The following is a 137,228-nucleotide window of genomic DNA, read 5'->3' as shown; positions in this document are numbered from 1 at the left end:
GTCCCTTTGTGACTTTTTAGTTTCAGTAACTACAAATGAAGTTCTTGCTGTGCAGCTTCTGAGTATGCATGACTCAGTGAGCCAAGCAAACGCTTTTACATTTCTCCTCGAAATTCTGACTGGTGTGCACACAGGATCCATTGCTCAATAAAGAATAACTTTGCCAAATGACAGTGAAGTGGTCTGTTATGCTCTGTGGGCTGCTTCTGCAAAAATGAAAACACTCTCAAAAGAAGATTTCCTAACTCACAAACAATGCTGGCTGTCCACAAGGTTAGCTCACAGAGTAAGAGCATAGGGAATACAAACTTTAGCTGGTGTGATGGTACAGGTTTGTAATCGTAGCACTTGCTGGGTAGAAGCAGGCGGGTCAGTAGCTCAAGAGTAACTTTGACTACCTAGACACTCAGCAACGACCTGGTCTTCTAAGACCCTGTCTTAAAAAAAGCAAAATTAAACAGCAAAGTTTAGGATTTGATTTCCATGTACAACACAGGCTGGATGCTGCCCTACTCATCTCTGGTCTGATGATCATTTTTCAACCCCGGAATCAGTATCCGCTTTCAAACAGAAACAGTTTGGTAGTAGCCATTATAAACAACCCATTTTCCCTGTTTAAATGTTTACTCTTATTTATTTTAATTGTGTGTGTGTGTGTGTGTGTGTGTATGTGTGTGTGTGTGTGTGTGTGTGTGTGTGTATACAAGCATATGATTTCAGGTGCCCTTGGGGGCTTAAGGAGTCTGGTCCCCTGAAGCTTGATCTGCTCCTATAGGAGGTTGTGAGCTTCCTGATGTGGGTGCTGGGAACTGAACTCAGGTTCCCTGGAAGAGCACAAAGCTTTGGAGGAACCACTGAGCCATCTGTGATGTGGGATTCCCCTGTGTAGGCTGTGAATACAATTGGTTAATAAAGAAGCTGCTTTGGGCATATTGCAGTGCAGAATGGGGCAAGGCTGGAGTTCCAAGCAGATGGAGGAGGAGAGTGTAGACAAAGTCAGGGAGAAGCCATGGAGCTGCTGCAGCCAGATGGAACTTTACCAGTAAGCCACAGCCACGTGGTGATACACAAAATAATAGAAATGGGTTAATTTAAGATATAAGAGCTAGCTAGCAATATGCTTAAGTGATTGGCCAAGCAGTGATTTAACTAATATAGTTTCTGAGTGATCATTTCGGGTCTGGACAGCTGGAAAATGAATGCGCTGCCTCTGGCAACAATCTTTCTAGCTTCGATTCCCCTTGTTTAATCCACTTTCATGAAGTGAAATTTATAAAGCATCAGAAAGCAAAATCACCTACTTCAGGACTATACATACATTAGCTCACCTAGCCGGAAGAGTAGAGGCGGGTAAACAGGGCTACAAAGGGACAATAGGTACAGGGAGGGAGGGTGGGTAGAAGGTGGTAATGTAAACTAGGCCCTGAAGATGGGCCTGGTATTGGGGGTTTTGAGCACATGGATACTCTAATGATGAGTACTTGATAAATGACCTGCATCCAGTGTTGGGTTGTCTGACTTTGCCAATTTGGAGAAGGGGTCAGGGAAGAAAGACTTAGAAAGAAAGCCCTTGGCTGTTCCAGTGACGTATAATCGAATAAAGCATTTTACACCACAGTGCTTAAAACTCACAGAAATCTATGCTAGAATAGAAAAAAAGAGTCTACCCTCCCTCCCTTCCTTCCACCTGCCCCCCCCCCCAATAAAAACACTGAAAAAACAAAAATAAATAGCCAGTATATCTTCCGTAACATAAAGATGTGGCCAAAAGCCCGGGCCACAAACTCCAAAGGAAACTTGAAATATTGCGAAATCAAAGTCAGGAGGAAAACAAAAGCTAGCTCTGCTTTCTAAGATGCTTGACTGGAAACATTTCCCAGAAATGAGCTTTTACATTATGAAGAGGTCTAGAAAGATCTAGATAGATCTCTGCTTCTTGTGGTCAGTCCTAAGAACAAGGGAGAAGCAGAGAATGCTCCTCAACAAAGTTCCCCACACAGAGGAAAGTGGAGCTTCCTGTGGGCTCGGCTGACTGCATCATCATGTGCCAGCCTAGTAAGACCACATGGATTTGAGAGCTCTTCACTTACAGAGAGCCCAGGGCTAGGCCACCACCTTGCCCCTTGAAACCCAGCAACTAGGAATCACTGCTCTTATTTCCTTTGGCTTATTACTATTAACCTGAAACAAATGCTGAGGGTTACTCTATGACCTCTCTGCCCCTTGTCACCCTTGGTCTCAGCTGACAATAAAGTTTTATTGGGACATAAGAGTCTGTAGAGTCTACCACCAACGAATGGGTGAGAGCAGAAAAGAGCAAAATGCACTGAAAGACTCACACAAATGAATTCAGAAATGGAGAATATCACCTGTCATTTCAAAGGAAAGATAAGATATGTTGACTTCTCTAAGAACTTAAAGAATTGGCAGGAGTAGTTAACAATGTAAGACAAAGGGATCAAAAGGAGCTGCGGAACTCAAAAGAGATGAATGAGAAAAACATACCATAGAAGAGTCATGAGAGAGAAGAGGAGAGGAGAAAGGAGGCAGGAAAGGGAAAGGAAAGGTGATGAAGAGCCTGGATAAATCCAGCCTTGAGAAGAATGTGACATGAGGCAGAAAAATACAAAGATCCTAAAAATAAATTCCAGACAGAAGGATAGAGCGACAAGATGGCTGAGCAGGCACGGGCTCTCACTGCATAGTGTGACTGCCTGGATGTCAAGTCTAGGGGTCCTGTGGCTATCCCCTGACTTCAACAGATGCCATGGCTTGTGGCCTACCCCACACTAACTAAATAAATATAAACGTAAAGAAGAAGGTGGGGACTGGGGATGAGAATCAGGGATGAATGACAGCTAAGTCACAGGAGTTACCCTCGCTTCAGCCCTCGGCCACTAAGCAAACAGGCAATAGTGAGAAGCAAGAAAAGGACATTAAGTCAGTGTCACATTAGGAAGGGAACAAAGAATTCCCAAGTCTGTCTTCAGGCTCCTGACATGGACTTTAGGTTTAATTAGAAGGCAAGAGATAAGCTAAGTAGTTCCTGGTCAAGGTGCGGCCCCGGCCACCATGACCTTGCTGCCAGTCCCTCCTGCAGGGTAACCTGAACAGTTATAAACCCCCTTCTGCACACACGCTCTACCTTTGGCTGGATCCAGGCTTCAGCTTTTTCCTTCCCAGTGTGCCATGTATGGGGAAGCTCCAAGTTCTTGCAGTCTACTGTTCTAGTGGTCTGACAGCAGAGGGAAGGACACAGTGTCTCTTTAGAACGTCTTTATTCCTGCTGGTATGGTCAGAGTTATGGAAGACAGACTCAGGCAGTCTAATGACCATATAATTGGTATGGCTATAGTAGATAACAATTTAAAGGCAACCTAAAACATATTTCAAAGTTTGATTTTAAAAGATGTTGGGGTCATAAACAGACAAGAATCTACAGGTTGAAAGTGGAAGCTAGATGTTACAAAAAATATATGTGCAAATATTTATAGAAATTTAAGAACTAGAACTGACAATTAGTACAACCTGTATTTCACTTACTATAGATACAGCAAGAAACAAAGACATATTTTATAGATGTGTGTGAGCTGCCTTATCATTGGTAGGTCTTGAACCTGGGTCCTTTGGAAGAACAACCCTTGCTTTTAACCACTGAGCCATCTCTCTAGCCTCATCTCTCTAGCTTGAACTGGATAGTGAACACTCATACCACCGGGGTCTCTAAGCACATAAAAGAGAGATATAGGAACACAGGCTCCTCATCAGGCCACCTGCTGGCTACCTCAGAATTCTGTGTTCTGACTTCTGAGAATTTTCAGAAGCATGGTGAGCTATGCTTCTTTTTAGAAGTGCAATGAGCCAGGTAGGCTGGCCGCTAGGTCATACCTGCGTTTCCCCCTACATTAGCCTTCTCTCGGACAGCCTGTAGTCAAGGGACAGAAAGGCAAACACAAGAGGCCTGCCCTGCTTTCTCTTGTCACACGTCCTTTATTTGCCTCCCCGCAAATCACTAGCACAATAGACTCAAATTTTTTGTCTTGTTAACTTTTTTTTTTAAAAGTAATATTCTCAAGTGAAGATTCTGCAGAAAGGCAGCTTCCATTCGGCTATTTATTTTCTGCATGTTTTGCTTGCAAACGGTGGCATTATAGGTTAATAATAAATTTGTTTGCTTTCTTTTATCAGTCTGTCAGAGGTCCTATGCAAACAAGAAGGCTGTCCTCCTTCATCTGTGCATCAAAGCAGAGACAGTGGCCATAGCTCAGTTTCTAAAGTCTAAGGTTAATTAACCTTAGAATCTTAGTTGGAGATCTTGGATTTTAGTCTTTTTGAGTATCAGGTAAGGCGTGGAGGAGGGCTTTCACATTCAGCCTTAAGGAAGCCTGACAACCCAGGCTCTAATTGCAAAATAGACAAATCAGGAAGTACTTCTTTTGGAGAATTGATTCCATGCTGTATTCATTTAAATGTGCTCTCCATATGTTTTTAAAATTATGGTTTAGCTTATTTAAATTGGATTCGAATGCAACTTTTCAGAATGTATCTAAATTTAGCAAACACACATTCCTGAAATGTCTGTACAAGGCTCTGTGAGGATGCCATGTGCAAAAGTGGCCCCCAGCTCTGCTTTCAGGCAATGACCTTACATAAAATGTCACTAACCCTGCATCGTGAATCTCCTTGCTAAACATACAGAATAGGCCACAACAGTGTTAGGAAAGCACAAGTCCAAGAAACAGCAGAGGCCTTTGGGAGAGCCTGGCCCCTGGCTGTGGTGCCTTTATCTTCCCCCTCCTCATGGCTTTTCTTGGGTACCAGGCTAGAAGCCCACAGACAACAGACTAGAGCAAATCAACAATCCATAACAACCTAAACAGAAATCAGCTAGTGTTTGGTCCAGGGGGATTGTGCAAAGATGGGGACAGACCACCAAAGTCTAATAAACCAGAAGCAAACTTTATTCCAGAAACCAGAATCCAGGAAAAAATAAAAAAAATGAAATGAAAAAAATCTCCATGGGGCACATAAAGCTTATCAGCAAGTTGAGACCACAGTCAGAGATGGATTTTGTAGGGCTGTGGCAAAGACTGGTTTCTGAACCCACTTTTTTTATCGTAGGGGCACCAAGCATTAGCTCTGAACAAAGGAATTTTTGCAATCTCAAGGTAAAACTCAGATACAGATTTCCTTACTTTACAATCTCCATTAACAGAGATTTTCAATTAAACTAGTGTTTGTACTTAATCTATTGTCTTCCTTGGTACTTCCAGGTGTTTACTGAAGCCCTGTGCTCTCTCCATTGATGCTGCCAGTTTCCCATAGCAGGGATAATGCATAACCCAGAGGTCATACATCTATTTCCTAAAAGTTGACTCAGTTCATATCTGTAGGCTAGCTCTCAGTTTGCAGAGAGATGCTTTGGCCTTGTAAATAGAGCTGTGGGTTGTCAAGCAGAGTTACCCACTACTAATAGTTAATCCTTAAACTATTGAGAAAGCTGCTGACAGTCTGTTCTCATTCTCCTAGGCTTACAACTTTATATTTCTTTAATTCTACATTCCTATTTCTAGAATCTACATTTTTATGTTCTTATTCTTGGACCCTACAGATAGCAGGGAGAAAGTACCCAAATGCTTCTATATCCTTTGGATTTTATTTGGATTTCTGTTATTGGTAGGCATGTGTACCAATGTTTTAATTAGTCTATGAAACTGGCCCAAGTTTTCAGGAAATTGTACTCTTGGGAATTAAATAAGACTTCCCCCTCAAAGAAGCATGCTGAGAACATTGAACCAGTAAGTGAAAACCCACCCGAGTATCAGTCAGCACACTCCTTGAAAGGCTCCACACTGTGGAACGTTGTTTGCCATACACAATCACAATCAAAATTCTTAGAGAATTTGTAGAAATCCATCTCTAAGACTAGGAGCAAAACAAGAAGGGGACAAAATCTAGACCTTAGTTTATGGAAGCAATGCAGCCATTCACAAGTCGAGGTCCACAGAGTCCATGAAGGACTGCAAGCTGAGGAGGAGGGGGAGGACTGTGAGCTGAGGTGGAGGGAGAGGACTGTGAGCTGAGGTGGAGGGAGAGGACTGTGAGCTGAGGTGGAGGGGAAGACTGTGAGCTGAGGTGGAGGGGGAGGACTGTGAGCTGAGGTGGAGGGGGAGGACTGTGAGCTGAGGTGGAGGGGGAGGACTGTGAGCTGAGGTGGAGGGGGAGGACTGTGAGCTGAGGTGGAGGGGGAAGACTGTGAGCTGAGGTGGAGGGGGAGGACTGTGAGCTGAGGTGGAGGGGGAGGACTGTGAGCTGAGGTGGAGGGGGAGGACTGTGAGCTGAGCAGAGGTGGAGGGGGAGGACTGCGAGCTGAGCAGAGGTGGAGGGCTGCGAGCTGAGCAGAGGTGGAGGGCTGAGAGCTGAGCAGAGGCGGAGGGCTGCAAGCTGAGCAGAGGTGATTAGTGTTGCTTGTACCATATCTGTGGTACTTTGAGACACCTGTGGTCAGGGGGAAGATCCAGACTTTCTTCACAACCAAGGACTTAGAGAAACTAGGAAAAAGGGATGGAAGTGTCATCTCCATGAAATTTATGAGTAGCTGGGTGTGGTGGCAGGCTGAGGTGGAAGGATTGGGAGTTTGAAACCAACCCGGGCTACGTAGGTGGTTTCAGGATAGTCTGGCCTAAGAGGTGAGGCTTCCTTCTGAAAAGAACCCTCATTTCTCCAAACACAGACAGACACACAGCAAAGCAAAGCACTGAATCTGGTGATAAATAACAACACAACATCCTATTCCGATTCCGTGCATCCCCAGACTGTGACTTCCACAGTCACAAGGTTTGCAGCGAAGCATTTTCCTTTTGAAGCATCTATCTAAATGCAAGCTTTAAAGTAACGAGGGAAAAGGCACAAGTAGAAGAAAACAAAACTCAGGAAGAAAAACAACTTCCTGCTGGCCCTGGACCACAGCAGCAGCAACAGCTCCTTGTCATGCCATGCAGCTGGCAGGGGCGGGACCCAGCTAGGAGCTACCTGGGGACTGTAGCCCTGGGCCACCACACAGCAATAGCTCCCTACCATGCCAGGACTCAGCTAGGAATGAGTACAGGATGGTGATGTGGGGGCGGGGAGGCAGAATGAGCCATGTGCATGGGAGATAGGCAGATTTCAAGAGTTGAGGGAGTTGAAGAAGGGGCTGGCACAGATGCCCTACTGCCTCCTGGGCCAGGGGGGCTGCTCCAAGGGCCATGACCTCATCCGTGACCCAGATGAAGGCAGAGAGGGTAGGGCCCTGCCCCTCACTGGCTGAAACACTCAGGAGAGAGGGCCATAACTCTTACCTGTATAATAGACCTAACTCTGTTTGCAGGGGCATAGGTGAGCCGGCCCTGAGGGTGTAGCATTAAGAGAGCAGGTAAGTACCTTCTTATCTGCCATGTGGGGGCATGATGTCCTCCTCCCCTCCCCTCTCAACACCTCCAGCCGGTGGGGAACCTGACCCAACCCCTCACCAGCACTAGGAAGAACGGGTTTTCCGCCTTACCTGGGCAGCACAGGAGAGTTGACCCCATTGGCAGAGGCACAGGTGTGGGAGCCCCGAGTGTATGAGCATGGGACAACTGGCCACATCCCTCTCGTCTGCTATGTGGTGAGGGTGAGGAAAAAATGTCCTCCCCCCTTGACCCTGTTGCCTGTAGTGGACAAGGGAGCTGACCCTCCCCCGTGCTAGCAGCAGCACTCAGGAAAGTAGACCCTGCACCTCACCTGGGCGGCACAATGGAGCCAATCCTGTTGGCAGAGGTGTGGGTAAACCAGTCCCAAAGTTGTGAGCATGGGAGAGCTGTCCCCATTACTCATTTCTCTTGTAGAGGCATGGGTGGGGAAGAGATGCCCTCCCCCTCCCCTGCCCATCAACACCAAATGCAGGAGAAAGAGCCAGTTCTGGGGTCACACAATCCAGAAAACTATCCCTCCCCTCATCAGCTGCAGCACTCGAGGGAGTGGACCCCACACCTCACCTGAACAATACAGTAGAGCGGGCCCTGAAGGTGTCAGTGTGGGAGAACTGACCTCGAGGAAGTGAAAGCCTGAGAAAAGGCCCACTCCTTGCTCAGGCTGCAAGGGGTGATCTAGCCAGGGCAGTGCTGGAGAGCGCACCCTGGTGGTGAAGACAGGGGAGAGCTGTCAGGCTGACCAACCCTGTAGCTACCCAGGCCCAGAACCCGAGTTGTGAGTTGGCCCACCCCAACCAACATCCACTCCATCTGTGATCTGCTGGAACAAGGTAGTAGGGCCGGCCCTGTGGACCCAAGGCTGCAGGATGTCCAGGAAGAATCCCAGGGAGGACCCAGCATCCGGATGGCAGAGACCAGAGGCCTTGAACCAGACAAATGATTCTTTGTCATGAACACCTGCATGTAAAAATGTATGGATAAAGGGTTTACTGTGTGACTCACAGTGTCACACTGCAGCTTCCATGACAAGATTTTTCCTTGCTCCCTTCCCCCCTTTTTCAGATATTTTATTTTGTTTTATTCTGGGGAAGGGAGGAGATGGGTGGGATCGGGAGGCATAATGTGAGAGGCATAAAGAATAAATAAAAAGGAAGTTTAAAAAAGAAAAAAGAAAAACAACTTCCCAAAGGAGGAGAGAACTCAAGGTGAATTCGGATTCGTATGATTCGGGTGACTCTGGCTGGGAGCAGAACTTCCTTTGCCAGTTGGCTTGGTGCAAAGGCACGCTGAACCCAAGAACACAGGCAACAGATGTCCGAGCTGCTTCCCAGAATTGTGTGGCCACATTTCCATCCCTCAGGATTCTCCAGCTCAATCAGGTGTCCGATCGGAACTTGGCCTGGCCTCTGGAGCAGTGTCCGTTCTTACCCACAAGTGACCGTTTGGAGCATGCCTTCCTAAGGGGCTCACAAGTGCATCATGTTCCTGGCAGGCCTCAGGTCCTGATGTGTCCCTGTCAGATTCCCTTCCTTCTGGGAAGACCTGTTAGTGCGGTTTCAGCCTCACCCCTTCCCTCACTTCCTGTCAGTCAGACATGCAGAGTTCCCCTTGGATTTTTCTAGAAAGGATCAGTGTATGGCTAACACTTACAGGCCTGCTCTATATCCACAAGCCCTCAGCAGGCAAGAAAACTCACTGGGCTTCAGAGAGGTTAAGGAAACCTAGCCTGACCACTCTAACACTCACAAACCAGGGCTTAGAGAACCCAAATGGGAATGGATGGAATTGTCAAGGTGAGAGCCCTGACGTCATGGGTGGAAAGGGGTGGGGCCAAATTCCAGTTCTTTTAGGAAGATTCAGTTCTCAGCTCACAAGTGAAAGACATGCTCACTTCAGTTAGAATGCGAACTTGAACCTTCACGTGAGGTCCTATGGCTCCAATCAGTCTTAGTCTGGGCAGCTCTCTCTCTGGAACAGAAAGTTTAGAAGTTGATTGTGCTTCTACTTGAGAGGTCTAGAGTCAATGTCTGGCTCTACCAGGCTCTTCGGCACGAGCTAAATCACTTGACATGAAACTCCCCTCCCCGCCCCTAAAAGGTCACAAAGGTCAGATCCTTTTTGTTGTTACTGGTGTTAAAGGCTGGGTCGGAGACTCCTCAGGAGGACTTCGGGGACGCTGCTCTGCAAGTTGGCCTTAAAGGGTCTTTCTGGTGTCCCCCACTAACATGGCGACTCTCTCTCTCATGCTCGCTCTTTTCTTAATCTTCAAATTTACATTTACAAAGACATCTGGCTATCCTTGTCAGTTTGCAACCAAGGTTGCTGCTAAAAATAAAATAAAATCATATCCCATGATAGGGATCCTAAATCTGAAATCACTCGTGGGCCAAGCCTATTGTGAAAATAAATGATTGATTTCTTTTTGTATCAAAATTGCCATAAAAATTACATTTTCCCCTCTCCACTCTTACCTGTAGAGATGACGCATGTAAAGATTTAAATATGATACAAGCTTGTCAGGAAAAGGCACAAAGTCCGTTAGCTTTAAAAGTGGCATTTGTAGGGTGGGATCACACAGCTAGACACTCATTTCCAATGTTCAAATGTTGCCATGGTTTAATACTGCTTTGGATTCAGTTTCAAGAATTAAACATTACACAGGATTGAAAAGTACGTCCATGGCCTTTATCTGTGCCCTAAGGCTCCTCCCATTTTCACGTCCTTCTAACATTCAGGTGGACCCCAAAGGCTTCATTAGGGTTTTAATTTACTTCCCACAACCAACAAAGTACACACTAAGAGAAGTCCCACATACAACTGAACAATGAAGACTGCGTCATCAATTCCAAGCGTCCCAGGTGACAACCACGCACCCGCCAGCCCAGGGTTCACCTCCCCCTTCTCCTAAGCACACCGGGCGGATTTGTGCTTCCATCTTGAAACCAATGCTTCTACGTCTTTGATTGCACCGCAGTCCTGTAGATGACTCCAGAGTCATCTGACAGATCCAATCGACAGAGTTTGGAAAGCAGACAGCGAAAGGAACTGGTTGCTAATAATACTTTATAACCAGATCATCCTGTCCCCGGGGAAGGGAAATTCCAGTCCCACCTCTGCCTGTTTCTCTCCAGGCTGCTTTCACTCTTGATGATGCTCCCCTCCAGACGTTCCAAAGAAGCCTCCCCTTCCCTGTAAGACCCCAAGGGTTTATCTTTCCACTTGTTGTGCTGTTTCTCTTTGCTGGCCTTGAGGCCCCATTGTAGTGACATTCCATTTGTATTTTAACAAATAAAACAGCTGCCCTGATCAACCTTACAGACCAGGCAGTGGTGACACGACTTTTAATCCCAGTAGTCACACTAGTTTGCTATAGAAACTGGGCAGTAGTGGTGCACGCCTTTAATCCCAGCACTAGAGAGGAATATAAGACACATTCTGGGATTCCTGGAGGCAGGATCGCCATTTCGGATTGAGGTACAGGTAAGAGTCAGTGGCTGGATGTTGGGACTAAGGTTGTTCCAGTAGCTCGAAGTGGGCGCCGGGAATTGAACTTAGGTCTTCTTATGTGCTCTTAACTCCTAAGCCATCTCTCCAGCTCCACACTCCCTCTCTTTAATAAACACCAGTTATGTTGGCTTGGGGGCTACTTTACTTCAAGATGACCTCTTTTTAACTAATTGCATCTGGAACAACCTTATTTCCAAATATAATTATCTTGTGAGGTACTGCCTGGGCTTTGGGACTTCAAGCTGCCCCTCCCTCCTCTTAGAATTGAATAGTTCACAAATAGGCTTTTAGGATTCACTCAGGCTCGTAAACATTCTGATTTGCCAGTATGTGTGATGTAGTTGTTGGTAAGTATTCTATCATGTTGTTCCCAACAAAGTTAATTCAGGGACTGTTCATGGACTAGCTTCACAAAGGCACATAGAAATCTTCTTCCTTATTTGGATAGTACTACCAATGTTACAACATAGCTCTGGGCTAGGGGATACTCAAAATTCCACTTTGATATTTTATCAGCTACCGGATCACAGAATGCCAAATGGATCTCACTACCATTCTTCCCAGAGGATAAAGAAAATCAAGCCTTTGGCAGCTAACTGTGGCATGCTGGAGGTCTCTGAACTCTTTTCTGTTGCTGTGAGCTGGAGTAGATCAACAGTGGCCTTACCACGGTATGTACACCTATCCTTTCCGGACTTTCTCTAAGACCAGCACCCTGCAATCCATGCCACTCAGTTTCTAACTCAGACATTGATATTTAATTCAAATGGAACTGATTTTCTTGATCTCTTTCTTTTTGGTTAAGAAGAGACACCCTTTCAAAGGAAGAACCCTGTTCACAGAGCCCTGAAAGGAGCTATGGCTTCAGAAAAAAAAAAAAAAAAGAAAAATGGCGAAGGAGATTTTGGATTGTAAACATCTGTAAACATCTGTCTAGAGCCTGTGCCTTGGCACACCAGCAGCCTGATGTTTGATGAATGCCCTTGATTTCTTCTTCCTCTGAGCCTTGTACTGCAATCCTTAGTAAGGCTTCCAATTCTGTAACCTAGGAGTGGGTAGGGCAGGAGAAGGAAACAAGAAAGTCGCAGAGCCAAAGGCTTTCACAACATTCAGACGAGCTGGTAAGACCTAGTCACTGCCCCTTGGGCTTTGTTCATGCATCAAGTATGGGTTCCTCACCTTCTGGCTGAGGGTCGTGGCAGACGCTAAACAAATTCCAACAAATTCCAACAACTCATGGCTAATGATATTCTAGAGTGTTCAGGAAATAACACCAATGGACATCAAAGAGTGATCCTGTTTCCTTTTAAAATATGAGCCCCCAGTCCTATTTCAAGATTAACTACCCCAACACTTTCTTCTTCAGAGGGAAGAAAAGTACTCAGCCTCAGGTGAGCCAGCTACATAATGTGTTTGGGTGCAATCAATGGCAGTACTATGAGTGACATTTGAACACAGTCCTCATTGAAAAAGGCCCTGTGGGTTTGTTACACTGGTCTGGTAACAATCTATGTGTAACCTGTCCCACTTGCTATAATAGATTCACTTAAGTTTCCTTTTGGCTCAGTTCCACTCTGCTCATAAAGACACATCTGAGCATGCTCTAGTAGGTGTTCAGAGGCCAGATGCTTGACGGAACAAATGTTTCCATAGCAGACTCCAGATACCAGGTGAGGGTTAAGGACTTTGAACCATTCCTTGCTCTGTATCTTATGAGAAAAAACACAAAGACACTTAATAGTCCCGATATTCTAAGTTGGGAACAAAATGACTTCCACTTCTTGGTTTGAGTGAAAGGCAAGAGATAAATTCACATGCTTTAAAGTTCGGCTTCTAAGGGGAAGTGGCAAGACATAAAATCAATCTAAGTTTTTTGCTTTGAAGGGTAAGGGATGACTGAGCAGATTCTGCCCACATAGAAGAAATCCCTGAGGTCCTAGCCCCACTACAACATTTGGATATAACTTTCCTGGTGGAAGCTTCACCATAGCCCCTGGCATCCATATACCCAATGAGTCTGGAAAGTTCTGGTGGAAGCTCCACCCCAAGCCCCCTCTCCCATCTCCCTCCAAACCCTGCTGCACCTCAGAAAACCTGTCAAATAATTACCCCTCCCTCAGAGATGCTCAAGACCACTCCAATGGGGGTATTTAAACTGCCTCACAGAAAACAGACACATAGTTTTTCTTTCTCTTCCCCACCCCCTCTCTGGAGGCAGGGAGGGTGGAAAATCATCCCGAGTGTTTTATCTCTTAAACCTGGAGTTTTTCTAATTCAATTTGATCTGGTCTGATTTTGATTGCTGTGTCAACAGAGAGGCTTATGGGGTGCAGAACTTTTTTAATGATGCTTTTTAATTATGCTCATTTTATTTTATTCTGGGGGAGCTTTTGTCCTTATCTAAAAACCTTTAGCCTGGACTTCCCAGAGTGGATTCTTAGGAAGGAGTTGGGGGAGGCTTTACTAGACAATGTAATCACGCTGGGTGACACAATTGTAATTACACATGTTGTGTTGATGATCCGTGGGGAGACAAGAATAAAGGTCTATTCACCCCCAAAAGGGAACCATTGACAGACCAAAGTATGAAACCTACCAAAGTGCAATTTAGTGAATCAATGAGTTTTATTGAAGTTACTTGAATGTAGGTGAGAGCCTACAGGACAGAAATGACTCAAAGACAGCTGCATCACCAACTTCCACCCCAGTATGGGTGACAGCTCACAAAAGTTGGGAACCTGGAGCACACCGTGCAACCTGAAAGCAGCCCAGCCAGTTAGAGAGTGCCTTTGGCAGGTGACTCAGTTGGCCTGAGCTTCTTCCGGGAAGCTCGGCTGCTCTCTGCCTCCTTCAGCCAGCTTGGCTGAACTCTCTTTCTTCCAGGTGGCTTGGCAGGAAGCAGGCTAGGGCAGAGTCCCTCAGCAAATCTGAAGACATAGGGTCCTTGGGGTCCAATGTTCTTGTTGTGGGGTCAGCCATGGCAGTGTAGCCAGAAGATACAATAGTCATCACGGGGGAATTCAAGGTTGGGAAGAGCTGTTTAGAGCTGAAAATCTGCAGCTGGGCCCTGAGGATGATTCTGCAAATGTCCCATGTAGAGAGTCTCTACTTCTGAGGGTGGCAAAATCTCAGTCTGGGCAACAAGTAGAAGAATATAGAAAGCTGACTTTCCACAGTTGGAGAATCATGCTTTGATGGAACATAGAACGTGTATCCTATGCTCATTTTGACTTTGGTTTAGAAAGGACTGAGAATTTCTTCATTTGTCACAAACATCTCAAAATAAAAACAAAATCTTATTGGCTTGAAAATAGATTAAATTATTGAAATGCAAATGCATCCTACTATGACTTATGGGTGTTGGTATTCAGGCATTTACACTGGCCTGCCCTGGGGACCTAGCAGGACACGTCATCAGCAGCAGCCAAGATGTGACACTGTGACCACTGCTACTGCCCAGAGCATGCTCCCTATGCTCATGTGCTATATTCTCTGATAAAAAAGCAAGCCCACCAGGCAGTGGTGGTACATGCCTTTAATCCCAGCACTCGAAAGGGAGTGGTAGGAAGTCTGTGAGTTCGAGGCCAGCCTGGTCTACAAGTGCTAGTTCCAGGATAGGCTCCAAAGCTACAGAGAAACCACATCTTGAAAAACAAAACAAACAAAAAGGCAAGTCCTTCTCGCCTCTCTCTCTTCCTTCTGCTCAAACTCAGAGGATATTTCTGGACCCCCACCCCAAAAAGCCTCCCATGTGAGCTCTGTTGCATAGTGTGGTTCCTCTTGGCTCCAATTCACCAAGGTTACCTTCTGCCATTAAATTAGTACAATGGGAAGTCAAGAAAGTAATCTAAGTGTGTATGAAATCCAACCAAGTAGCACTTTCCTTTGGAGAAAAGTTAAAATTATATGAATCTTTGTATTGATCATTTCTCTCATTTCTGTGACAGAATGCATAAAAGATGCACTCTAGGAGAAAAAGAATTTATTCTGGTTTACAGTTTAAAGGTAACAATAACGTGGTAACATAGTGCCTAACAGGAAGCAAAAAGACCTTATGTTGTCTGAGATTTCTGTCCTGCCTGGTCCCACAGCCTTCAGTCCAAAGAAACACACAGAGATTTACATTAATTATAAACTGGTTGGCCTATTAGCTCAGGCTTATTATTAATTAATTCTTACATTTAAATTAGCCCATTATTCTTGTCTATGTTAGACATGTGGCTTGGTACCTTTACCAGTGAGGCATTCTCATCTTGCTTCCTTTTAGTCTGGGTGATGACTGCAGACTGACCTTTCCTCTTCCCAGAATTCTCCTGTTCTCATTGTCCTACCTCTCCTTTCTGTCTGGCTATTGGCCAATCAATGTTTTATTTAAAATAATACAAGTGACAGGATAAAAGACCATTGTCCCACAGCAACCTTGGACCAGAAGAAGCCGGGTTGGACTATTACTCTCAAGACCTGACCCAGTCACTCAGTTTCTCAGCTAGGTACCACTTCCTAAGGCTCAAAATCCCTCCCCTGCCTTGTAACCCCCCCCCCAAAAAAAACTCAAAACAACCAACCAAACAAAAAACTATTTATCATAAACTGATGATAAATGTTTAAACACATGAACCTGTGTTCATTTCACATTTAAACTGTAACTTATAATTCAGTGCAAGAGAGACCTTGGTGAGTGAGAGCCAGAGGTCTCAATGTGGGTGAGACAGACAAATACACCATTCAGACAGAGCTTAGGTGAGGAGTTTATTCAGAGAAGAATAAAGGGGAGGGAAGAGAGAAAGAGCAGAAGAAGAGAGAGACAGAGATAGAGGCATAGAGAGACAGAGAGACCTGCTTCCTTAGAGAAATTGCAGAAAGAGGAAAGAGAGAGTAGATGGGGCTTGTCTTTTAAAGGACCCTCCACCTGTGTGGTATGGTCAGGGTACTGCTTGCCATTTGCAGAGGGGTGATACACTGTGCTAGACTCCCAAGGGGCAGGACCAGGTGTGCCTGGATGCTAACATTCCTCCTTTCTTTTCTTTCTTTCTTTTTTTTTTTTTTTAAAGGTGAGGAGTTAGGTGTGACAGGTTAAGGAAATGACATCGAGTTCTCAAGACTGTTTTCTGCTGACCTGGGGATGTCGACCATCTTGGGGGGATCATGGGGGGCAGCTGGGGTGCTGCCATGTCCTGGGTAGCTGGTTGATTCACTGCTGCCCAGGCTCTGCAAGACTCTCTGGCACTTCTTAGACCTGGAGAGATGCTGGCAGAGCAGAGGACAAGGTTAAGTTAAGGGGAACTTTTTTTTAGGTCCTGGTGATTGAAGGGGAGGGTGTCAAGACCAGGGAAAAGTGAAGAGGCTTGGACTGCTTCGGGTCTCTTAACTGAGGGAGGGGTGCATCTGACCTGTTTGAGGTGACTTCAAATCGACTCTCTGGAACTTACAAGGATTCTTTGAGTTTGTGAAAACATAAGTTTTAGACATATTAGCATTTCCACTGTTTATAATATATACTGAGGTTTGTATTGTGGAAACGGCAATATACTCATATCAGAAATTATTTTGGTTAAAAGCATTCACACCCTTCCTTCTATCTGTAAAACTGTGACATAATTTTAGCACAATGAAAACCACCTTTTAAGTCTATAGTTAGAAAACGAGCAAAGAGAATTTAAATTCTTGATCTTGCAGTTATGATAGTGGTAGTTCTCTGCCTGAGCTAGATTAATAATTCATCAGAACTTCACCGATCAATGTTTAGACTATGAACAGTAGCATGATGAGAGAATGAAAAATCTGATAACTTTCATTTGCACATCTTAAGTCGCTTTCTTATACCCTGAAGAATTCTTAGATCCTCCTCACATCCTACACTTTGCATCCTAAAACACCTTTTATTTAAACAAAGGAAAGATAAGAAATCTGTTTTTCTTGAGTCAGGTAACGAGGTAAATTGAGTCTTGACTTTACCTTGGTTCCTGCGGTTAAGTTGGCCAAGCTATCAGGCGTCAGCGTTCTTGAGAAGGATACAGTTTGACCTGAACTAATGATTTTAAATGACAGGCTTGACTGGCTCTCTGCACAGTCACTCTCAGGGTCTTCCATGGTTGTTGAGGGCAGAGGCATTAGAACAACATCTGTCTTCTGGCTGGCAGTGCAGGGCCTGCAGGCTTCAGGAGATCCTGTGGATTAGGAGTTTGTAGGAAGACCAGCCTACCATTGGCATATGCAACTTGAGGCAGTCAATCCCTCATGTCCTGTTGTCCATGGCCTGAAAGGGTCTATGCAGCAGTTGAGGTGAAAGGCAGTTTTGTTCAGTGGGTAGTGCTGCCACTTATCAAGCAAGTCCCAGGTGGAGGTTTTTCTGTTCCAATTCATCATCTTTGGAGGAAATGGGTGTGGCGCCAAGAGCTAACTTGTCTTTCTGTTATGAAAAGCCTTTTTAATTAAACATTTAAAATGCCACAGAATCTAGATCTCTGAGCATTTAGACTATACTGACACTAGTGCAGGATCTGCCTAGAGAGCTGGATCCAAGACGAGAGGTTGTGAGGGAAATGTTTTACCCAGAGTCCTCCAGCATGACGGTGACTGGTTTTAACTTAACAGGTGAGATTTATACATGTGAAGGACAAAGAAGCAAAGAATAGAGATCATTAGGATTGTTTAATAGACCACTGTGACTGTTTTAAAGCATTTTTCTAAACTGTAACTGAATGTCCACATACGGCAGTTGAATTTAGGTTGCATATGCATACATACACACAGAGTTCAACCTAGCTTACATTCACACATAAAGTTAAGACACAGAGAAAAAGAAAGTGGAGAATCAAAGTCACAGACTCCTAGTAGGTGGAAGTGAATTCCTAGAAGGTGGATGGCAGGTGGGTAGTGTCCCTGCAAGCTTGGAGAGCTAGTAGGTACCAGTCACATGATCACCCTTAGCAAAGATGGTGGTTAGGTCATCAGACCTGCCCTTAGTCAAGATGGCAGTGGACATTTGGTAGACCTTAGCAAATATTATGGTTAGGTCATCTGACCTGCGCTTGCCAAGATGGTGCCTGCCCACATGTTGCAAGGCATTGAGAAACCATGTAATTTTTAGAGTAGCTGTGCAAATTTTAGCAAGACAGGCATACAGAATGCGTAAAACACACATTTAAACAGTCAGAATTATACCCACCTGGCCACGCCATTCACACATTCTTCCATACATGAAGCAGACAGGAAACATTCTGGGAATACAGTGACAGCCCACAGCTGGATGGGAAAGAGGGACCCGCCTCCTCTGGATGGTTTGAGGCAGAGACAGGGCAAACAGAAGAGTGAGGCATGAGGTGTCTAGTGAAACAGAACATTCCCAGGTGGAGAGAGGATCCAACACCAAGACAGGCTTAGCCATGGTGGGAGGTGGTAGGAGGATGCTGCAGTAGTCGGGAGAGAGAATTGAGCATGGCTAGATCACACACCAGTAAAAAGAATCAGAAAATAAGCAAAGAGAACAGGGGAAAAGAACAGAGAGAGCTGGGGTGGAGGAGTATAGAGAAAGGGGGAATCTCTTTCCATCTGCTGAATCACTGGCAGAAGTTGTGAAGGTCTTGTGAGATGACAGGATATGGAGTGTCAGTAATTGGCATTTGGATTGATATTTGAGAGGGATATTGGGGTAGACATATTTTCCATGAGTGAGGGTCCAGGATCTGTAGCCCAGTGTCCCAAAAACTCAGTGAGGACTGTGACTCAAGTTGGCCATTCATCACAAAGTCCAGGGGCTGGAGTGAGTGTAGGGTGGGCATAAGCTGTACCCCAATGCCATTGTGTGGGCACAGGGACCCAAAGGGCTCTGAACCCGAAAGACATGTGATTTCTCAGTATTGGGGCTTTCAACTGGAGCCAAAATATGAGAAACCACAGTCAAGAGATGAATCCTCAGTCATCAGAAGTATGGTGAGAGGTGATGGAGGGAAGGGGACTACTGTTACTACCAACTTTGCTGTGATGTGGGATGGCCTTCTTTATATGTGTTGCTTTTATTGTTGATGAATAAAGCTGTTTCAGCTAATGGCTTAGCAGAGTACAATCAAGTGGGAAATTCAAAGAGAGATATATAGAGTGAGTAGGCAGAGTCAGGGAGATGTCATGTAGCTGCTGGAGGAGAAAGTAACTGGAACCTTACTGGTAGGCCACAGCCTTGTGGTGATACACAGATTAATAGAAATGGGTTAATTTAAGATGTAAGAGCTAGCTGTAAATATGCCTAAGCTATTGGCCAAACAGTGTTGTAATTAATATAGCTTCTGTGTGATTATTTGGGCTGGATGGCCAGGAAATGAATGTGCAGTCTCTGATTGCATTGTTAGTGTTAGGTGTAGAATTCCAGAGATCCTTAGTCGGGAAAGTGACCAATTTGAAGGGCTCAGGGATTCTCAGAGCTCTTCAGACTGCTGGCAGGAGGGGGAGAGCCTCCTGAGATTATCATGGCACCAATGCAAGAGAGATCTTGGTGGGTGAGAGACAGAGGCCTCGTGGCAGGCGGAAGAGACAAATACGCCATACAAACAGAGATTAGGTAAGGAGTTTGTTGAGAAAAGGGTAAAGGGAAGGGAAGAGAGAAAGAGAGAGAGAGAGAGAGAGAGAGAAAGAGAGAGAGAGAGAGAGAGAGAAAGATAGAGAGAGAGAGAGAGCTGCATCACCAGAGAAATGGCAGAAGGTAGGTGAACTTGTCTCTTAAAGGGACCTTTACACCTGCATACAGAGCCAGGGTACTGCTTGCTATGCACTGTGCCATGTTTCTAAGTTGGGCCTGGATGCTAACAGTAACAACGCTAGTTAATGAAATTATATTAAAATTAAATTAGTTGTAGAAGTAGCAAAAATGCAAGATGGACTTTACCTATGACCTCATGGGCCACAGAAAAGGGCAACATAGGTGAGCATGAAACCACTGTCCCATTGACAAGTTCCATAATGGTTGATGGCCAAACTCATATTGCTGCTGCGTGCTACTCTTAGCTGGTGTGGACCACATGGCTTGACAAAGTACTGCCTGACAAAGTTCCAGCATCTTGACAATGCAGACCACAATTCTCCAGCACCCTTTTACTTTCATTTTTAATGATTCTCACTATGTGTTATGGGAGTTCCTTTGTAACTTTTCCTTTGGGAAATTTTGAGGGGGCTTCAGTGAAGGGTGAAAATATATACAACATCAGCTGCTTTAAACAAAATAATTCTTTGGGGAAAATTCCCACCACCATAAAACCATATAGCATGATAAATCTGCCTACTCCCATACAAGTTAACACCAAGTTGCTAGAAAATTTAGATAAGTAACATATGCTAGATAAATAATGTATATTTGGTAATCAAGATTTATAAATTTCTAAGGTCTACTCAGGTTCACAGCAATATTTGTTTATCTTCATCTTTGTTCACTTTAAGCTTTAGCTACTTAGATAAACTAAGTCATTCAAAAAACTGCAATATTCTATAAATGGAGTGTCTGTCCCCTGAGAAACTTCCTTTCCCAAAGCCAGGCCTTAGACAAAAGCCCCCATTTCCTAGGGGCTCAAAGAAAGTTCCTGAGTTATTCTCCTTATCTCTGGTAAGAGGAATTTGTGGCCTTCGTTAACATGTGACCACCTAGCCTGCTGTCTCGTCAAGGTCAAGGCTGTCTCCTTCAATCCCTGTTCACAAGCCCCCTTTCTCCCATTTCCATTTAATCCTTTGTGCAATTATAGAATCTAAAAAGTGTAGCCTTTTACAACAAGGTGGCAGCCATCCTGATTTTTCCCTCAGATCGTGTCGGTCTCTTTCCCTGACTGACTCCACACCTCCGCTTTGAGACCCGAACCCTGTTAGAGTTGGACTCCAGCACCTAACCTCTTTCCTGAGTGTGTTCCCACAGGTCATTAGCCTCTCCTCTTATTCCTAACCTCTTTCCTGAGTGTGTTCCCACAGGTCATTAGCGTCTCTTCTTATTCCACCTCCACCCTCTTTCTCCAGATGGTCACTTATTAGTATTTGCCAATTTCTTAACCATTATTACTCTTTGGGGGCCTTTCATAATAAGGAGTAGGCAAGTGTGCAATCTAAGTCATATGTGTTTGAGTTTTTCAGGTTGTGACCTTAAGCCATTTAGTGATTACTTTCATCCAAGTGTAGCTTCTTTCCTTCTTGGAAAGCAGAGACTCCAGAGTGATGGTGAAGGTCCAGCAGCTAAAGGTGTTTGTTGCCAAACCTGTCAATGGAGCTCAATCCCTGGGCACCCACACAGTAGAAGAAGAGAATTTTAACTTCCTCTTTAGTGTTATCAATGATCAGCTTTCTCTAGAATTTTTTTTTTGTCATAAAGAACTGAAAGCTGAGAGAAAGAAATTCCAGAACAATGTTGTGATATTGATTTGCAAAGATAAATATCTTAGAATAAAAAAGAAGAGTGTTTCAAAGCATCTGAAATTCCAGAAAGGCAACCTGGAAGCGTGGTTAGACATCCAGGGGGCATGGACCAGGCTGGATGGGTGGTTAGACATCCAGGGGGCATGGACCAGGCTGGATGGGTGGTTAGACATCCAGGCGGAATGGACCAGGCTGCATCTAGCTGGATTCATGATGTAGCTCTACTTGGTATTTCAAACTGTCGATAAGTTAATGAACGTGAACATGGTAATTTGAAGTCACTCTGACAAGTATTGGGCAGCACTGACATGCAGGATAGTGAGGTTGAGTTATCTGAAGAGGATGGGAAGTGCAGACATTGTAAAGCCAGCCAGGACCACCGACAGAATGCTTCTAGGGACAGGAGCCTGTGGTAGCAGCATCAAGTCATGAACTTCCATCTAGCCCTCTGTGGAACGTGAAAGCCTTTCTTCTGCTTTAAAGTTGGGTGGAATTGGTAGCCCCTCTAATCTGTTTCCAAAGTGTTTTTCCTGCCAATTTTCAAACAAACCACTGTGGTGATATTTTGTTTGTGCTCTAACAAATAATGCTTGCCTGAAGATCAGAGGACAGAGCTAGCCACTAGTTAGCCACAGAGGTCTGGAGGTCTGTACAGATGGATAGGAAGTGATATAGCTGGGCAAAGAGAGAAATATAAGGCAGGAAGAGACAGGAGCTCACTCCTTTTATTCAGCTGAGGAGACAGCAAGGTAAGAGTTGACTGTGACTTGCTCCTTTGTTTCTCTGATCACTGGCTCTGGGTCTTTATTAATAAGGCCAATTAGAATTTGTACAACAAACCATAGTTCATGCTGGATGCCTGTGAGGAGAGCATTTTCGTATTCCTTGTTACCTGGTCACTTCACTAATTCACATGGATTCTTCAGTGACAGAAGAGTCTACATGTGTGACAGCTGGAGCAGTATTCAAGGCATCATTCTTTGCCTGTCTTTCTTCTCCATCATTACACATCCTTTGCCTGCTGAGCCACAGATGACCCTGGCATAGTCTTGAACCCATTCCTGATGGGGAATCTCCTTCAGCCAATGGCCTTTGAGAGACTGGTCGAAGTGGGGTGTGGTCTTTGGGTACCAAAAAGCCTGCAGGAGCACCCATTTGGCCTCTTCTTCCCATACATCACACCTAGATGTTGGAACCCATTCTTGTTTGTTTACTTGTGATCTGTGAGTTTCCCTTTTAATAAAGAAAAACCTTCACATACCCTATTTAGACCTAGTGTGAAGTTATTTGATTTGTGTTCCCTCCATCTGATGCATTCTTCTTCATCTGGTGCCCAACATGGGGCTGGGTTCATGCTTACTGGAACTCCTCCCACCCCCACTACACTTTTGGTTCACCATTCCAGGCATGGTTCTTGCCTGCCCGCAGCTCACTAGGAGCTAAATGAATCAGTGAGTGCACTACAACAACACCCAGGACTAGAGATTTAGACTTTACAAAAGTGGTAAAAAGATTTGAAACAATTAAGGAAATTATTGGAACTGATAGGCAGGGAGAGAAGGTACAGGAACAGGATTTAGCCTCACCAGTATAGGTCAAAGTCAGGAATGACTTAGCCAGAGTTTTAACTGCTTATCCAGTAATCTCCTCTGAGAAGCTATTGGGTACAAAATATCCTAAGGTAGTCAAAGAACATAAATGGCATCCTATAGGTATGAGCAATCTAAAGGAAATTAAGCAAGCAATAGTATCTTATGGCTTTTACTCACTCTTGTTAGGGAAATGGTGAAAATGTGGGCTTCAACCAATAAAATTACCTCTCATGATTGACTTAAATTAGTCTCAGCAGTCCTAGAAGACAGACCCTAGCTGCTATGAAAATGCTATTGGCAAGAAGAGGCAAATATTTTAGAACAACAGGGAAAAGCAAAAGGATTTGAACTTCCTACCATCAAATTCTTGGTGAGGGCCACTACTCCTATCCTCAGGACCAGGCTCTCAATGATGAACACACCTTGTCCCTATGCAGCACAGAAGCTTTAAATGCTTGGGACAAGACTCAGGAACTAGGAAATAAAATTGAATCCTATACCAAAGTTAAACGGGGCCAGAGAGAACCCTTTAATAACTTCTTACAGAGATTAACTAAGGTTGTACAAGTAGGAGTAACAGACCCAAAAGCTAGAATAGAAGGTCTCAAACTTCTGGTATATGTAGGAGGTGTGACAAAGGCTGATATTGTACCAATAAATGTAGATCAACATAAATCAAACAAGGCAACCCAATATCATTGGAAAACTCTTTGGGGGAGCCTCTTGAAGGCCACCATGTCAAACATAGTCTAGTCATTCCCAGATACTATGGAGAAAATGTCTCACTAGGAAAATTAAAAAATCCAGTGCCTTCTGTAAAAAATACCATACTTCTCTGGATGATGGAATAGACATGGAGGATGAATCAAAAACTCCAGTAGGAAATATGAAATGTACATTTTGGCAGACTTCTATAAATGATCAAAGACCAAAGCTAAGCGTGTGTATAAATAACATTGTCATTGAGGGATTGCTGGACACAGGTGCATAAGTGACTCCAGAGTCTTGGTATCCTAATTGGCCTCTTCAAAAGGCAGATGTTCAATTCCTACGAATTGGAACCCTATCTCAAGTAAAACAAAGCATGAGGTGGGTTGAATGTATACAGTCAGAAGGACAGAAAGGAAAGTTGAGGTCATAGGTAGCTAATATTGCAGTAAATTAATGGGGTCATAACCCATTGCAGCAATGGAATACTCAGATTAACATTCCTGCAGTCTCAAAAACTTATGTTTCTGGGAAGGATATTAAGGTATTATAAACAAAAGTCACCAGCCATTCAGTCTGTACAAGAACATAAAGCAACTAGCAAACCTTTAGAGTTACTAATGGTCCTGCCCTTAAAAAAATTAACTGAGGAACCAATATGTGTTAAACAATGGCCTTTAACAGAAGAGAAGAACAGATGGTACAGGAGCAACTAGATACTCACATATTGAAGAATCAACCAGCCTTTGGAATTCTCCTGTATTTGTTGTTAAAAAGAAATCTGGAAAATAGAGAATGGTGACAGATCTATGAGCTATCAACAAGGGAATTGAACCTATGGGCCCTCTACAATCTGGAATTCCTCTGCTTTCTCTATTATCAAAAGGATGGCCTTTCATAGTTATTGATTCAAAAGATTGTTTCTTCATTACACCTTTACAAGAAAAGGACAGAGGAAAATTTGCCTTCACAGTGCCTACTTATAATAATTCTCTGCCTACTAGGATATATCAGTGGACCATCCCCCCACAGGGGGGGATGTTCAATAGCCCCACACTGGGCAATACTTTCAAAGTCAGCCATTGAAAAAATACATAAACAATTTTCTAAATCTATAATTTACCATTACATAGATGGCATTTTGTTATTTGATTCAAATGCAGATACTTTAGAAAAAATGTTTGAAGAAGTAAAGAAAATTTTACCTAAATGGAAATTATAAATTGCTCCTGAAAAAATACAAAGAGGAGATTCTGTCAATTAGTTAGCTTATAAAATAGGTTTACAGAAAATTATAATACAAAAGGCACAAATTAGAAGAGATCAATTGCAGACTCTTAATGACTTTCAAAGATTGTTAAGACACATTTTTAGTCTATGACCAGCTGTTGGGATAATACCTGATATAATAATTTATTTAAACAAACCTTAGATGGTGACAAAGACTTAAATAGTCCCAGGGAATTAATAGTTGAAGCTGATAAGGAATTGACTCTTGTTGAAGAGAAATTACAAGAGGCTCATGTTGATAGAATGGAACCAAATCTTAATTGCAGTCTAGCCATATTGCCTCCCAGAATTTCCCCTACTGGAATTTTAATGCAGAGGGATGATGTTATCTTAGAATGAATTTTTTTTACCACATAAAACAAGTAAAAATTTAAAACCTTATATGGAAAATGTCTCTGAATTAATTATAAAGGGAAAATTGAGTCTTTGTCAACTAACAGGTATAGACCCAGCAGAGATTATAGTGCCTTTTATTACTAATGAAATTTAAAAATTATGGGTAGACAATGAACCTTGTCAAAGAATTTGTGCTAATTATTATTCCAAAAGTGATAAAATTAATCTTGTAAAGAGAACTACTTGGATTATTCCCCAAATTGTATATGACATACCAGTAACTGAAGCCCATACATTTGATACTGATACAAATAAATTAGGAAAGTAAGGTTACAAATCAGAAGATTTAAGTAAGGTGGAACAAAGTCCTTATAATTTCTGTCCTAAAGGTAGAGTTATATGTTATTTTCATGGTACTAAGGGATTTTAAAGAACCTGCCAATATAGTTACTGATTTGCAATATGCAGAAAGAGTTGTCATGCATATTGAAACTGCTGAATTTATACCAGATGATAGAGAATTGACTTCATTATTCATTCAGGTTCAAGATATAATCAGGAATAGGCTTTGTCTCATATCCATGCTTCCACCACTGACAAAATACATGATGTCTGGACTGGACAAGCAGGATGCAAGATAAAAGACTACCAAAGCCTGCCAAGCAGGGTAAGAAGGTATTGAATATCTTCTTGCCTCTGAAAATGGTCTGAAAGTTACTCTAAGCCTCAGCCAAAATTGGTTGCTCCAATGTTGCAAATGAGACTTTGGGTGATTGCCCAGTTATCCAGTTGTCTCTGTCATCTACTGCATATTTTGGAAGCTGATTGAATTTCCTGCCTACTCAAGTAATATTATCTCCCTTCTCAGACCTTCGATGGGGTTGAAGATTACATAGTCGTAGTTAATTTCCTCTTTTGATTTATCCAAGCCATTTCTAATATAAGACTTAGATTACTTAAGCTGCAGAAGTGGAATTAGTAGCTGTAAGTGAAGTGTCAGCTAAGAAAGCCTTTATCCTTCTTGCCATGGAGTAAGCAGTTCAGTACGCAAGAGTAGGATTGAACTGCTAATCTTCTATCAGAAGATCCAAGAACCCTTCCTAATGCTCTGGGGGCAGGGATGATATCAGTCTGGCAACAGGGCTGAGAAGTCAGAGTCCCAGAACAGAACTTTAGAGACAGATGTTGGAGGCCAGGTTGATAAAACTTGGCAATTTATCCAATGTAAACAGTGCAACAAGGGAGGGAACTGGCTAACTCCTCTCTGTTGGGTTTGAGCATTGGGGTGGGAATGGAGATGCCTTTTCCAAAGGCAGGGAACACTTGAAGAACAGCAGAGACAATGAGGCAAGAGGTCAGGAGAGAGAGAGTTTGCAGCTTAGGTCAAAGGGTCTGAGAGACAGTAAGGATATTGAGGTGTAGGATTACAAAAGTGTGCGCGTGTGTGTGAGTGTGTGTGTGTGTGTGTGTGTGTGTGTGTGTGTGTGTGTGTGTATTACCTGGAAATGGCATGTGATGGTGGTACCACTCAGAAGAGAAAGCCCAGAATGAGGAAAGGGCCAAAGCAAAGCCCTGGGCAACTGCTATGCTTAGTGTCTGATTCCAGGCCAAGTACAGATAACCTGAAAAGAAACACCAGAAGGAACAGAGGAACTAAGGAGAACTGGACCCAGAGGTCCAAATGAAGACAATGGTTTCCTGTGGGGGAGGCTGCAGAGACACCAAACAGTGTGAGGACTTGACTGGGCAGGACTCTGTCTTGGGGTTCTCTCAAGACAGGTGTGTTCTAGCATCATGTCTGTCTGCCTGCCTGCTGCCATGCTCCCCAACATGATGGTCATGGACTCCACCCCTCCGAAACTGTGAGCCCCAAATTAAACCCTTTATTTTATAAAGTCGCCTTGATCCTGGTGTTTTATCAAAACAGTTGAAAAGTAACTAATGTCCTAAGACATGGTGGATGTTGAGAAAGTTCCATGGGCTGTTGAGAAAAGTGTGTGTTCTCTAGCATTTGAGGGGGATGTTCTGCAGGTTTCTGTTAGGTCCATTTGATTTATGATATCATTTAACTCCAGAGTTTCTCAGTTTGTTTTTTTCTGGATAGCCTATCTGTTGGTAAAAGTGGGATGCTGAAATCACTCCTATCATTGTATTGTGGTTAATCTGTGGCTCTCACACTGAGTGTATTTAAAGGGTTCTTTGATTGAGAGGCCAAGCTCTGGTGTGGAGTTTGTAAACAATGAACGACATGGTTAAGAAGGCAGCTACTAAATGAAGTTCTACGAAGTCATCTTTCAGAGCTGCTAACATAAAACTAAATCCTCGAGTATATTCCATTCCTATGAATATAAGCTAACCATATCCCCAAGGGTTCTGGCATAATGAATGAGCCACCCAAAAAAACAAAATATCTTCCTGGTTTTTATTCCCCTGCCCCCTCCTCATTAAATTATTATGAAAATATGTCTGTGCATTACTCATGGCTTTTCTGTTTCTCCCTTAGGATGTATTACTTAATTTTTCTGGTCAGCTAATACAAGTATCTCTCAGTTCCATCCACAAAGAATTTATTCTGAGCACTTTGGATGGTTGCTTGTTTTATCCTTCTTTGCCAAAGTAAACAATATCTCTGATTCTTCTAGAATGATTTTATCTACAAAACAAAACAAAACAAAACAAAAAACCAAACCAGTCATAGCCTTATGGGACAACAGATTTGTTTTCTACAGACAAAACTACCCTCTATGTTAGTGTTTTTTTTTTCATTTGGAAGAGGGTGGGTTTTTTTTTTAAAGTAATTAATTTTGTTCTGTGACAATTGCAGCATTATAAAATGCATTTTAAGTATTTTTGCCCTCCATCCTTCCTTACTTCTCCTACCCCTGCCAACATCCCTCTTCTTCCCCATGAACTCTTTTCCCATATTCCCTTTTTTTGCTTGTTTTCTTTTGTGACCCATAGATGTGGAACTATCCAGTAGAGCCTGGTGGCCCCACCAAGGGTACACAGCTAAAGACAATGACTCTCCACCTAGTAGAACCTGTCAGTAACCAACAGTGCAGGAGGGAGGGAGAGGGGCTTATGAAGTCCTCTCCCATCCATGATGAACAGAGCTGGTCCTGTGCAGGTGCAGTGTGGGTAACTGATGCTGGTGTGAGTTCATGATTACAATGACCATGTCATACCCAGAGGAGAGCATTCCACAGCAAGTCCCCTTTGTCTCAACTTTATAGGTGATGTCTCAGAGGCCCTGAGAGGTAGGATTATTCATACAGCTAACTAGAAAATTCTTGCCTGAGGATTGGAATCCCAGTTGGCTGATTTCAGATCCTCCTTCATTACTTTGCAATACAGCCTCTTTGCTATCCAATGAAGCTTTGGATTCATAGGAATAAATGTGCAAAGGGGTGGAATGAAGTTGCAAAAGAATTTTGTGGGTGTGAAAAAAAATCTTAACCCTACCAACAAGGTTAAACATTTCATAATAAAACACTAGAAATAGAACAGAGAGGTTTCTCCTCTTTCTATTAGAGAAATTTATTACTTTTAAACAGTAATGCCCAGTAATGTTATGAATAAAAATTTGTAGTCCAGTAAATTAGCAGAGAAATAGTCTGCTAATGAGCTTTTGTGCTGGCTGCTGACTACAAGAATTGGCTCTCTCTCTCTCTGGTGCATACTAGGTGTTGGACATTTTTAATTCTATACCTATTGGTAGGGTAGGGTGCTTGCTTAGTATAATCAAGGCCCTCAATTTGATTCATAGTACCACAGTACCCTTAGAAAATACATATTTTCTTCATATTAGAATTGTTTCTATTGTTGGCTGGACTTTTTCCCCAATGGATATCCAGGAAGATAATTCAAAGGGAATTCCCAGTGTTCACAATTATTTTTGTTAAGTAATAGTCAGGGTTCTCTAGAGTAGTGTTCTTAACCTTCCTATGCTGTGACTAAGATAGTTTCTCATGTTGTAGTGATCCCCCAACCATAAAATTATTTCATTGCTACGTCCTAACTGTAATTGAGATACTGTTATGCTTTGTAACGTAAATATCTGATATGTGACCCTGGAAAAGGTTAGTTTGGCTCCCAAAGGGATTTCCACATACAGATTGAGAACCTCTGCTCTAGAGGAACAGAATTGGTCTGTCTACATATAGAAAGGGGACTTATTAGAATGACTTAAGGCTATGGTCCAGCTAATCCAATAATGGCTGCCAATGAATGTAAGGTCTGAGAATCTAGTAGTTGTTCAGTGGTGTAGGAGGTCCTTCTGTATTTGTGTTGCTTTCATTGGTTGAATAAAGAAACTGCCTTGGCCTTTTGATAGGGCAGGAACTTAGATAGGTGGGGAAGACAGAACGGGATTCTGGGAGGAAGAAAGCAGAGACAGGCAAGATGTCATGCTTTTCCTGCCTGAGATGGATGCTGGTTAGACTCATGCCAGTAAGCCACAGTCAAGTGGCAATACACATTAATGGAGATGGGTTAAACTAATATGTGAGAGTTAGCCAAAAAGAGGCTAGAGATAATGGGCCAGGCAGTGTGTAAATGAATACAATTTCTGTGTGGTGATTTTGTGTGTAAGCTAGCCGGGTGGGATGGAACAAGGGGTCATGTTCAGTCCACAAGGCTGGACATCTTAGCTTATATTCAGTATATGCCAGAATCCTAAGGAAATAGACTCTAATGTCAATGAAGGACTGGATTTTGCTAGGGAGGTGAAAGCAAGCAGGCAAAATGCAAAAGTTGCCTTCTTTTACACCCTTATATAGGCTTCCAGCAGAAGGTGTAGCCCAGATTAGAAGGGTGTTTTTCCACCTCAAAGATACAGATTAGAACTGGTTCTTCCTACTTCAAATTAAGCAAAAATCCCTCACAGGAGCATGCCTCCATTTTGGAAGTTTTAGTTAATTCTAGATACATTTAAGTTGACAACCTAGAATAACCGTCATGGTTAATATGATAAATGTATTTTTTATGTTTTTTGCTTTGGTATATTTTTAAAGATTTATTTGTTTTAAAAAGATTTTAAGCTTAATTAAAACATAATCATATTATTTTCTCTGCTCTTGTCAACTCCTCCCCCTAGATATTCTCTTTAAAATTCATGGTCTCTTATTCTATGTTGCCAGGGGCTAGCCTCAACAAGATTACCTTTCTTCCAGAGTGGAGGTGTGGGAATCTAGAAACATAATAAGGAATAGGAAGACGTGAACAAAAATAATAAAATGCAGAAACACATAGGATAGTATTGGGAGGGAATTTCAGTGAGTACTGAAAATTCATCCATGTTTAATTTCCAACAGCTTAATATACCCCTGATTTCAAAAGGTAGGAGTAGAACAAAAGGACTGCACTAACATACAAATTGAAAGCCATGGGGTACAGCTGTGCTCCTGCCCTTGACTCTTGCCCTAAACCAAACACCCCATAGGCAAACCACTCCCTGGGTGAAATCCCAAGTTATTTCCCTAAAGGAAACTAGAATCTAGTTGAATCCTTAGACTTTTATTTTAGGTAGGAACCAACTACTTCCCTATTTCAGGAGCACAGGTCTGGCAACTAGCCACACCTGTTTGCAGTAGCCTTGAGAGAGCAGAACTCTGATTTACAGCTAGGTGGGATCTTTGTTTGAGTTAGAAGCACAATAATCTTGAACTACAAACAAGTCCCCAAACTCTCTGACCTTTGTCCTCTTTGGGCCTCCACAATATGTTATATTTATTCTTTGTATAAATGCAACTACTGAATCTGTTTAGTGTTGCTTACATGTATATGTGTTTAGGGCTGACCACTAGGCATTGGAGTAACCATTTAGCATACTTATTCCTGTTATTCTCTCTCTCGTCTCTCTCTCTCTCTCTCTCTCTCTCTCTCTCTCTCTCTCTCAGCAGTATTTAATGGCCTATACCTTTTCATCTAAGGGCAGGTATGTGTACACACACACACACACACACACACACACACACACACACACACAACTGTGCAATTTTTCTATCCACACTGGGATGTAAACTGGTGCTATCATTGTTTGGGTCTTCTTTAAGCAGACATATTGTTGAGATTTCATGGGTGTAGGTTCTCTGTCATATCTAGAAGACACAGTCTTGCAACAGATATCTTGACCTTCTGGCATTTACAATCCAAATTTATTTATTTTATGTGTAGGAGTGTTTTCTCTGTATGTATGTAAGGGCCCGGCATGTGTAACTCCTGCCAGTGGAGATCAGAAGAGGGCACTTCTCTCACAGAGGACCTGGGTTAGGTTTCCAGCACCCACATGGCAGCTCACTTGGTCTAGACCTCTAGTTTCAGGGGATCCAATACCTCTTCTGGCCTCTGGGGACACTAATTTGGTACACAGAGGTACTTGAAGGCAAACACGGACACATAAAATAAAATAAAAATTTAAAGCCTTCGTCGGAGAGATAGATACTTAAGGACTGCCTCTTACCCAAAGGTCCACATAACAAACAGTATCAGAGACAGACCGCTCCTCTATTTCTAGTCAGGTCACAACTCTTCATCTGTCTTTCTTTATTTCAAATTTTCATAAAAACTGGCTTGATGTAGGGTCACTTGAAGCAGAACTGTAAAAACCAAGGTTACTTTCGACTGGATAAAGTCTTTAGGGATGGAAGACAGTTTGAGAGCGACAAATAGAAGGAAGATTTGTTGTGGAGACAGGGGAGGATTTCTGTCTTCAGACAGACCTTACCTGGGAAAGGGTTCAAGGCCAGACTGTGAATGTCCTTTTTATACCGAGTCCTTCCACTGCTCCCTGCCCTGCTAGGAAGTAGAACTGTTTGAAAGCAGGTGCTTCTGTGCCGTCTATCTACACCGTGAGTTCCCATAACTGCCTTTAGAGCTAACGTCTTTCAAAGAGAATTTTATATAAGGCTTAGCAGTACCCTAGCAGAGAGCCTCATTAATTTATGAGGTTGAAGATGGAGCTGTTGGTCCTGCTGATGCTTGTGGCCTTGAAGAGCATTCATCTAACTTAGCTGAGCCAGAATACCAGGATGTTTAATGCTGAGACTGAAAGGTCAGAAGTTTCAAAGAAAATCACGCTGTGGGCAAGTGGTTTAATCAGTGAGAGTTTGTCCTCTTTATTTGAAGGCTTCCTTCACTTCTCAGAAAGGTCTATCTGTGACATAGTATTGAGCTACTTAAATATAATAGGCAAATACTGCTCTAGAGCATGAGGAAGTAACTGCCATGGCTGAGAGCAATATTGTTTTTCCAATAGAAACATTCAGATTTCCAGTTTCTAAGTGAGGTTACTGCATTGACTTTAGCATTTGAACAAACTCTGAAAGCCTCTTCAATGAAACCCCTTCATGATATCTGCCTTTGTTCTCACTGTCGGAACTATATAAGGATCTACAAATGTTTGCTGTTGTTCCCAACAAACTGTATCTAATCATTAAGGTCTTTTAATTTAGGGACCATGAAAAGATATAAATTTGACCTTCATCTCACAGGGATACAAATAGAAAAGAAAGAAGTGAAAGTGTCCTTATTTGAAGGTGATATGATTCCATACATAAAAGACCCCACAGAGTTCACCAAAACCTTTTACAGCTGAAAAACACATTCAGCAAAGTAGCAGAATACAAAATTAACACACAATATGATTCTATACATAAAAGACCCCACAGAGTTCACCAAAACCTTTTACAGCTGAAAAACACATTCAGCGAAGTAGCAGAATACAAAATTAACACACAAATCAAGAACTTTCTAATATACAAACAATAAGCATACTAATAAAGAAATCAAGGAGATGATAGCCTCAAAAACTTGGAATACATCAGACCAAGGAAGTAGAAAACTGTGGCTATCAGGTCAAGAGCTATATACAGGTTCAATACAATCCTCACAAAAATTCCAACACAGTTCTTCACAGAAATTGGAAAAGTCTTAAATTTTATAAAGAAAATACAGAAAAACAAGGACAGCCAAAACATACTGAACAATAAAAACAAGACAGAATCAAACTGCTATAGGCATCACCATCTCAAATTTGAAGTTCTATTTTAATAAAAATAGCATGGTACGAACATAAAAAGAATAGGCACAGTGATCAATGGGATAGGCTTGAGAAACCTGGACATAAGTTCACTCACTGATATTCATGGTATTGGAAGGTACTTTGCACATGGCTGGGGAAGAAAAATAGTCATCAGTATGATCCAGATACAAATTCTGCAAGTTACGACAGCTACCTGACTACAAGACATACTGATACAACAGTGGCACAAGTGTTATGGAAGTAACCAACCACTTTTTAAAAATTGCGCTTAAGGCCTGCTCCATGACATGGGACCATGTCTGACATGGCTAAAGTGGCCAAGAACCTGAGACTGGATATGTCATGGGCCCTAGGAAAAGACCTACTACTATCATTCTTCTGAAGGAATGTTAGGATCCAAGAGAAGTCCCCATATAGTACTTTGGAGCCTAGGCAGTTTGGATGCTCACCTTACTAGACCTGGATAGAGGTGGGCGGTCCTTGGGCTTCCCACAGGTCAGGAAACCCTGATTGCTCTTCGAGCTGATGAGGGAGGGGGACTTGATCGGGGGAGGGGGAGGGAAATGGGAGGCGGTGGCGGGGAGGAGGCAGAAATCCTTAAATAAATAAATTAATTAAAAAAAAAACTTTCAACAAATTGGGGTGGCACGGTGCAATGATCTCAGAGGTTTAAACCAGATTAGGAGAATTCTGGGGGGGGAGAAATTAGACTGGGGACTGATTGGTGGGTTTAAACAAAAACAGTTTATTCCACAAAAAGGCAAAAATTAAAAAGAAGATTGTGCTGAGACTGGAATGTGTGGAGCCCAACTGCAGATCTAAGGGGATGCTGGCTATTAAGAGATGCAAGCATTTTGAACTGGGAGGTAATAAGAAGAGAAAGAGCCAAGTGATCCAGTTCTAAGCTGATCTTGTTATGAAGACAATAAAATCATGAGCTTTCAATCAAAAAAAAAAGTTTACAGGTTGCTATAGGATTGGTTGGTGGCTCAGTGATTTGGGACTTTTCAACTGTAGGGTGGCAAAAGCTATCTTTAGTTCTCTTAAGTTTATACTATGTTGTGGGATGTTCTCTGATAGGATGCCCCTGGGTTGACTTTCCCAAGAACTGCTTGCTCAGCTCCAGCCAGTTCTAGTAAACTGAAACTAAGGCCTGGTCCCTGGCAGGTGCTATTAGAAGCCCACCATGGCTCTGGTCTGGCTCCCTGGTCCTCTCAGGAACATGAACATAAAAAGACTATTAATGACATATTACTATACCCACAGATCAGTGTATCATCCAACCATCATCAGAGAAGCGACTTCTTGCAATAGACAACAATTAACACAGAGATTCGCAGCTGGACAATATGAAGGGGGTAAGAGATAGTGGAACACTGAGTGCTCATTGGGATGTCCCTATTCCACACCCCTCCCCCATGATTCAGGGATCTGTGTGGAAGAGGAGGGGGGAAATTTAAGGGGCCAAAGGTGATGGATGACTACAAAAGAAAAAAGAGTCTTCCAGACACAACAGGCTTGATACACATAAAACATTAATCTTCACAATCATACCCATGTCAAAGCCCTGGGTCAGTGTGGTGGGGCAGAACCCTTATGTGGAGGGCACCCAGGGTTCTGCTCATCCCCTCCACAGGCTCTGTGCTAAATGTTAAGTGGCCCTCATTGGTGGTGCATGTGTTTTTTCTGAGTACTCAGTATGGTTCCTAGGGAGTGTTCATGCTACTTTATAGGTCTGTTTGGGAGAGAAAAGAATTGCTGTGTAATAGACCCCTTACATTAACTTTTCTATTCTCGGCAGCGTTAGATTTTGGGTATCAGAATACCCATGGGGAGCTTTACAAAGACCAATGCTTGGGCTCTGCCCAAGACTAATTACAATAAAACTCCATTAAAGGGACTTAAGTACCATTATAAAAAACTCCTGAGGAGTTTCTGATTGCAGCCAGGCCTGAGAACCGGTGCTCTAGTTTTGCATACTGGGCTCATTGGCTGTAGCAACTGCAGTGTTTAGGTTTCAATTAATTCCAAAATTAGACCTTCAGACCAACATGCAAATTATGGAATCTTAGATGAGTACATTCATATTTTTAGATTTGGTTCAGCATAGTCATATTGTGGTCTGTTCTCTTAAATACTCAGATATATTCTTCAGATTCCTGCAAATAGAAATTAAGACCTAGGTATGGGCATTCTTTTCCTAGGGAACACCTTATGCTTTGAGGACTATTTATACCATTTTGATCCTGGAAGCAGCTATAGTTGGTATGGAGAAAACATAGGAATTGATATCCCTTTCTTTTCAAGGCAACTAGCAGATTTTTTTTTTCTACAAAAGAGGTCTGTTTCAGGAGGAACAGAGCTGCATCCACTGGTAAAGACTATTCAGGAGGATCTGATGGTTCGATGTTCTCACCTTTGTCTGTGTAAAATATCTCCTGTCTCAATCTCCCAAACCTTAGAAGCACGCTTTGCCTCAGCACTGAAGGCCTCCTGAGTTGTAGATTTACTTTGCACTGCAACTCGGGCCCTAATTCACTCTGTTCTGCCTTGGAACTTCTGTAAAGTGACCATGCCGATTTCCTGAGGTTTTTGTGCTCTGAATTGAGAGTTGAAATCCTTGAGTTTGGTTTTTTCCTTTCTAGACTCTCCCCACACCAAGCAAAAGTCATGATGCTCTATGGTCTTGTACTCACCATTGTGCCACGATAGCCAAAATCTGCAGCCACCCAAACTTCCAGTGTGTTTGTATCTCTTGTTTATTTTCTGCCACCATAGGCATGAATTTGAGCAAGTATTGCCACACAGAGGAAGCCCTCTAAAATGGTTGAGCTATCTGGATGACAACGAGGATATGAACGCTCCTAGGTATGGTTGAGGAGAAAGTTTTATTATAGATATGAGGGAAGGAACAATCAGAGGCATCTGGAAGGGTCCAGACTGAGCATGACCAGTGACTGAATTGGGTCATGAGAGGATAGATATGGGGAGAGCAAGAGAGGAAGAGAAGAGCGAGGGAGACAAAAGACAACCAAGAGGGCAAAGAGAATTAAGAGAGGACCAAGAACCAAGAGAGTGCATAGCCAAAATGGCTGGGTTTCGTAAGAAAAGAGAAGCTGGGGGAAGGAAAGCAAAGAAAGCTCAGGGGCTGAGATGTTTAGGGTTGGGTACAGGGCAGGGGTGAGAAGTACTGAGGAATCAGGACTCTGCAACAGTGTGCTCGGAGAGCCTCCAGGCTGGTGTCTGCTTAGATATGGTATATAGGCACCTAGGTTAGCCATTCGTCCTGGGAAGGTGTGGGGGTGCATTCTTTGAGGTCTAACACTCTCCACACCCACAGTCAAATCTGAGAGTTTACTTCCTGGAACAATTCCTGATGAATTGACTGGGTCAGGTCCCAACAGAAAATGAATGACAGTCATGGCTTAATTGGAGAAAATTTAATAAACGGACTAATCCTAAAAGCCTGACCAGAATTAAGGGAACAAAAAATAAAACATTACAAAATCAGGGACTAGCAGGATTGAGAAATCATTATCACACCCAGACCTTAAGGAGCAAGAGGACATTGGATTGTCAGAGCCTGGAGATGGCTGGATTGCAGAAGGCAGTTTGCTGCTGAGTCAGAGCGGTGGCCACAGGAGGGTGCTGTATTCACAGACACAGTGGCGGGCCTCGCAGATCCAGAAAGAGGAGGCCTCAATTGGCTTCTCTTTGGCCCTCTGTCTTCTCACACTGGTACCTCCAAATAGCCAAATCCGACTGGAGGCGAAGTTCTCACAGCCTAACTAGTGGATTTTGTAGTTCTCAGTGTTCGGCCTCCTGGTGAGAGAGTGAGAGCAGGGATTGGGGAGGTCTGGTGAGGAGCACAGGGAGGGACTGAATTAGGTGGTTAGAGCAGGAACTGGAGTTATTAGTCCAACTGCCAAAAGAGGTGCTTGGAGCAGGTTGTAAAGCCTACATGAATCCCGTTTGTCTTAGCCTTGTATCTACCGATAGCAGCTGGTGGGATGCGCATGATTATGAGAATCAAAACACGCAAACACTAGCACAACCCTTTTTCATTAGTCTTGATCTTGTTTTGATTCTCTTAAGTCAGAGAAAAATTCCTTAGTGAGGGAATAATAAAACCAGGAAGAAACACATCCACTTCTCGGCCAGCCTTCCCATTCTCCACTTGGATGCCAGAAGCTTCCACTTTTCTTTTTGCATTGTTGTCTTGATTTACAGAAATTCCAAACTGTCCCTTGACGCAGACTGGGGCTGCTGTGTCAGGGGCACACTGGGTGAGGTGCCATTCCCAGCACCTCCTCAAACCACTGAGAGCTCGGTTGAGTGGTAACCTCAGAGCAGGAGCTGAAAGTGTACCCTGTAAATCTGACACCCTTGTAGGCTGAACTTCATTATTGTCTTATGGTATGTCATATCCTGTGTATGTTCTATATATCCTTAAAGAAAAAGAGCATTCAACACTACAGCGTGTTCTCTGAGCTTTAGCTCTGTCATGGTTCTCTCTCTCTCTCTCTGAAATTTCAATATGATGGTATCAATATTCCTTGAAGTGTAACAAAGAGTATAATTTCTTCCAGTGTCTACCCTTTCCTTTGTTCCTTCACTGATATCTCTTCCACACAACCCTGGAATTCTGTAGACATGCAGCTTTCCCTAGGGTTTCTTTAGAGCTGCAGTTCCTTGCTGTTGGAACAGAAGCAAGAAAGACTTGTGCAACAGTGTCACTTCCCTAATGGCTCCCCGATGGAAAATACGTATCTGACACTTCCTTTCTCGTCCCTTTCTGGGACCAGGTTTCAGGTGTGGTCCTGGTGTATGCATGTTGAACACGATTGATTGATGGTGGCTATGGACGAGCCTGCCTACTCATCTTAGATATACCACCTACCTCTGGGCTCTTGTTTAAAAAGTACTATCTCATCCAGGTTGAGCTGTGGTTTACTAGGGTTCTATATGACTAATCCTTCACCAAAGTTAAGACTTATTTGGCGGTGGCAGCAAATCGAGCAGCTTTGTCTGAGCTGTTCTCCTGCTGCATTGACCTCCCATCTAAATAAACAGTTGATCAAACAAGATATTAAATTAAAATAAAGCTTTACTTGATCTCATGTAGTAACATGGAGAGCTAAGAGAAATGAGTGCATACTTAATATGTGGTGTTAGTATTGTTACCTAAGATGTTTACTTTTTCATGTGTTTTCTTTTTCTGGTTTTAGAGGGTTTTTCATATTTGTGGTTATCATACCAGATTGTGTGCAGGATATTACAGAGAAGAAAACAATCATGACCATATCCTCTTTTTAGAAATAGTTTTGTTTTAATTGTATTTGAGCTGCCAAAGATAGGCTGTATGTTTTCCAGTTAACTAGAATTCCCCTTCAATTTAAGTACATTAATTCAGTAGTACTAACTAAAATAGCATATCAATCTTATGTTGCAGAAAAAATAAACTCCTCAATCACTTGAATTGCTTGTTCTTTCTGTAAATAATTATTTGACTTGTTCTGTTGCTGTTGTATTATGTGTGGTGCTCTAACAGCCCTCAGGCTAGGCCTTCTGTGTCAAATGCCTTTAAATATGAAGAGAAGATGAACTATATGCGTGTTTTTGTGGAGCATGAGACCATCAAGTACAACTTCCTTCAGTTTGTTACTAAAATATAAAATCAGCTTAGGGAAGAATAAAAATGATACCACCAGGAGCCAGGGAAGATGGGTCTGGGAGTAAATTCATTTTCTGCAAAAGCCTGATGGTCTGAGTTCACATGAACAACCAGATGTGGTGGCACACATCTGTAATCCCAACACTCCTGTGGTGAGATGGGAAGAGCAGATAGGAGAATCACCCAGAAGCTAATGGGCCAGCTAGAGTAGAGTTTGAAACAAAGAGATTAAATAAGGGAGACCCTACCTCAAACAAATTAAAGTCCAGAACCAACTCCCTAAGTCTGTCATCTGACCTCCTCACACATGCCACAGCATACATGCACCCCCATTTACATACATCTGGTGTGGGAGGTCCTTCTGTATATGTGTTGCTTTTATTGGTCAATGAATAAAGAAGCTGCTTTGGCCAAATGTGATAGGACAGAATAGAGTTAGGCAGGAAAACTAAACTGAATGCTGGGGAAAAGTGGGTGGAGTCAGGAAGATGCCATGTAGCTGCCAGAGGAGAAAGAAGCGAGCTGCCATCCAGAAGCTTGCCGATAGGCCATGAACCTCATGGTAAAATATAAAATAATATAAATGGGTTAATTTAAGATATATGCTTAAGCTGTGGGCCCATATTTCATATAAAATAATTTACAGGCAGGCGCACAGGCCACTAAGCAGATGCAACCCTGCCAAACAAGTAAGATAGCCAACTAACAAAAGCCAGAAAGTATTACTCCTTTCTCCTTTGTTAAAAATGTAGATTGCTTGGGAGAAGTATTTGCTAAAGCCGGTGACTAAGTTGCAGGTGTTTTCCTAGCCCCTTGTCCCACAGAGAGAATATTAATGAGTTTCCACCTTGGTTTACCTGGGGGATAAAAGATGTTTTAAAGAATAACACATGGGTAGTTCTTCTGGATGGAGGAAGCCTGAAATGCCCTTCCTGTGTGAACTGTGTCTGGTTATTTCTAGTGCCTCCATACCAGTCCAGAATAGGGAAAGATAGTTTCTATGTTGGAGCCTATGGTCCCTGACATTAAGCTATTGGCCAAACAGTATTGTAAGGAATATAGTTTCTGAGTGATTATTTTGGGTCTGGGAAGCCAGGAAATAATGAGCAACCTCTGTTGATAGATTGCAGTGTCAATGTGGCCCTGACTATATCACGTAAAACCCAAGAAAGCTTGAAAAGGAATTATAGACACAAAAGCGTAGAGTTGAGCATGGCTTCTTGGTAGCTGGCATTTTTTTTTTTCATATGGGCTCTGTTTGCTGGTAGGCACTGTAACCCCTTTAAGAGAGGTACAGTAAAACCTGCTTGGCTTCTTTAAAAAACAGTGGCTTCCTGGTTTGCCAGCACAAAGGACTCTGACTCTTTCAGGAAGCCTGCTATGGAGCATTTAAATTGGGTTTGTGAACAGAGTGATACAACTTGCTTAATGGCAACATAGATCTGTTGTGTGTCTAAAAATGGGGCAATGTGCACGGCTCTCAGAGGCAGGGAACATGATTCAGCCATGCTGGACTGGGCAGAGCCAATATGCAGGACCACTGAGTTGGTCCTAGCCATGCTTGCTTAGCGCGCACGCGCACACACACACACACACACACACACACACACACACGTTGTTCTTTTTTAAAAAATGCTCCAAGATCCCCGCGGCAGTAGGCAGCAGAAATGCTATAGGTCCCAAATGGTGGCAGCGGGCCATGTGGTGGCAGGCAGCAGGCTCTGGGAGCAGCCAGTCCCAGGCAGAAATGGCTGCTGGTCCCAGAGTGGTGGCCTGAGCGGTGGCCACGGGCCATGTGGCAGCAGACAGCAGGCCCTGGGAGCAGCCAGTCCCAGGCAGAGACAGCTGCTGGTCCCAGAGCAGTGGTGGTGGGCCATGTGGCAGCAGGCAGTGGGCCCCAGGCAGAGTAGGCTGCTGGTCCCCGAGCAATGGCTGGTTCCAGGTAGGGAGACACATGGCGGGCGGGCAGAAGACAGAAACATGGATAGACACGACATGGAGGATGAGGTTGAATGTTTATTCAAGGGGTTATGGAGGAGGAAGGGTGAAGGGGGGGACAGAGAGAGAGGGACAGAGAGAGAGAGAGAGAGAGAGAGAGAGAGAGAGAGAGAGAGAGAGAGAAGAGGAGAAAGAGACAGAGAAGGGGGGAAGAGAGAAGTGGGGAGAGAGGCAGAAGCGAAGCTGCCTCTCCAAGAGGAAGATGGAAAAGAGAGCAAGCTCAGGACGGAAGCTGAAGATCAGCCTGCCTCAGGGGATGGGGAGGGGAATGGGTGTGGCTTGTCTCTTAAAGGGACCAAAACCATAACATTCCCAGGTCTTCCTTATAATAAAAAGCAAGTACGTCAAAGAAGCAGAAAAGGAAGGGCCCAAGATGGCAGCGGGCAGGTCAGAGGTAATGAAAGTGGGCGTGGCTTGTCCCTTAAAGTGACAGGAAAGCACAACAACAACAACAACAACACACACACACACACACACACAAAAGTGTTCCTGGTCAAGAAAATTATTACAGATACACATGCAATAAAGACAAATCCAGATGGAAAAGATGTCAAAATAGGTCACAGGGTTGGATAAATGTATGTAGGCTTGAGAGAGAGGAACAAGAGTATAGACAGTTACAAAAAGAGTACAGACAGTCATAGATTAAATAAGTAAAGATAATAAAATAAATATTAAGCTTGTAGAAAAGTAACAGAATAAGAAAATAAGCCACATCAAGATGGAAAATACAGAGAGTCTGGATTATGTTATTGTGTTTTCTTTGAATTTTTTTGACTGTGAATAAGCTAAGTACAGAGAGACACATCTTTGTACAGGTTGCTAAACTAAAGCTGTATATATATATACATATATATGTATATATGTATGTATGTATCTTGACTTAAAATTTAAGTCTAAAGTTATTGCTTTGGAAAAGAGGTTCTGCTTTTGTTTCCATAGAGGATGAGAACCTGTGAATTCCTTCCAGACTAATTGATCAAATAAGACCCTTTAAACAATGGCCCAGATGGTCCAACATCCATGACAGCTTCAGGACTGATGGCTGAGATGGAACTACCATGTAGGATATCCCATGACAGACTTGATTAACAGTGCTCCCAATTAGCAGCAAGTAGACTAGACAGCAACACCCAAATTTCCTAAATGATTGTTTATAAATGTTTGTTACATTTAAAGGGAGATTCCCTATAGATATGAATACTTTGCGTTGGTATGGATCTTGGTCTATTGACACAAATTTTAGGCCAATTTTATCGTATGTATATTTCTGCTCTTGATTAAGGTATTTTTTTGTGACAAAGAAGCAAAAATATAAAATGGAAAAAGAAAGCATATTAACAAATGGTACTGGCATAACTGGATATCAACATTTTTTTTCTGAGTCTGGTAAACTAAGAAAACTATAACTATCTAGTCTTCAGCTACCTCAGAGACCCAAGAAGGAAATAATATTAACTGAGTAAGCAAGAAGTGCAAGCAAGTGATTTCCAAAATATGTGAGAAATGACAGAAACAGTTGACTATCTGGACATTCACCCAAAGTTCCTATGCAATTTTGGGGCATCCATCTTCTGCCTAAAGGCCTAGAATATTTGATAGACTTTTCTATGGAGCAATATTTTAGAAGAACCGTTTTTTCTTGTCTTGACAGAGTTTGGTAGTCACTCTCTTTGGTGTCCTGCTTGTCCAATTAGGACAGCATACTGTCAGCAGTCAAGACAAGGGCATTTTCTTGCCCACTGATTTATATTTGCCACAAAGAAAGAACACTCTCTGTGTTTCCATGAGTTTCTTCAATGCCCATCATCTGCTCTGAAGTAGATTGGTGCTTCCAGGAGCAGACATGTCTCACTGTCGTAAAAAAGAACCTATGTTATTAAAACATCTGAAATATTATAGTCTATAGATCTCTGAAGTATTTGAAGATAACCTGTATGTCTAAAATATATCTGTTTGACTATGAAAACATACCTAATATGACTACAAGTTCAATTGTAATAAGTGACTAATTACTAACCTGCATTTCTTTATTATCCTAAACAGTTGGTAATAATACCTTTTAAGGACTAGAAATTTGCTGTACATTATATTTTTATCATATATATACCTTCCCTTTTTTCTATTCAGAGTAGATTCAATTATCTACCCTTATGTCATATCATGTCTGTATCCCCTTTTTTTAATCTCAAAACAAGAACTTTGAATCTAATCTCCTTTGTTCAACTTTTCTCCTGACCTTTACTGATAACAACTTATAACTAATCCTCCCCGAAACAATGACAAATATCCATAATCCATTGAAAGATGAAAAAACCACCTACTCCACCTCTAGGGAATGTGGGTGTTGTATCCCTAAATTTACTTCCTGTTGTCTGGTGGTGATGATATTTTTAGGGGCTCCTGAAAAGAAAAACAATTGCTTAATTGTTAAGTCCTGGGAGAGGTAGCTTTATCATTCGTTGTCCAGTCTCTGCATAATGGGAAAGTGCACGGGTTGTCTCAAATCCTGTCTACAGTGGTCTGTGAGATTGTATCATCTCAGTTAGCCACCTTGAAACCGTCCCGAGCAGTTTGTAATCCATAGCCAATCTTTAAATGGTGTTATTTAGTTTAGGGGTGTTATCATAGTCCTGGAAGAATCGTCACTTTGGGGCCCCATCCACTTTTTGGAGACTTCAAAGGTTGCTATTAGGCATGGTCATGGTTCACTGCAGAAAACTGATAGAGGCCCAAACCTGAAATCATGTACAGGAAGGTAGAAGAAACCTTTTTCTAGAATTACTACTCTATATGACAGCTAATATCATGGCAAAAGTTTAATGTGTGTGTGTTCTTATAAATTTTGAGATAATCTTTATACTCAAGCAAAGCTGTTGGCTGGGGTGATGTTGGCACATGTCTTTAATCCCAGCACTCAGGAGGCAGATGTAGGTGGATTATTTTGAGTTCAATGTCAGCCTGGTCTACAAGAGCTAGCTCCATGACAGTTAGGACTGTTACACAGAGAAATCTTGTCTCAAGGCCGGGCGATGGTGGCGCACGCCTTTAATCCCAGCACTCGGGAGGCAGAGGCAGGTGGATCTCTGTGAGTTCGAGACCAGCCTGGTCTACAGAGCTAGTTCCAGGACAGGCTCCAAAGCCACAGAGAAACCCTGTCTCGAAAAAAAAAAAAGAAAAACAAAAACAAAAACAACAACAACAAAAAAACAAAAACAAAACACAAACACACACACACAAACAACAAAGAAAAGAAAAGCTGTTAAAGAGTCAATACAAAACCTAAGGATTATGGAATTAGTGGAAATATAATAGTCCTTAAATATTTGTTTTTCTTCAGGTGGCTTTTCTGAGATGAGACAGAGATTTTGGATTTTAATTTAATAAGCACACTTGGGTTTAAAGAAGAGGAGCCACTCTCCAGCTCCAAAGCCAGCTTTAATCTTTACCTGGACTGGAACCACAAAAAGGCCATTTGCATTATATGTCTATAAAGAATAGCAGAAACAAACATTTGGGAAGATTTGTGAAGTTTTATCCTGTTGGAAATGTGATATACCAACAGGCCAATATACTCTTTTTCCTGAGATATTATTTTTTTCTGGATGATTTGTCCTTTTACTTCAGATGTCTCATTTGTCCAGTGATCTTCAAATTCCTTAGCTGGATGTCTTTATTCTCATAAAAAGACAGAAACAACACATTTACCCAACCCTAGTTTGGCAAGTTATACCTGATCAAATGAAAACATTAGTTAGTTCTATACGTTAGTTTTGATTAAATGGCCATGCTGTTTGTAGAACTATCATCTCTTCTAATTAAGAGGTGTCTCTTCTTCATCGAATCTTTATCAATTTGATGGTATCCATAGCTTTTCTTCTCTTGTGGAAAAAGCAACAAACCCCCTTCCCCAACATATCAAAATACTGGTTTCCATTCTCAAGTCAATACATCTTTAAAGTATATTGACTTATTTAACTCAATAGCTTTTCTACTATCTAATGTCTCCCTGAAGCTGTTGCTCCTTTCTCATTAGCATTTAGAACACTGAAAGGCAGTAAAGCATTATGCAATCGATTTCTGGGGGTCTGTGACATCCCCTTCTGTTTATTTAACATATAATTTAGTGTTTGATTTGATCTTTCTACAACAGCCTGCCCTGTGGGATTGTGTGGTATACCTGTAATATGCTTTATATTATAATAAGCAAAAACTGTTTCATTTTCTAATTTGGTGGAGCATTATCTGTCTTTATTTGTACAGGTATATCCATGATGGCCATATTTTTCTCTAACTTTTTCTCATAAAGGCATAGTGAAGAAACAGTCTTTTAAATCAGTAACTATAAGAGGTCATTGTGTAGGTTATAGAGAAGGCAAAATAATTACAGGCTGTAGAGAGTTCATTGACTGAATCACCTTATTAACAACTCTTACCTATGTTACCATTCTCCATTTTCCAGATTTCTTTTTAGCAACAAATACAGGAGAATTCCAAGGCCTGGTTGATTTTTCAATATGCTGAGCATTTAGTTGTTTCTGTACCAGTTGTTCTAAAGCTGGTTGTTAAAAGCCATTGGGCAACCCATACAGGGATATCTGTCAACCATTTTAAAGGTAGGTCTCTTGATGTCTTTGGAAGATCAGCAGCTGTTGTGCCCTATTCTTGCATAACCTGGGCAGTCAGTGACTGTTCTTTGTAATATATTCCCCAGGAACATATGTTGATTTATTGTTTGTTTCTAAGATTGGGGGAATGTTAATCTGAGTATTCCATTGCTGTAACAAATCATGTCCCCACAAATTCAATGATATGTTAGCAACATATGGCTTTAATTTTCCTCTCTATCCTTCTGGTCCTATACATTTGACCTATCTCACACTCTGTTTTATCTGGGATAAGGTTCCAGTCTCTAAAAGTTAAACATCTACCTCCTGAAGAGGTCAATTTGGATGCCAAGTTTCTGATGAAATTATTGTTACAGCCACACCTATATCTACTACACCTTCAATGACAATATAACTTATTCATATTTTTAATTTGGTCTTTTTTTTCATTTATTGAAGTTTACCAAAATACTCACTTTATGGTTTCTCCTGAATTTTTTGTTCTTTCTTCTATAGCTGTTCTATTATCCAGTATGGTTTCTTGCAATAGTTATTAGCTTCTTTAATTGTTCTCAGAAGGAGTTTCCTCTACAGGTACAGGAAATGACTGACTGGAATTTGGCACAGGGGCCTGTGAGAGGCCCTTCAATGAGCTTCCTGATGGCAAAGGGTTACCTTGAATATCTATTGTTGTACCCTAAAAGTTGGGTGCTAGATGTAGCACAAATAATAAAAACCCAGGGACAGATATTGGGGTTCAAGCTGAAGATCAGAAAAGTAAAGCAGCCAAGCCACTAGCTCTTACCTCTACCTCAGACTGCAATGGGCCATCAGAATGACACTGTGTGTGAGAGCTGTCTCCTCCCGTCTTATATTTCTCTCCAGTGCTGGGAATAATGATGTGCAGCGCCACCACCTGGCCTCTATGACTAACGAGTGTGGCTGCTTGGATTAAAGGTGTGTGTCCCAACTGCCTGGCCTGTGTTGCTGATAGTATGGCTGCTTTGCCCTCTGAGCTTCAGTCAAACTTTATTAGAATACGAATAATATATCACAATACTGTGGAACAAGTATCAAATCCAACCATAAAGTAATTGGTTACCCACATAACACTCAAACTACTATTGGACCAGTGGGTGCATCTTGTCTGGAAGGTCTGTATTGTAGCATGCAGGGTCCTCCACTGCGTAAGACCATTGATAACTTTTCTCTGTGAGATGCCTGCATGGCACCTCCAGGGTTTCTGAAAGATACCTTAGTCCCAGCTTGATATCTCTATGTCCTGCAAAGTGTTCCAGAAACAGGATCTTACCATCTAGTTCTGATGGGTAACCTAGAACAATGGTAACAGACTGTGTTGTTTTGGGAGAGTTGTTGGAATTCTCCTTCCCAATAATTCATCAGGAGGAACCACAGATTCTTAACTCAAAGTATCTAATATCCCCAAGAGTGTCTTTAAGGGACTCTTAAATGTACCTCTTAAACTTCACAAACCAGGCTTCCATTATCTGTACTGCTTTCAACATTAATTTCCAAGTTTACCAATAATCTTCCAAACACAGTTAGGCAATATTCCAAAAACTTGGTACCCATATCTGCCTTAAAGTTTCTATTGCTTTGATAAACACCATGATAAAACGCGACTTGAAGAGGAAAGTGTTTATTTCATCTTTTATTTTTATCACGGAGGAAAGTCAGGGCTGGAACTCCAGCAGGAACCTGGGGGCAGGAGTTGATGCAGAGGCCAAGGAGGGATTTCGCTTACTAGCTTGCTTTTCATGGTTTTCTCAGCCTGCTTTCTTATAGGACCCAGCTGCCCAAGGGTGACTCCATCCACAGTGAGCTGGACTCTTCCGTATCAATCATCAATCAAGAAAGCTCACAGGCTGATCTGGTGGGGAAGTTTTCTCAGATGAGGTTCCGTTTCCCCAGAGGGCTCTCTAGCTTGTGTCAAGTTGTCAAAAACCACCCAGGATAGACGAATAACTAGCAATGTCTCTCTCCCATTCTTCAGACTGTTTCTTTTCTCAACAGCATCCAGTGCTATAATGGAAGACAATTTCCTGAAGTCCCATTTGTTGATTATTGGTTTTATTTGCTGAGCAATCAGAGTCCTGATTAGAAAGTCCTTGTTTATGTCTATGTGCTGAAATGTACTTTTTGCTTTTTCCTAAAGTGGTTTCACGTTTTCAGATCCTATGCTGAAGTTCTTAATCTGTTTTGAGTGGATTTCTGTCTGGTGTGTGAGATAATGGTGGAGTTTTAGTTTTGTACATGCTGATACCCAGTTTCCCCAGAACAATTTGTTGAGGTGGTCATCTTTATTCCAATGTGTGTTTTTGGCATCTGTGTCAAAAAGTCAGGTGGCTTTAGTTGTGTGGTAGCGTGTCTGGGTCCTCTCTTCAGTTCCATTGATCTACGTGTCTGTTTTTTGTTCTAGTATAATGTTGTTTTATTGCTATGTTTTAGTAGCAGAACTTGAACTTGGGTATGATGACATCTCCAGATTTTGCTTTGGCTCAAGATTGCTTTATTTACCCAGATTTTTGTACTTCTATATTGATTTTAAGTTTTTTTTTCTATTTCTCTGAAGAAGTTTTGTTTTTAATTACATTGAATCTGTATCTTGAGACCACGTGTAACACTTATTGGTTGATGCATATTGAACCTTCCCCGAACCTCTGGCAAAAGCTGAACTTGGTTGTGTGTAACGGTGTAAAGGAATGCAAACAGATTGTAATATATATATAGCTTTAATGTAGAAATAGACTTACAGAACCACCGTTCCCGCGGAGACCAGGAAAGCAGAAGCAGCCTCTGGGAGCAAGCTCGCCAAATTTATATGCAAGCATTAGCCTGAGGCGAACACGCCCCCTAAGGGGCGGGACTTATCCCTACATCTCCCCTTTTTGTCTAAATAAGACAGAACTAAACCAAATACAACTATATACAATAATAACAAATAATAAATATAACAAACAATATTGAGAACAAAAGTTTTGCTAAACATTCTATCTCAAGGAGTCTAAATAATGTAGAGAGTAACTTCAATTATATAATCTTCAACTCTGTCAAAGATCTGAGAAGGGAATAAATATTACTTAACAAATGAGATATATCCAAAATATGCAACAATTGACAGAGACAATTGACTACCTGGGCAATCACCCAAAGTCTCGTTTGCAATGTTGAGTCAACCAACTTTGGCTAAGGCCTAACATAACTGACATACCATTATTAAAGGCAAGGCACTTTTCAAAACTATCTTACCCTGTCTTGGCAGGATATGACAGCCCTGTTTAATCCATTGATGCACACTCTGTATCTCTGTCAGTGGTTGAGGTATGGGCATTTCTTTGCCCCAAGGCCAGTTCTGCCAAATAGAAAGGCTCCAGGTGGAGTGTCTTTGGTGTTCAACATTCTCTCGGGAATAGAGCGGTGTTGCCAGGAGCAATTGTGTCTCACTACCACAAAACTCTGAGTTAGATTAAAGGCCATTTTCTACAGCTCTTTGAAGAGGTTGAAGATTATCTATCTATACCGAGTATAATCTCTATATATCTAGAGAACCTGATTAGTCTAATTATAAATGACAAACTTAGATGACTATTTATCTATATAATTCTCAATATCTATCTAACTTAAAGACTAAGACAATAAACAACTGTGTAACAAATGAGGATAATGACCTCCAAATATAAACACTGTACAAATATACATTGCAATATGGTAAATATATATCAATACACAAACATTATATAAGTATCTTAATCAGAAGTAGAAATGTACACTGCAATATGGTAAATATATACAATATATATTTATCAATACAATATATGTCAATACATAAAAAATGTTTTAAACAGAGATAGAAACATGCACACATACAATAGTCAATATAATTTAACTTTGTATCAATATACAAGAATCGATACCAATATATTTGTCTAAAAGCAGTAACTCACAATTATAAATCTATTATCCCATCATTTTCCCTCTTTTTTTTTCAAAATGATCCCTGAGCTTATAAAATTCCTCCCCCAACCTCCCATCCCCTAAATGATGTCCCTAAACCCAGGGGTAAACTTTACTGGGAGAGGGGACATCGTCCTCTAGAATTACTTCCAGCTGTCATGGGGGCGACGTTCTTTCTGGGGGATCCAGTGAAAGTAAAATGATGGTTAAATTTCAAGATCAATGTCTTTTAAAATTGCAAATAGTCTCTGAGTATTTTATGGAGGTCTGGCCAGAATGTTGTACAAGATGTGCACCATTTCAGCTAACCAAGTTGGGATCGTCTTGTGCAGCTGGTATCCAAAACAGGTCTTGTAGTAGCGCTATCAGTATCATGACGTCATATCAACCAGGTAGAGTTGTTGTTGTGGGGCCCCATCTTCTTCCTGGAAACTTTAAATGTCACTTCAGGAAAAACTCATTGTTCATTGTGAAAAACTTAAACATTAATCATATAGACATACATATATATATATTCAATGAAAGACATGATAGATATATTCAATGAAAAGAATGATAGATATGGAGAAAAGCAAAGATGTTTTCTAAACTCATATTTCTTTCTGTCCCATATCATGGCTCTTGACATGAGACAGAAACTCCAGAAACTCTGGGTTTTTCTCTTATTAACAGGCTTGGAATTGGAGAGGGACTGAGCCAGAGTTCAACTTCAAAACCAGCTCTACGTATTTATAAAGAAATGTTTAAAAAGACATATATATATATATATATATATATATATATAATTAATACTTACAAAAATGTGTCCATCCATCAGTAATTAAATATTCAGGTTCTTTTTTTTTTTTTTTTTTTGGTTTTTCGAGACAGGGTCCTTAATTTCTTTGAAGATGAGTATTTTCCTGTGGAGATAAGAAAAGAACCCTGCCCCCAACCTATCTGTATTTCTTACTATCAGTATGCTCACCATCCTTGTGAATGAATTGCTATTTATCTTTTCCAAGTGGCTTCTCTTCTTCAAACCAAACCTTTATTAATTTTGATGGTATCCACAATTTTTCCTCACCTGTGGAGATAAGAGCAAAACCCCTTCCCCAACGCAGCACATCTCCTGGCTTCTATTGTGAGGTCAGCTCATCCTTGAAATAAACTGATTGATTTAGTTCAGTAGACTTTTCCATTATCCAATGTCTTTCTGCAGCCGTTGTTCCCTTCTCATTAGCATTGAGAAAATTCAAGGTTAACAAAGCATTATGTAACCTATTTCTGGGGGTGTTTTCCACCCCTTTCTGTTTGTTCAACATATCCTTTATAGTTCGATTTGATCTTTCTATGACTGCTTGACCTGTAGGATTGTATGGTATACCTGTAACATGCTTGATATTGTAATAATCAAAAAACCGTTTCATTTTCCTAGAGACATAAGCAGGACCATTATCCGTCTTTATTTGTGTAGGTAAACCCATGATAGCCATGACTTCTAATAAATGAATAATTACTGAATCAGCTTTTTCTGAACTTAAAGCAGTTGCCCACTGAAAGCCTGAATAAGTGTCAATGGTGTGATGAAAATATTTTAATTTGCCAAATTCTGCAAAGTGGAACACATCCATCTGCCAAATTTCATTCCTTTGGGTGCCCTTTGGATTAGCCCCTGCAGGCAGAGGCGTTTGGTTATAGAAAGAGCAAGTAGGGCATTTCTTTACAATCTCCTTAGCTTGTTGCCATGTAATTGAAAACTCTTTCTTCAAACCTTTGCTATTAACATGATGTTTTTATGAAATTCAGAGGCTTGTAGCACACTACCAATCAATAATTGATCAATTTCTGCATTACCTTGTGCTAGAGGACCTGGCAGACCCATATGGGATCGGATGTGTGTTACGTACATAGGGCAAAGCCTGTTCCTGATCAAATCTTGAACCTGGAGAAACAATGAGGTTAGTTCAGTATCATCAGGTATAAATTCAGCAGTTTCAATATGTAAAATAACTCTTTCTGCGTATTGTAAATCTGTAACTATATTAATAGGTTCTTTAAAATCCCTTAGCACCATAAGAATGGCATATAATTCCGCCTTCTGGACAGAATTATATGGACTTTGTTCCACCTTACCCAAGTCTTCTGATTTGTAACCTGCCTTCCCTGATTTATTGGCATCAGTATAGAATGTACGGGCTCCAGTTATTGGAGCATCACGGACGATTCGAGGAAGAATCCAAGAAGTTCTCTTTATGAAGTTAAGCCTCTTGCTTTTTGGATAGTTGTTATTAATGTCTCCCAAAAAATTAGCACAAGCTCTTTGCCATGGTTCATTATCTTCCCATAATTTCTTTAGTTCATCAGCAGTGAAAGGCACTATAATTTCTGTTGGGTCTATGCCTGCTAGTTGACGAAGTCTCAGCTTGTCTTTTATAATTAACTCAGAGACTTTTTCCACATAAGTTTTCAGTTTCTTACTTGGTTTATGTGGTAAAAAGATCCATTCCAAAATAATATCATCTCTCTTCATTAAAATTCCTGTAGGAGAAATTTTTGATGATAGTATGACGAGAATACAATCGAGCTCTGGATTCACCCTGTCCACATGTGCCTGTTGTAATTTTTCCTCAATCATTGTCAGTTCCTTTTCTGCTTCAGCTGTTAATTCTCTGGGACTGTTTAAATCTTTATCACCGTCCAAGGTTTTGTTCAAATGAATTATTAGATCAGGTGTTATTCCAATAGCTGGTCGTAGACTGGAAATGTCTCCTAACAGTCTTTGAAAATCATTAAGAGTCCGTAGGCGATCTCTCCTAATTTGTGCTTTTTGTGTCTTAATTTTTTGCAAACCTATTTTATAACCTAAATAATTCACTGAATCTCCCTTCTGAATCTTTTCAGGAGCGATTTGCAATCCCCATTTAGGTAAAAGTATCTTTATTTCTTCAAACAGTCTGTTCAAGGTATCCATGTTTGAATCGGATAACAAAATGTCGTCCATGTAATGGTATACTATAGATTTGGGAAATTTCTTGCGTATTATTTGCAATGGTTGGTTCACAAAATATTGGCACAGGGAGGGGCTATTTAACATGCCCTGGGGGAGGACAGCCCAATGGTACCTCCTCGAAGGTTGAGAATTGTTATAACTAGGCACTGTGAAGGCAAATTTCTTTTTGCAAAGGTATAGTGAAAAAACAATCCTTTAAATTAATAACTACGAGAGGCCATCCTTTTTGTAATAAAGAGGGCAAAGGAATTCCAGATTGCAGAGGGCCCATAGGTTGAATAACCTTGTTGATGGCCCTGAGATCTGTCACCATTTTCCATTTACCTGATTTTTTTCTTAACCACAAATACAGGAGAATTCCAAGGGCTGGTAGATTCTTCTATATGTCCAGCATCTAATTGTTCTTGTACCAGCTGTTCTAAAGCCTGTAACTTTTCCTCAGCTAAAGGCCATTGCTTTGTCCATATTGGTTTCTCAGTCAACCATTTTAGAGGCAAGGCTGTTGGTATCTATGAAGGGACATCAATTGCTTGTTCTTGTACAGCCCAAATGGCCGTTTTTCTCCATTTGTAATATTTTTTAATATTATTCTCAGAAATATAGGCTCTAGAAGTAGCAGGAATGTTAATTTCGGTATTCCATTGTTGTAATAGGTCACGACCCCATAAATTCATTGTGATATTGGCTACATATGGCTTTAATTTTCCTATTTTTCCTCTGGCCCTATACATTCAACCCATCTCGTGCTCTGCCTTACTCGAGATAGGGTTCCAATTCCCAGGAGCTGAACATTTACATCCTGAAGAGGCCAATACGGATGCCAAGATTCTGGGGTAATGATACTTACATCAGCACCTGTGTCCAGCAGGCCAGTAATAAAAATGCCATTTACACACACTCTCAGCTTAGGTCTTTGATCATTTATAGAAGTTTGCCAAAACACACATAACTTATCTTTCTGATCATTATTGCTTGTAACAGTAGGCATGGGGCTTCCTAATTGTCCTGACGAGGCACGGTCTCTGCAGAAACTGGAAATGACTGAACCATGATTGCCATGGGGGCCTGTGAGGCCCCCCCTCTCACGTTTCCCGACTGTATCAGGTTGCCTTGTCTATCTCTTGTAGACCTGCATTCATTTGTCCAATGTCTGCCCTTTCCACATCTTCTACATAAACCTGAAGGCTGAGTCTTCTATTTCTGTTATTTCTAGAAGATGCATTATTATTATTATTATTTCTGAAAGATGCATTATTATTATTATTTCTGAAAATCCATTGTCTACAATCCCTTTTCATATGACCCATTTTGCCACAATTAAAACATTTGGTATTCTGGTGTCTCCTTTTACCATTGGAAATTGCTTCTTCTACCCTTGCTTCAGTGCCATAATCAAATGTATCATCATTGAGTGTATGCAAGACCCATTCTTCCGAGGGCGCTGATCTGAGCTTTAAAGGGCCCAAAATCCTTTTGCATTCCACATTTGTGTTTTCATAAGCCAAAGACTCAATCATTATACGTCTTGATTCTGGGTCAGATATCCCTATTTGTACAGCCTTAGTTAATCTTTGTAAAAAATCACTAAAGGGTTCTCTCTGACCCTGTTTAACTGTGACAAATGATTCCATTCTCTGTCCTGGGTCTTGTACCCTGTCCCAAGCCCTTAAGGCTGCTGTAGTACACATGGAGAGTGTGTTTTCATCCAAATTAGCTTGTTCCTGAGGGTCGGAAAAGAGACCTTCACCTAGAATTTTATCTAGGGAAATGTCAATTCCCTTCGCTTTTTCCTGCTGTTCTAAGAGTCTAGCCTCTTGCCTGAATAAGCATTTCCATTTCAATTCCGGTCCACTCTCAAGTACTGCAGAGCTCAGCTGGAGCTAGTCAGAGGGGGTTGCTCTGCTTGTCATGGCCCAAGATCTTAGCATCACTTTAACAAGAGAGGCTTGCATCCCAAAAGTCATGACAGCCTGTTTTATTTCCTTGAGATCATTCATACGGACAGGCTCCCATATATCCTCCTTGATGACCCTAGGGTTTCTGGAACCAATCACCTTCTCTGTTGTTATTACTGGAAAGTCAGGTAGAGCTGTAGGTAGAGCTTTTTGGAAATTGTCCCGGAGAGATTTACCCACAGATGTAGTTAAAATTTGCCTTTCTACCCTTTGCTCTTCTTCATCAGAATTTAGAAATTCCTCAATCTTTTCAATTCTATTCACCATTGCCTTCTGCAATGTCTGAATCTCCTGTCCAGAATTATGTTCCAAAGCCTTCATTGAGGATTCTAAAGTATGAAGTTTGTCCGTTAGAGATAACATCTCATCTTTGGACATAATTTTTATGGCATAAACCGTGCCTTCTTGTATTGACAATCTTTCCGTCAATCTGTCATAAGCTTTAGACAAAATCCGATTGTCACATTCAGCAGTTTTGATTCTCTCAGTTAATGTTTCATTTCCTACATAAAGGGACTGAATCTTATGGTCCAGATCAGCTGTTCCCTCTTCCATAGTAATGACTTTCTCCTTAACATCAGCCTGGAGAACTTCAAACTGATTTTTGAGAAGATTGTTATCATCTTGGAGAACTTCAAACTGATTCTCGAGAAGATTGTTATCAGTCTGGAGAACTTCAAACTGATTCTTGAGAAGATTGTTTGTCATTCTCAATTGTTTTTAAGCGTTCAATCTCTGCCTTAAGAATCCTGGATTCGTCTCGTAAAGACTTTATCATATTTCTATTATCAAACCATTTAGTGACAATGAAAACTACGAATCCCAGAAGGATCCATAGATGTGGGGTAATAGACACCTCTTGTAAAATCGCCCACATGGTACAATTAAAAAAACTGTTAAATTCTTGAATACTAACGTTTCAGACATTTTATTTATAAAAGCAAAATTTTTTACCTGCAATGATCGGTTCCTGCCAGTGGTGGTCTCTGTGTTTTTGGAGCCTGTCCTGGAACTAGCTCTTGTAGACCAGGCTGGCCTCGAACTCACAGAGATCCCCCTGTCTCTGCCTCCCGAGTGCTGGGATTAAAGGCGTGCACCACCACCGCCTGGCTGGTCTCGAACTCACAGAGATCCGCCTGCCTTTGCCTCCCAAGTGCTGGGATTGAAGGTGTGCGCCACCACCGCCCGGCCAAGTCACTTTGTATTAGACCAAATCTGCCGCTGTGGCGACTTTTGTTGCAAAACCGCAGGTACTTGAGTTTCTGCTAATTCAGGCAGTGGGGTTCCACTCCAAACTTAGCCAAGGCAGGCAGGGAGGGGTTAATTGCTCTGGCGAGCAGGCGGGGCAGAATGGGCCTGTGTGGCCGAGTGTGTCTCGGACTCGGCACTGAGGCCCGAGTCACGAACTAAAAATCAGCACCCAGGAGGGTGCTGTGTTAGCTAGCGGGCTACCCGCCTGAGTCGGGGGCAAAATAGCCCGACGTTGTATGCCAAAATGTAACGGCGTAAATGAATGCAGACAGATTGTAAAATATATATATATATATATATATATATATATATATATATACACACACACACACACATATATATATATATATATATATATATATATATATATATAGCTTTAATGTAGAAATAGACTTACAGAACCACCGTTCCCACGGAGACCAGGAAAGCAGAAGCAGCCTCTGGGAGCATGCTCACCAAATTTATATGTAAGCATTAGCCCAAGGCGAACACACCCCCTAAGGGTCGGGACTTATCCCTACAGTTGTGGCGAGTGCTCTTGCTGGTGGATTCTTGAGTTCAGACTGAGCATTTTGCTTATAATTTTTGCATCTGTACTGATCAGGGAGACTGGACTGCAATTTCATTTCCTTTTGCTATTGTCCTTTTTTCTAGTTTTGGTGTCTCTTACCTAACTACATAAAAGGGTTCTGGAAATGATTTTTCTTTCCTTAATTTATAGAGTAGTTTGAGATACTGTGCTGTTAGTTCTTTGTGATTCTGGTCAAATCCCCCAGTGACTCTGAAAGACCCTCGTTTTCAAGGGTAGTGGGAGAGTCCCCCAAACTCAGTAATCCAGGCCAACAGATGCAATCACCAAGAGGTATCCTTATTGATCACACAGGCACCTGTGGGTGCATCAGCAGCTTATGCCAGCTACACACCCCGGGCAAATTCAAACAGCCATATATATAGGGAAAAATGATTGCATAAGAGGGGAGCATAGCACAAGCATTTCATTGGCTCTCAAATTGGTGGGCTTAGCTCATCCTGGGAATGTCCCCATGTCTATTCTCGAATTTCCCCGAAAAACCATAAAGACAGATAAAACATCCTGCAGCCAGTTGACAGTTTAGATAGAATGCCTTGGGGGGGGGGGTGGAGTATTCCCTCTCCTTAGCCTAGTCAGTGAGTCTGCAACCCATAGGTATCCAGTTTTAGCATCAGCTGAGCCCAGGGACGCAGCTAAGTTTCAGCAGAGTTTAACATAGTACGTGGGCACAAGGGTGCTTCAAGTATTGGGGTGGTCTTTCAACTCCATATGGGATAAAATGTTTTTAGTTGAGAGGTTTTAAATTATTGCTTCAATTTCACTGATTCTTATGAAGTTTTGCATTATTTTACATGCATATAGGTGCAATCTATGGCATTAATAGAAGGGATGGGCAGTGTGAACTAGGACCAAAATTTTTGTATTCTCTGAAATTAAGTTAATATAAGTTGAAGACACTGATATCACTTAGGCACATCAACTATAATGTTCATAATAATATGGACATAATAATATCAACATTATAAATGATAAAGATAATAAAGAAAATATCTGTAGAATATGCATATACAAATGAGAAGGAATTCGGCTGTTGTCTAAGCCTGCAATCCTGGGATTCTCTGTCTCTCTTTCTCTCTCTAAGCATATATATGTATATGTACATGTATGTATGTATATACATATTATATATATATATATGTATATGTATATGTATAATTTGAGCAGTTTCTCAAAACTTGCCCAGGAACTTGGCAGTTATGTGTTAACCATCACATTAAGCAACAGAAGTGCCTCAAGATCAGCTCCAAATGAGAGCGCAAGGCCCATGCGTGTGTCATAGCTCCACACATTTGAGCATCCTTATAGTGGTATATTATTTGTGTTTTAGTAAATAAAGCTTGCCTGAAGGTTAAAGGGCAAAGCAATCACACCAATCAGCCATACAGGCCAGGCAATAGAGACACACACCTTTAATCCCAGCAGCCACAGGACTGAGTCAAAGAAGCCAGGCAGTGGTGGTGCAAGCCTTTAATCCCAGCCCTATAGAGGAATGTAAGAAGGGAGGAGACAAGCCTCAGGCTCAGTCTTTAGTCTGAGGATTCGTGGAGACAGGATCTTGCCCTTTTCAGTTTTGCTTTTCTGATCTTCAGCTTGAACTCCAGTGTCTGTATCTGGGTTTTATTCTATGTGCTCCGTGTGTCCCAGGAATACACATTTCCCAGCAGTTTTTTGTTCATGATTTCAGGAGACTCCCTCCAGTGGTTTTGACCCCTCCCTCTACTTACTGCCTTGCTTTTACCTTTCCTTTTGGAGTCTGAACTCCCAACAAAATGTCCTGGGGATGTAGCTTAGTGGTGTGGTGCTCTTGTTCTGCCCAGGAATGGGGTTGGGAGGGAAGTTGGGAGGGTAAAGCCAGAGTAATTAGTTAATTAAGTAATTAGTTCAGTCACAATTTCCATTTGATGACTTAAACCCAGAAAGCCTGCTGGGACCTTGGACTATAACTCCAGCAGCGTAACTGTGAAGGTACAGGGGAGCTTTCTCCTCCCCATCACCCAGGATCGTCTGAGAATCCGTCACGTGGTCACAATTATTCTTAACCACGCCTTTTCCTTTCTGAAGAAGCAGACCCAACCAAGGACCAGGAGCCTGGCCCACAGATGACAGGGCATCCTTCTGAACTTCCTGCCAAACTGACTTCCAGCGCCCTGTTTTAGTGGTGTTGATGTGATTGATGGCCATTGGAGGAGAGAGGAAACACACCTTTTCTGCGAGGTTCACCGTTGTCCACCCTCAGCTGAAAGGATCTCATCATGGGAAGAATTAAGAGCACAACAGAAATGCTAATTCTGCTTTACAGCTACCAGGCAAAAACTTATCCCCCGAAGGCGCTGGAGGGGAAAAGACGAACTTAAAGACTGGATACTCTGAAATGAATATTCAGCTTTCCGCAAATCTTAATCTTTTCTTGCTTGTTTGGTTTTTGTTTTGTTTTGTTTTGTTTTTCCCTCTTCTGGCACCCGCTTTGTATTCGCGTGCCTGCAGACCCAGGACGGAACTCCGCGCCCAGGCGAAAAAGCCGCCCAGGCACATAGGCTAAATAGCAAACAGATGCCTGCGTGCCGAAGAACTTACTGGGCACAGCCAGAAAACAGTTCAGCCCCATCGTTTCTGGGTGGAGCAATCGCTTTATCTTCTTTGCTTGAAATGATCGGATTTAAAAGCAGGAGTTCCTTTTCCCTTGTGGGGAAGCAGAGAGCCAAATTCTGCTCCGCGCCAAGTTGCGATCCTAAGCGAAGTCTGTCGTCCGTTCGTCCGCCTCCCTCCCTCCCCCCCCCCCCCGCTAGCTATTGTTCCCTGCTCCCTGGTTTAATTTGTTTGATTTGCTTTGATTTTGGTTCCCAGATCCAGCAAAACTTTCAAGCTTACGTTTGCTGTCTGAGCCGCGTGCGGGTATCGACTTGGGGACACCAGCTTTGGTTCAGATGTAATAGTATGGCATGGTCGCTCTTTGCAGTTCAGAAAAAGTCATCAAAACCCCATTCCACCCCCTCGCTCAGGAACTTGACTCTTTCCTACACCTGCAAGTGACAGCTCACACTAATCTTAAAACAAACAAACAAACGAAAAACAACCCGCCGATGACATCCAGATGGGTTGTTTGACGGTGCCTCCCCGCAAGGGCCAAAGGGGCGCACGCGCTGGTGAGGGGTCCGCCCTTCCTTCCAGTCTCTGGTGGGGCGGGGGTAGGTAGGCAGGGATCTGGATCTGGTTAGGGGAGGGGAAAACCATGGTCTCAGACGCCCTATTCAGTCCCAGTCTTCCCAGGCTCGTGGAGGAGGAGGGATAGTACAAGAGAGGAGGGACTGGGCAGGGGTTCCATTGCTGCGCATCCCGTCCTGGGTTTGACCCGCTGCTGCCCTCTCTAGTCTCGCCCACCCCAGACTCCCGCCATGAGCCCCCCTTCCCGCTCTGGCATCTATGTGAGCCGCGGGGTGGCCCTCCTGTTGGCCGGGCTGACAGTCGCGCTCTTACTGGCACTGGTGGCTCTGGCTGCCCTGTATGGCAACTGCACGCTCGTCCAAACTTCGGAGCAGCATATTCCTGGGGTGAAGGACACCGCGTCAACCCCTCCTGGCGGCCAGGAGCAGGCGCGACCAACCTGGACACCAGAGGCTGCTCGCGAGCCTGCGGTGGCCACCACCTCGCAAGACTGGCGACCCCCGTCAGGGCCCTGGAATCATTCGCGCCTGCCGCCCTGGCTTGTCCCGCTTCACTATGATCTGGAACTGTGGCCAAGGCTATGGCCGGATAACCTGTCCTACACGGAGAGTGTGACCTTCACGGGTCGTGTGAACATCACTGTACTCTGCACAGTGGCCACCTCGAGATTGCTGCTGCACAGCTTCTTTCTGACTTACAAGCAAGCGGAAGTGTGGGGTCCCCTGGCCCTGGGCTCTAGGAATGCCACTGTGGATCGCGTGCCAGTGGACAAGGTGTGGTTCGCGCTGGACACGCAATACATGGTGCTGGATCTGGGCCAGGTCTTGCAGCCTGGTAGCAGATATGAGCTGCACCTAGGCTTCTCTGGCCAAGTGCTTCAGTGCGTCTCAGAGGGGCTGTTCCTGAACCTCTACACGGACCAGGGCAAGCTCAGGTAAGGGCTTGCAGTCCAGTCCGGCATGCATCCCAACTTAGCAGTTTTCATTTGTGATGCTTCTGCCCCAAGAAAGACATTTCCTCCTCTCCCATAGCCAAAGGCAAAGACTTCCTTTTTCCCCCTCCACTCAAAGTCTGCTAAGAATAAAGTTAATGAGACCCAGGCTCCCCCTCTTGTTACTTTCCAATCCTACTTCTGCTGCCCATCCGACTTGTCCGCGTGGAGGTTGTTTCACCTCCGGAGTTTATCGTTTTTGCTGTTGTTTTAAGAAAGTCTTTCTCTACCCAGAAAATCTAACTGCCCAAACAGCTTCCTAAGGATTAACACTTTGTCTTCCCTTCCTAAGGATTAATACTTTGACCAACAACAACTGTTAAGACCTAAGAACGCCCTAGAAACACGGCTGTTTGAACCCATGGCCCACCAAAGGGGTCAGCACCTGCCAATGCTTCTGGCTTTAGAGCTGGAGAAGCTAGGAGCCTTCTTTGGTCTAAGATTGTCTGCTCCCAGTGAGCTGGGCGCTAAGCCTTGCGCCATTTAGCCAGGTTAGCTACGGCTCTACAAACACGGCCACAGCAGCATTATTTGTTTCCATATCCTGTTGTTTGTTTGTTTTACTAAGGTTTTGCAAAAGCTTCAGAACAGCAATTCATTTATCTGTTCCTCTTCTTTCGCTGGCAAGCTGTGGCATCTGGCGCATGCGCATAGCTGAGCTCTGGAGCCTGGCACTTCCGGAATTCCTCTGGTGGGGTTTGTGAGCCCACATAACTGTACACATGGTCTTCTTACACTCTCTTGTGAAAATGTCTTTGACGGGGGGGGGGGGTGAGTTTCCAGTCATTCTCAAGAAGTTTCTCTAACACTGCTCTGAGGTCACACTCCTGAAACTCTGACAGTGTTGTGAAAATCGGATGATAACTTCCTCCATTCACCCATTAGAGGATCATTTGCAGGCCGCATAACTTCGTGCACGTTGCCCTTTATTAGAGACTGTGTCTCTAGATGCTCCTAGATGCTGGGGGCGGGAGCCACACTGAGGTCCACACTAATCTAAACAAGTTTTTCAAAGTTCCCAAGGTCTTAAATAGGTTTAATGAGTTGCTGTAGTAGGTAGGCAGTCTTTGAAAGGATGATGTGTTGGTTTTCCATTTTTCAGTGCTTTAATTCTTGGAAAAACAACTTGAAATTATCTCTTAAGGATCATGTGTGAAGCAAGATCTACTTCACTGAGAATGGCCTGACACACCTGTGCCTTAGTCCCGCAGAGGGAAGAGCTGGAAGGCAGGGCACACCTGGCAGAGGTGTCTCCTGTCCACAAATCTTGGCTTGTTTGCTGAGCCCTCTGTTCCTTCTCTCTGTCCTGGTGGGGCTATGCCCAGACAAGCTAACCTGGGACAGGAGTCCCTGTTCATCTCCCTATTGTACCAGTTAAGAGGCACCAGATCTTCAGAACATCAAAGCCCAGAGTCTAGAATTGGGGTGTCTGAAGAGATACCACCAGCAACTTATTCTTCCTTCGCTTCTAGACAAAAAGATGCTTGAAGCCAGAGTCTCAAAGAACCTGGGCACAATGATGGCCGGTGGTACAGTGAACAGTGGAGCTGACCGGGCCCTAGGTCAGCTGTTGAAATGAGCAGCTGAAAATGAACTATGCTGGCTGAACCTGTCGCTGCACCTCCCTGAGTCTGTCTCTCTGTTCCTGGAATAGACACAGTGAACAGCCAGCTTCAGAGCGCTGTGACAATCAATGGATGCGACAGGCCAGAGCTAGCAGTGTCAGTGAGTGGCACACAACATGAGCTGTGGTGTCTGTGGGAGGTAGGCCAGCATAATCCTCCTGGGGGTAGGCTCCTTGCTATCCCAACACAGAGACTGTCAAGTTCTGGTACCCATGACTCCAAGAAGGCTGCCAGGAAGGAAAACACAAGGGGCTGGAGAGCGGGGAGTTTTCACCAAACAGGTGTGGAGTTTCAGTTTCACCAGATGGCATAGATGTTTATATAAGTTATCAAGGTGAGGACATTCTGGTCTCTTCCAATTTTTTAATAATTTTTCATATGAATGGTTGTTGAATTTTTTGAAATGCTTTTTTTCTGCTTAAATTTTTGTGATTATGTGATTTTTCTTCTTGATTAGCGTCTTGATATATATTATATTGGTTGATTTTGAATGTCGATCCAGCCTTGATTTCTTACCCTTTGCATGTAGAGGTTACTGAATGGTGAGGTTGATGAGAGCCTTTACTGTAGGGAGGACAGCTTGGATAACCAATGGGTGCCTGGAATCAAACCCAGGCCCTCTGGAAAAGCAGCCCGTGCTTTTAACCTCTGAGCATCACTCCAATGCCCTGACAGTGTTCCTAGGGAAAGAACAGGGGGATGAAAGTCAATCTAGGACATGAAATCAAATGAAAAGTTCTAGAGACTGAGTCTCACCACCCCAGAACTGTCCCTATTACAAGCAAGGCAGGAGTGTCTGGATCTGTCATGTTGGCTGTAGACTGACCTTAAGGTCAGATTCATCCCACTATGTAGAAATACAGGCAAAGCAGTTCCAAGGGAGCCTTGCTAACCTGGTGCTTCAGCAAGTGTGGCTTCTAATCCACAGAACAGATGTGTGGTGGGACATGGGCCCTAAACAGTACAAGTGGTTCCTGTGGTCCTTTAGAGGTCTGAGGGGACCTGGAATGTCTCGTGTGGCCGGAGGGTATTGACTGGATAGTTACGCCATGCCGAGCATGAAAATCACCTCTGTGATGGATGCTATAGAAGTGACTGCCCAAGATGGCTTCATAAGGGGGGCCCAGGTGATGGGCTGAATGCATGGGAGCCCAGAAGAGGGTCTTAGCGTCATGGGGAACCACCGAGTTTTGATTATTGTGAAGGAGTGACACACAAGCCACACCCTGGTAGATCACGCTGTCACGCCAATCCGTCCAGGATGAGGACTCTTCTCGAGAATTCTCCTCTTCCTTTTCCTCTACGCCATGGCATCTGAGAACAGAAAGATGCAGCTTAGATTTCTTATCCTAAAGAACAGGTAAGTCTTTGGAAAGAAGTTTGGGTTTAGAGTTGACTTTTCCAAGGAAGAAGAGTGATTAACACAGTAGCAACGAAAATCCTCCAATTGATGAGCTTGCAGAGTTTTTGGTTTTGGGTTTTGTTTTTTTTTTTTTTTCTGTGTCACAAGTGAAAATATAGACTCCAGAGTCTGAAGAAATTGGTTTCAGCCAGTTTGTTTTACACCTCTAAGTTCTGGAAAGTACATTTTGGTGACAGCCTTTGTTTTCCTAACTCTTCCACTTATTTTGTTTTTGTTCATTAGCTTTCAGAACTAGGCGTGGTGGTGCATCCTCTGAATCCCAGCACTTGGGAGGCAGAGGCCAGACAGATCTAAGGACAAATGAGGGCTGCATAATGAGACTTTGTCTCAAATAATTAATTATCTTTAGAAATATTCATTCATAGACAGGCTTTACTATATTTACTCCCAATATGGAGGCGGAAGGACTGATTCTGGTGTCACTTAGCTTGCTCTAAGTTACGAGGGAATGAGAGTCATATCTGTGAGTTAAGATGTCAGGCATTTGAAAGTTCCTTTGTACTTTAAAGTACTTTTTGTACTCCATGCGTGTGTTTGTGTCTATGAAGCTCAGGAAATAACTTTTGGGGAGTTGGCTTTCCCCTTCCACCTGGGGCTCAAACTAGTATCATCTGGCTTGGCAGCAAGTGTCTTTCTTCACCCAGCTACTTTACTGCCCGCACTTCTTAATTTAGTTAGAACAATCATATAACTATACTCTTTTTTAAAAAAATTATTTATTTATTTAAGATTTCTGCCTCCTCCCCTCCACCGCCTCACATATCTCTCCTCCTCCCCCAATCAAGTCCCCCTCCCTCATTAGCCCGAAGAGCAGTCCGGGTTCCCTGCCTTGTGGGAAGTCCAAAAACCTCCCACCTCCTTCCAGGTCTAGTAAAGTGAGCATCCAAGCTGCCTAGGCTCCTACAAAGCCAGTATGTGCAGTAGGATCAAAACCCAGTGTCCTTGTTCTTGACTTCTCAGCAGTCCTCATTGTCCACTATGTTCAGCGAGTCTGGTTTTATCCTATGCTTTTTCAGACCCAGTCCAGCTGGCCTTGTTGAGTTCCCGATAAATCATCCCCAATGTCTCAGTATGTGGGTGCACCCCTCGCAGTCCTGAGTTCCTTGCTTGTGCTCTCTCTCCTTCTGCTCCTGATTTGGACCTTGGGATTTCAGTCCGGTGTTCCAGTTTGAGTCTCTGTCTCTGCCTTCATCGCCTGATGAAAGTTAATCTCCAGCAGGATGACTATATATGTCTTTCTTTGGGTTCACCTTCTTATTTAGCTTCTCTAGAATCATGAATTATAGGCTCAATGTCCTTTATTTATGGCTAGAAATCAAATATGAGTGAGTATATCCCATGTTCCTCTTTTTGGGTCTGGCTTACCTCACTCAGGATAGTGTTTTCTATTTCTGTCCATTTGCATGCAAAATTCAAGAAGTCATTGTTTTTTACTGCTGAGTAGTACTCTAATATGTATATATTCCATACTTTCTTCATCCATTCTTCCGTTGAAGGGCATCAAGGTTGTTTCCTGGTTCTAGCTATTATAAACAATGCTGCTATGAACATAGTTGAGCATATACTTTTGTTGTATGATAGGGCATCACTTGGGTATATTCCCAAGAGTGGTATTGCTGGGTCCAGGGGTAGGTTGATCCCGAATTTCCTGAGAAACCGCCACACTGCTTTCCAAAGTGGTTGCACAAGTTTTCATTCCCACCAGCAATGGAGAGGTTTCTCCACAACCTCTCCAGCAAAGGCTATCATTGCTGTTTTTGATTTTAGCCATTCTGACAGGTGTAAGATGGTATCTTAAAGTTGTCTTGATTTGCATTTCCCTGATCTCTAAGGAAGTTGAGCATGACCTTAAGTGTCTTTTGGCCATTTGAAGTTCTTCTATTAAGAATTTTCTGTTCAGCTCAGTGCCCCAATTTATAATTGGGTTGATTAGTTTTTTACAGTCTAGTTTCTCGAGTTCTTTATATATTTTGGAAACCAGATCTTTGTCAGTTGCGGGATTGGTGAAGATCTTCTCCCAGTCAGTGGGTTGCCTTTTTGTCTTAGTGACAGTGTCCTTTGCTTTACAGAAGTTTCTCAGTTTCAGGAGGTCTCATTTATTCAATGTTGCCCTTAATGTCTGTGCTGCTGGGGTTATACGTAGGAAGTGGTCTCCTGATAACTATACTCTTGAATTCTTAGGAATATCCTTGCATTCTGATCATGGTATTCTCCCCGATCAAAGATAAGCAGTAGCTGGGAGAAAGTTAGAGAAAGGAAATGAGCAGGCTCCAGGGAAGGAATTACAGAGGAGTTATAAAAAAATCAGATCTTTATTGAGATCACATAAAGGAGACAGTAATATGATCAACATTGAACACAGTGAACAGGGTCTGAAAGACTTCCTTGAAGTTGTTTTTACGCAACTTTGAGAATGACACACTCTCAAAAGAGAAAACCGAGCAATGCTGGGAAAGAATTTGCATTTCTCAAAACAAGGTCAGTGAACTGTAGTACCAGGCACACGATGCTGATGTAAAGGGAGGGAGCAGGTAGTTTCATAGCTGGGATGGGTGTTGAACTCATATTTTGTGTGCACAATGGTTTCTCTGGGAGGTGATTGTGTTAGCCATCCTGTAGCTTTTGAAAACAAATGTGATCAGCATATTATGAAAACATGCTTCCATGCATATAAACAGCTTTGATGTCCCCACTGTTCTTTACAGTTTAATGTGTGTTCCAACAAGACTAGGCACACATCCTCATATTAAGGCTGGATGAGGCAACCTAGTAGGAGGAAAAGGGTCCCAAGAGCAGGCGAAGAGTCCGAGACACACCCACTGTTTGAGTCCCACAGGAACAGCAAGCTACACAACCATAACATATATACAGAGAACCTAGCTCAGACCCATACAGGCTCCATGAGTGTTGCTTCAGTCTCTGTGAGCCCCTATGAGCCTAGATTAGTTGATTCTGTGGACCATGTTATTATGGTATCCTCAATTCTTCTGGCTCCAAGTGGTGGATGATTGACCATCGCTAAGTCATAAATACAGTCAGAGACAAAAACAAGACAACCTTACTACAACAGTACACATATTTGCTGTTGATGCTCCCTTTACACCCCTGCATCTTTCCTCCCAGCTCTAGGACCTGATTTGTGGCAGACACCTGCCGTAGGGCAGGCACAGTTATCCATCTCTTGACTTTATGCTTCCAGTCCTCCTTGCCCATCTTAATAACTACTGGTGCAGCTTCCAGGGGTCTGGCGAGACAGGCACCGTAAGAAGAGGTTAGGTAACATGTATGTACGTTTTAGTGGAACTAGTCCTCCTGTCTTTCGCTCGCTCGAGCGCAGCACATGCCTTATTTTCCTAGCACACATATTTCTTTCGACACGTGCTAGCTTTCTTGCCATTTGTCTTTCTCCTATACATCCCTTGACTTAGCCAGAGATTATCTTATTGCTCTGCTTGGGTCATCAGTTACATCACTGGGTCCTCAGTCCAACAGTAAGGTAATGTGTCTCTACGCTGCTTCATCCTCTTGCCGGTGGCTCTACCGGACAGGATCCAGGAAAGGACCCACTATGGTTCACAATGTCTTGGGCTGCAATGTTCCACGGAGCACGTTCATCCCCCCTTGCCTAGGACTGCCTTGTAGCTGGAGGCAAAGCATTTGTCTGGCTCTGCCTCTGAAGCAGCCAGCTGTTCTTAGGTCTCAGTGGGTAGGAGCAGAGCCCAGGCTTTGGGTCAGTTTCAGTTACTTTCAGGGTGGATGAGCACCAGCTTTCTTCTTTCAGCTTTAAGGAATATTCAGGCTGCTTTCTGAGAGTCTCTCTCCTCTCCATTAGCCCAACGAAAGAGCTCGGTGCCTCCTTCCAACTCCCCAACAGCTGTGAGTGTTGGTAACAACCATCCACTGCCTGCTGAGACTTCTCTTCTCTGACTTCTCTTCACTCCCTGGCTCTCCTGTGTCCTCTTACATCTGAGCTGTCTAAAGAGGAACCTTCTGAATCTCAAGTCCATTTGCTTCGTGGAACTTCCTAATCTAATTTGGCATCTTTCATTGGAATTTTGGCGCTATTATATTTTGTTGCCTGGTGGAAACTATAGTTTTCAGATCCTCTTACCCAAGTAATAAACAAACATGATTCATGGGACAGCCCTTGAACCACAGTCCAGTGGTTGAACATCTGGCTGCACTAAAAGTTTGGATTTCTGGGTGTGGGTTGCATAAAAGTATTTAGGGAGTGGGATATCATAACTCTTGAAGAATTTTACTTAAGCTCTGACCAGCTCTGTTGTTTAGCATTTGTTAGCAGACAATGTAGACATATGGAGCTCATAAAGTAACTTGGAATGAAATGATTTACCGAGTGCATGTAACTGATATCTCTTTAGTGGAAATAGACCTACTCTCCAAGTGCAGAACGCTTCTAGCTCCAGACAGTGGTGAGGCCATGATTCTAGAGCAAGAGGAAGGGGAAGACATTCCACAATGCTGAACCACTAGGAGGCAAATTCCCCTACAGCAATTCCTTCATCAGCCACCCACTCCAGAGACTTAGCAGACACCATACTAGCATATTTCAGTGAGACCTGAAGGGAAGAGAGAATGGCAGAGCCTCCTGTGGTCAGAAGGCTAGACAGCTTCTGTCTCCGTTGGCAGAGCGAGAAGGCAAAGACGCTCAGTGTGAGATTCCCAGATGTGGCATCCAAGATCAGGTGGCTGCTGCTAGCCTCTGGCCTTTGCAGTTAAGATGAAGAGCCCAAAGGGCTGTGAGTTGTAGGGACTTTTTTTCAAACTGTTTCCTGGACAGGGAAACAGTTACAGAAACTCCAGGCCAAGCCCTTTTCTTTCACTGGTCAGGAAACTTGAATCATGGACTTGGAAACATTGCTGTGTAAATCAGTGATGTTCTTCATGCTTGAGATTCATCAACTCTGTGAAGTCACGGCAGGGGAGATGCTGTCAAACTCCTCTTCTCGTGGTTTGTGTTCAGCGTTTGGCTTCCTGAGTACCTGAAGATACTCTATAATGAGAGGTGCCTTTTCACATTATAGTATGCTCTTTGGCCCAAATGTCACCATATGTTCAGAGTGTTCTACAGTTTCGGGGGGTATGGACTTCCCAAAGAGCGTGAATGAACCCTTGAAGGGTTCATTCTTCTACCAGCTCCAGGTGACTTAAGCAGGACCACCTCATAGACTTTGTCTCCATTTTCTTAGGTATGTTTAGCCCTCTTTCCCATGCCCTCTCTTAGAATCACGGTTTTAAAGATCTCGGTGGCCATTCAGACCATCTCACTACATCCACACATTCTATGGGAAAAATGTCTAGAGACTTTAAAGTGTCTTTCTTAAAGCTACATGATTTTAATTTTTTTTTAATCTCCCGATTTTAGCAGAGAACTCTGGTGACCAAAAAACAACATACAATGTTGTTTCATTGTATCTCCTTTCAAACAAAGCAACCCAAGTCATAAAACAGGCCATTTTGACTGTAACACACACTGCACAAGTATTTCAAGTCTTTTGTAAGTCTTAATAAAGCTGTCAATATTTTCTAACAGCCCCAAAACTGAGCTAAACCTTATTCAACAGTTGTGAAGACATCTTCCATTGTAAATGACCCAATCAAAAAAGAAGAAAAAATAGACAGAACCCCTAGCTTCTGGTAGTTTGGAAGTGGGGAGAGAAAGATGATTTTGATTCAGTTTGTGGTCAGGTATAATTCCAGCAACTTTGGATAAGTTTATCTTTAATGTTGATCAACTCACCTATGAGGTAATGGCCCTTGGGTCTTTTCTAAACTTCAGCATTACTAAATACGTATTGTCAGGTTGGAAGATGTTGGGCTCACAGGTCATTTGGTGTTCAGTTGTTCACGAATGATACATGAAATAGCATGTGCGCTCAAGTAGCAACACAAAGGAGAGCGTCATATTTTCCACACAGAGAGCTGAAGCTCAGGATCCGCAAAGTGACTTTCCCAGAATGGCTCAGCTGGTAGCAGGGTGACCAGGCCTTGTAGCCAAATTGGCTACGGTGAAACCACAGGCTTCCTTCCAGCCTGGACAGGCAAGGCTATAATAAAATGAGGGAAATGAACAGGCCAAACAGGCTGGCTGCAAATTATGGCTTTGCCACAGTAGCGTTTGGACACCCCAGCAGGCTGTCTGTGAGACGGTTCGTTCTTATTTTTCACGAAAGTTTCTGAAAGTCTTAACAACTTGAGCGCCCTCCTAGAGCTGTGCAAATTGTTTTTAATGTAAGCAAAGAGGCTCTTCTGCAGTGGAAGAGAGGTCCGCAGAGGTGAAAAATGGATGGGACAGGCCCTCTCAAGATGTTTGTGTTAGTTTGGCTTTATTTATCTACGAACTGTCGACAAAAGACGGATGATAAGCCCAGGACCTCAGATGCAAGGGAAGTTCATATTTAACATTGTTCTCTACAGCTGGGTTCCCAGGGTGCTGAGTCTTGGCAAATGCAATAATAAGACTGAGGAGAAAGCTTATTGCTGAGAGCCATGCCCTTCAGACACTCTGGCCGGATGGGCTGGGGGTGAACCTGACATCATGGGTTTCTTTTTTTCCCCCTAAGCTTTCTGTTGTAAATCACCAGGGCATCATGGCAGTGTGTTATTCGTTGTAATTTTCCATGGGAGTAGGAGAAGCCACAGTCGGGATGTGGCAGATCTCTCTGCAACTGTAGGACATAGTGTTCAGTTGGTGCGTACCCATACGGTTGACCCCCAGAGGGGTCCAAAATAGAACTGTATGTTTTCAATTAGAAAGACGAGGGAACATTTGAGAAAGAGGGGTAGACGGAAAGAAAACGCATAGACATTCTTTAGACCGCCTCACCCTTTGGTGACAGATCAAAGCCACAGCCAAGTCTCAGAGAGACCGTCCTGGCTTTCCAAAGACCGACATTCCACGAGTGTGTTTGTTCCTGCTTTGCCTGTGAAAGCTTCATGATGTAACGAGACAAAAATCACTTTGTGGTTTAAAGTTAAAGAGATCATTATTATTTTAGGTCTTACAAGAGCACAAGAGCCCCCAAGATACTATAGAAATTGGAGAGAGAGAGAGAGAGAGAGAGAGAGAGAGAGAGAGAGAGAGAGAGACGGTTTTAGAGATGACAGTGAGAACCATACAAGCTCTTTAATATACCCGGTTCAGCTATACCCCCCCAACCCCCCCATTGATTTAAGAAAAAAATTCCCCCAAATGTATTTCAGAGGCCTGATTGCAACTCAAATGGAACCAACATTTGCCCGGACTGTCTTCCCCTGTTTTGATGAGCCAGCTCTGAAGGCGACTTTCAATATTACAATTATTCATCATCCTGGCTACAAGGCTCTTTCCAACATGCCACAGCTAGGTAAGCAATGCTTCCTGCCATTGTGTAAATGTGAAAACGTGAGCTTTCATGTCCTCTTCTGTGGGCAGTGTGTCAGTGGCCTTCATCTGCTGTAAGCGTGGAGAGCAGTGACACGAGCCAAGTGTGGACCCTCCCACTTAGAGAAGATAAATCCCTGTTCTTTCTCAGTGGGGATCTGGGGACATGATACTGCCTCTGCCTGCTGACAGTCTATCTGCCCGTTAGTTAGTCCACAACTATGGGCTCTTACTGAGATCAGGGTGGTACAGTTGGTCTCAGCAGATGCACAGATGTGTTTTATTCGCCTTGGGTGATTTTCTTACCTTTACTGCACTGGTTTCTATCTCTAAAGATCCAGAGACATGATATAAAAATCTTGACCTTCAGCTCCTTGGTAACTCTAGTGCTCAATATATGTTGGACTTGCAGCATTTATATGACTTTAATAAAAGAAAACTGAGGACAGGTTAGCCTCTTTATGGTAACCTGAGCAGTCATAAACTGCCCTAGTCTCCCTGTTATTATGTATTACCCCATGACATATCAGACAGTCAGCCCTCCCCAGCAATTGAGTTTGCAATTTCAGCATTAGGCTACAGACTGCTGCTGAAGATCCCTCTGAAACCCGACAAAGGGGGAATTGCAGTTTTGAGTCACTTTGGGCTCAGGTAGCTCTAGATTAAATGCCGCGAGATGTGTGCCAAATGAGGAAACAGAAGTTGGTGGAAAGAAAGGGTACCGACTGGGCAGAGGGCATATAGTGCTCACAGGCTTGACATTCAGTTATGTTCCCGTCACTCAGGATGCTGATTCAGACCTACGATTCCATCAGCGGACCCTTCAAATATACCTTTTATTTATTTAAAACTTATTACAACAATTGTATAGGTTTGTGGGATAAAGTGTGACGACTTGATTCATACATGCAGTAGGTAATGATCATACTGGAGTCGTCATAATAATAGAAAATATTTTAAAGCTGTTCTGGGGATTGGGGAAATGGCTTGGTCAGTAAATGCTTGTCATAGAAGTGGGGGAATCTGAGTTTGATCTCCAGCACCCACGTAAAAAGCCGGGCATGGTCAGTGCAACTGTAATCTCAGTGCTGGGGAGGCAGAGGCAGGGGCTTCCCTGGGGTCTTGCTGGCCAGCCAGTCCCAGCTGAAGTGGGGAGCTCCAGGTTTAGAGTCCCTGTCTCAAAAGACAAGATGGAGAGCAGTTGGCCAAGATGTTCTGTGCTGATCTGTGTAAACACGAGTGCACACTTGCACATACTCATTGTGTACACACATAAATACTTTTGGACAGCATACTAATTTTGCATATTCTTGAGTTATAGTGTGATATTTCAGGGTAACTGACACTTTTATCTCCTTATTGCTAACTTGTGTTTGGATCCTGGATGACAGTGGTTCACAGTAACCTGATGTAGTGTTGATGGTTTAGATAGAGAAACCGGACCTCCTAGACTACAGGGAGTCCCTAGGAAGGAGTGGTTGGTTGGCAACTGTCTTGACAAATTGTTTCTAGGTTGCGTTGCATGTTATCTAGGTTTACAGCGGTCTGGACTAAAATATTCCTGCAGGTCAGTCTGAAAGAATCTACGTGAATGGGAGTAGATGGATGGTCACTACCTTCCACACCACACCCCGCATGCCAACTTACCTAGTCGCTCTTGCTATATGTGACTTCGACCACATCAGCAGAACTGAGAGAGGCAAGGAGGTGAGTAGCGAGGGGCCCCGCACACAGGGAGCGATGTGCTGTTTGTATGTTGTTCAGCTACTGTACCATATAACTTACTACCGTGTTCCTCTTCCCCCTGCCAAGTCCCATGGAAATGTGGCTTCATGGAATGGGATGCACCAAGCTGGATATGGTAGCATACTCTAATAATCCCTGCACCTGAGAGCTCAAGGCTTATGAATTTTAGGCCAGCCGGGGCTACATAGTGAGATCCTATTTCTTCCCTTTTTCACTAAATTAAAAAAATAAAGGGGGGGGGGGGTTTAAGGGGCAAGCTATACTTTTCCACAAAAGCTCTTTGTAACTGTTTCTTTGGAAAGACTGTACATCAAGCCCAGTCCTCAAGGCACGTTCTAAGCACCACCTCCTGTTTCTGCTTTCCCGGAGGGCAGGAGAGAACAGACAATGGTTGAGCTAGCCCTGGGAGATATGCTGCTTACTGGATGAGATTCAAAGTATTTAGCAACCAGGATGGCCCTGGCACTGAGCGATCAAAGCAAGACGCTAACAAGTTGCTGGTGTGGCATGTGTAAGCTAACTGTCATTCCCACTACGGAGCTAGGCCCTGTACAAGACTTCCTCAGAGTCGTAGAAAGTGGGGGAGCAGCCTTTGTCCTGAAATTCTTCATTTTCATCTTGTTGTATTCTCACGAGAGCTTAAGATTTTTAGAAAGAATCTTGGTTTCCGTGACAATGCTTTCCACACTTGCTCACTCCCTGTTATGGAATATGGAGGTAACTAAGGCCAGTGCCTTACGCCCAGTTCTTTCGGATTTTCTTGGCTTCGTTGGGTGAGAAAGGTCAAGCTGTACAGCTTGCTGAGTATCCCTCGGGCTGGGCTGAGATCTTCCAGGCTCATCCCATTGACGTATGGAGACAAGCAGGCTGGTGGTGAGTCAAGCGCCAGCCCTCCTCGCCTAATGAATCACTCACAGAGCGCTGGATGCAAGCAGCAGCTTATCATCCTCCTGAGCTGCTGGCTCCTGGCCCTGCTCCTCTTGCTGAATAATTACTAGGAGGTCCTTGACACTCACAGATGTAACACTGGCCTAGTCAGAAATCATAGCATAGATCAGTGAATCTGCTTAGGCATGATTTAGAAGCATAGTTTGAGCTTGGCAGGAAGCAGCAGGCCTCTCATTTTCCATAGCTAATGAGAGACCCAAGGTGGTCCCTCATGCCCACACCAAAGAGCTTATGGTCAGTCTTTGCAACCAGCAATTCCTCCAAAAGGATAAAATCAGTTTCTTCCTCGAAGATCGCCCTATTATAAAGCATTCACGCTGCCGTAGAAACAAAAAGGAACAAGAGAGAGAAAATGAGGCTTTCATTATCAGCAGAAGGCTGTGCTTGGTCATGGCTGAGCACCACAAAGTGAGTAACTCTACTGGGTCTTCTATGAGATATGCAAAATGCAAGCCGGGACTAGTGTTCAGCTTATCCCAGAATTTCCCGCTCAGTAAGAGAGTGAGGTTATGTAAAGCATGAGGGTAAACAGAGAACACGCTGTGGAGATGAAGAGGGCTAACTTGGTGGACTTGGGCAGCACAGGTATTTGCAAAACAATCTTCTCTGATGTCTAGATCTGCCATGTCCAGGGATGGCATTCAAAACTTACAGGTGGGGTAGCTGTGATTTTGAAGGAACTTTACAGCTAAAATGGTCCATATTGGCTTGTGTTTCTTGCTTCCTCCTAGGGGCTACACACTCTTCATCTCCAATATGAAATACCCATCATTTGTCTTGCTTTGGGCATGCAGAATGGTCATTTGTGGGAGGAGATCCATATACTGAAAATTAATGAGCGAGTATTCACTGTTGATGCTATTATTTTGCAAAAGACTACAGCTAAAACCCAGCTCGTATCCACTAGCTCCAGCCTGTCAAATGTTTCTTCCAAGCCTAGTGGGGCTTCCCAACTTTAGTCTCAGAAGCCATAAATTTAGTAGAAAAGCAGATCCAAGGCCCGAGGCCATCTTTTTCAACTAAATGAGGCCTCTGCAGCACCCAGGAGGAAGAAATCAGGGAGGGAATCCAGGCTAGAGTCTCAAAAACAGGTGGTTGCATTTTGTGAACAAGGAACATTCCCAAACTCTCACATAATAATAAAAAGAATCACATAATTCGAGAGAAACATTCCAAAGAAACAAGAGCATGGTGAGATAAATCTGTTCCTGGAAAGCATGTGCCTCTGTGATGCTGTTGTTCAAGCTGAGCCTTTCTGGATAAGGTTCTGCAGAGAGCATTTCTTTAAGTGAACAGAACTCACAGAAGGACACACTTTGTTGTTCCCATGCCTCTAACGTTTGTCCCAAGGACTTTCATTTTCATGTGTCGTCCTTGGCATCAGCATTGACAGTTCCCAGCTCTATGAAAAATGACTGACAGAGAAAGGCTGTAGAGCATCACTGCAGCCCTTCAGGTTGAAACAGGAGTGTGGTCACAAAAGCTACGCAGATTCATTCTCGGGCACCAAGCAATAATGTGTTTACATAAAAAGGACATTAAATGGCAGAGATGCCTTTTACCAGCAAACATGGGAACATCTTTGCCAAAGAGTGGAGACTATAACTCTCTAGCTTCAACAGGTTTAAAATCATAAGACTTTACAAGTTTTTTTTAATTATGTCCTTTTCTAATTAGAAGCTTTTGAGCGTCATGAGGTCCTATTTATTAATGATTGATCTCAATGTCTAGGCTATCAACGTCCTGTCAGAAATCACTTCCTGTGACAATGAGGTCAAGCCTATTATTTGCTTTCATTTCAATCAGAGTCATGGCGTCTTTCTCTGATATCCCTGACCCATTTGAAATTGAATTTTGTGCAGGGTGATGGATAAGGGCCTGTTTTCATTCTTCTTCCTGCAGCTTCCAGTTCGACCAGCAATTACAGATTTTCAAAGTAAAAGTTAATGTAACATACCTCTGGGGGACTCACTGTTAGTACTTCGCTTACTGGGATTTTCTCAGCACGTATATGAACTTAAACATATAAGCACTGTCTTAGTTGCTTTTTTATTTCTGAGACAAAGTGCCATAACCAGTAGACCAGAGGGAGGCTCACATCTTGATCCGTAAGCAGGAGGCAGAAAGAGAACACTGGGAATATTGCAAGTCTGTGGAAACATCAAAGCCCATCCCACAGTGACACCCACTCAACAAGGCGTACCTCCTAATCCTTCCTAAACAACATGGGGACCAAGTATTTAAATATATGAGACTGTGGGGACCATTCTCAAACCACCACAGGCATACAGCTTCTTCCACAGTTGACAGGGAGTCGAAACGGACAAGGTGACAGTTTTCTGTCTCAAGTATTGCTCTACCTAATTGTTGTGTAATTGTTCTAATTTAGATCCGAATCTGGGCCCGGAAAGACGCCATTGCAAATGGAAATGTAGACTTTGCTATGAACGCCACGGGTCCCATCTTCTCATTTCTGGAGGATTTGTTTAATATCAGTTATTCGCTTCCTAAAACAGGTGAAACTTTTAAAACATCTTCAATGCACAACATTTCTGTTCTGCAGGCCCTGAGTCGAGAGTGCATGAACATCGATGAACCTCCAAGGGCATATTGGTGCCATTTAGCTTTTATTTTGGACTTAGCCTCATGACTGTTCACCATGGTGCTTGATAGCTCCCAACCCAAAGAGAGATCTGCCCGTGCTTTCTCTGTTGGGGGCTATGCATCTTGCACCATTTTGATTTCAGCCCCCTCGAGGGTGTCTGGTGGTTCCTTCTCTAGACGGGGCTTTTTAAAACTCTCTCATACTTACAGATAGCACTGGGCAGTGCTGGGCTCTGGATTCTTTCAGCTAATGAGCTAGCAAGACTTTAGATATTCTCTAGCGGTGACTCATCAGTTTAGTACTTGCTCTTATCTATAGGTTTCGCCATAAAAATTAGAATCCTTGAGGATTCAAATTGTAAATATTTGATCTCTCATAGATCTCATAGATCTATATGATTTGCCTGTAAAGTTTTGCAAACTGCTCAGCTCAGAAAGTTGCTCAGTGTGGTTTTTTTCTTCTTCTGTTTAAATTGTGCCTGTCGTGTAAATTTATTTTCTTCCTCCATGTTTCCGAAATCTTGGGAACACTATGCTCTGCCTACACAGGCAGATGGTAGAAGAGGGTGGGGAGAAAATATTTGGGCTGTGAGGCTCTGCAGAGTCTCTGCTGTTCAAGCATTTTAGTTTAGGAGAGGATGTAGGGCGGAGAGTGGGGGAGCAGCTTAAGCCTGGTCAGAAATCCCATTTTGCCTGTCAGGTAAGGAGCTGGCCACAGCAGGCATCTGAGCTTGCAAACCAAGTTCCTAGCTCTTTCACGCTAGAGGAGGTTAAGGTAGCTAGTTCTTGCCAGTAAAACAAACACACAAATATGCACATGAAGGAAGACTCCAGAGTAACCCTTGTTCTCCCATGGCATCCTGGCCATTCAATGAGACACTGCAAGGCACTTACTGTCTTTACACTCCTACTCGTTGCTAGTGCACATCTGCCGGAACAGTCTTTACTTGGTGTCGTCCTCCTGCCTGTCCTCCTACGTGAAGCCAGAATCTTTGCAGAGAAAGAACCGATCATGTTTAAGTCCTCTTTAAAATCTCTCTGTAACTTCTCACAGCCATGAGGATGGAGTCTGAATCCCAACCATGTCTTTACAATGATGTACTTCCCGGCTATGATGGGTGCCCTGCCACGGTCTCTGCGCCCTCCTCGGTCCTCCAGGCTCTTCACACCATATGCACTGTGCTCACCTTGGAATGTCTTTCACTTCATTGGATAATTCGCCTTTCCTATTTGTTAGCTCAGACAGAAAGGTCTTTGGTAGGAGGATTGACGGAGAGTAAGACATGCATTCAACAGAAGACTCCACAACAATGAAAACCAAGTACCCTTTCTAAAGCTTAAAACACAAGAGTGATTTTATATGATGAAATAAAATAGAATGTATAATTTTTTCCAAGCAGGGGAGCAGTAAATACAAAACATGACAGAAAACAGCATATGAAGTTGAAAAATTTATCATCTGGAATTTTGCAGAAAAAGCTGGTCAACCTCAGTCAGTTCTAAAGGGTTAAGTGTTAGACCCACAGTTGCTTCTATTGTTATTTTGAAAAATTAAATGTTTGTATAAAATAATGTAGGATCATGTGGGAATGAATGGTGATAATTTGTTTTTTTAAAAACCCAATGATTTTGCTTAATTAAATTGTATTCATTTGAAAACTTAAAATATTTTTTAAATGGTCATTAGAAGAGGCCTAACAAGGGGGCTCAGTAAGGAAAGGCACTTGCTGCCAAGCTTGACAACCCAAGTTCAATCCCAGGGATCCACAGAGTGGAGGAGAAAACTGACTCCCATGGGTTGTCTTCTGATCTCCATATGTGTGCCATGACACTTGCACCCACCAACCCCCCCAAATACACCCAGCACACACACGTATGTACATATGCACACACATGTGCATGCAATTACACAGACACGAACACATGCATGTAAAAAGATGTCATTTCAGGAAATTTAAAAAGGAGTCAACCAGTATCTAAAATAAATGATTTCTAATAGCTGTCAGGGCGAGATTCTGAGTGCAGGTTGTATTCATCCTTTGAGTAGAGGGTTTCCTGGGAAAGCAAAAAGGATTAGCTCGCAGAGGAAATCTAGGGTTAGCAAACGGAACTGAGTTGGGCAGGGCAGCACAGTCTTTTGTGAGGGAAGTGTATGGGATTGGGATGAGATGTGTGTTGGGGAGGAGTTTAGAGGGTTGGGCAATGTCACTAAGTCTGACGCCTGTCCCGAGGCCTGCTGACCCATGGGACTGGGAAAGAGCAAGGGTTTCACCCATTTTGTCTTATTGTTGCATTTTGAGCTCTTTCTAGATTTGGGGTATGAATCTTTTATCAGAAGTATTTGATCTTCTTTGCTTTTCATATGGTTGTGATACTTACATTCTGATTACCATTTTCAGTGTTAATTTTTTTAAAAAACAACCTTTTCTTCACTCAGTTTACAAGTTTCCTCTGACCTTTATTTTTCAGTAACCTTATGACTTTATTTGGATATAATTTATAGCTAAAACAATGTTTTATTAGATTTAATTTTTCCCTTCTTAAATCCATTTAGATATAATTGCCTTGCCTTATTTTGACAACCATGCCATGGAAAACTGGGGGCTGTTGACATTTGATGAAACATTCTTGTTGCTGGAACCAGATGATGAACTGACAGAGAAGAGAGTCAGCATCTTGGCTGTTATTGCCCATGAAGTTGGACACCAGGTACATGGTGAAATATTCGTTTGTATTTCACAGGGAAGTGTTTTCTAGCTTCTTTCCTCAAGACAGCAAAACCAAGAAATACCAGCCACACACCACATTTTGGGGCAGAGGGGTGTTTCACGAAATGCACATCTGTGTGTTAAACAAGAAAGGTCTGTATGCTGTCCATCAAGCTGAGTCCGACCCACTGAAGTATTGTGAACCTGGTGAATTTTATTCTGGAAGAGGCTCAGCGAATGCAGCCCGGATGTCGGTGAGGGGCACAGGAGGGCTCAAGCTGTATCCGCAGAGGGTGTAACAAGGCTGCACACTGTTAGCTCTGTGTGCATCATATTGGGATCTTAAGAGGGCAGGCATTTGACTTGATGGAAAGTCTCCCACCTACCTTCTAGTCTATTCCATTAACACAACTGTGTCAACTAAAAAATAACCTTAATTATGGCAGCAGCATTTTCTTAGATGTGTGTGACCCCATGTTTTAAGACCAAATAACACCGGGGTTACACAGTCCACATGCTCCTGTGAATTTTGATCAGTTGTCTCAGTGTCATTTCTTATTGTCACCCAAGTGACGTTTTTAAAAGCATACGCTGCTAACAACTGCCGTAAGAATTTGGTTAGATAGCAGGGTATGGTTCTGTTGATTTGGGGAGTTGCGTTTTTCTTTCCAAAGACATCTATCCTTTCTCTTGCCCTCTTCTGCCTGAATAGAAAATAATGCAGCTGCAACACATTACAGAGTATACACGTGCTTGAGCGACTCATATGTGGTGTGGATCAGATCACAATCTAAGACATAGTATCATCTGCTTACAATGAAGTCCCAGTTAGATGGTGAGGTGCAAGCTTAGCAGGGGGTAAGTGAGAGCTGAGGACTTCAGCTTCCTTGAACTAAACGCAACCGGTGGGCCAAGCCAACAGTTTCTATTCGGTGAGCCAGCCTTGTGCTTAAAGATCAGTTTTAAAGCAAAGCCTGCTTCCAGTGACCAGAAGTGGCACACCCAGTTCTGAAAAATGCATGGCTGATACCTCCTTGCGTGCAACAGCAAGCCGTGTTTGGGAGTCCTGCTTTCAAGTTCTGTTATTGATGGCAAACGACATGTACGGCTTTTTGTCATCTCGCCTCCTTAGTGGGTATCTGCAGCAAAGATAACTTCAATTTCAGAAATGCCTTCTTCTCTCTCAAATCTTCTGAAGTGGTTCGGGAACCTGGTGACCATGAGCTGGTGGAACAATATCTGGCTCAACGAGGGCCTTGCGTCTTATTTTGAACTTGGAATAATTAACTACTTCTATCCAAAACTTCCGAAGGTAAGAAATTTAAACATCTACCCCCAATGATAAAAATATTTTGTATTCATTGTTGAAACATCTATAAAACACAGACAAATCTAATAACTACTAAATTACTAAAACACTTATCAAAGGTGAGTCATACTGCCTTTTATGTGTTTTTTCTTACAAGTTTTTTACTTTTAAATTTTGTTGAAAGTGACATTTATACCAAAACTTCTTTTGGCCTAAAAGTTTTGATATTAAGCTGGGTGGCAAGTGGCGCACGCCTTTAATCTTAGCACTTGGGAGGCAGAGGCAGGCAGATCTCTGGGAGTTCGAGGCCAACCTGGTTCCAGGACAGACAGGGTTTTACAAAATCCTGTCTTGCAAAACCAAAATATTTTTTTGATATTTGCTTACTTCTTATTGCGTGTGGCAGGCTGCACACACCATGGCATACATGCGGAGGTCAGACGGCAGCGAGTGGAGTCTGTTCTCTCCTTCTGACGTGTGGGTGTGAGGGTTCAAACTCTGGTTGCTAGGCCTGGGGGCAAGTATCCTTCCCCACTGAAGCATCTTGTCAACCCTATTTGGAGATTTCTATGCTGGTATGGTAGGGTGGCTTAGTGGGTAAAGCTACCTGTGCAAGTCTGACAACCTGATTCTGATTCTCAGAACCTACGAAAAGGTGGAAAGGAAGGACCCAGTTCTGTGTACCGCCATATACATCCTGTACATCAGAACAAATTAGAAAGGTTCTAATGTGCCTTCACCCCACATGTCACCATGGGCACTTCTATATATTATTAAATCCACTTGGAAATCAAGACAACATTTTCATATTTTTGAACACACCATATCTTGGAAGTGCTGAGATGGAGCACCCACTTTACATCCTGAACCAGAGCCATAATCCAGAGGACCTGGATTATGCTCCCTTCCCCAGGCTGTCACTCCACAGTGCCCTTTTCCTTCCCTGCACTGAGCACAGGTTCTGTTGTCCCAGAAGGGAGTTCAGAGATCATTCTGTAGAAGCTTCAGCAATTTTCCTGAGATCATTTCCTATCTGGGACAGAGTTGGCTTTGAAGCCTCGGGGTCTGGGCTAGTCTGATGGCCAAGATGATGATGAGGAAGAGAGTGCTGGGTTTGCTGCTCACCAGCTCTTCAAGACCCAGGGTCTCATGGGCTCTCAATCTCCAGTTCTGACTTCTCTGCCTTTCTTTTTCTGCCTAGTTCAGGGAAGCAGCAGGCTTGGTGATGGGGCTGACAGCATCTTTCCTGTGTGTAGGCATGGCTCTGACCCTAAACCCCGGGTCTCAGGCGTGTTAGACAACAGCTCCACCACTGAGCAGGACCCCTGCATCCCCACACTGTCTTTCATACCACCATGAGAGGAGATGCACAGGAATTTCATGCAGTCATTGAAAGGGGTTCCTGACTGTTGCATACTATGTCACAACTGTTATTAATCTACACTCGTGTGCAGGTAGAGAATTGTAGACATTACTTGTTCAGAACAACAAATGTTGATGGTTAGCTGTCGTGAAGCAGGCTTTATTTACTGGGCGTTTTGCTAAGAACTATAAATTAATGTCGTCTTTAAAACAACTAAGCGAGGACACTGTTGTTTTCCCTGCTCTGAGATGCAGAAGCTGAAAGCCAGGGATCAATTTACTGACTTGCATGAGTAAAAGAACCGTTAGGAGAGTATTGATGGTCCGTTGTCTTGACAACAGTCTATTCATTTATCATAACCCTTCGCTTTTCGTAAACGTTTTATCTGTTATACTTGGAAAAGAAGAAATCCATCTGTGACTGACCAAACTAAGTTTGGCTTTGCTTCCTTTCAGTTTATCTTTCTGCTCATTTTTAATATAGCGATTGTTGTAATATAACAAAATGTCGATAAGTAGGACATTTTACCACTATATGGGAAATATTATATTAAAATCAACATTGTGATAATGATTATCTTAGGGCATGAATGATGGGAGTTTTAAATTTTCTGCATTATCTCTATGACACTAACAAAATAAGACACTTTCAGGAATACTAGCAAAACCTATGCCTAACGAATAGGCTCTTCAGGGACTTCTAAGTTCTTGCTGCATGGAGTATGATTGCTGAACTAGCAATAGGAGGGCTTTACTATTCAGCATCCCCTAGCTATTAGAGCACAGGATATACTATAATATATAGAGTAGCCAAACCAGCATGATTTTGACCCAATCCCCAGCTGATACATTTTCCACTAAAATGTCAGACCTAGCCAGGCATGGTGACTTACATCTACCATCTCAGTTATTTAGGAAGCTGAGGCAGGGGGATTTAAAATTAAGAAACAACTTGCTTATTGTCAAATCGACAAGGTCTAGAATCATCCAGGAGCCAGTCTTCTGGATAAGCATAGATAAGATTATATATAAGCTTGTATAAGATTAGCCTTTGGTTATTATTATTAATATTATTAATACTATTATTATTATCTATAGTATATTAACTTGAGTGGGTTAATTAAGGTGGAAAGGTCCACCTTAACTAGGTGCAATGCAGTGGACCAGGGCCTGGTTGAATTAAAAGAGAAAGTGAACTGAACACTTTCCTCTCTGCCTCCTGACTATTCCTGAACAGCAACTGGCTGCCTTGAATTCCTGCGTCCATGACCTCTTAGCTAAGATGAATTACACTCTCGAAGTGTAAACCGAAATAAACTTGGTCTTCCTTACTTTGCTTTTGGCAGTATGGGGTATTTTGTCATAGTAACACATCAAGAAACTGACATAAACCTAGTTGATGGTGTTGTTAATCAAAACTTAGGAATATGAAAGAGTTGATTAGAACATAAAGAAATGAAAGTGGAGAAGATTTGGAATGCTCACCTGATACATGTGCCACCCGGCATGAGACAGTCAGCTCGGAATTCCAACCCCTTGGTAGCGATTTCAGGCTTTCCATGGCTTCCAGGGACTAGCCCACTCGTAGAGGCGCAGACCAATCTGTGCAGCGTCTCTCCTACTCTCTGCTCATTGTTTTTTCATCCCAAATTCCTCTTGGCTGTAAATTAGTTTTCTTTTCTTCCCCTTTCTCCTTTTTTAAAAAAATTGATTTTATTGAGCTATACATTTTTCTCTGCTCTCCTCCCTCTCTCCCCGTCCCCTTCAACCCACCCCAAGATCCCCATGCTCCCAATTTACTCAGGAGATCTTGTCTTTTTCTACTTCCCATCTAGATTAGATCCATGTATGTGTCTCTTAGGGTCCTCATTTTCGTCTACGTTCTTTGGGACTGTGAATTGTAGGCTGGTTTTCTTTGCTTTATGTCTAAAAGCCACTTATGAGTGAGTACATGTGATAGATAATTGTCTTTCTGGGTCTGGGTTACCTCACGCATTATGTTTTTTTCTAGATCCACCCATTTTCCTGCAAATTTCAAGATGTTATTTTTTTCTGCTGTGTAGTACTCCATTGTGTAAATGTACCACATTTTCCTTATCCATTCTTTGGTTGAGGAGCATTTAGGTTGTTTCCAGGTTCTGGTTATGACAAACAATGCTGCTATGGACAGAGTTGAGCACATGTCCTTGTGGTACAATCGAGCATCCTTTGGATATATACCCAAAAGTGGTGTTGCTGGGTCTTGAGGAAGGTCGTTTCCTAGTTTTCTGAAAAATCATCATACTGATGTCTATAGAGGCTGTACCAGCTTGCACTCCCAATCTTTCTAGCTTCACGTCACAGAGAAATTGTTCTTGCCATGTGCCCAAGGGAAAGCCAGTGTCTTGGACAGACCTGTGGCTTTTAGTACATTGTAATGAACTGCTGCTCAGAACCCATGATCTGCAGACACTGTATCTAGTGTGGATTCTCTACAGTCGTAACTTAGTATGTCAGCATCATTGTCATCTTATACATCTAGTGTGTTTCTTGCTTTGTGCATATACCTAGAAAAATACCAGTCAGTTTGAAGGAGTCACTGATTCAATTGACAATACAATCTACTGGACTGGAACTATGTAGAGACAGTGATGGATCCTATCTTGATGAAAATACATGACTCTTAGAATCACGCTCTTTTGTAATTCATAAAAATCAAAACAAGAGCTGAAGAATGGGAAGGAAGATGACCTATCGTTTTGCTACTCAAAGAATTCTGAAGTTTGGGGTATATTATAATTTTGATACTTTTCAATTATTCTTTCTCCATTTTAATGTGGGTTTTGGAAGCTATCTTAGGGATCTTGGATTCTGTATTACTGTGACCCTCAGAAGTTAATGTGGTTCAATCTTTTCCTTTATAGAATGAGATCTTTTTTTTTAACTTTTTACATGGTGTCCTCAGAGAAGATCATTTCCAGGAGTCTAGAGTTGTGTCCACTAATGTGGAAAATTTCACAGAAACAAATGAAATAAAAGAACTCTTCAGCATTTATACTTACCACAAGGTAAGAACACCTTCGTGCTTTCTTCTGTTCTCACGCCGAGAGTTGCACAAAATGAATTCCAAGGGCTATAAAATGCTACATCCTTAAAACTTTAGGTTACAGTAACTTTAATCTTATTGCCTAGTAGATGTCTAGTCTTTAAAGTTAGCCTTTACTTAGCAAATATTGTTGGCGAGGTCATATTAGATATTGGGCATAACTTGCATAGCTTGAAGCTTTTTATTTGGTTGTTTGTTTGGTTGGTTGGGTTTTTTGAACTAATAGAGACCTGTCTGCCTTTGCCTCCCAAGTGCTGGGATTAAAAGGGTACCCCACCACTGCCTGGCTATACCCCAATGCTTTAAAAGCAAACTTTTATGGGTTCCTCTGTGTGTGTGTGTGCGCGCGAACATGTGCACACGCACACACACAGGCACATGAACATTGGATGCTAGAGGACAGTCTTGGGTGTTGTACATCTGAAGCCATCAACTTTGTTTTTGTGAGGCATGGCCTGGGGCTTGCTGATTTCGTTAAGCAGGGTAGTCATCTAGCACTAGGGATTCTTCTGGTTTTTTTCCCCAGTTCTAGGATTACGAACACACATACTTAACTTTTGTCCATGGGTTCTAAGGAGCGAGCGCACATCCTCCTGCTGGCTTGCATAGTGAGCGCTTTACTGGCTGAGCCATCTCCCCAACTCCAAACTTCTGTTTTATAGGATTTCATTTTCACATGAAAGTATTGTAATTTAAAATTTTTTTTGCGTGCCCCGATTCTTTATATGTAGGACATTTGCTCACTCTTTCCTCATGACTTAGTGACAATCTACTATTTTATCAACACATTTGAGGACAAAATTGAACAGGGAATTCAAGAACAGATTGCAATCAGAAGCATAGCATGGAACAGTATTCATAAAAATAAAACGTGTCTCTGTGTAAATACTGAATTTTGGTCAGCTCATGCATGTCTTTGTATGTGCTAGGGAGCATGTATGGCCCGGATGCTTGACAGTTTCCTGAGCCAGGACTTGTTTATCCGTGCACTTCAGGTGAGTTGCTGAGAGCGTTACCAATAGCAGCAAACACGAATTGCTTTGGCATCCTATTGCGTTAACGGCAATTCCTCTGTTTCCACAGTCATACTTGGAGACATTTTCTTACGCAAATGCTGAGCAAGACGATCTATGGAGACATTTTCAAATGGTAATGGTCCTCTGAGGCACTTGCTCGCTGAGGAGTTTTGTCTGATGCAGTACAAGATCAGGAGTGCATGAGCGACCCACAGGAACATGATTTTTCCCTGTTTTTAAATCCCCCTTAGTTCTGAGGTGTTGCTTTAGTTTTCGCTGTACTCCTATGCCCCACATAGAGAATGGTCTTTTGGGTCCCTAAATATTCGTTCAATGGATAAATGGATGAATGAATGAATTACCATCCATATTGTCAGCTCTCTGTGTTTGTGGTTCCCTATCTATATATTCAACCAATCTGAGATGAGAAATAGAACAATTTCTGTTTGTCCTGAACGTATATGAACTTTCCTGGGGCCATTATCCCCCAGACAATACAATAAAGTAACTATTATGTTCACATATAGTTTGCATTGTGAAGGCATTACAAGTCACCTGTAGATGATTACAGCCCATGCTTACATAGAAGCTCTGGTCTGTTTTATGTAAGGGCATCAGCATTCATAGATTCTGTTCCCATGAGGGTCCTGGAAGAAATCCCCTCCCAGACCCCAGAGGAAAGCAACGTAGAGATCAACAGTTCTGAGTATCAACCACTGGCGATTGCCATACAAAGAAGGGATGGGGTGGTTATTTCCCTTCTTTGGGGAAGATTGCTGCCCACAAGGTTCTGCTCATAAACCACATCTGGCTTTGTGTTTTCTTTTTAAATCAGGCCATAGATGAGCAGAATATAATCCAGTTGCCGACAACGGTGAAGAACATAATGGATAGCTGGACATACCAGGGTGGCTTCCCAGTGATCACGTTAAATGTGTCTACGGGCGTCATGAAACAGGAGCCGTTTTATCTTGAAAAGACTGAAAATCAAACTCTTGTAAGCCACAAGTAGGTTATTTTGTTCCTTTGTTGTCACCAGGCTTGGGGCCGAGCAACCATGCTACGGAAGTGAGGAAGTGTAATGTTTTCTGGGCACCTGTCCTTCTGCTGGGGGACTCCCTGAAGTAAGGGCATTGCATACTAGGGTGAGGTGGAACCCTAAGTACTGAGCAAGGCCAGAAGCTGGAAATTAGGGATCAATGTGTGCTCTTATCTGGGACTTAGAGTCACATGGGCGATCAGACCATTAGAATTCTATGTGTTCCTCATTGTCCAACGGACAGATGGAATGAGTTACTTGGGATTCTGGGTGAGAGGCAAGAAGGTGATGCCATCAGTAGCACAACTTTTCAGAAAAAAAGAAAAGAAAAAACTTTTCAGAATGCAAATCCTATTGCATTCTTTCCCCTAGACATAGATCCGAGAGAACATAGAACTGTATTCTTGACGATAGTGCTGTGCATCTGTGTTCATGTTGTGTGATACACATGCTTGGGTATATATTGAAAGCCATATCTGCAACTTTAAAAGTGTAGCCTTTAGACCCGATTCAAATGCTGGCTTCCACAAATTAGGTTGAGTTCAAGTCGTCTGAGCTCCAGTTGCATTGCCTGCAACATACATAGACCGGGGAGATGATGCCAAGATGCAGTGGGTAGTGGCAGAGTGCCACTTGTCGCCTTCTTCCTTCCTCCTGTTTCTCCCCCTGATTGTCGACTTGCAACCGTTTTGGGTAATTTTAACCCTCACATCTCATTGTAATAGACTTCAGCATGAATGATTTTGAAATATCAGAAAAGTTTTCAAGAAGGAGCTGGCAAGATGGCCCAGTGGGTTTGCCCCCAAGCTTGATGACACGGGTTTGATTCCTGAAATCCATGTTAAAGGTGGAAAGGCAGAACTAATTCAAAAAGTTATCCTCTGACTTCCGCACATGTGTACTGTCTCCCACATCACACACACACACACACACACACACACACACACGCACACGCACACGCACACATGCACAATAATAACAACAACAAATCAAATAGTCCTGCTCTTTCTTCAAAACCCCCGGGGGAGTAAAACAGAAGGCCAATGGCCTCTGCACTGTAACACTGTGAATCTTTTGAGAAGTGGGCAGAGTCTTGGGCATGCAGATGAAGGCAGACTTAGCTAAAGGGCTAAGATGCCAGATGTGAGGGTTAGAAGAAGATTGGAAACCGCTGCCTGAACTGTGTCTCTTTCCAAAAGACTAACGCTGTCCTGTGGTCCGCCAATTCATCCAGTTCACACCCACCGGCGTGGGAGGAAAAAGTAGACGTTCAGTAAATACAAATGTTGTCACTGATGCCTGTGAACATGTTTCAGAGGGAGAGAAAGTTCGAGGCTGAGAAGGATTTTGAAATGTTGGCAAGCTTTTGCTTTTTTAAAATACCCATCACCTCTGTGTACATGGATAGATTTGGGTCTGTCAGAAGCATGTGAATAACCCGGAGTGAGGTCACGTGGCTATAATTTAGTAAAATCAAATTTTCAGTGTTTCAGACAGAAGAGTCTCAGCAATTGTCTATGTTATAAGAGGTGAGCCTATAAGAGACAGCAAGAGGGAGGGATAACAAAGAGTCAGAGCAACATTGGCTGGAGAAACAGCAGCAAGCAACCCTAAAGAGAAAGGCCCCGAGTCCTTGCTGGGATTGACCATGGACCTGGAGGTCTGCTCCTTTGGCATCTCTTCAATGTGGGCTGAGTGTATATTCTTGTATGTGAAAATAGCTAATTCTTTTCTTTTCTTCCTAAAAGTAACACATGGATTGTCCCAATTTTTTGGATGAAAACTGGAACCACACAACCTTTAGTCTGGCTAGACAGAAGCAGCAGTAAGTAAACACGTGTGTGTGTGTTACATATGCACATATACACATCTTCATATATACACATATTAAAAACAGAGATAGACATCTTGTTAAAATGTCGAGTTTTTGGAAACCTTATTGTTGAACATGAAGCTTTAAAAAATGCTTCAAATTAAAGTAAATTATACATGAAAATTTAGTCATATGGCAGACTGATATATACTTAAGAACTATCTTAACTTTTATTTTATTGGCTTCTGGTTTAGAAGTGTGAATGTATTATGTAAAAAAATGTACTAAAATCTTTAAAAAAAATTTTTTTTTTGGTAGTGGTATTCCCTGAGATGCAACTTTCAGATTCTGACAGTGACTGGCTGACCTTAAACTTCAACGTGACTGGATATTACAGAGTTAATTATGACGAGTTAGGTTGGAAGAAATTAAATCAACAGCTTGCAAAGGACCCTAAGGTATGGGTTAGTTTTGGTGTTTTAACTAAGCAGTTTGTGAGCTGTCAGTGTTGAATGGTCAGAGAGAGGTGTGCAGATTTAGGCTGCCAACGGGTCTCTGCCTTTCCATGAATATGGGGTACTGGGTCACATCAGTGAAATCTTGAGAGTGCAGTTGCCATCTGATATAATCTCTCTGTGCTGCATACATAGTGCTAGATACCATTTATTTGTGATCTGCTATGCCTAAACTTTCCTGACTATTTTCAGGAAAGACGTTGTAATTGTGTTCAATACACACATTCTCTTTTGGAGAAGTTTTTAAACATCAGTTTCAGGCTTTGTTTTTTTTTTAACACAATCTGTTTTAGGGGAGTATTTTCATAAAATTTCTGCCGTGTGTAAGTATTATGATTGATATCAGAATGATCTCATCAAAACCACATACATACTAAGTAAATTATGGCCATTCTTCGTAGCCAGAATTTCTCTACCTAGGAGACAATGTCTTAGGAAGGGTGTTTTAGGCACTGATGGTCTTGAAGTTGCTGTTTTGAAAATGTCATCCTCTTCGTTTGACCATGTTTGGTTTTTTTTTTTTCTGCAGGCCATTCCTGCCATTACCAGGCTGCAGCTGGTGAGCGATGCATTTGCCTTGTCTAAGTAAGTGTCTTTTCTACTCTCACTACTAAAGGGGGCGTGTCTTGAAAACTTTATAAAAATGAGACTTGTGACTATAGAATTGGTTCTTTAGTATGCAGAGGCATTAACTAGTTGAGAATAAGGTCAAAAGCAGGACGTGATTGCCCAAACCCGCAATTCAGCTCATAACGCAGGAGGATTGCTGCGAGACAGTGAAACACACACACATACAACCAACAAATAAACATAAGATTAGGGCCGAATTCTATGTTCTCAGTGGGATGTTATAACGTAAATTGTTGTATATAGATAGACTAAGCACTGAGATCCAAAAGTTATGCAAGGTGATAGCTGACAGCTATAATAATAGTGATATCTGGGTTATATTCTGATACACTACAGAATTATAAATTTTATATGTATGTACGACGTTTATTTAATATAAGTCATGCCACTGTTTAACCAGAAATATTATTATATGTCCAGGATTTAAATTTTTACTCAATAAAATGAAAGATATATATCCTTTATCTATATAAAGAACATGTCTATTCTTTAATTTACGTATTTTAGTATATATATTCTTTATTATATAATAAATTGCCTAGCGTGTCCTCCCTCATGCCTGCCACATGTGTGAGTATTGGTCATTTCTCTGCTGACTGTTCCCTCTGCACCTGTTGCTCAATGCCTGGCTAACAACCGCTCTGGAGTGACTAAGGCTTGGGTAAGGCTGGCCTCACCCTCCAGGCCTCATCCTTCTGGCTTCTTGACATGTTGACACAAACGCTTGCTTTTCTGACTTCACTTCTTCCTACCACTGTGAGCATCCTTAAGCACGACTATGTTTGTGTCATCGTCCTTTTCATGGGATGACTCATTTGGTCTTATGATTTAGGCGGTTGTCTTATTAGGTGCAAGGTTCAGTTAGATGCTAAGATTTTAGAACATAAGATGCTTAATTATGTTCTAAATGGATATCTCACCCTCTTTTCTTCCTTGTCTTATGTTTAGTCATTTCAGCCCATTACCTTAACCACTGAATATTATATTATTTTGGACTCTCTCCTCTCTCTCTCTCTCTCTCTCTCTCTCTCTCTCCTCTCTCTCTCCTCTCTCTCTCTCTCCCTCCCTCTCTCCCTCCTTGCTTCTCTCCCTCCCTCTCTCCCTCCCTCTCCCCCCTTTTCCTGTATGTGTGTGACAGGTACTACTATTCCTCCCATTACCAAAACTTGAAACCTCAGAGACACCCTTTTGCAATCTCATTTTCAGTCACTCAGTGTGTTGTCTCTATTCAACTCTTGGTCATAACTTCTGAATTCCCACTTTACTACTTTTATTACTCAAGTACTAAGCTATTTCTATCATCTTTCATCTAGTCTCTTTCCTTAGCTTTCAACCCTTAGTTACTTTGAGTTCCTAATGGAACTCAAATGCCTTTCAGGATTGCAACCGTAGAAGTTTCTAGGTGTCAATTCTACCACATTATTTTGGTTGCTCAAAAACCCTAGGCTTCCCAAGAAATCTTAACTCTTTATCCTGCTTTTCAATGTTCTCCTCAGATTTGAGCCACCTGATCCCTTATCTTTGCCTCTCATTAGACACAGAATGACCTGATCAGCTAGTTTCACCTCTCACTGCACACAAGACGTCCTGCCTCTTGGCTTTGCCAGCCGACCATGCTGCTCCTCGCTATTTCTCCTTCTCTACCTCTTTCAATTACACATGGCCTTGGGAGCTCTCCTCAAGTGTTGCTGTCCTGAGGCCTTCTCTGAATTTCCATGTGTATGCTTTGAGAACTTTCTGAGACCCCTCCTTGACTTCCTAGGTAGCAGCTGAATTCCCATGATGCTCTCAGCTGCAGGCAACTATGGTATCACATGCTGGCTTCTCTGCCCACCAGCAGCTGGCCAAAGCATTAGACCAAGAATGCTCATGATTGATACTCTTGAATGGGATGTATATTTTTTTGTAAAAACACACAACAAATACTCAATATTCCATAACTCAGCAATTGGCCTGGGTTTTCTAAAGCTTGTCGTGTGGATGTCTGAATGATCCAGGTGGATACAAAAGCCTGGCAGCATTTGTTAAGTTCTGTGTTACAGATATGTTGGGACGTCTGTCACCCTTCTACTTTGTTTGGCCATACATCTTGTTGAAGTTAGACATTGAAAAATGGAGCAGATATGGAAAGAGAGAAGATCTTTTAGCAGGTCAAGGCTTTTTGAGTGTGTGTTTTTTTAAACCAAACAGAAACAATTATATTGAAATTGAGACAGCACTTGATTTAACCAAGTACCTTGCTGAAGAAGATGAGATCCTAGTGTGGTTTGAAGTCTTGGTAAACTTGATAAACAGGGATGTTATTTCTGATGTGAACAACTATGCTATATACCCATTATTGAAGGTAATTTCATGCTTTGTTATGTGGCTTTTAAACCAACCCTCTTTGCCTCTCTCTGTGTTCTGGCCAGCATCTGTGCAACAGGCCTTTCCAAAAGCAATGCTCTATTCATTCCAGATGTTAGGTGATTTATTTCTTTTTAGCCACAAATGATTATTCTTAGAAAAAAGAATCTATTAGCCATAGACAGGTCCTTAGAGATGAGTGAGGGAGAAGCTTGGCAGGGTTTTACATTCTTAGTGAAGTGAGGATGAATCTAAAAAACAAACAAACAAAAAGACAGAAAGAAGAAAAGAAAAAAGAATCCCAGAAGTGGTAGAAATTTATATATCTTCCTCTTATAGAAAAACAGTATATATCAGGAACAATTTCCCAAAGAGATTTGTAGGCAAATCAATAGTTTTTTTTTTTTTATCAACCCTGTGTTCATGACCCCAATACTTATGTCTTAAGGGAATCAGCAAATTCATCCAGAAAAATAAGAGTTTCAAAGTCACTGTCACTATTAGGGAGAGAAAGAAATTAACACTTATGAATAAAATGATGATATGCTACCATCAGTGAAGGAATAGAAAAGTGAAAATTCCCATCAGTAGCTCTTCAGTAGGATTTGGAAGGAAGATGAGAATAGATGTTTAGAAGCAACCGCTGGGCAGCCAAGGTTCATGAGCCAACAAGAGACTGATGATTGTGAATGAGTTTCTGGGTCATTCTGAGGGTGATGTTGTAAACACCCCAGGTTCCATCCAGATGCTCCCTTTCCTAATATCCAAAGTGGTGTGGGGAGCTTAACCGAATGTAAGGAGGGTGACTTACAGGAGGGTCTCTGGCTTCTGATGACTGGTTTTGGCCAAATCAGTACAAGTGACAGTTGGGCTGCCTCAGAGAGTTTCAGTGGATGGATAGCATCTAGTTGGTTCTCAGTCATGTTAATGAGTGCCTGATTTCTGTATTTGCCAGATGATACATTTAGGCTGCTAGCAAACGAGAGCAATTGCTAACATTTACTAGGCTTTCACTCTGTGCTATTTCTTGTGATTTTATGTGTGAAGTAACTGAACCTGAAGAAGTTTAAAAATAAATCAGTATATTCAGTGACAAAGATCATTTCTGAAAAAAAGTCTGTCGTTTTTCTATTAATATCTTTCAGATAAATAATAATATGCTGGGAACTCAGTGTTTTGTGCCAAAAATAATTGTAACTTTTCTTTGTGGTTTATAGAAGTATTTACTAAAGAGAATTAACTCAATATGGAATACTTGTTCAACTTTAATTCGAAAAAATGTGGCAGCATTACAAGATGATTATTTAGCTCTGTGAGTATTTTTAATTTGTCAAAACTGAATAAAATAACTCATCTTAATGGATAAGCTTCCAGATTTGTGAAAGAGAATCTTTTTTAATAACTAAAATCTTAGTACCTATTCCTGAGTTTGTATGCTACTTGAGAATTGTAACTCCAGACCTGTGTGTTTTCAGAGGAAGCAACAGCTTGAGTCAATCGACCTGCAAGGCACATGCGTGCACCATGGAAGTTTAAACTCTGTGTTTGCAAAAGTAAAATTACTGACGGAAATCTTAAGTGTGTCCTGGTATGGGTGAAGGGTTGTGCTAAGGCCATCTACCAAGGGAAAAGTGGACTTTGTCTGGATACTTCTTGGCTCCTTACTCTTTGTATTTTCCATTGTGAAAAATCAGACAAGACACACAGGATTTCGTGTAGAAGACAGAGTTTCCTGCAGAGTAAAGAGGGGTAACGTTAAGGGATGAAAGATGACATCAAGAGAGTTGTTACTACCTACACGTCAGTGTATGTTGAAAACTAAACCTTTTCTGAGGGGCCATTTCCTTATAGGCAGCCAGTCTGGATTAACACTCAAGAGAAGAAACTTGCTCTTTACCAGAGAGCCTCCTGCTAGGCAGGAATTTTTCTGGCAATTCATAAGGTCACATCTCTACACAGGGTTAGAGACACAACTCTTATCCTGGTCTTTTGACCAAAACTTATAGAGCGAAGCAGATAAAAAAGAATTAAAGAAAAACTTTAAAAATACATGTTTTACGAGGACGAAAGAACCTTTGCAATGGGTGGGCCTCAACAAAGCCCCGCTACTTGCACCTCCCTCTTCTTTATGTGTGTCTTAAGTTTCTCAGACAGACAATTGTGATACTTCCCCCTCCTTTATCCATCACTGCAAAACTTGGGTGTTACTAGAGACACAGGGGATGAGGGCTTAGGGCTGATTATGAGATGGGGTCCATCCTTCAGGGGCTGTCAGCCTGCTAGTGTCTAGCTAGTTACCCAATACTTCTCTGTATTTTTGTGAGCAAGAAGTGCACCCTGATGCAAATATGAACTAGGTTGACAGTCAGTACTTATCAGTCACTTGTATATGATCATGCTTAATTACTGGAAATCACTGTCCTATGGGGACTCCATACATTTTCATGATGGTATAGGAGGGGGGTGAAAGGCAACATGAGGCTATGGTACTTCTGTTCTGTTTGTGTATGGATGTCAGACTTCTAGACTTAGAGGTGGATGGATGGTAGTCAACAACTATAGCTAGAGCTTCTAGAAACATCAAACTTAAACCAACCACACCAAACAAGTAGTAAAGATACACAAAAATATAATCATTCTTTCTTAGTAGTATCCTGCTGAGGGAGTAGAAGTTAATGCCAGAGTCTATTAGAAGCCCGTAGAATTTGATAGGTAGGTACATAGACAGTGTGTGTATGGGAGGATTGTGTGAATGAACTGGAAGGCACAAAGATACTCAACCATGCAGCACGTGTGTTAACCAGACACAGACTAGGCTATCCTAAAGCAGACTAAAGTAGCTTACATTTCGTAGCATCCCGGGCTAGTGTTTCTGCTCCAGCCACTTCTGGGAGAGGCTGATTTTCACAGAATCCCATCTTGTTGAAGCTAGCCCAAGTTTGGGATGGGTGGGGAGAGAAAGCGAACACATAAACAGATTTCTAAGAGTATCTGTCAGGGGACCGCCATCTGTGCACATTCCAAAACTGCTTATCTTAATGTCAGAGGGAGCAGAGTTGAGACCGGAGGGTGGGACAAAGGACACTGGCTTCTTTTGCCGAGACCCAAAACTTGGTGACTGTAGCAAGACACACACCAAAACATGGCTTTCTTGTGTTTGTTCTTCTTCTGAACTCATTTGATTCTTAGCCAAGGGAAAGCAAATTGTATAGGGGGTTAAAGGAACTTTTCCTGAATGGAGATAACATTTTAGCATATTAGATCCGAAAGAAAACTTTTCAGTGTCTTATATCAGATAGGATACAGATATTTTTAATCCATAAATGAATGATTGTAAAAGAGGGGAAAGAAAATTGACAGCAGGTGTGGAGGATGTGCACACCCATGCGTCTTTGAGGGAGATGAGTAAGGGTAGTAATTTCCTTCTAATTTTAAAAGATACTATTTGTTAGGAACTTTTCTGGTGCCCAAAAATTCTCTGAAAATGTTTTTTATGAATCTTTAATAAGTTCATCATTATAAAAGCTATTTTTTTTAAAAAAGAGAAAAACTCAGTGTTGCTAGAGGATATTTTAAAGTTCTTTGTCGTGTGAAACACACACTCTTAGAAGCAGAGAAAATGAGGGTGATACTACAAAATTAACAGCTCTGCTTTGTCTTTTCCTTCAAGACTATCAGTGGAAAAAGTGTTTGAAACTGCCTGTTGGTTGGGTCTTGAAGACTGTCTCCAGTTGTCCAAAGAGCTCTTCAGAAAATGGATGGCTGACCCAGAGATTGCGTAAGGGCTACAGTGTCGCTCCCCTTGCTCCGCTCCTGTGTCAGCGCCCGCAGTGTCTCCACCCTGGTGGTGGTGCTGATAGTTGGGAGTGATCATTTTTGCTTGCGCTTGGTTGAGCTTCTCAATTCCTTTCAGACACCCTTTCCTGGAAAAAAAAATTACTGTTGGTTTGTTTGTTTTTCGAGACAGGGTTTCTCTGTGTAGCCCTGGCTGTCCTGGAGCTCGCTCTGTAGACCAGGCTGGCCTCAAACTCACAGAGATCTGCTTTGTCTGCCTCCCAAGGGAAACGAGATGATCTAAATTAGGTCTGAGGGTAACTACAGATTAGGACTCATTCAGTAGTGACTTGAGACTGAGGCCTTTGGCTGTTGATGGATTATTCTTCCACTAAGCACTTACAGTTTGGCAGGGCTAGTTTTACATCTTAATAGGTTCCTCTTTAGGGTTGTTTGGTAATGTTTTATCTGTGGACATGTCAGGGCCTCCCATCTGAGTCTGCAGTCTCATTAAGAACAGAGACTCTGGTGTTTGGGACTTTATTGCCTTTCATTTGCCACCTCAGATGGACTCTAAGGCAATGTGATAAAGAAAGCCAAGACCAATCTTCTTTATTAATGTGTGCTGTGCTATTATAATTTACTTCTTTGAGGACTCAACCACTCTGCTAAACAAATGACCTTTTCTTATCATAATGCTAACAATAGCTCCCCCACTTGCTCCTTTAGCTCTTTAATCTTTATGGCTCAGATATCAAGTAACTTTACTAAATGTCTGCATCTGAATATGTGGCTACTTGGATAAGTGTGGTCCTGAGCTACCACAGGGAATGCCTTCTCCCGTTATGCCTTCCAGAATACCTCATCCGATTCAAAGAGTGGCTCTATGCAACGGCATTGCTTTGGGTACTGTCAAGGAGTGGGACTTTCTGTTTAGTTTTTACATCAATATAACTAAGGAAAAAGAAGAGAGAGGGAGCCGTCTCATTCCTGCAATGAGCTGCAGTAAAGAGCCCTGGATACTTAACAGGTGAGATGGCCAATTTACCATATACATTCTTGCTGGAGAAACGTAATTCATATTTCAAAAAAGAGGAAAAGGGAAACAAACATATTTGTCATATTTGTACATTATTAACTTAGAACCATGAGCTTTTTAAATATTTATTTATTTACTTATTTATTTATTTTTTTGGTTTTTCAAGATACGGTTTTACTGTATAACTCTGGGTTGTCCTGGAACTTGCTCTGTAGATCAGGCTGGCCTTGAACTCACAGAGATTGTCCTGCCTCTGCCTCCCGAGTGCAGAGGTTAAAGGCGTGCGCCACCACCATCCAGCAGAACCTTGCGCTTTTCAAAGCCTTTTTAAAGCTTGTTTATGTTTTACAACTGGACTCTCCTAGATTCATGGAGTATGTCGTCACCGTGAACCCAAATCCTTTTAATAAAACAAATGTAATAGAAGCTGTGGCAGCATCTGAAGTTGGCCAGTACGTTGCCAAGGACTTTCTACTCAACAACTGGCCAGCTGTGAGTGAAAGGTAAGAAGGAACCCGAGACTCGGTTTCATTTCAGTTATTAATTTTTTTTCCTATTTTGATCAGAGAATACAGTTTGGATAAGAATTTTTTTTATCGTTTGAAAATTTCAAGCATGTGTAAGATGTGTTTTGATCAGACCCGTTCCTTTCCCACCCTCATTTTTCCATGTTGTGTGTTCTTTTTCTTTGTTAACCCACTTAATCCACTCAGTGCTGCCAGGATGCGCTTGGATGTAGGCCTTTCCATAAAGGGGATCCAAGGCTCCTTCCAGACACCATAGGCTAGCAAGCAAAGAGTCCAGTGCCAGGTATGATTGATCTCTTTTCCAAATGTTGGTCAGTGGGGTCCAAAGAACACCCCAAACATTATAGGCTGTGGCCGTTGCTCATGGTCCCTCAGTCACTGACTAGGGAGAAGTCGCCTTCAGTCTGGCTATGTCACAAAAGTTCTTTCACTCAATGAAAAACCAAACTAGTCCCTCCATCATTTTGTTTCGCACAAAGACTGGGTGCAAATTAAAACTTAAAATGGCATTAAACAACTCACTATGTCCCGAAATAAATATACAGTGTCACCTGGGCCACGGAGCGAGCTCGTGTCCTGCTGTGATGCTGTCCTCACATTGGCACCTCGTTAGCCAGGGACATCGTTAAACTGGAAAATAAACCATGAGAGCTTGTTTCTAGCCAAACAGATTTCTCACTTCAAAATCCAAGGTTGCTCGGCTCAGTAATTCTGCCACATGTGCCGTAGCGATGTCAAGAGTAGCAGAAACCAGGGAGAGACAGACAATGATATTTCTTGGGTACTTGTGCAATTTTTTTCTGCACTGAGTCTGTGCCCTACCTCAAGGGTCTTAATAATGGGAAAGACTGCTTTTAATTTCTGTGGCTTCACATCTGATTTTTATTTCTCACAAGAATTTTTCTTGCCTTTAGAGAACAGGGAAGTGGTGGCAATTTCCTACTAAGGCTTAAATTCTACTCTCAAAAGAGTCGATTGTCTCACAATTGATTTAATTTACTTATATAAGCACAGTAAATACAATCATAGAAGGAATCCCTAAAAATAAACTTCTAAATGGGTCTTACTATCTTCATGAAGTTTTTAGGATTATTAGTGCAGTAACTTTTAATTGTGGCGTCATTACTTCTATATTTTATTCCAGAGAACACTAAATTCATAGAAGATGCTATATTTATGGTAAATTGAATTTAGTTTACTCATTTTGCACATTCTACTACAAAGAGTATTTTATACTCAATTAAATTTGCTTTAATTTAAAAACAAATATAATTGAATACATTTATTTTATGGTTTGATTTATATTAGGAGAGTTGTTCAATTTTGGTAATGTTTTGTCTGAATAAACAGTAAAATTTATGTATTGTTGAAAGCAGAAGTTCAAATTAAAAATGACATAAGAATATTTACTTAGCTCTTTACACATCAGAATAGCTATGGCTTATTGAAGTCATAGTCTGCATTGAGCATGAATATATCACCGATCTTCATGACAAAGCAGATTCAAAAGGCACAGCTTCAAAAATTTTTTACGATCCATTATTTTAGTTTTATAAACTTACCATTTATTTTAGCATAATAAAGTTTCCAAGAAAGAAACCCATGTTTTCTACCATTGCAGCTTTCTAATATCTTAGAGGCACAGCCTTGTCACAAATATACCAATGCCAGTAAAGTACATTTGCTCGTAGACCTGCTTCCCAGGGGAAAGAGAGCTATGAGAAACAATGCTGTCCAGCTCTGTCACCTCAAGCTGCAACTGGTCAGTCCTTTGTCTACTAATTGACATTGAAGGTTTCATTTGTTCTCTACAAAATGGCAGCAATTGTGTTTGATAAAGCCTAAGGTTTCCCCTAGTAAGTTAACAGCATAGTTGATTTAAATGTGTCAAGGACAAACTCAGAGTTACCAAGAATACCTCAGTGTTGTTTTAAGGAAAGAAATCAGTCTTCCTCTTGGTGTCCTGTAACCAAGAGTGAGCCAGCAGCATTTGATTCCTTGCCACGGGAGCTCCTTCCACTCCTTCAGCCAATAGCCTTTAAGGTACCGGCCCACTTGGGCGTGGCCTTTTTTTGCTTTAAAAAGCAGCAGTAGCTCTGCTTTCTCTCCACTTCCACTTCCAGCTACTAGACTCTGTTCCTGGTCACTCAGAGGGCTGTTGTCTAGGACAGTGATCTATAAGTTTTCTCCTTAAATAAATAACCCTTTTATTAATCATAATTCCAAACTGTTGTGGGATTGTTTTGTGATGTACGTCTATACCTGGTGCCCATGTGGATTTAAACTCCATGCCTCCTGGGCTCCATGGGCCAAACAGTCTCTGCCTGCCTGGTTTGCTCTTTCCTGAGTGGTTTTTAAATCCTCATCATATGCAGTGCCTATGCAGCACGATTCTAGAAGATGATGACCCATCTCAAAAAAGTTTGTCAATAGGGTTCGGAACACTGTTTAGGGATTGTTGATTTTTATTTTTATTAGATAGAGGGTTGAGGTGAAAACTATGTTTGTTAAATAAAAAAAGAAGGGGATAATAATAGTGGGTAATATAGTGAAGACTTTTGAGCTATTATTCATAGATAATTTACATTGGTATAGTTTTTATATATTGATACAAGTTCAAATTATATTTGTTACTTTTGTTTACATTATTTGTACACCTATACAATGTTATTTTGTCAGATTGTAGATATGTATGTTATTATCCCTGTTTAGGACATTTTGTATATTGATACAACTTTTAGGATATATTTTCATATTGCATTATATATTACTCCTACCTCTGATCAAGAGGTTTACATTTTGAGGTCATTTTCCTCATTTGTTGCACATTTCTTTACAGGTTATTTAATATTCTGACATGAAGTTTTAGTCTTTAAGTTATACAGGTATTAATTATTATAGGTCAATAGTTGTTCATGCTTGCTGTACATACAGTTAGATCAATTAGGTTCTTTAAATACATAGAAATTGTATTCTGTCTAGATAGGTAATCTTCAACTTCAAGGGTCTGTGGAAAATGGCATTTAAATAACTTAGGGTTCTGTTGACATGAGACGTGACTGCTTCTGACAGCACCAATCTATTCCGAAGAGAATGTTGAACACCAAAGGCACTCCACTTGGAGCTTGTTTTCTTCTTGGCAAAACTGGCCTTTGGGCAAGGAACTGACAATGCCTTAACCACAGACAAGTTACATGATATCCGGAAATGGATAAGCAGGACTGTCAAATCTTGCCAAGACAGGATAAAATGGTTTTAAAAAATTTCCTGCCTCTAAAAATGGTCTGTCAATTACACTAGGCCATAGCCAAAGTTGGTTGCTTCAACATTGCAAAATGAGACTTTGGGTGATTGCTCAGGTAGCTAATTGTCTCTGTCATATATTGCTCACTTTGAAAGCTACTTGATTGTACTTCCTGCATGCTCAAGTAATATTATCTCCCTTCTCAGGCCTTCGATGGGGTTGAAGATTAGATAGTCGTAGTTACCATCCTCTTATGATGTAGCCAAGCCATTTCCAATACAAGACTTAGACTCCTTAGGATAGAATGTTTATTAAAACATGTAGCATATGTTCCTTGCTTAATATTGTTTATGCTGATTATAATTCTAATCTTATACTTGATATCTGTTCCTAGTGTATATTGTTTTGTATTGGGTTTGGAACTCTCTTACTTAAACAAAAGGGGGAGATGCTGTGGGAGTTTCGTCCACTCCTTCAGCCAATAGCTTTTAAGATACTAGCCACTTGGGCATGGTCTCTTTTACTTTAAAAAGCAGCGGTAGCTCTGCTCTCTCTCTCTTGCTTCCAGCTCCGCTTCCGGCTATTAGACTCTGTTCCTGGTCACTCAGAAGGCTGTTGTCTAGGACAGTGATCTATAAGTTTTCCCCTTAAATGAATAACCCTTTTATTAATCATAATTCCAAACTGGTGTGGGATTGTTTTGTGACTTATGTTTACAATTCCCCATTTGCATCTTTTATTCTGTCTATTGAACAAGACTTAATCTGTGCCTGCCTGTATGCTGTCTTGTGAATCTGCCCTTGTGTCTGCTTTTGTCCTAATGTGTCTGTCTTGTCTGAGTGTGTGTGTGTCTGTCCCTAACAAATGGCTTTTGCCTATATTTATTGAGCAGCACAGAAAACATCAAGTGGAGGAAAGGACGAGGAATTCTTTACAGAAATCTTTAACAGAGTTTTACAAGGGATTAAGTCACTGACTCCAACAGACTCAAATAACAAATAACATTACAGACATTGTTTATCAAGCAATATAAATGTGTTGCTTTCAACATTTATGGTGGATAGTCACTTTATAATACCACCTTTAGCCTATGTTTTCTGTTTTTAGCAAACGATTATCATAACATATATACAAACATGTATGCATTACTCTTGAGCCAGGCATGGAAGGGTCCTGGATATGTTTGTTCATTGTCTCAAGCACTCATGAACACATGTTAACTCATTGTTCCTAGTTCCCTTTTTTAGGTATGGGGGGCACACTTTTAATCGCAGCATGTGGGAGGCAGAGGCAGACAGATATCTGTGCATTTGAGTCAATTTCTAGGACAGTAAGGGCTAAATAGTGGGACCTTGTCTGAAAATAAGTCAATAAGAAAACTATGCTGGCATGCATTGGTTTTTGTCTTCATAATAATTAGAATATGTTGGAAACTGGTAAGGATAGGCCATTTATACTGTATATGTTTTGATCAGCAATATTGCAAGAGAACATTCTTCAAAGCAAGAGCAATAAACCATGTATTACTCAAAAACAGTTTCTGAAGTTGGTAAGTAAGAAGTGGGATAACCTAGGGATTCCAGCAGCTGCTCCCACACCTTGCCAAATCTTCTGGGTGGTACAAAACTCACCCCCGATTTTTGCTGTTAGCCAGTAAGGGGCAGGACCAGCTATACTGAGCCTGCCCACACTGACACAGTCACCAGGGCGGCTCTCAATCCTACCTCTTTTTTTTGTAATTTATTTATGCTTTTATTTGGAGTTTCATTTTTATTGATCTTATTGAGCTATACATTTTTCTCTGCTCCCCTCCCTCCATCTCCCCTCCCCTTCAGCCCTCTCCCATGGTCCCCATGTCCCCAATTTACTCAGGAGATCTTGTCTTTTTCTACTTCTCATGTAGATTAGATCCATGTAGGTCTCTTCTTAGGGTCCTCAGTGTTGTCTAGGTTCTCTGGGATTGTGATTTGTAAGCTGGTTTTCTTTGCTTTATGTCTAAAAACCATTTATGAGTGAACCCATATGATAATTATCTTTCTGAGTCTGGGTTACCTCACTCAATATGATGTTTTCTAGATCCATCCATTTGCCTGCAAATTTCAAGGTGTCATTATTTTTTTCTGCTGTGTAGTATTCCGTTGTGTAAATATACCACATTTTCCTTATCCATTTTTTGGTTGAGGGGCATTTTGGTTGTTTCCAGGTTCTGGCTATGACAAACAATGCTGCTATGAACATAGTTGAGCACATGTCCTTCTGATACAATTGAGCATCCTTTGGGTATATACCTAAAAGTGGTATTGCTGGGTCTTGAGGAAGACTGTTTCTTAATTTTCTAAGAAATCACCATAGTAATATCCAAAGGGGCTGTCGTTTTGTCTTGTTGACCATGTCCTTTGCTTTACAGAAGCTTCTAAGTTTCAGGGGGTTCCATTTATTAATTGTTGCCCTCAGTGTCTGTGCTACTTGGGTTATATTTAGGTAGTGGTCTCCTGTGCCAATGTGTTCAAGTGTACTTCCCACTTTCTCTTCTATGAGGTTCAGGGTGGCTGGCTTTTTGTTGAAGTCTTTGATCCATTTGGACTTGAGTTTTGTACATAGTGATAGATATGGATCTATTTTCATTTTCTACATGTTGATAGCCAGTTATGCCAACATCATTTGTTCATATGCTTTCTTTTTCCTTACTTCAAAGATTTAAAGTTCTTGTCATTCCACTTGATTGATTAGAGTTACTCTGAGATATTTTATGCTATTTGTGGCTATTGAGAAGAGTAATGTTTCTCTGATTTGGCTAAATCTATTTTTGTCATGGAATATCTCGTTTTGTCCTTCTATGGTGATTGAAAGTTTTGCTGGGTATAGTAGTCTGGGCTGGCATCTGTGGTCTCTTAATGTCTGCCTAACACTTGACCAAGACCTTCTGGCTTTCATTGTTTTCAATGAGAAGTCAGTTTTAATTTTGATAGGTCTGCCATTATATGCTACTTGGCCTTTTTCCTTTGCAGCTTTTAATATTCTTTCTTTATTCTGTATGTTTAGTGTTTTATTATTTGGCAATGGGACTTTTTTTGATCCAGTCTATTTGGTGTTCTGTAAGCTTCTTGTATCTTCATAGGCATGCCTTTCTTTAGGTTGGGGAAGTTTACATCTATGATTTTGTTAAATATAGTTTCTGTGCTTTTGAATTAAATTTCTTCTCCTTCTTCTATACCTATTATTCTTAGGTTTAGTCTTCCCATGGTTTCCCATATTTTCTGGATATTTTGTGTTAAGCTTTTGTTAGATTTAATGTTTTCTTTGACTGATAAGTCTATTTCCTCTATTGTATTGTCACTGCTTGAGATTCTCTCATCTCTTGTATTCTGCTGTTTATGCTTGCATTTGTGGTTCATGATCATTTTCTCATGATTTCTGTTTCTATAATTCCTTCAGTTTGTGTTTTCTTTATTGTCTCTATTTCAGGTTTCAAGTCTTGAATAATTTCTTTCATATGTTTGATTGTTTTTTTTTTCTTGGTTTTCTTTAAGAGATTTGTTGATGTCTTTCAATTTTTTGTTTGTCTTTTCCTCCATTTATTTGAGGGAATTTTGCCTTTTAAGGGCCTCAAACATTCTCCTAAAGTTATTTTTTAGGCCATTTTTCTTCTGCTTCATTTATATTTGGTTCAAGTCTTGTTGTTGTAGGGTCACTAGTTATTACTGTTGTCATGTTGCTCTTTGTGGTGTTGCATGTGTTCTTACCTTATCTACCCATCTTTTCCTCTGATTGGAGTAGTGGGGACTATCTGTGGTTCTGGTGATCAGTCTTCCAGGTGCCAGCGGATCCATGGCTCAACTGGTTGCTCCTCGTAGTACAGTCAGTGCCCCTGTTCCAGTCACCTCATTGGTCACCCTGTGTTCCTGGAGGTTCCTTGGCCCTCCCGGGGTTTGCTCTGCTCCTGTACAGTAGAGCTGTCTCAGGCCTGCTCTGGCCTAGGTCACTGACTCAGTCCTCCTCCTGTGGAGTTTGCTATCTCAGGCCTGCTCCCTCACTCCTACCTCTTGATGTCTGCTTTCTCCCATGTCTGGTAGAGAAGTCACATCTTTAGTTCAGGAGACAGATTTCCTGTTCAGAAACTTGATTCCTGTATTATCTCATAAGTTTTTCTCTACTTGGATAATTAGAATGGAGAGCCAAGAGCTGCTCTCCTGGCCCACAGCGCGAGATTTGCTAGCCTGAATTGTACACAGGATCCTGTTCACTCAGGGAGCTTCAGCTTCCATTATGTCTAGGACTTGGAGAGGTTAAGGTGCTAGTTCCCTCTCACTCAGATTTCTGTACATAACTAACTCTTACAATAACTCTTATAATTTGAAAATTCACACTTACCATTTTTAAGTAAATCAGTTATGCATATTAGCTACCAAAGCAACTTGACTATTTCTTGTTCAGTCCACTATAATAATCCTATTTCAATTTTGCTTTCTTTTAAATTCATCCAAAACTTCTTTTTTCCCCATGCTACAGCAGTACTTTGTACCAGTACGTATCTGTTCTTTCCTTGAAACTCTTGACAATTTTTGTTTTCTAAATGAAGTTGGAACAATCATGGTACTGAGAAACCTTGAGACTCAGAAGGTAGAAATGAACATGCCAAACAAACAAACAAACAAACAAAGCTCTAAATATACCACAGGGCAATTTAGTCAGTGGTTTTGAAATTTATTCCGTGTTTTCTATCATTTCTGGAGGGGCCATAATTTACTTATTTATTTACACACTTGTAAAGTTTCTTGCTTTGAGACACTGGATATGAATTCTAGCTGCTCATCAAATAGATGCATATAATTGTTGCTTTAATAATTATACTAATATTTAAATAAACCTGTAAGTTTTGTTGCACAAATATACATATTTCTTTAGTGTTTCTAGTTCTCTACATAACAGATTTTCTACTTCAAGGTGAAGTTGAACAAGTTCATACATGCTCACTTTGATTTGTGAGGGTGATCTTGATAAGGCTACATATGTACTATTTGTCTATGGCTGAAACATACAACTTCATTGCCAGACAGTATTGTCCTCTGACTGGCACCTCATTGCTTTGTAGGTATGGACCAGAATCAGTAGATGCTCTGGTGTGGGTCGTAGGGAGGACTGTAAGTACAGACCTACAGATTATGGAGGTAAGTACTGAAATTAAAAATCATACACTTATCTGAACCATCTCACTTCATGCTTTGTTAGTGCTATTGGTATTGCATTAGCCTGGTCTCTCTACAGGAAACAGAACTGATTGAATTTTACATCTCTCTTTTTTTCTCCCTCCCTTCCCTCCCCCACAAAAGGAATTTATCAGAGTGGCTTCCAAGCTGTAGACCAAGTAGTCCATCTATGGCTGGCTCCTAATGGAAAGATCAAGGGTCCCATAGCTAGCTGTTCAGGCCACAAAACTAGATGTCTCCGCAGTCACAATCTACCGCTGGAGTCCCAAGAAAGTCCTAAAGAGCTGTCAGATTTCAGTTCATGTTGCACTCCTGAAGAAGCATGTTCTAACACTAGTGAAGGAATGTCTTGGTACCAGAATGCTGAACTTGACAGTGAGAATGAGGACAAGCAAGCAGAAATTAAAATCTTCCCTCTTCCATGCCCTTCCATGTGGCCCAGGTTTAAGGTGGATCTTTAACAATTCAACCATGAAAAATCCTTCCTAAGGAGTGCCCAGCTGCCTGGGTTTTAGTTAATTCCAGATGTAGTCAGGTTGACAACCAAATTAGCCATTACATGTCCATTTTTTGTCAACTTGACCAACAATATCTTCTTGTCATGCTTAATTCCTAAGTAGAAGCAATAACCAAGTCATAATTACATCTAACGTGATATAACTATCTCATGTACAACCACAAATGTATTATATATTTGATAATATGTGGACATGTCACTAGGGGGACATTCTTTTAGTGTCTTATAACTTAAATATAACCACTGGTAGTACCTCAATTGGTATTGCACTATATGATAAAAACACAGAGGAAAAAAACACAAATATCATATATATATATATATATGCATAACACATTCTTATCAAATAAGACAGAAACCCTCAAATCAATTAGAATTTTTTTGCTACTAGTCACATGGCCTTAGCAGGTGTTTATAACTACCTTCCTCTACCACCCACTCTTTATCTCCTCCTCCCTTCAGTAGATCTTATTTTTTTCTGGAGGAGTGACCTATACCTTCATTCCTGAAGGGTCTAGGACCTTTGTCATCCTGCCTGGATTGGTTTATTGTTGTTTTCCTTTGACTTTCTTTTTTTCTTTTTTTTCTTTTGGTTTTTCGAGACAGGGTTTCTCTGTAGCTTTGGAGCCTGTCCTGGAACTCCCTTTGTAGACCAGGCTGGACTCGAACTCACAGAGATCCGTCCGCCTCTGCCTCCCGAGTGCTGGGATTAAAGGCGTGCGCCACCACCTTCCTTTGACTTTAATCATAAGAATGATAACATCAAGAGATGTCATAATGTAGCAGTTCTCATTGTGTGGGTTGAGATCCGTTTGGGGCCACATGTCAGATCCTTCATATTAGATATTTACATTACAACTTATAAGAGTACCAAAAACAGTTATAAAGTAATAATGAAATGATTTTATTGTTGGGGATCACCATATGTTTTTGTTAGGGTTTCTGTTTCTATAATGAAACACCATGACTACAAGGCAAGTTGGGGAGGAAAGGGTTTATTCAGCTTACACTTTAGCATTGCTGTTCATCACTGAAAGGAGTCAGGACTGGAACTCACACAGGGCAGGATGCTGGAGGTAGGAGCTGATGCAGAGGCCATGGAGGGCAGCTGCTTACTGACTTGCTCCTCTTGGCTTGTTCAGCCTACTTTCTTATAGCGTCCAGGACCAGGAGCCCAGCAATGGCACCACCTACGATGGCTGGCCCTCCCCCATTGATCACTAAATGAGAAAATGCATTACAGGTGGATCTCAAGGAGGCATTTCCTCAGCTGAAACTCCTTCCTCTGATGACTTTAGCTTGTGCCAAGCAGACACACAAAACCACCCCGTACATCACAACATGGGGAACTATATTAAAGGGTCGCAGCATTAGGAAGGTTGAGAACCACTGCCCTGCAGGATCTCTTGTACTCCAGACATAATCTTCCTCACCTCCATTGTGCAGAATCCAATTAGTAGTCTGGGTTGATTACTCCTAACACTGTTATTTCTTTCTCTGCCTGTTGGCTTAAGGGCATCAGAATGTCAAAGTGGGGAAGTCTAAATTTCCAGTTCAAAGGAATGCTCATTGTATCCCCAGGCAGCAGTGTTCTTCCATCTGTGATGGAGGAAGGTCATTGGTTAATTAAATAAAGAAACTGCTTGCCCTGATAGGTTAGAACATAGGTGGGTGGAGTAAACAGAACAGAATGCTGGGAGGAAGAGGAAGTGAGCTCAGAGACGCCATGCTCCCCTCTCCTGGGCGGACGTGGGGATAGCTCTGCTCTCTGGGGCACACGCGATGAAGCTCCGACCCAGGATGGACGTAGGCTAGAATCTCCCTGGTAAGCCACCTCGTAGGCTACACAGATAATTAGAAATGGGCTAGTCCAGGTGCGAGAATTAGCCTAGAAGAGGCTAGATAGAAATGGGCCAAGTAGTGTTTAAATGAATACAGTTTGTGTGTAATTATTTCAGGGCATATGCTAGCCAGGTGGCTGGGGTGTTGGGGATGCAGCCCCGTCGCTCCTAACACTACATATCTGGAACCAAACCTTCTAGGTCAGCAGAATTGAAGGAAGGAAAAATGCCCCTAGTGAACCAGTAAGGTGACAGTGAATGAACTGATCCCTTTACCAGTCCTTGGTTTCTGCGCTGTGCATATTAACTAGGGGAGAAAGCATGCCATATATTGAAAAGCATACACTGGCATCTGGAGCATCTTGGACCAGCCCTCCAGGATACTGCCACCTCATCGATGCTGTCACTGTGTCTTCAAAAACCTATCTCATTGCCCAATTAGATCAGCTGCTTCAGAATCACAGGGAGCATGGTGAGACCAGTGAGTTCTGTGAATGTCAACCCACAGTCATGCTCCTCGGGCTGTGGAATGCCAGGTGTCTTGATAGCTCTACAATGGCTCCCTCAATCAAGATATCTCTTTCCTTGCTCTCCATCTCTGTCCTTTCCCCATCTCAGCTATCCTGTTCCCTCAAGTTGTCCTTCCCCCCTCTAAATCTCCCCTTCTTCTCCCATTCTGCCTTCCCTCCCCCCCCCCCACACCATGCTCCTAATGTTCTCAGGAGATCTTGTTTATTTCCCATCCCAGGGGGATCTATGTATGTTTCTCTTAGGGTTCTCCTTATTACTTAGCTTCTCTGGGGTCATGAACTATAGGCTCATTATCCTTTGCTTTACAGATTGTATCCACTTATGGGTGAGTGGTTATAGGTATAGAGGCCACTATTTGAAGGCCCTGAAAGAATTATCAGAATAATCATCTTGTCTGACATCTCCATCAGGGAAGATTACTCCTGGTTGGGCATATAATAAAGATTAATTTCCTAGGGCAAAGGCGGCAAAGTCAACATTACAGAACTAAGGAGTGGAAATGCATCCTCTGCTAAGGGTGGAGAGATTGTTTCCTTGAGTGAGATAAACCCTTCAGAATCTGAAGTTCAGAGTCCTCAGCCTCAGTAGATCCCTCTCACACATCTCCATCCCAGACTATAGGACCCTGTTCCTTACCAATCAATGCCCTTACTTTAATTACTGATACCTCCCCAGGCTGAATTTTTGTTGTGATTCGGCCAATTATATAACTAGGGTTTTGGTTTGATTTTTCTGCCACCTGAGTTCTATGGCTGCTGGAGAGAAGATTCTCTTCCAGGGCATGCTTAGCAAGTTTCAGACTGGTCTGTGCATCTGGAGCCAGTCAACTGTAGCAATGAATTTATGTTTATCTATATCCAGGGATGCTATAAGTTGGTTAATTTGATCACAGAGTTATTTATTTTCTCTATCACTGTATCCTGAGATACAAGAAGTTGGCAAATTTTTATCATAAAACTCATTCTTTCCCTTGTCAGTTTATCCAGAGATGCTAAAAGCAACAACCAGTATTATTATTTTCCTTTTTTTTCCACAGGTTGTAAAAAGTTATATGTGTAGTAGATGTGAGTTCTAAAGTTTGTTCTGGATACTTAATAAAATTTGCCTTTATAATTCTGTTTCTCTAGAGCTACTCCCTTTGTTACTTCTGTCTTAATTACTTTTCTGTTGCCATGATAAGACATCATGGCTAAGGCAACCTACAGAAGACATTATTGGGGCTTGCTTACAGAGAATTGGAGTTCATGACTATCGTGGCAGGAAGCATGGCAGCAGGCATGGCATTGGAGTAGTAGCTGAGAGCTTACATCTCAGTCTACAAGTACAGGCAGACAGAGAGAGAGAAAGAGAGAGAGAGAGAGAGAGAGAGAGAGAGAGAGAGAGAGAGATAACAGGAAATGGCATGGGCTTTTAAAATCTCAAAGCCCACCCCTAGTGATGCATGTTCTCCAACAAGACCACACTACCTAATCCTTTCCAAACAGTTCTATCAACTGGAGACAAAGCATTCAAATTTATGAGCCTATGAGGGCCATTCTCATTTAAATCACCACATTCCACTTCCTGGTTCCCACAGGCTCCTGGTCATGCCATAATATAAAGTGCATTTAGCCCAACTTCCAAAGTCTCCATTGTCTTCTGAGACTCAAGGCATTCTCTCAGTTGTAATGTTTTGTAAAACCAAGAGGCAAATTATGTGATTCTGACATACAATGGCACAGAATATGTAGTTTCATTACAAAAGGAAGGAGTTGGAACATAGTGAAGAAAATACTGGATCAAAGAAAAACAGTAACCTGGCAGGGCAGACTCCAAATTCTGTAGCTCTATGCCCTTTCAGCTTTGCTGCCTACAACACACTTCTTACCCTTGGCCTAGCTCACTCCATGTCTGAAGGTCTCTTTGGCTCTGGCACCTCTCATCTCTTATAATTTCCAGTGCAATTCAGGCCTCAGTTCCACAGCTTCACACAATGGCCTCTCAGTGTCTCTTGTCTTCTCGGGGACAACAGGCAGGGTGGGCCCAGCCACACATTGAAGGCCTGACCTCCATGGCCTTCCTTAGCCATGGAGGACTGGATAAGCCCTCTGCACGTGTATCCTTCATGACTCTAAACCCGGATCCACGTGGACAACACTGCCAAATTTGGCAGCTGGCTTGGCATAGAGCCTGGCCCCTTGAATCACATCTCCAGAACGCTACCATGCTCCACCTTTTCATGAGGGAATTAAATTCAGAGTCCCATGCTCACAATTGGCCAACTGAGGTATTTTTCCAGCCTGGTCGGTACTGGTGTTTGCATATTAATTTTCTGAAACTTTACTGAATTGTTTATTCATTCAGATAAATGAAAGATGAAGCCATCTACTGAAACATGCAGAAATGAAGGATAACATCTGTGAAGGCAGAGATAAGGTCCATCGGTATTGACCTCTGAAAGCTGCCAAGTTCCTTTGAAATTCCAAAGGAACTGTGTCTCTGTTCACAAACCTTGGGCAATGTCCAATACATAATCAGTAACTATTTTTTGAGAGCTATGATGTACTTCGGAAATAGAAAAATTAATAAAACCAAGTTCTTACTTCATGGACAATTCAGCTGACATTTCATCCTCCTGGGGTATTATGGTCTTAATCACACTGTCTCGGTCACAGCTTCCCCAGGGACACATGATGGAGGTCTACATCGTTACTCCTTCCCAACCGCCATTGCCTCTTTGCAAAGTCATTTTGCTTTTTGCCACGAACTCTGTTTTCTTTTGTACCAGTGAGAAGGTTGGTATCGCTGATCAGTTGTCTCTGCCCTTCTAGTTGCTGTGGTTCCTGGGAAACGTGTTGGATGAGCACCAGAAGATTGTGGCGCACGCCAAATTACAGGCAATAAAGATGGAGAATCTGAAAAACAAGAAGAGAATTGCCAGGATGGCTGAGTGGCTTTGGAAGAACACATAATTTGTGGCCACTTGCAGCATGCTTCTTGCATTTTATAATCTTGTTTGCTCACAGTTCTGTCTTCCATATTTCGTGACTCCGGAAAGCTGCATGTCTTCTTTACTTTGGTTATGTTTTTTTCTACTTAGTCATGTCCTTCCTGTCTTTTCACCTTGCCCCAAGGATCAGTGATTGTTGAGGATTCTGTCAACACTGCCATGGATCTGGCAAACTTCTGCTTCCCATCAAGCAATAAAGTCAAGTCACCAATTTTAAGTGCCTTTCCAAAACAACAGCAAACAACCCAAAACAGATTGACCTAGGAAAGGCTTGCTCATTTTGATGTGAAGGCCAGTGGAGCATTAAATCAGTGGCATTAATGGAGAATATATTCTAGTCAGATGGAAATCCAGTCCTGAAATAACTCTACGCCTTATTTAGTTTAAAAATAAAAGAAAGATAGGACCACAACATGGCAGTGTAAAGAAAAGAGAAGCCAGAAATAATGAGACACTAGGAGACAGCACAACCAAAGAATGTCAAGTCTAACCAAGCCTGGAGCCATGGACAATTTTAGGAGTCATAGCAAATGCCTCCAAAGCAAAATAGTAATAATAATAATAATAATAATAATAATAATAATAATAATAATAGTCTTCTTTTCCAATTCTCTCCCCTAAAGTGCCTACAACATTGGCTCCTACCTGGCTGTTACTTTCTTAGACGATGTCACAAAAGAATGAATGATTGTAGAATCTGCAGAGTGCCTTCAGTATCTGAAGGGGATGAAAGCTCTGCCTGGATGCTCTGTGCAGTCAGCTGTGGATGGATGCTCTTTAGTCAGATTCCCTGAGGGAAAACAGTGATGTCAAGGACAGTAGCACCTTCAGACTAATCTTCTGGGCTCAGGAAGATCTCCAAATGAAAAGAACCAAATGTCAAGCCGGGGCACAGTTCTCGCCACACTCACCAGAGCCAGTTCGGTTGGCCAAGCTGAAGCTACTTGCAATATGAAGCGCTGGACTTTCAAGAGTCACTGGCTATGACACATGCAAAGGCTTAGTTTTGTTACACGCGATGGCAAACAGGACAAGGAAGCACACAGCTCCTGCTTCAGACACTGTGTATCTCATCCAGCCCCTTTTCCTCTACATTTTGTTGGCGTTTTTTGCAGAATAAGGGTAAAAATCGCTTCTCTCCTATCTACCTCACAGTAGTATTGGAAAGATTAACAAACATGTTTATCAATAAAAAGACTTCAGGACTTCCAGACAAGACTAGATGCCTAGAATTTTGTTTCATGTGACTTTATTAATGAGAGGAGTCACGGGAAAGACTATCTATCCCAGGTACAGAAAGGAAGACCATCGGGAATCAAGGATTTGACAGGACTGATAAACAGCGCAGAGAAATGGAAAGGGATGGAAAGAAAAATAGGTCATGATCTGCGACTTCATGCATGTGCATGTCACAGGGCATACGCGTATTCAAAATTAGCACTACATAAACAGAAACATAAGTCATTGCACATCCAGATGCTTATTTGAAATTTGTCACATCTCACATTACTAAAATTTAAAATACCCTTTATATACGGCAAATGCCACATCAAGACACTGTGCTAATGACCCAACTTCTTCTACTCCATAGAAATGCCTGTGCTAATTCACACAACCAGTGAGGAACAGCTATAAACCCAGAAGACTTAATTATACAACACCTTGCATAGAGCTGTATGTTCGTGAAACCCCTGAGCTGGGCGGCCATCTCCAGATCCCACGGCTTTGCCGCTCCCTTACCATCTTCCTTTTGGAGAAAATTTAAGCAGGTGAATAAAAGTTATTTTGACTTCTTTTAGAAAGTATTTTGTCTTTAATTGCGCACGTGTGTTTGTGTGTGGGGGGTTGTGTTTGTGTGTGAGTGAGTGTGTGAAACTTTCCTATCTTGGGCTGCACTACACTTTAATTCTCTTCATTTCTATTTCTATGGGAAAACAATAGCAGAGCCGAAGGCTTCCTCTCACTCTTCCCTTCCGCTCACGCCTAAACGAGCAGAATGAGATGCTGCCATCACGTCTGCTTTCAACCTGAAGAAAGTGGCCATTCTGATGAGAGCGTGGATCCTGGACCTGAAAGCTCTTAAGTACACGCCAGAGGAGGGAAGTGGCGCCACTAACTATGGGATTTGTAGGACATCTGGGGTTTCTACCCTGTGCACTGATTACACTATCATTCAGAAATAGTCCCTTAATTTTAGCATGTCTCACTTGAGATAAACATAGCTGTTAACACTCCTGCTTCTCAGGATTCTGTTGCTCAATCTCAAACTCCGTTTATGAGGTCTTCCTAGGAATGCTCTGTCAGCGAGAAGAGGCAGCTCCGATCTTGTCACAGGGTGACATTCTCCTTCATCCCCACCAGCTAAACCCAGAGTTTAGAGCAAATTCATTCATTTTAGAAAGTAACTGAGAGATGAGTCTTGACCTACCTAATCACCAGTGGCACAATGCAGCTGGCAGGTGAGACTGAAGTCTCAGTCCAGGAAAGACTGCCTTCTGCGGGTATCGTAGGATACACTGAGCATGCGCCGTACACGATTCTTACCACTTCAGCCTATCACTGCTAGGCAGTGCCCATCCCTGTCCATCCGAAAAACAAATCAAATTAATACTCTGTTCATTTGTTTTAACGAAGAGATTTGAATTCTGGAGCTTTTAAGACAAATACTAGGGGCATAAAAAGCAAAAGAAAAAAACAAGCAAAAAAAAAAAAAAAACCCAGACACAGCTCAACCTTCTCACTAAAATCTCAGTGTCTCCACCTCTCCACCAATGTCCTAATTCTCCTGCTGGACTTGACAGAGCTGAGACTCTAGCTTGCACTGTAATTACACATCCTATAGAATCCCATAGAGCAGCCACAAAAATGCAGGACTGACTTTGCGGGGCTCCTAGGGAGCAGAGGCAGCTGCCTCTAGTGGTGTAGTGGTGGCTGGGAGCCAGCTAACAGGCTTCACGCATAGGCCACACACTTGACCCCGAAGTCACCATCTGCTTCCATGTTGTTGATGGCCTCTGTGTTGAGGTAGTTGGAGAATGTGAGGTCCATCTCGCAGCTTGATGGTCAGGTCATAACAGCTGAAACCGATGCACCCAACCATGATGCTCCCAGGCTGGAAGGGAAAGGCAGGTTCCTCACTCCCCCAGGCTCTGCTGTGCTTGCTGCTGCTCACAATGACATTGGTGTTCCCATGGGCATTGAAAAGAGTCGATGTGGAGGCTCAGGTTGTTGCTGTCTTTACCAGGGTTCAGCACATAGCTCTTGGCTTTGGAGGCCATCTTTCCACAAACTGTGAGGCACGAGGTTTAGGATTCAGGTTGCTGGTGACCAGACTGTTGGTCTTGACTAACAAAAGATTTCTAGGCTGGGTCCGAGTACCCGGGGCTCCCGGGCGGGCAGCAGTTCCTTTGTTTCTGTGGCCTGCCTGCACCAAGCGGGGTAGGCGCTTTGTCTGCGAGCTGCCCAACCAGCACGGAGGCCTGATCTTTCGGCGCCAGGAGACCCAGCATTGGGGTGAGTTTCTGGCCCACGGCGCCAGCCTGGGACGGGGAGCTCGGGGTTTTCTTGGCCCCCTGTCCTGCTTGGGCTCTCTGCAGGGCCTCTACTCCCCGGGTGCTGCCTCTTTCTTCCTGGCCCACCCAGCTTCCGTCCAGAGCCCTCCCCACTTCGCCCCCACTGCCCTCTTTTGGCACGTGGCATCGCCCAGCCCAGCCTATCTGGGCGCTGGGTCCGAGTACCCGGGGCTCCCGGGCGGGCAGCAGTTCCTTTGTTTCTGGGGCCTGCCTGCACCAAGCGGGGTAGGCGCTTTGTTTGCGAGCTGCCCAACCAGCACGGAGGCCTGATCTTTCGGCGCCAGGAGACCCAGCATTGGGGTGAGTTTCTGGCCCACGGCGCCAGCCAGGGACGGGGAGCTCGGGGGGTTTCTTGGCCCCCTGTCCTGCTTGGGCTCTCTGCAGGGCCTCTACTCCCCGGGTGCTGCCTCTTTCTTCCTGGCCCACCCAGCGTCTGTCCAGAGCCCTCCCCACTTCGCCCCCACTGCCCTCTTTTGGCGCGTGGCATCGCCCAGCCCAGCCTATCTGGGCGCTGGGTCCGAGTACCCGGGGCTCCCGGGCGGGCAGCAGTTCCTTTGTTTCTGGGGCCTGCCTGCACCAAGCGGGGTAGGCGCTTTGTTTGCGAGCTGCCCAACCAGCACGGAGGCCTGATCTTTCGGCGCCAGGAGACCCAGCATTGGGGTGAGTTTCTGGCCCACGGCGCCAGCCAGGGACGGGAAGCTCGGGGGGTTTCTTGGCCCCCTGTCCTGCTTGGGCTCTCGGCAGGGCCTCTACTCCCCGGGTGCTGCCTCTTTCTTCCTGGCCCACCCAGCGTCTGTCCAGAGCCCTCCCCATTTCGCCCCCACTGCCCTCTTTTGGCGCGTGGCATCGCCCAGCCCAGCCTATCTGAGCGCTGGGTCCGAGTACCCGGGGCTCCCGGGCGGGCAGCAGTTCCTTTGTTTCTGGGGTCTGCCTGCACCAAGCCGGGTAGGTGCTTTGTTTGCGAGCTGCCCAACCAGCACGGAGGCCTGATCTTTCGGCGCCAGGAGACCCAGCATTGGGAGAGCCAACATTGGGGAGAGACAGCGTTTGGTAGGCAAGGAGACCTGATCCGGTAAAAGAAGATCCATAGGGAGCATTTGGAAGAAGAGATGGGCCGACGTCAAGGCAAGAATTCGCCCAACAAGCTGAAAAGCAACATGAAGCTACCAGAAACAAGCGACCTCACAACGGGAGGACAAGAACCCCTTAATCAAGAGGAAGGAGAAAAGATTGACTTCATGAAAGTGATTGACACCCTTAAACAGCATGTAAAAAACGCCCTTATAGAAATGGATGAGAAATATAACAGAAAGTTTGAAGAATTGAATAAATCAGTGAATGATACCCTAGAAAACCAAGGAAAAACAATCAAACAGATAATGGAAACAGTTCAAGACCTGAAAACTGAAATGGAGGCAAAGAAGAAAACACAAACAGAGGGCCGGCTGGACATGGAAAATCTAGGTAAACGAATAGAGACTACAGAAACAAGCATAACCAGCAGAATACAAGAGATAGAAGAAAGACTCTCGGATTCTGAAGATACCATAGAGAAAATAAACACACTGATCAAAGAAAACAGCAAGTCCAACAAACTCTCATCACAAAACATTCAGGAAATATGGGACACAATAAAAAGACCAAACCTAAGAATAATAGGAGTAGAAGAAGGAGAAGAAGGGCAGCTCAATGGTCCAGAAAATATATTTAATAAAATTATAGAAGAAAACTTTCCCAACCTAAAGAAAGATTTTCCTATGAAGGTGCAAGAAGCATACAGAACACCGAATAGGCTGGATCAAAAAAAAACATCCCCTCGCCATCTAATTATCAAAACACAAAGCATACAGAATAAGGAAAGAATATTAAGAGCTGCAAAGGAAAAAGGCCAAATTACTTATAAAGGTAAACCTATCAGACTTACACCTGACTTCTCCATGGAAACCATGAAAGCCAGAAGGTCCTGGATAGATGTACTGCAGAAACTGAGAGACCATGGGTGCAAGCCCAGATTACTATACCCAGCCAAGCTTTCATTCACTATAAATGGAGAAAATAAAATTTTCCAGGATAAAAACAAATTTAAACAATACGCAGCCACAAATCCAGCCTTACAGAAAGTAATTGAAGGAAAATCACTAACCAAGGAGTCCAACAATGACCACAATAACTCAGACATCTAGAGACCCTTCACCAACACAAAACAAAGAAGGGAAACACACAAACTCTACGACTAAAAAAAAAAATGACCGGAGTTAACAACCACTGGTCATTAATATCACTTACTGTCAATGGACTCAACTCACCTATAAAAAGGCACAGGCTAAGAGATTGGATAAGAAAACAGGATCCAACATTCTGCTGTTTACAAGAAACACACCTCAACCACAAAGACAGGCACCTACTCAGAGTAAAGGGCTGGGAAAAGGCCTATCAAGCAAATGGACCTAAGAAACAGGCAGGTGTGGCCATACTAATCTCTAACAAAGTTGACTTTAAACTTAAATCAATCAGAAGAGATGGAGAGGGGCATTTTATACTCATAACAGGAACAGTTCATCAGGATGAAGTCTCAATCCTGAACATCTATGCCCCTAATATAAAAGCACCCACGTACATAAAAGAAACATTGCTAAAATTCAAGGCAGCCATCAAACCGCACACACTAATAGTAGGAGACTTCAACACTCCTCTCTCACCAATGGACAGGTCAATCAGACAGAAACCTAACAGAGAAATAAGAGAATTAATGGAGGTAATGAATCAAATGGACTTAACAGACATCTATAGAACATTCCATCCAAATAGGAAAGAATATACCTTCTTCTCTGCAGCTCATGGAACCTTCTCGAAAATCGACCACATAGTCGGTAACAAAGCAAACATCCACAGTTACAAAAAAATATTAGTAACCACCTGTGTCTTATCAGATCACCATGGATTAAAGTTAGAATTCAACAATAATGCTACCCCCAGAAAGCATACAAAGTCATGGAAACTGAACAGTCAACTATTGAACCATACCTGGATTAAGGAAGAAATAAAGAAAGAAATTAAAGTCTTCCTGGAATTCAATGAAAATAAAGAAACAACATACTCAAACTTATGGGACACTATGAAAGCAGTCCTAAGAGGAAAGTTCATAGCACTAAGTGCCCACTTAAAGAAAACAGAGAAAGCTCACATTGGAGACTTAACAGCCCACCTGAAAGCTCTAGAAAAAAAAGAAGCAGACTCACCTAGGAGGAGTAGAAGACTGGAAATAATCAAACTGAGGGCTGAAATCAACAAAATAGAAACACAGAAAACAATACAAAAAATCAATGAAACAAAAAGCTGGTTCCTGGAGAAAATCAACAAGATTGACAAACCACTATCCAAGCTAATCAAACGGCAGAGAGAGAATTTGCAAATTAATAAGATCAGAAATGAAAAGGGGGACATAACCACAGACACAGAGGAAATTCAGAGAATCATTAGATCTTACTACAAAAGCCTATATGCCACAAAATTGGAAAATGTAAAGGAAATGGATACTTTTTTAGATAAATATCATATACCAAAGTTAAATCAGGACCTGGTGAACAATCTAAATAGACCTGTTAGTCGCGAAGAATTAGAAGAGGTTATAAAAAACCTCCCTACCAAAAAAAGCCCAGGACCAGATGGTTTCAATGCGGAATTCTACCAGATCTTCCAAGAAGATCTAATACCTATACTCCTTAATGTATTCCACAAGATAGAAACAGAAGGGTCATTACCAAACTCCTTTTATGAAGCCACAATTGCTCTGATACCAAAACCACTCAAAGACTCAACCAGGAAAGAGAACTACAGGCCAATCTCACTCATGAATATCGACGCAAAAATCCTCAACAAAATACTGGCAAATCGAATCCAAGAACACATCCGAAAAATTATCCATTATGATCAAGTAGGCTTCATTCCTCAGATGCAGGGCTGGTTCAACATACGAAAATCTATCAATGTAATCCAGCATATAAATAAACTGAAAGAAAAAAACCATATGATCATTTCATTAGATGCTGAAAAAGCATTTGACAAAATTCAACATCCATTTATGTTAAAAGTCTTGGAGAGATTAGGGATACAAGGGTCATACCTAAATATAATAAAAGCTATATACAGCAAGCCGACAGCTAACATCAAATTAAATGGAGAGAAACTCAAAGCCATCCCACTTAACTCAGGAACACGACAAGGCTGTCCACTCTCGCCATACCTCTTCAATATAGTGCTTGAAGTTCTAGCAATAGCAATAAGACAACATAATGGAATCAAGGGGATTCGAATTGGAAAGGAAGAAGTTAAACTTTCGTTATTTGCAGATGATATGATAGTGTACATAAGCGACCCCAAAAACTCCACCAAAGAACTTTTACAGCTGATAAACAGCTTTAGTAATGTGGCAGGATACAAGATCAACTCCAAAAAATCAGTCGCCCTCTTATACACAAAGGATAGGGAAGCAGAGAGGGAAATCAGAGAAGCTTCACCATTCACAATAGCCAAAAACAGCATAAAATATCTTGGGGTAAATCTAACCAAGGAAGTGAAAGATCTATTTGACAAGAACTTTAAGGCATTGAAGAAAGAAATTGAAGAGGATACCAAAAAATGGATGGACCTCCCTTGCTCTTGGATTGGGAGGATCAACATAGTAAAAATGGCAATTCTACCAAAGGCAATTTATAGATTCAATGCAATCCCCATCAAGATCCCATCAAAATTCTTCACAGATCTGGAGAGGACAATAATCAACTTTATATGGAAAAACAAAAAACCCAGGATAGCCAAAACAATCCTATACAATAAAGGATCTTCTGGAGGCATTACCATCCCTGACTTCAAACTCTATTACAGAGCTACAGTAATGAAAACAGTGTGGTACTGGCATAAAAACAGAGAAGTCGACCAATGGAATCGTATAGAAGACCCGGATTTTATCCCACAAACCTATGAACACCTCATTTTTGATAAAGGAGCTAAAAGTATACAATGGAAGAAAGAAAGCATCTTCAACAAATGGTGCTGGCACAACTGGATGTCATCCTGTAGAAGAATGAAAATAGACCCTTATCTATCACCGTGCACAAAACTCAAGTCCAAATGGATTAAAGACCTCAATATCAGCCCGAACACACTGAACCTGATAGAAGAGAAAGTGGGAAGTACCGTACAGGAGATGGGCACAGGAGATCGCTTCCTATGTATAACCCCAGAAGCACAAACATTAAGGGCAACATTGAATAAATGGGACCTACTTAAACTGAGAAGCTTCTGTAAAGCAAAGGACATAGTCACTAAGACACAAAGGCAACCTACTGACTGGGAGAAGATCTTCACCAACCCCACAACAGACAAAGGTCTGATCTCCAAAATATATAAAGAACTCAAGAAACTAGACTTTAAAATGCTAATTAACCCAATTAAAAAATGGGGCACAGAACTGAACAGAGAATTCTCAGCAGAGGAAGTTCAAATGGCCAAAAGACACTTAAAGTCGTGCTCAACTTCCTTAGCAATCAGGGAAATGCAAATCAAAACAACTTTGAGATATCATCTTACACCTGTCAGAATGGCTAAAGTCAAAAACACCAAGGATAACCTTTGCTGGAGAGGCTGTGGAGGAACGGGTACCCTCATCCATTGCTGGTGGGAATGCAATCTTGTGCAACCACTGTGGAAGTCAGTGTTTCGGTTTCTCAGGAAATTCGGGATCAACTTACCCCTGGACCCAGCAATACCACTCCTGGGAATATACCCAAGAGATGCTCTATCATATGACAAAAGCATTTGTTCAACTATGTTCATAGCAGTATTATTTGTAATAGCCAGAATCTGGAAACAACCTAGATGCCCTTCAATGGAAGAATGGATGAAGAAAGTATGGAATATATACACGCTAGAGTACTACGCTGCGGTAAAAAACAATGACTTCTCGAATTTTGCATGCAAATGGATGGAAATAGAAAACACTATCCTGAGTGAGGTGTCCCAGACCCAAAAAGATGAACATGGGATGTACTCGCTCATAATTGGTTTCTAGCCATAAATAAGGGCCACGGAGTCTACAATAGGTGAACCTAAAGAAGCTAAGTAAGAAGGTGAACCCTAGGAAAAACATATAGTTATCCTCTTTGCTAAGGGAAGTAGACCAAATTGCCGGGGAGAAAATTAGGATCTTGGGGGTGGGGTGGGATGGGGGTAAGGGGAGATGGGGAGAGAAAAGGTAGAAGGGAAGGAGGGGGGACTTGGGGAATCAGGAGAATTGGGATAAAGGAAAGGTGGATAGGGGAGCACGGAACCACAATTCTTAGTTAAGGGAACCACTTTAGGGTGAGCAAGAGATTTGACCCTAGAGGGGCTCCCAAGTGCCCAACATGAGGTTCCCAGTTAGTTCCTTGGGCAGCTGAGGATTGGGAACCTGAAATGACCCTATCCTAGAGCAATACTGACGAATATCTTGCATATCATCATAGAACCTTCATCTGGTGATGGATAGAGATAGAGACAGAGACCCACACATGAGTACTGGACTGAACTCCCAAGGTCCCAATGAGGAGCAGAAGGAGGGAGAACATGAGCAAAGAAGTCGGGACCACGAGGCGTGCACCCACCCACTGAGACAGTGGAGCTGATCTACTGAGAGCTCACCAAGGCCAGCTGGACTGTGACCGAAAAAGCATGGGATAAAACCGGACTCTCTGAACATGGCGAACAATGAGGGCTGATGAGACGCCAAGGACAATGGCACGGGGTTTTGATCCTACTTAATGTGCTGGCTCTGTGGAAGCCTAGCCAGTTTGAATGTTCACCTTCCTAGATATGGACGGAGCGGGGAGGACCTAGGACTTACCACAGGGCAGGGAACCCGGACTGCTCTGTGGACTGGAGAGGGAGGGGGAGAGGAGTGGGGGGAGGGGGAGAAGGGTGGGAGAAAGGGGAGGGAAGTGGGAGGCTGGGAGGAGGTGGAAACTTGTTTTTTGTTTATGTTTTTTTTTCTTCTTTTCTTAATAAAAAAAAATTATAAAAAAAAAAGATTTCTAGATCCGCTGTTCTAGCTGTTTGAAGACTCTGGCTGAGAACTCAGGGCATCTTGATGACTAAACCCCTTAGAGGTCATCTGGTACTCTAATCATCTCTTAGTCTATTTCATGTTGTTATAACATGTCCAAAACTTGTTATTTTTATAAATATGTGAGGTTTGTTTTGTTCACATTTTTGAAGACGTAACATTCATGATTGAGAGAGTTGAGATCAGGGTGTGTCTGGCTCTGAGTTTCTCGATAGTATATTAAACTGTCATTTCCCCACCCAAAGGCTGTCTCTTACTCTGAGGGATTCCATTTTACAAGCAACAACTATAAATAATTTAAATAATAAGAAAGAGGCACACAGGTTAGATGAAACTACTGTGCTATTCTATACAATGGACTTAAGCACAGGAAGGAGTTAGTGTCTGTGCAGTCCTGAAACCAGCTCCCAAAAAATACTGCAGATGGCTGTATCTCACCATTACCCATATATCAGCAAACCTCACATTGAAAGGTTAAAGATGACGATGGTACTGAGAAATCGGGGGTCCCTTTGTGTGTTTAGTTTCATTGAAAAGGACACAGGAGGAACCTTGAATATCATTTTATTACATTTTGAGTGAAAATTATCAGAGTTAGCGAGCTGTGCCCTCAGCAGCTGACAAGAGATAGAGATGGAAAAGAGACAATCAGGCTTCTTGAGTTAGGGTCAGTGACAGCAGGTAGGTTCGGTGGTGGAGAGAGGAAGTGATGGTGCTGTCTTTAGAGGAAGAATGAGGACATCCAGGTGCCCAGGCAAGCAAACTTAGGAATTGGGCAGGTATCAAAGAAAGAAAAGGAATGGGGATGAAAAGTTGTGCCTTTTTGAGTTAGAATTCAGGAAGGTGGGCAGGCTTAGCAGTAAAGATATTCAAGCAACTAAACGAGGGGGGCGGGTGTCTGGGATGGACAGGTGTATGGTCTCACTAAAGGGATAATTACTCCTGCCATCTCCTTAGTTTGTCTTTGGGCCATTCCACTTTCTCCAGGGCTGGTCTCCTCAGGTGACTGACAGGCCAAGTTGGATGAACTCTTAAGGGGCAGTAGAAGTGTTTGTGCTGTTTGAGGGATTTGTCTCCAGGGTCACCCCAGGTCAGGAGAAGAACTTAGATTCCATTATGTTGAACAGGAGGACATAGCTTTCCTTTAAGATGGGCTCAAAGAATCCCTGACACTTTTACCCTTTCTTATGGTATTGTAAATCTTAAGAAGGGGCAATTCTAATGCTGCTCTTAAAGCTGCTGTGTTATAGGGTAAGTGGTGGTGGAATTCAAAGCTGATTGTTAAGGCCCAGCCTTCCTGGCCTCCAAGTCTTTGGTTCTTATCAAAACCCTGAATAGTGACACTAGGTGACAGAACTGTCCTCCACATTTCGAGTCTGGATCCAGCCTAAGTACAAAAGCTTTTCTTGAGACTCTTTCAAATCAGTAAGGGTCTATTATGAAACTCAGAAGCCTGTCTGCTCTTTGACTGAGAGAGTTCCGTATTAGGGACTAGCAATGGAGGGCAGAAACGGCCAGGACCAGCAGCGAGATGACTCCAAGCTAGGAGCCACGAGCAGCAGTTAGCTGTCCCAGTGACGGTGCCACAGGGAGAGAGCTGAGCCACCTCAGCTACTCAAGGGTTCGTGGGGCTGTGGTCCAAACCCAGAGGAGAGGGTGGACTCCACTGCTCTGGTGAATTAGAGGATCAAAGACAAAGAAGGGGCCCTGGAGCTGCACTCAGACCTCTGAGAAGGGAGTGTCAGCAGTTGCTGGTGTCCCAGCTGTGGACACCCCTAGTCTGAAACTCTGAGGTGAAATCCAGCGAAATGGAATCTGACAGGGAAAGCGAGTGGGAAAGAAGAAAAAAGAATCACCGCAGGGCGGAACTAAACTGGAAAGAAGCTTGACGCAACCAGGAGAAAGCCTGCAAACCCTTGTCTTGCTCCAGCCTTTCTATGTCCCTTGGTGCCCCCTGCTGGCCGAGTTGGAAAAGTCAAAATATAGTTGGCCTTTTCAGTCCTTCCTTGCAGCCTAAAGCAGAGACTGTGAAGTTTGGGTCTGGACCTGAGAGACAGTAGTTAGTCACGTGATACCACATACTTAGGTCACGGTGCTAGCAGAGGTGGGACACAGAAGAGATCTCACTGGCTCAGGTCACAGAGCCAGTGGAAGTGGGACACACAAGTGATCTCACAGGCTCAGATCATAGTGCCAGCAGAGGTGAGACACAGAAGGGCTTTCATTTGTCTGGTTTATTAATAAGTAAACATGGTAGTATCGTATGTTATGAAGTTTTGCCTCAACGTTTTTAATTCACACACATCTTTTTCTTGGCCAGAAATAAATGATGTCAGGCAGTAAACCTTGAGAATAGCAGGGAGAACCTTGTGTAGATGTGATCTGAGAAAGGAAAACTTTCGAAGAATAATTTTTGGAATAGCTAAATTTGGATTTGTTTTGAATTTATTTACTTTGATATGTGTGCTTTATTGGCATGTATGCCCACATGCCAGAAAAGGGCATCAGATCCCATTTTTTCATAGTTGTGAGTCACCATGTGGTTGCTGGGAGGTTAACTCGGAACCTCTGGAAGAGCAGCCATGCTCTTAAATGCTGAGCCATCTCTCCAGTCCCCTATACTACATTATTTTGATATGTATGCGGCGCCTGAGAAGGTCATCAGAGGATATCAGGTGCCCTCTAATTGGAGGGGCAGGTGGTTATGAACCAAGTAGATGCTGAGACCTGAATTCAGGTTCTTTGTAAAAGCAGCAAGTGCTCTTAGCTATGGACCCATCTCTCCAGACTGTAAAAATATTTTTATGTAATTGTATTTAAATAGGATGTTCTATGCACATTATTTAGAGCGTGTTTTGTGGGATTATTGATGTTATGCTATCAAATCGCTAATTGTAATGGATTAAAGTTGCATTTAAGAATTAGATTATGGAGAAAGCTGTCTAAGGATGTTTTGCTGTATAAATAAACCTCATATATAGATTTAGCCTAGGAACATGCTTGTGTTGCTCAAGAAAGTGTGAATGCCGAGATTTTTATAGTTTTTTTTTAAGTCATATACAAGCATAAAATGTATCTAAATGGTGCCAAGATTACAGGTCAAAAACTTAGCATATCATGAACACTAATTTATTAGTCACTGTCAAATTGTTGAAAAGCATTTTTGTTGGATTTATGGGTAGATTTCAAGCAGACTTGCTCATGGTTTTCTTTAAGAGCATCTAATGACTTTGTCCTGCTTTTTTATGTTTTTCTATCTTTAATATGAAACTTCTCCAAGATTCCCTTTGTCTTACATGAGGATACTGTCTATGTAATATCCTGGCTTACAATTGTTTAACTTACGATTCTCTTTTAAAGGTTTTGAATGCTACTTCTAATGTTTTTGTTTGGGTTTAGATTTTGAGACAGGGTCTCTATGTAGACTTGGCTGTCCTGGAGCTTGCTGGATAGACCAGACTGGCCTCGAACTCACAGAGGTCCTCCTGCACCACTATGTCCAGCTATTTATAATGTTTTTATATATGCACCCAGAAGGAAGCTGTTGTGATCTAGCTGCCCTCACTCCCCCTGACCGCAGTGGAACTTCCTTGTGGTCTGTAATTGACAGGGATGTTTGTGTTCTTTCTGGCCGGTGGTTTTCCACAGAAGCAGTAGAGGTATAAAAGGCTTTAGCTCAGGGAAAAATAAAGGTTGCTGTTCTTCCACCTGAAAAGAAGCCTCCGTGTCTCAATTCCAGCACACCACCACCACCAATCTCGGCATCCAGGCCGTGCCAGCAGTGCGGCAAGAAACAACTTTAAAATTTGTATTTTGATATTTTCCAAGATTAATGACACTTAGTAATAAGATATTCCCTTGTGAGAGTGAGTAGCAGCATGTAGCTACAATTCCTAATCAGTCCCATGATCACAAATGGGGAAAACTTGACAGTCAACAATATCCTCTTAGACATGACATGCAGGGGGTTACTTGTGTCTTTCCTTTCCTTTTTTTTTTCTTTTCGTTCTTTTTTTGGTAGTACTCCTAGTGGCCAAACCTAAGGACTTGTGCATGCTAGTCAAGTATACTACCACTAAGCTGCACCTGCGGTCTAACATGTATTTTGGACTTAAAATATCTTAAACTTTAGATGTGTTGGTTGGGAATTTTATTCAAAGTTGAAGAGTATTAGAACAGTTAATATATTTCATATGTTTTTTAAATTTACTATATGCACACATATATACATATATATGGGTAGGTGTGTAGGTGTGTGATGTATGTGTTTGTGTGGGTGCTATGTCACTCAATTTTACCTCATAATGTCTTCTTTTTCCTTTTTTCATGACTCCATGTTTATTGTATGTACGTGTACCATGGTTTAATTAATCATCCTTCTATGTATGTATTCCAGTGTTTTGCAACATTAAGCTATAGGGTTGTGATTTTTAAGTACAATACATGTTACAAATTAATATACATAGCTATACGCTGATCTAATAAATTAATATAATTCATAAACATTAAGGGTTTTGCAGGCTGGGAATTAATAAGAAAAGTGGAGAGAGTTTTAAAAGGTGACTTCGTTCATTTGAAAAGGCAACCAATTTTGGGTTCCATCCTCCTGACTAACGAGGCTGAGGAAACCTGGGAAGAAATAAGTCTACTTAGTTAAAGCTGTGCAAAAGGACAAAGAATGCCAGACTCACGAAGTAAACGATACACCAAAGACTACTGTTCCAACTCTTAAAGTTAGACAGTAATCTTTACCAGCAATGCCATGACGTTTTTGGAAGTCATAGTGATTTGGATGTGAAATGCCCTCTACAGGCAAATGCATCTAAACACCGTTTCCCTAGTTGAAGTTCCATTTGGGAAGGTTGTAGAGAGTCCCTGGAGGAAGTCACTCACTGGGGTAGTGGAGGTTTGTAGGGTTCCCACCCATCCTATTTCCTTTCTGTTTTCAGCCAGTGTGTGCAATATGACCAGCCACCTCCCAGTCCTATGACCGTGTTTTCTCTGCCATGATAGAATCTATTCCCCTCAAATGCTAATGCAGAATAAATCCTTTCTTCAGTTGCTTTTGCCAGTGGCCCGAGTTAGCGTTAACATCACATTTCAATTAATGAATTGTCTTTATTGGGTTGGGCTGTGGACACGTCTGTGAGCAATTGTCTTGACTGTCGTGATTGATGTAGGAGGGCACAGCTCACTGAGTGTGGGGCTATTATTTTCTAAGCAGGTGGTCCTGAGCTCTATAATAAGCTGGCTAAGCTTGGACAGAGTAAGCCAGCAAGCAGAGTTCCCATGGTTTCTGCTTGAAGTTTCTACTCTAACTTCCCTCAATGAAAGACTGTGCCGTGGAAGTACAAGCTAAGTAAACCAGTTCTTCCTCCAAGCTGTTTGTGGTGTTTTTTTTTTAACACAGCAACAGGAGAGTAACTAGAACATCAGAGATTTTGTCATAGCAACAAGATACACAACTAACCAAGAAATTCTGTCAGTTTATAGATTAAAATTTGTGTTAGAGTGTGCTTAAAACTTAGAAATAGCCAGGCAGTGATGGCACACATCTTTAATCCCAGTACTCGGGAGGGGCAGGTGAATCTCTGTAAGTTCAAGACCAGCCTGGTCTATAGAGGGAGTCCCAGGACAGGCTTCAAAGCTACACAGAGAAACTCTGTCTTGAAGAAAAAAAAAACTTAGAAATAATACAGTATAATTGCTTTGTGTGCCCTAGTGACTTTCTGTACAAGATGACCCATTGCCAGTTTGGGTCGTCTTAGCCTTTTAATAAAACCCTGTGTTCGGCTATCATTCTTTGCCTCTGGATTTCCCTCTGCCTGGTTTGAAACCCTTATATTGCCTTTGAACTTGGTCAATCGTGTTTGATTTTCCTTGGTGTTTTTGTAGCATCTTGCATGGCAAAAGCAGCAAACTGTATCCTCTGCTGACTGCAAAAGAGAAACAATCCTTGGCCAAGGGGGTGTGCTTTTTGTAGAGTGTAACTGAGTCTGGAAAAGTCTGGTGAGGTTTTCACCTGCTCTGAGTTTCATCAGTCCATAACTCGCAAAGTAGAACACACTTTTGGTTACACATATTTTACTCAGGAGTGCAACACTGTCTTAATACAAGCACAGGTCAAATACAGCCCATTCTGGAGCCAGCTTTAAGGTTTTGTCCGATGATTGCAAGCTTGTTTGCCAATAATTTTGTGTTCCTTCCTTGCAGTCGAAGTCGTTAGGAATGAGATATTAGTTTTTACCCTATAATTCATAAATGAACAGGGCTGGCCAGAGTAGTGGTTTTAATGTCTCGCGATATAATATCCAAGTCCTAGTGGCAGAAAATAATCTTTAGAGGGTGGTAATTTAGGGATTAATGCATTTCTTAGACACAGCTATAAACATGGGTTAGTTTTCTCTTGAGACAACTGATTTTCTTTTTGAGATTTTTCATTAGAAATACATAAATACTGCAGCATTTATATTGGAGTATAAAGGAGGCAGAGAGTAATTGGATGCTAATATTAAATGCTTGAAGCTGAGACTGTGTGAAGGGGCTTAGAGCCAAGATGTGATTCTTGAGTAGGTGCTTATTTAGAATGGAAGAAAGGAGAGATGGGTTATGACTGTCTGTCCTCGGAGGACCTCAGAACTGATTCTGATGAGACATCAAGGTAACACATTTCTGTTCCCCGGGTTCCACCTTCCCTCCTCCCCGAATCATGATTACACAAGCAACACTTGGGAGACTTTGATTTTTTTCCCTCGAGAGTTCTATGGTTTCCTAGCAAAACAAAGGAAAGAAGACAAAACAGTTTCTCTTTCTCTCCTGTGTTCCTTCCTTCTTTTCAACCTCCTGAAAGGTATGTGTGCTTCCGTTTTTCCAATTACTACTTTGGCGTGGTTAGGCGAACATGCTCAAGAGGCTGGGAACAATAAGCCTGGCAGGTCCTTTGAATAGGGCGTCACTAATGATGCAGGTTAAATCAGAGGCAGAGAGAGCAGGCACATGCCAGGCACAGAACCACTGACTCCAAGTTCACACTGCCCAAGTTCTGTGTTAAGAGTGGAAGACAAGAGGCGGGTGGATCTCTGTGAGTTCGAGGCCAGCCTGGTCTACAAGAGCTAGTTCCAGGATATGCTCCAAAGCTACAGAGAAACCCTGTCTTGAAAAACCAAAAATAAATAAATTAAGGGTGGAAGACAATCTGAGGCCCTTTATGCAGTGGGGGACCAAACTAGGTAAAAACTAAGGCGTGAATATTAAAGGGCTATTAGGGTCTGGGAGGAAGACCCTTCATGTCTGCACACTGAGACGAGTGTTTCTGTGGTTATTAAAGGGGGATGGTGCTGAGATTGGTCGTGTCCTCTGGCCTCCTCAGAGTCTTCCTCTCCTATCCGTGGGGCCTGGCCATCGGGTTTCTGTCTCTCATAATCCTTAACAATGCGCTGAATTCTGCACTGAGTGAAGAACCCAAGAGGTCCACTTTGTAAATAAGGCCCTTGCAGCTGGTGACCTGTTGTTGACCCAGACCAACCCTTTGGTGCCTGTGGTGGTGGTGATGGGTGGTGGTTGTGGACAGATGCAAGATTGCAAAGTCGCTAAGTATGTGAATATCTCCTACTCTTTTGATTGCCAAGTACACTCTGCTAAGTAAACGTTCAATAATTTTAAATAACTAGGTGTGTTTTTGTATGGAGTCATAACTCTCTCTCTCTCTCTCTCTCTCTCTCTCTCTCTCTCTCTCGTGTGTGGTATAGAAAATGGCTATAAAAGTGTCTCTAGCTTTCTGTAGGTACAGCAGTTTCTAAAGAACTATAATTATTTAACAACGGCACAACAGGTTACTTTTAGTTCTTTGTTTTTTCTTTTTCTTTTGAGAGAGTTTCACACTGTAACCCAGGCCTGCCAGGAACCAACTGTACTATATAGTTCAGACTGGCTTTAAACTCAAGACAGTCTTCCTACTTCAACCTCGGAAGTCCTGAGATTGTGGACATAAAACACCAAACGCAGCTCAATACTTTTAATTCTTGATGCTTTTTGCTGTTTTTGTTAAAGGGATTCATAAGCAGTTTTGTGGCTTTGAAAACAGCTCACCCACCTGGGAGGCATCCGCTAGGGAATCAGCTAATTGACCACCGGCACCGCCTTCTCCAAAAATGCCCTTTGTGGTATCAGACTCCCAGCAATTACCCGCGGAAGCGCGGTGTTTTCAGCAAGTACAGAAAGCGAGGCTAATGACAGAATGAGACAAAGAAATAGTTCCACTCATCAGTGTGTACAGTTCTTACCTCTAACGAGTGTGTAGGGAAATGGTACAGACAGTGTCTCTGAGTAAATGGCTTTGTCTGCTACTGAGAGAAAACAGAGACCAATTCTGGGGCTAGCATCTAAGCCCTGCATTTGTCCGGCTTTGATGACTAGCAGGTGTCTTTGCGATAGAGCTGAGCAATATTCATTCCTTCCTACACAAGACACAGTCAGCTTTCCTAAAGTCAACTACACAAGCCAGGTGGTTCGACTGTAAAACATCCCCACATGTTCCTGTGTCTGAACACTCAGGACCCCGCGGATTTGGCTGTTAAAAGAGTTGCGCAGTTTGTAGCTGATGGGGCCTCACTGGAGGAAGTGAGCCGGCGGGGGCGGACCTTGAGGGTTTATCTCCTAGCCCCACTTCCTGTTTACTTTTTCTGCTTCCTGACCCGGAAGGTCCGGCCACAGTGGGCCCTATCCCGCTGAACTGTAAGCAAAAATAAGCCCTTCTCCTTCAAGTTGCTTTTCTCAGAGTGTTTTATCCCAGGAACAACCAATGTAAGACACCAAGGGACCCTAAAGATAAGTATTACTCAAGTGTGGGTTGTCCACAGCTTTCTTGGTGGTCTGTGCCACAGAGGGAGCATGAAGACAAAATCCTGAGTTGGTCCCTTTTCCTGATGCTCCCACACAGTGTGCAGCCTGTCAGGGTGTAAAACAAACACTGCTTGCTTATCCACCATGAATAATCAGCTATCATGATTCGGGAATAAGCCACTGCTTCATCTGACAGTCAGCCTAGTCCAGTGCTAGAGAATATACAGCCATATAGTAGCAGTCTAATGTAGCTTTTCAAATTATATATGTATATGTATATATATATATATGATAATTTAAGTGAGTAAATTTGATCACAATGGACTGAATTATAAATAAATGAGTTGAAGGCCAATTTCAAAATGTGATTTTATTTGGAGATAAGTGCTCTAGGAAGTAAAGTTAAATGAAGGAATGCCAAATCTGAGAGTTTACATACTCTCATAAGAAGAGGGAGACTGCTGGGTGGTGGTGGTGTACACCTTTAATCCCAGCACTCAGGAGGCAGAGGCAGGTGGATCTCCCTGAGTTTGAGGCCACCTGGTCTACAGAGCGAGTTCCAGGACAGTCAGGGCTGCACTGAGAAATCCTGTCTCAAAAAAACAAAAATAAATAAATAGAAGAACAAGAGGGAGACCTAGAGTTCTGATTTAGTCTTGGTGTACACACCGAGGGAAGGTCCTGAGAAGACCTGCCATGTGTGCTCAGGAAGAGAGAGCCCTTTTTCAATATCAATGATGCCTTGATCTTCAACTTTGCTGCCTCTGGAACTGTAATGAGCAAATGCCCGTTGCCTCAGCCCTCTGGGTGATGGTGCTTAGTTCTGGTGGCTCAAACATGGTTACAATATGACCTTTTTTTAATGCTATTTCAGAATCCAAGTCACATGTGGCTTCTGTGCTTAAGATGAACTCCTCTTCCCCATGTACCCTCTGTCTGGAAGGAGGTGGCTCATGACCTCATTGTATCCTCTCGGTTCCCTTTCAGGCTTCTCTAAAGAGTCTTTGTGTGGCTGGCTTCTATGGATACCCCTCCCACACTCCTATCCTCTGGACAGTTGGTGACAGATGCCTATGTAAGCCCTGATACAGTGTAACATCCTGAAAGTAACTTTCTCCTTTCTCCGAGTCTCAGTTTCCTCACTTGCAAAACAGAAAAAAAAGTATTTATTCATAATGTGAAAATTTAATGAAGGGCTTTATAATGTTAGTCTAAGTGCTTAGATCCTATAAGCACATGACTCAGAGGGTGTGTATTTATTTTTAGACTGGTATCAGCATCAGTACATTTTCTTGGCTGCTTTAGAACTCACTCTGTTCCCTGAGTTAGCCTTGAACTCATGGAGATCCACCTGCCTCTTGAGGGCTGTGATTGAAGGCCTGTGCCACCACACCTGGCTAGTCACAAGGTGTTTTTGAGTACTGGCTGTGTGCTAATTTTGGGAGCTCTCTGAGGGTAAAGTGCAATACAGTCCTTCTCCATAGGTAAAGACCTAACCAAAATAAGAATGTGAACTTAAAACCTGGGCATGGGAGCACACGCCTTTGAGCTCAGGGCTAGGAAGGAAGAGGCAGGCAGGCAGCGGATCTCTGTGATTCAAGGCCATGCGAGGTAAGCCAGAGCTGTCTCATGAAACCCTATCTGAAAACAATAACAAATAAAACTGAACTGACTTAGAAGGAAAATGAGTGTTCGAACAAGCACGTAACAAGAGTGACTCCGGCTTCATGTTTAAGTTGAATAAAGGAGTTTGGATCAGACTATAAAGCAAAAAACTATTACCTGCAAGAGGACAGTATTCTGTGCAGAAATCTGCCAGTTGACTTGCCCAATGAGCTTAGAGAATCAGGTGATCTCTGCTCGGAGGAGCCAGTTCTCTTCTCTCTACTGGCCACTCCTGGCCTGGCTCTGCTTGGTAGCCTATGTTTGTTAGGAGCCTTGAAGCCCTGCTTGGACTCAGCCCATGTTTTAGATTTTTCATAACTCATCTGACATGTTGCTAGGACAGAATACAATGTTGGTCAAACTGATTTTGTATTCTTTTAGTCAGATATAGTGTTGATGGCCTTTGGGTGGGCTACTCAGTCTAGGGGTTGTAACCCACCCGGCAGTCAGTTATTCCAGGGTCACGGAGAGGCACTACCTGGAAGATAATGGGCTAGGAAAGCGGAAGGAGGCTAAGAGAGAATTCTTGTCAAAGCCTCAGTTTATTAGAGACGGGGTACAACTTTTATAGGGTAAAGAGTTGGGGGGTGGGCACAGGGGCCTGGGCTCTTGCCCCGTGGTTCACATTGGTCACATGGTCCACGTAGGCAGGAGGTTATCTTCGGTCAGGTCACTGTAGGCCAAGAAGTCACAACTAGGAGATGACACACCTAGTTCCCTAGATAGTTTGGAATGTGGGGTGGGTTCCGCTAACAGATAGCTCCCATTAACAGCCAATTTGGGTGTGGGGTAGGCTCTGTCAATAGAACTATTCCTAACACAATTAAGGGTGTGGGGTTCTCTGCAGACTCCCCAGGGTGACGGTTTCTGTAATGATTTTAGGAGGAAATTGGCTCCTAACAATATAGTGACTCAGCATTTTCTGTGTGGACAGCCCTAATCTTGGAAACGTGCTTCTTCCAAGCTGGGACAAAACTGATCTGTGCACCTTCATTTCCATCACAATGATGGTGGCATTGATGGCAGTAGATTCTTGGAAGAGGCGCCTAATGTTTTTTTGTTTGTTTGTTTTTTGGTGTGTGTTGGAAACTGCATTGGCAGACAGAAATTTAGTTAGAAGTTAGTGAACATAATTATGCATATTTTACTTATTTACATTCAAAGACCTGCTCTGTCTGGTTAGAAACTTCTACCTTAGGAACGCTGGGCAGGGAAAAGCGTGAGTTCTGACCATTTTCCTACTTTTCCTAGGACAAATGTTTTGGGCTGATAATGATAGCCAATTACAATTTAGTGCCTGTCGGAATTGTATTATAATTCCATTTTTATTTATCTGGGCATGTAATGATTAGCTTTAATTGTTACCTTGATACACTCTCGAATCACCCAGGGAGAGAATCTCAATGAGAAACTGTCTAGATCGAGTTGACCTGTGGGCGTGCCAGTGGAGAATTATCTTGATTGTGTCGGGTGAGATGAGAAGGCTGCCCACTATCCCACTCCCTAGGCAAGGGATTCTGAACTGTGGAAGGGGAGAGAAAGCAAGATGAAGGCCAGCATACTTCGTTCCTGTTTCCTTGTTCTTTTACTTGGCTATATCTCAAGCCCCTGTAACTGATTTCCTTGTGTTGACAGGCATACTCTAGCCTGGACTCGTGAGCTAAAAATAAACCCATCACCCCACACTGTTTTTGTCAGAGTATTTTTATCACAACAACAAAAATGAAAACAAGAGCTCAAAAGAGCAGCTCCGTCCCCTAGAGTATTCCCGGAGACCTACATTTCGTGAGCGACTTGAGGAAAAGCGCTCAGAGTGAAGGAGTTTCGTAAGAAATCAATTATTCCTGTGCACTTTAAATCCCGTAGTGTTTCAGGAAAAGCTCTTGCCTATAGAAACATCTTTTAACAATCTCTCCTTTGAGGAAGAATGTTTATTATGTAAAGATAATAGAGGGTTTGGGCTTTCTTTTGGACATCCTTTCTAAGAAGCTCCGAACAGAGCCCCAGAGAGAAAGGAATCTTAGTGAATCAGGAAAGCATGCTGGATGGGAGAGGACCCAGGGCTCAAAGAGAGAGGCTTAAGTTACGCGAGAGGTGGGAGAAGAGTCAGCGGTAGCAGGGAAGACAAGTAGTGTTGGTTCTAGTGCTGGGTCCCAAGTCTAGGGTTCTAGGTTATAGACAGCTGTGAGGGCCCTCACTGATATTTCAGGGACATGGGATGGAAGCAAAGAGGGATCACAATTATTTAAGCAGAAGTAATTGATGTGGAATTCCCCGCTGTATGCTGTGATTGCCATTAATGAGAATGGATATGGGCTTTACAATTACTAGGGATGCATGGCATTTACGTATCAAATATTGTTTCCCCTCAAAAGGATAAGTACGAAGGGAAAAGAATGAATAAGTTCTTCTTACACAAGACAGTTGGTCTGCAGCGTTGTCTGCTCCAGAGCCATCCGTGATAGTAAGAGTGATCAAGAGTACACGTAATTCATCAGCGAAGCACCTGGAAGAGAAAAGTGTCACTGGAGTGGTTCCAGGGAGTTAAGAGGGGATGGGGAGAAGGATCCAGGCTTTCTCACGTAGTCTGACTTTGGATGTAAAGACAACCTGGGAGGAGGTCCAAAGAAAATCCGAAGACGAAACACTGATGTTTATGCCATTGACATGTTTCATTTCTTTCCAATTACCTTTTTAGTGGTCAAAAATGAGCGAACTGTCCGATAAGAACAACCTCACTCGAGAAGAATCCACAAATCAAATGTTTGCAGAGAAGAGCAGTCAGATTGGACAGAAGCAACTGGTATAGCATGCAGATTTCATAATTCCGTGTTGTTTGTTGATCTTCCAGCAGGGGGCGTCTGAGATGGCTGTGGACCTGCCGGCAGGTCAGGCGTCAGGACTTCACAAGAGAGAACTTTGCTCCTCAGCCATTGGGATGGCCTGACGAATTTCCTCTTTGCTTTGTGTTCCTTACTTTTAGCCTGGCCATCTATGTAATGGCGTCTTGTCCTCGCAATAGAATGCTTGAAAAAAAAATCTAGCCAGGTCTTTTATTTAGTTCTTACTGTGTATTTTGTATTTACCATGTCATGACTCTAAATGCTTTATGGGTATCGACTCACCCAAGTCTTATAACAAGATAATAATAGCGTTATTATACAAAAATGAGTTGCTGAGGCTTAGCGAAGCAAGAATCTGTTCAAGTCGCACAGTTTACGATGGGCAGAGCCAAGACTTAAACAGCAGCAGGCTCGTCGGCTGTGTTTGTCCCCTGCTTCTTACTATGTAGCTGAGAACAGGACTAAAAAGTGCTGGATTTTTACTAGAAAGTGCTGGATTTTTCAGCTTTCATAGCTGTACCCAAGGGTAGAAATGCTTCAAAGGGTACGTCTACAAAGAAAGCCAATGTACCTCCATCAAGGTGAAACTTTAAGGAAATGCTTCTGTTATTCTAAGTAAACTACCTGGACTACTATTAAGCTAGTTAAGCTGCAAAAAAACGACTATCTGTTAGATTGAAAGCATCACTTTTATTTCTAGGAATTGCCTTTCCTTGGAATCCAGCCTATGTGCTTCTGGCTAATCAGGTTATTTTCTTCTAAAATTCTTCAGAAGAATATTTCTTTTCCTACAACATGCTTAGAAAATGTCCCCACACTGGCTATAGCACACACACACCTGTAACCTCAGCACTTGAGAGGCTGAGGCAGGAGGATTGCCACAAGTTCAAGGCCAACCTGGGCTACATAGTGCATTCTAGGCTGGCCTGCTATGGAGTTGGACTTGTCTCAAAGAAACAATGATAGCAATAACAAAAAGTCACCTTTTTATTTTGGGGAATATGTGAGTGCTTGATTGTGTGTGTGCCTGCAAAGGTCAGAGGAGGTTCTTGGGACCCTTGGAACTGGAGTTACAGATGATTGTGAGGCACCATGTAGGTGCTGGGACTAGAACTCAATCCTCTGCAAGAACATCAAGGGCTCTTAACCACTGAGCCATCTCTCCAGTCTCACATCATCGTGTTTTCGTTGAAGGGTCTTGCCTCTTGTCTTCACAATCAGGCCTCATTTTATTTCTAAACACAAAAGTTTCCCAAAGAGTTTTGGAAATTTCTCCTGACATTCAGAAAGGTGTTTATCAAGACTTTTCTTGCTCGAGTCCGGCTTTGATTGAGAGTGAGCCTTCAGTGGCATTGTCTGTGTTGAAGCCCGATGGTGTATGTAGCCCAGAACAGGCAATGGTTTTGAGACTCCTTCCAGAGGCTGGAGCTGGGTGACGAGGAGGATGTGTGACTCTGGCATTGTATATGGGCTTCTTC

At 42.4% G+C, this 137,228-nt stretch overlaps 2 protein-coding genes and 1 pseudogene across 2 annotated transcripts in view; 2 read left to right on the top strand and 1 right to left on the bottom strand.

The window, feature by feature from the left end:
* The first annotated feature begins 59,710 nt into the window (after window positions 1-59,710).
* On the top strand, window positions 59,711-112,037 carry Lvrn (laeverin). Its single transcript, XM_041660594.1, has 20 exons — window positions 59,711-60,451; window positions 70,781-70,923; window positions 72,508-72,647; window positions 76,024-76,150; window positions 78,793-78,947; window positions 80,145-80,258; window positions 84,521-84,664; window positions 85,632-85,697; window positions 85,786-85,851; window positions 86,554-86,726; window positions 88,506-88,582; window positions 88,889-89,028; window positions 89,615-89,670; window positions 91,906-92,059; window positions 93,279-93,373; window positions 95,732-95,839; window positions 96,692-96,865; window positions 97,240-97,377; window positions 105,738-105,813; window positions 111,552-112,037. The coding sequence occupies exons 1-20, from the start codon at window positions 59,748-59,750 to the stop codon at window positions 111,690-111,692; spliced, it is 2,991 nt and encodes a 996-aa protein (XP_041516528.1). The 5' UTR covers window positions 59,711-59,747; the 3' UTR covers window positions 111,693-112,037.
* A 2,645-nt stretch (window positions 112,038-114,682) lies between these two features.
* Window positions 114,683-127,165, bottom strand: LOC121453553 (annotated as a pseudogene).
* An 8,449-nt stretch (window positions 127,166-135,614) lies between these two features.
* Arl14epl (ADP ribosylation factor like GTPase 14 effector protein like) overlaps window positions 135,615-137,228 on the top strand; it is a 5,320-nt gene continuing 3,706 nt past the window's right edge. Inside the window, exon 1 of the mRNA XM_041659670.1 lies at window positions 135,615-135,710. Coding sequence (XP_041515604.1) covers window positions 135,615-135,710 — 96 coding nt within the window. The remainder of the gene's footprint in view (window positions 135,711-137,228) is intronic.

This window comes from Microtus oregoni, unplaced genomic scaffold, assembly GCF_018167655.1.
Source record: "Microtus oregoni isolate MIOR12 unplaced genomic scaffold, Mior012 000011F_ref0000422, whole genome shotgun sequence".
Classification (NCBI taxonomy): domain Eukaryota; kingdom Metazoa; phylum Chordata; class Mammalia; order Rodentia; family Cricetidae; genus Microtus; species Microtus oregoni.
This window is presented reverse-complemented; position numbering and strand designations above follow the sequence as displayed.

Bases quoted from the DNA above. Each gene is read 5' to 3' on its own strand.
- Lvrn (XM_041660594.1), top strand. From the start codon at position 59,748: ATGAGCCCCCCTTCCCGCTCTGGCATCTATGTGAGCCGCGGGGTGGCC. The intron at 72,648-76,023 runs GTGAGTAGCGAG...GTTCTAATTTAG, and splicing joins GAACTGAGAGAGGCAAGGAG to ATCCGAATCTGGGCCCGGAA. The intron at 89,029-89,614 runs GTATGGGTTAGT...TTTTTTCTGCAG, and splicing joins AGCTTGCAAAGGACCCTAAG to GCCATTCCTGCCATTACCAG.